A 144,179-nucleotide genomic window follows, 5' to 3' on the forward strand; every position below is an offset into this window, starting at 1 on the left:
CTGGAAAAATTGAGGTGTTCTAAAACTTTTGACCGGTAGTGTATAGGAAGTGGTGTAAAGGCCTTGTGTGTGCCAAAAAAGATACCTACTGTGCAAGACATTCAGGATTATGTAACATTTTCATTTTGCATCCATCAACCTGGCGTTGGCTTAGCGGTTAGGGTGCCGGCTTGGGATCCTAGGATCCTGGGTTTGAATCCCGGTCGATCGCTGAATTAACGCCAATGGGGTTGACTCAGCCTGTCATCCTTCCGAGGTCGGCAAATTGAGTACCAGCTTGCTGGGATGAATGATCCCGGTGTGTACCCCGATTTAGAATAGGTACACTGCATCCCTGCGCATCGTAAGAGCATGACCAAGGGTTGGCGTCAGGAAGGGCATCCGGCCATAAAAACATTGCCTCAAAACAGGGAACCATGATTGTCATGGGGCCCGCAAGGCTAACCCCCGCTCTACCGGGGAAAAATGGCCTTAAAACGATCATTCATTCAATGAAAATGTAGAGTTCTGCAGTGGCGTTGGGAACTGTGTAACAACGATGTCAGTAGAGTCTAAAGGCTGATGGTCCACAGTTTGAACGCTCGTGTTAAAGGGCAATATAATCCCTTTGCTGAATACTCCACCCTCTGCTGTTACATCCCGCATCCTTCAAACAGACAGGGAGCAGCCTCTTCCCTCTCTTCAGCCCTTGGCAAAATCACAAACAGGTCAAACACTTGGAATTATCTCTTTCAATCCTGACAATACTTACACTCTCACTGTCTCTCTCCGAAAGGATCATCTGGTAACCCTCACACCCTCCCCCCCCCCCCCCAGCACCTACTTTCTTAACAATCCTCTCAAAGAGGTTCAGTCATTCAAACTCCTGGTTCTCGCTCTCAGCCATTATCTTTCTTTGGCAAACCACGTTTCAAAGTTGGCCTTCAAAGCAATCGGTCACTGGGCATCTTTCGGCAAACCAAGTCCTTCGTTGGCACACCTGAGCTCCTCACCACTCTTAAACCTTGTTCAACTTATGATGTAGAAACCAAAGCTGTCAAGATTATTGAAATCTCCTACACTGAAGCTGTCTATGGGCTTATCACTTCACCATCACAGAAAGTTCGGTGGTCTCTCTGTCTTCTTCCACCTCCTTTCTGGTCTTGCACCCTCTGCCCTCTCTGTACTTTGGACCCTCCCCCAAGGTATCTGCAGAACGCACACCAAATGTTCCACTGTCACCTCCATTCTAGTGAAACTCCCAAAATTCAGAATCACTGCTCACCAACACTCATTCATTCAATCGTCTTTATTCCCACCTGTGGAATCAATTTCCACATCCTCTTCAATCTCATTCTTCCCTCCAGATCTTGACAGCTGTTCACCACCATCACAGATCATCCCCAATCCATAACCAATGGCAGATCAATGTAAATGAGAGATATGGATCAGTAGGAAGTTCAGAACGAGGCGTGACCATTCCGATGAAAACTCTGTGTGGCCTCATGGAAAGTCTGTGTGGAGGCATGTGTTGCAGGCAGACGTGGAGACATGCATCGCAGACAGGTGCGGAGACACACATCGCAGGCAGACTGAGGCAGGTGTGGAGGCATGCGTCACAAAAGAATAAGGCAGGTGCGGAGGAACGCGTCGCAGGCAGACTAAGGCAGGTGCAGAGGCACGCATTGCAGACAGACCCAGAGCAGGTACAGAGGCACGCATCACAGGCAGACTAAGGCAGGTACAGAGGCATGCATCACAGGCAGACTAAGGCAGGTACAGAGGCACGCATCGCAGGTACAGAGGCACATATCGCAGGCAGACTAAAGCAAGTACAGAGGCACGCATCGCAGGCAGACTAAAGCAGGTACAGAGGCAAGCGTCGCAGGCAGACGAAGTCAGGTACAGAGGCACACATCGCAGGCAGACTAAAGCAGGTACAGAGGCACACATCGCAGGCAGACTAAGACAGGTACAGAGGCACACATCGCAGGCACACTAAGGCAGGTACAGAGGCACACGTCGCAGGCAGACTAAGGCAGGTACAGAGGCACACATCGCAGGCAGACTAAGGCAGGTACAGAGGCACGCGTCGCAGGCAGACTAAGGCAGGTACAGAGGCACACATCGCAGGCAGACTAAGACAGGTACAGAGGCACACATCGCAGGCACACTAAGGCAGGTACAGAGGCACACGTCGCAGGCAGACTAAGGCAGGTACAGAGGCAAGCGTCGCAGGCAGACTAAAGCAGGTACAGAGGCAAGCGTCGCAGGCAGACTAAAGCAGGTACAGAGGCACGCATCGCAGGCAGACTAAGGCAGGTACAGAGGCACGCGTCGCAGGCAGACTAAGGCAGGTACAGAGGCACACATCGCAGGCAGACTAAGGCAGGTACAGAGGGACACATCACAGGCAGACTAAGGCAGGTACAGAGGCACGCATCGCAGGCAGACTAAGGCAGGTACAGAGGCACGCGTCGCAGGCAGACTAAGGCAGGTACAGAGGCACACATCGCAGGCAGACTAAGGCAGGTACAGAGGGACACATCACAGGCAGACTAAGGCAGGTACACGCCGCTGCAGTTGGAGCAAATCACAGGCAGACTAAGGCAGGTACAGAGGCACGCGTCGCAGGCAGACTAAGGCACACTAAGGCAGGTACAGAGGCACGCGTCGCAGGCAGACTAAGGCAGGTACAGAGACACACATTGCAGGCAGAATAAGGCAGGTACAGAGGCATGCATCACAGGCAGACTAAGGCAGGTACAGAGGCATGCATCACAGGCAGACTAAGGCAGGTACAGAGGCATGCATCACAGGCAGACTAAGGCAGGTACAGAGGCATGCATCACAGGCAGACTAAGGCAGGTACAGAGGCATGCATCACAGGCAGACTAAGGCAGGTACACAGGCATGCATCGCAGGCAGACTAAGGCAGGTACAGAGGCACGCGTCGCAGGCAGACTAAGGCAGGTACAGAGGCACACATCGCAGGCAGACTAAGGCAGGTACAGAGGGACACATCACAGGCAGACTAAGGCAGGTACACGCCGCTGCAGTTGGAGCAAATCACAGGCAGACTAAGGCAGGTACAGAGGCACGCGTCGCAGGCAGACTAAGGCACACTAAGGCAGGTACAGAGGCACGCGTCGCAGGCAGACTAAGGCAGGTACAGAGACACACATTGCAGGCAGAATAAGGCAGGTACAGAGGCATGCATCACAGGCAGACTAAGGCAGGTACAGAGGCATGCATCACAGGCAGACTAAGGCAGGTACAGAGGCATGCATCACAGGCAGCCTAAGGCAGGTACAGAGGCACGCATCACAGGCAGACTAAGGCAGGTACAGAGGCACGCATCACGGGCAGATTAAGACAGGTACAGAGGCATGCATCACAGGCAGACTAAGGCAGGTACAGAAGCACGCGTCGCAGCCAAATGTGGAGTAAAGCGTCGCAGGCAGACGAGGAGGGCATGCATCCCAAACAAACTGACAGAAGTGCAAGTAAGACTAAGACAGAGGTGTTGTGCCCTCTTCCTCTCAAACAAACTTCTCTGTCAATCTTTACTCTTTTTAGTAAGCACAACTACAACAACGTCTCTGTGACTCGACTCTAAGGCTGCCGTTGAGCCTCCTTGCTTCTTATACAGTTTTCTGAAGGTAAATAAGTGCCAAGTACAATCCCTCCGCCAAAAAGAGAGGTCGTACCAGCATGTGCCCGCAGTAGGTTCAGACCGGGGTTGGGTTTGGGGAGTTAATAGGGAGGAATGATAACATTCAAAGGTAGGGAAAAGGGGAAACAATGGTTTTGTGATCTTTGCTAGACTACTTCATCCGATTACCCCGCACAAAGATTTATTTACAGGTCTCATTTTGTGCCAAAACACCTGGCATACTCATTCAATATTTAGAACAGAGATGGTACACAAAGCGGTCACACATGGTACGGAACCTCTCCACCCATGCACATAACTCGTCCTCACTTTGTACGCCATGTCTGATCGAGTAAAATGATTCAAATAGAATCTACACTTTGAAAATGTCTAAATTAGACTAAAACGAAAGTATAGAACACATGTGTTGACACAGATTTGTTGTTATTGGAAATTCTTGAGAATAAAACGTTTAAAAAAAGAATGAAAGTTCGAAAAGTCTGAGATGTCAATATTATCTTCAAAAAGTGTTAACAGATGAGTTAGGGAGCAGGAGAGGCAAAACTGATTTTTTTCAATTTGTGGATGGGATGGCATCATGTCCAAAATAAAAATACATGCCACTACCAGCACTTCTTCTTCTTTAACGCCCCAAATAATCCCACCTTCTTGTGGGATCGGCCAACGGCCAAGGGTGAAGTTTGATCACCGTTTTTCACGAACCGACTGGCCAGGCCTGACGTTCAACAAACTTGGGCAGGTACTTGCAATTTGTTCAGGGTGCCGGCGATAACTCGAGTACCATTTGCGATGGACACCGTGGGATCTACAACGGTCACGACGCAGGGTCCTGCCTGCGAAGCAGCAATCCGGCAGTTTATAGCCGGATCAAGAATCAACACCTATCAGGACAGGTAAAGGCATGCACACTACCTGTGCAACATCAAACAGACATGCCGAAAACGGAATTACAACAGGAATTTCTGTGCACTGGAGTTCATTTTGTGCAACTACACTTCGGGAGGATTCACAGAATGAATGACTACAGTCATCAGGAACACTAGGGCATGCCCGTACTATATATATATCTAAAATTATATCCCCCCCCTCTATTTACATGAAATGGTTTGGTCCATTCGCAAAGCCAAAGCGAACGGCTTGCGAGTACGGTGACAATCCCCCCCCCTCTATTTACATGAAATGGTTTGGTCCAAAGCGAACGGCTTGCGGAGTTTGGTAAATAAATCGCCATAGCGTGCACAAACGCGCAGGAAAGCGAAAGAATCGCAAATTAGTTTTAATTAGTTTTAAAACATAGTTTAACGCCAACATAGCGGCAACATAGTTTGCCAACGTGAAATAAATGAATACGCTCTCAAATGTGCCGTCCGAGGCAGAGTCTGTTCGGCACGTTCGGCACACGTGATAGCTCGCTGCTCTCTGATTGGTTGAATCGTTTTTTGGACATAGCTCGGTAACTACTTGTCCGATTAATATAAACCTTGAAAAGGCACATCCTCGGGTCCCCAGCAATATACCTGGCAAGTTTAAAGTATATCGGACCCGTGGTTGTCGAGAAACAGCGGTCACAGACAAACAAACACACAGAGATTACTGGAATTATAGATAGATGTAAGTGGAAGCAGAAAGGATAGCCGGCTTATTAAAGGAGATCATATTTGTGGTTCTGCATATGAAGTTTCATCATAGCAATGTCAACCAATCATTTTAAACTTGGAAAGCGCAAACCGAAGTAAGGGTCGTGTGCGCCGTCCCACGGATGGACGACGTTAAACGGGCGTCCCGTCTGCCAGCATTCGTTGGCGGACGTCAAGGATGCCATGGTGTCCTTCTCGAAGACTAGGCGAGCTATCGCCGGCACACTGAACGATATTACAAATTCCTGCCCAAACCAGCAGAGGGCATTGCATCAGAGTCACAGCTGCACCCTCAGCCAATGATGCCACCCCACAGCCTTGTGCTGCAAACGACTGAACGAACCAGTACATGATGGTCTCCTCTTATGAAAGGTGCAGCAGGATCCTGAGTGTCCACAACCGATACACCGTATAGTTAGTCTTTCGTATAAGAGTGGCACAGTCAACATTCGCCATCGTCTGTACACATTGAGTGATAAACAAGCAATGACAACATCACAAGGAATTGCATCCCGTACAAAATATTAATTGCACAATAACCACAAGAAACGCATTTGAGGAAGCAAAGGACCGCAAGAAAAGTGTCAAGCGATGACGGATGAGCATCTCGCAGGTGTGCCTCCTGGTTTAGCTTCAGCCACGTCCTTAAAGTCAGAGGGCTAAAACAGGCAGAGCCGACAATAAATCAACTAAATCTGATCAATCAATGGCGTTCTGGTTTGGACGACATTGCAAAAGGGCGATCGACCAATGGCGGCCAAAAGTAGGCCAGCTGCATGTGGCAAGGCTGCGGTGAGTCCCACATACAGCCAGTAGGACAGCGGAGGCGTTGTACCAAAAGGCCAAAACCACAGGCCACGACGGTTTGCATCTCTAATTTGGTGAGAGAGGCCAGAGGTGAGCAACATGACAGGCAGGAAGCCCCAAGAAAAATGGGGATCCAGAGCACGCAATGCAATCTCGGACAGAGCTGCACCGATGAGCAAAGCGAAAATGCTGTGAAGCGGAGGCCGCGACGACAAGTTCAGAGCATCCTGGGGGCAGAGAAAAAATTCACAAAAACAGTGAAATTATTTCATTGATCAATGTGTTCTTGAAGATGGCAATGGAGGTCCTAAATATCATCTGAGGTCAAACAATACTCATTACTGGATTCGATAATGGTCCCACAATACTCATTACTGGATTAGATAATGGTCCCACAATACTCATCCCTGGTTTGGATAATGGTCCCACAATACTCATCCCTGGTTTGGATAATGGTCTCACAATACTCATCCCTGGTTTGGATAATGGTCTCACAATACTCATCCCTGGTTTGGATAATGGTCTCACAATACTCATCCCTGGTTTGGATAATGGTCCCACAATACTCATCCCTGGTTTGGATAATGGTCTCACAATACTCATCCCTGGTTTGGATAATGGTCCCACAATACTCATCCCTGGTTTGGATAATGGTCCCACAATACTCATCCCTGGTTTGGATAATGGTCCCACAATACTCATCCCTGGTTTGGATAATGGTCCCACAATACTCATCCCTGGTTTGGATAATGGTCCCACAATACTCATCCCTGGTTTGGATAATGGTCCCACAATACTCATCCCTGGTTTGTATAATGGTCCCACAATATCATTCCTGGTTTGTATAATGGTCCCACAATACTCATTCCTGGTTTGTATAATGGTCCCACAATATCATTCCTGGTTTGGATAATGGTCCCACAATACTCATCCCTGGTTTGGATAATGGTCCCACAATACTCATTCCTGGTTTGGATAATGGTCCCACAATACTCATCCCTGGTTTGGATAATGGTCCCACAATACTCATCCCTGGTTTGGATAATGGTCCCACAATACTCATCCCTGGTTTGGATAATGGTCTCACAATACTCATCCCTGGTTTGGATAATGGTCCCACAATACTCATCCCTGGTTTGTATAATGGTCCCACAATACTCATTCCTGGTTTGGATAATGGTCCCACAATACTCATCCCTGGTTTGGATAATGGTCCCACAATACTCATCCCTGGTTTGTATAATGGTCCCACAATACTCATTCCTGGTTTGGATAATGGTTTCACAATACTCATCCCTGGTTTGGATAATGGTCCCACAATACTCATCCCTGGTTTGTATAATGGTCCCACAATACTCATCCCTGGTTTGTATAATGGTCTCACAATACTCATCCCTGGTTTGGATAATGGTCCCACAATACTCATCCCTGGTTTGTATAATGGTCTCACAATACTCATCCCTGGTTTGGATAATGGTCCCACAATACTCATCCCTGGTTTGGATAATGGTCTCACAATACTCATCCCTGGTTTGGATAATGGTCCCACAATACTCATCCCTGGTTTGGATAATGGTCTCACAATACTCATCCCTGGTTTGGATAATGGTCCCACAATACTCATTCCTGGTTTGGATAATGGTCTCACAATACTCATCCCTGGTTTGGATAATGGTCTCACAATACTCATCCCTGGTTTGGATAATGGTCCCACAATACTCATCCCTGGTTTGTATAATGGTCCCACAATACTCATCCCTGGTTTGGATAATGGTCTCACAATACTCATCCCTGGTTTGGATAATGGTCCCACAATACTCATTCCTGGTTTGGATAATGGTCTCACAATACTCATCCCTGGTTTGGATAATGGTCCCACAATACTCATTCCTGGTTTGGATAATGGTCCCACAATACTCATCCCTGGTTTGGATAATGGTCCCACAATACTCATCCCTGGTTTGGATAATGGTCCCACAATACTCATTCCTGGTTTGGATAATGGTCCCACAATACTCATTCCTGGTTTGGATAATGGTCCCACAATACTCATTCCTGGTTTGGATAATGGTCCCACAATACTCATCCCTGGTTTGGATAATGGTCTCACAATACTCATCCCTGGTTTGGATAATGGTCTCACAATACTCATTCCTGGTTTGGATAATGGTCCCACAATACTCATTCCTGGTTTGGATAATGGTCCCACAATACTCATCCCTGGTTTGGATAATGGTCCCACAATACTCATCCCTGGTTTGGATAATGGTCTCACAATACTCATCCCTGGTTTGGATAATGGTCTCACAATACTCATCCCTGGTTTGGATAATGGTCCCACAATACTCATTCCTGGTTTGGATAATGGTCCCACAATACTCATTCCTGGTTTGGATAATGGTCCCACAATACTCATTCCTGGTTTGGATAATGGTCCCACAATACTCATTCCTGGTTTGGATAATGGTCCCACAATACTCATCCCTGGTTTGGATAATGGTCTCACAATACTCATCCCTGGTTTGGATAATGGTCTCACAATACTCATCCCTGGTTTGGATAATGGTCCCACAATACTCATCCCTGGTTTGGATAATGGTCTCACAATACTCATCCCTGGTTTGGATAATGGTCTCACAATACTCATCCCTGGTTTGGATAATGGTCTCACAATACTCATCCCTGGTTTGGATAATGGTCTCACAATACTCATCCCTGGTTTGGATAATGGTCTCACAATACTCATCCCTGGTTTGTATAATGGTCCCACAATACTCATCCCTGGTTTGGATAATGGTCCCACAATACTCATTCCTGGTTTGTATAATGGTCCCACAATACTCATCCCTGGTTTGGATAATGGTCCCACAATACTCATTCCTGGTTTGGATAATGGTCTCACAATACTCATCCCTGGTTTGTATAATGGTCCCACAATACTCATCCCTGGTTTGGATAATGGTCCCACAATACTCATCCCTGGTTTGGATAATGGTCCCACAATACTCATCCCTGGTTTGGATAATGGTCCCACAATACTCATCCCTGGTTTGGATAATGGTCTCACAATACTCATCCCTGGTTTGGATAATGGTCCCACAATACTCATCCCTGGTTTGGATAATGGTCTCACAATACTCATTCCTGGTTTGGATAATGGTCTCACAATACTCATCCCTGGTTTGGATAATGGTCCCACAATACTCATTCCTGGTTTGGATAATGGTCCCACAATACTCATCCCTGGTTTGGATAATGGTCCCACAATACTCATCCCTGGTTTGTATAATGGTCCCACAATACTCATTCCTGGTTTGTATAATGGTCCCACAATACTCATTCCTGGTTTGGATAATGGTCCCACAATACTCATCCCTGGTTTGGATAATGGTCCCACAATACTCATCCCTGGTTTGGATAATGGTCCCACAATACTCATCCCTGGTTTGGATAATGGTCCCACAATACTCATCCCTGGTTTGGATAATGGTCTCACAAAACTCATCCCTGGTTTGGATAATGGTCCCACAATACTCATCCCTGGTTTGGATAATGGTCCCACAATACTCATCCCTGGTTTGGATAATGGTCCCACAATACTCATCCCTGGTTTGGATAATGGTCCCACAATACTCATCCCTGGTTTGGATAATGGTCTCACAATACTCATCCCTGGTTTGGATAATGGTCCCACAATACTCATCCCTGGTTTGGATGATGGTCCCACAATACTCATCCCTGGTTTGGATAATGGTCCCACAATACTCATCCCTGGTTTGGATAATGGTCCCACAATACTCATCCCTGGTTTGGATAATGGTCCCACAATACTCATTCCTGGTTTGGATAATGGTCTCACAATACTCATTCCTGGTTTGGATAATGGTCTCACAATACTCATCCCTGGTTTGGATGATGGTCCCACAATACTCATCCCTGGTTTGGATAATGGTCTCACAATACTCATCCCTGGTTTGGATAATGGTCCCACAATACTCATCCCTGGTTTGGATAATGGTCCCACAATACTCATCCCTGGTTTGGATAATGGTCCCACAATACTCATCCCTGGTTTGGATAATGGTCCCACAATACTCATCCCTGGTTTGGATAATGGTCTCACAATACTCATCCCTGGTTTGGATAATGGTCCCACAATACTCATCCCTGGTTTGGATAATGGTCTCACAATACTCATCCCTGGTTTGGATAATGGTCCCACAATACTCATCCCTGGTTTGGATAATGGTCCCACAATACTCATTCCTGGTTTGGATAATGGTCCCACAATACTCATTCCTGGTTTGGATAATGGTCCCACAATACTCATCCCTGGTTTGTATAATGGTCCCACAATACTCATTCCTGGTTTGGATAATGGTCCCACAATACTCATCCCTGGTTTGGATAATGGTCCCACAATATCATTCCTGGTTTGGATAATGGTCCCACAATACTCATCCCTGGTTTGGATAATGGTCCCACAATATCATTCCTGGTTTGGATAATGGTCCCACAATACTCATTCCTGGTTTGGATAATGGTCCCACAATACTCATCCCTGGTTTGGATAATGGTCCCACAATACTCATCCCTGGTTTGGATAATGGTCCCACAATACTCATCCCTGGTTTGGATAATGGTCTCACAATACTCATCCCTGGTTTGGATAATGGTCTCACAATACTCATCCCTGGTTTGGATAATGGTCTCACAATACTCATCCCTGGTTTGGATAATGGTCTCACAATACTCATCCCTGGTTTGGATAATGGTCCCACAATACTCATCCCTGGTTTGGATAATGGTCTCACAATACTCATCCCTGGTTTGGATAATGGTCCCACAATACTCATCCCTGGTTTGGATAATGGTCTCACAATACTCATCCCTGGTTTGGATAATGGTCCCACAATACTCATCCCTGGTTTGGATAATGGTCTCACAATACTCATCCCTGGTTTGGATAATGGTCCCACAATACTCATCCCTGGTTTGGATAATGGTCCCACAATACTCATCCCTGGTTTGGATAATGGTCCCACAATACTCATCCCTGGTTTGGATAATGGTCCCACAATACTCATCCCTGGTTTGGATAATGGTCTCACAATACTCATCCCTGGTTTTTTTGGGGGGGTTTTTTTTTGCATACAAGATCGAGGCTCGTGAAAGAGCGAACATTAATCACACAGAAAGACAAACCGACACATAAAACATATAACATCGGGAGCGGTAGACAAGATGGGGCGAGAGGGGGAGGACACAAACACAACATTATTTTGAGAGCAGGGACCGAGAGACATGGAGACATCGAGAGATCTGTGAGAGGGAGAGGGCATTGGGGGGAGGGGCATGGAAAGGGGGGGGTGGGAGAGGTATAAAACACATGTACACTGCCAGGACTTCCAGGAAAGAAGTTGGAATTTCAAACAAGGTGGATCTGGGGTGAATTAGCGGGGGTAGAAAAGATCAAGGTTTTGGATGGGGGAAGATAAGAGATGGTGGTGAACAGCTGTTTTAAAGACCTGGAGGGACGAGTGGGATTGAAGGGAGTGAGGGAGTTTGTTCCAGAGGCGGGAGAAAAGAGGAATGAAAGAGTGAAGGTGAGCAGAGAGCCGAGATTTCGGCAGTTTAACCATCAGAGGGTTGCTGGCAGATCTTGTGCGACCTGTAGGAATATTTGGGGGACAGAGCACAGAGAGAGCTGGGGGTGCAAGGCCGGAGAGGAGTCGGTAGAAGACAGAAAGACCACCTACCTGCCTGCGGTGAGTGAGTGAAAGGCCCTCAGAGATAGCTTCATCGCGGGAGATTCCAATAATTCTGAAAGCTTTGGTTTCGACAGCGTGAAGCCGAGCTAGGTGTGAGGCAGGAGCACCGGCCCATAGGGGAGAACAGTATTCCATTGAGCTGCGGATGAAAGCCTTGTATGTGGTGAGGAGCTCAGGTGTGCCGAGGAAGGACTTCGCACGACGGAGGATGCCCAGTCGGCGACTGGCTTTGGAGTCCACCTTGGAAATGTGGTTTTCCCAAGAAAGATCATGGCAGATAGTGAGACCCAAAAGCTTGAGCGACAGAACTTCTTGGAGAGGATTGTTGAGAAAGTAGATGGGAGGGTTGTCCAGTCGATCTTTTCGGAGAGACATAGTAAGAGTGTGAGATTTGTCAGGATTGAAAGACATGTTCCACTTGTTTGACCAGTCTGTGATTTTGTCCAAGTCTTCAGAGAGTGAGGAGGCTGCAGACTGCCGATGTGAGGGCAGAGGAATGGAGCGGCAGAGAGTGGAGTCATCAGCAAAGAGATAGAGAGGATTTTCTGGAGAGTCGGAGAGATCATTGATAAAGACCAGAAAAAGCACAGGGCCCAGAACACTGCCTTGGGGAACTCCAGCCTGAACAGGAAGGGGGAGATTACATAAATCCATTCAGGGCCACACGTTGACTACGACCAGAGAGGAAGTCCGCAAGCCATGCATGGAGATTTCCATGGATACCATAGGAGGAGAGTTTGGTGAGCAGAGCTGGGTGCCAGACCGTATCGAAGGCACGTGATATGTCGAGGGAGACAGCTCTGATTTCCTGTTTGGCATTGAGGACCTCCATCCATTGTTGAGACAGCAGAAGCAGCATGTCCAGAGTAGAGTGACCTGGTCTGAAACCAAATTGATGATCAGAGATCAAGCCGTTGGAGAAGAGGAAAGATTTCATATCCGAAGCAATGATGGATTCCATGACTTTGCTGATAATTGGGAGCAGGCTGATTGGTCTGTAGTTGCAAGGATCCGTTTTTGCACCTTTTTTGTGTAAAGCGGTAATGTTTGCTGATTTCCAGGATGCTGGCAGATGACCTTGAGCAAAAGAGAGGGTGAAAAGGACAGAGAGAGGGTGAGATAGAGCAGCAGAGCAGGATTTTAGGACCCGTGGGCTGATGCCGTCTGGTCCAGTTGCAGAATCAGAGTCGAGGTTAGACAAAAACTCCTCCACCTTGTCAGGAGAGAAGGACACAGAGTCCAGGAGCAGTTGGGTTCGACTGGGAAAGGTGGGAACAGAGAGAGATGGGTTTGGGACACAAGATTTTGAGGCAAACACAGAGTTGAGGCATTCGGCTTTGTCACGTGCGATGTCAACTGTGTGGCCATTTGAGGTGAGGGAGGGGATGGAGGGGTAAGGGAGGGGATGGTTTGTATAATGGTCTCACAATACTCATCCCTGGTTTGGATAATGGTCTAGGGGTGAGTACAAGTGGTAACCATGGCGCAGTCTTGAGGGGCCCAATATCCTTCCTCCTCCTGCTATGAAATTCTTTGTTATTATTTTTTCCAATGCGAAACCGTGAGGATGCACATGCGAATAGGTTTTCCATAAACGTTTTCCCCAGACATATCCGTCTGGCATGGTTTTTTGTACATACAATGCATTCAGAAAGTATTCAGACCCCTTCATTTTTTTCACATTTTGTTATGTCGCAGCCTTATGCTCAAATCATTTAAATTCATTTTTTCCCTCATCAATCCACACCCAATACCCCATAATGACAAAGAGAAAACAGGATTTTAGAAAGATTTGCAAATTTATTAAAAAGAAAAAACTGAAATATCACATTGACATAAGTATTCATACCCTTTGCTGTGACATTTGAAATTTAGCTCAGGTGCCTCCCATTTCTCTTGATCATCTTTGCGATGTTTCTACACCTTGATTGGAGTCCACCTGTAGTAAATTCAATTGATTGGACATGATTTGGAAAGGCGCACACCTGTCTATATGAGGTCTCACAGCTGACGATGCATATCAGAGCAAAAACCAAGCCATGAGGTCGAAGGAACTGCCTGCAGAGCTCAGAGACAGGATTGTGTCGAGGCACAGATCTGGGGAAGCCTACAAAAACATTCTCTGCTGCATTGAAGGTTCCCAAGAGCACAGTGGCCTCCATAATTCTTAGATGGAAGAAGTTTGGAACAACAAGGACTCTTCCTAGACCTGGCCGCCCGGCCAAATTCAGCAATCGGGGGAGAAGGGCCTTGGTAACAGAGGTGACCAAGAACCCGATGGTCACTGGCTGAGCTCCAGAGATCCTGTGTGGAGATGGGAGAACTTCCAGAAGGACAACCATCACTCCACCGATCTGGGCTTTATGGCAGAGTGGCCAGACGGAAGCCTCTCCTCAATGAAAGACACATGAAAGCCCGCTTGGAGTTTGCAAAAAAGCACCTGAAGGACTCTCAGACTGTGAGGAACAAGATTCTGTGGTCTGATGAAACCAAGATTGAACTGTTTGGCTTCCGTCCGGCCACTGTGCCACATAGCCCAGATCGGTGGAGTGTTGCAGTGATGGTTGTCCTTCTGGAAGTTTCTCCCATCTCCACACAGGATCTCTGTAGCTCAGCCAGAGTGACCATCGGGTTCTTGGTCACCTCTCTTACCAAGGCCCTTCTCCCCCGATTGCTCAGTTTGGCCGGGTGGCCCCAGCTCTAGGAAGAGTCCTGGTTTGTTCCAAACTTCTTCCATTTAAGAATTATGGAGGCCACTGTGCCCTTGGGAACCTTCAATGCAGCAGAGATTTTTTTTTGTAGGCTTCCCCAGATCTGTGCCTCGACACAATCCTGTCTCTGAGCTCTGCAGGCAGTTCCTTCGACCTCATGGCTTGGTTTTTGCTCTGATATGCATCGTCAGCTGTGAGACCTCATATAGACAGGTGCGTGCCTTTCCAAATCATGTCCAATCAATTGAATTTACCACAGGTGGACTCCAATCAAGGTGTAGAAACATCTCAAAGATGATCAAGAGAAATGGGAGGCACCTGAGCTAAATTTCAAGCGTCATAGCAAAGGGTCTGAATACTTATGTAAATGTGATATTTCAGTTTTTTATTTTTAATAAATTTGCAAAACTTTCTAAAATCCCGTTTTCTCTTTGTCATTATGGGGTATTGAGTGCAGATTGATGAGGGAAAAAATGAATTTAAACTATTTCATCATAAGGCTGCAACATAACAAAATGTGAAAAAAGTGAAGGGGTCTCAATACTTTCTGAATGCACTGTACGTAAAAATGTTCAGGATGTTGCCTTTTAAAATTTGGGATACTTTTTAATGGTATTTAAACGGTTAAACCACGTTTTACATTTTCTTACCGTGATAAAATGCGGTTTTGCAATGTTTGGACCAGAACAGTTTGGTACAAGTCTGTATGTCCTACTACGTCATGGCGTAATGGACGTGTTCGAACACTGACACTTCCTATCCAACCTAGCAGTGAGAGAATCCAGTGACGTGCTGTCCGCGATCCATTGTCTTTTGCGAGTCGGTAACGTTATATCATATACATTTGTTTGATTTTGTTCTTTACCAAAACAAAGTAAACCATGGCCCAACGTGTGAAGGACCAAATCTTAACCCTACGTGTGAAGGTAAACGTGATCCTACGTATAAATAAAAAAAACCACCTTTAAAGGCCATTTTTCCCCGCAAGCGGGGGTTGGCCTTTTTCAGGGACCGTGGTTGTTGTTGTTTTTTGGTCCACTTTTTGAAGCAATGTTTTCTGGCCGGATGCCCTTCCTGACACCAACCCTTTTTGTCGCCTTTTTACGACAAACAGGGAATTACCAGTGAACTGGTACTCAATTTACCGACCTCGGAAAGATGACAGGCCGAGTCAACCCCCCTGGCGTTAATTCAGCGATCGACCGGGATTCGAACCCAGGATCCTAAGCTGGCACCCGAGCCGCTAGCCCAACACCCTACGTATGAAGGACCAAATCTTAACCCTACGTATGAAGGACCAAATCTTAACCCGACGTATGAATGACCAAACCGTGATCCTACGTATGAAGGCCCAAACCGTGATCCTACGTATGAAGGACCAAATCTTAACCTGACGTGTGAAGGACCAAATCTTAACCCTACGTATGAAGGACCAAATCTTAACCCGACGTATGAATGACCAAACCGTGATCCTACGTATGAAGGCCCAAACCGTGATCCTACGTATGAAGGACCAAATCTTAACCCGACGTATGAAGGACCAAACCGTGATCCTACGTATGAAGGACCAAATCTTAACCCTACGTATAAAGGACCAAATCTTAACCCTACGTATGAAGGACCAAATCTTAACCCGACGTATGAATGACCAAACCGTGATCCTACGTATGAAGGACCAAATCTTAACCCTACGTATGAAGGCCCAAACCGTGATCCTACGTATGAAGGACCAAATCTTAACCCTACGTATGAAGGACCAAACCGTGATCCTACGTATGAAGGACCAAATCTTAACCCTACGTGTAAAGGACCGAATCTTAACCCTACGTATGAAGGACCAAACCGTGATCCTACGTATGAAGGACCAAATCTTAACCCTACGTATGAAGGCCCAAACCGTGATCCTACGTATGAAGGACCAAATCTTAACCCTACGTGTGAATGACCAAACCGTGATCCTACGTATGAAGGACCAAATCTTAACCCTACGTATGAAGGCCCAAACCGTGATCCTACGTATGAAGGACCAAATCTTAACCCTACGTGTGAATGACCAAACCGTGATCCTACGTATGAAGGACCAAATCTTAACCCTACGTATGAAGGACCAAATCTTAACCCTACGTATGAAGGACCAAACCGTGATCCTACGTATGAAGGACCAAATCTTAACCCCACGTGTGAATGACCAAACCGTGATCCTACGTATGAAGGACCAAATCTTAACCCTACGAATAAAGGACCAAATCTTAACCCGACGTATGAATGACCAAACCGTGATCCTACGTGTGAACGACCAAACCGTGATCCAACGTGTGAAGGTAACCGTGATCCTATGTGTGAAGGTAACCATGATCCTTAGTGTAGGACCAAACCATAATCCTACATTTGAAGGTAACCATGATCCAATGTGTGAAGGACCAAATCTTAACCCTGTGTGAAGGTAACTGTGACACTACGTGTGAAGGTAACCATGACCATATGTGTGGAGGTAACAGTGACCATAAGTGTGGAGGTAACAGTGACCATATGTGTGGAAGTAACCGTGACCCCAGGTGCAAAGGAACAAACCCTAACCCTACGTGTGAAGGACCAAACCTTAACCCTACGTGTGAAGGTAACCGTGACCCTATGTGTGAAGGTAACCGTGATCCTACGTGTGGAGGTAACCGTGACCCTATGTGTGAAGGTAACCGTGATCCTATGTGTGGAAGTAACCGTGATCCTACGTGTGAAGGACCAAATCTTAACCCGAAGTGTGAAGGTAACCGTGATCCGACGTGTGAAGGACCAAACCTTAACCCGAAGTGTGAAGGTAACCGTGATGCTACGTGTGAAGGTAACCGTGGTGCTACGTGTGAAGGAACAAACCTTAACCCGAAGTGTGAAGGTAACTGACCCTACGTGTGAAGGACCAAACCGTAATCCTACATGTGAAGGACCAAATCTTAACCCGAAGTGTGAAGGTAACGTGGATCCTATGTATGAAGGACCAAATCATAACTCTACGTATGAAGGACCAAACCGTGATCCTACGTATGAAGGACCAAATCTTAACCCTACGTATGAAGGACCAAACCGTGAAGCTACGTATGAAGGACCAAATCTTAACCCCTACGTCTGGAGGACCAAATCTTAACCCTATGTATGAAGGACCAAATCCTAACCCTACGTATCAATGACCAAACCGTGATCCTACGTGTGAAGGACCAAACCTTAACCCTAAATGTGAAGGTCCAAACCTTAACCCCAAGTGTGAAGGTAACTGTGACCCTACGTGTGAAGGACCAAACCGTAATCCTACATGTGAAGGTAACCGTGATCCTACGTGTGAAGGACCAAATCTTAACCCGAAGTGTGAAGGTAACCATGATCCTACGTGTGAAGGACCAAACCTTAACCCTACGTGTGAAGGTAACTGTGATCCGACGTGTGAAGGACCAAACCTTAACCCCAAATGTGAAGGTAACTGACCCTACGTGTGAAGGACCAAACCGTAATCCTACATGTGAAGGTAACCGTGATCCTACGTGTGAAGGACCAAATCTTAACCCGAAGTGTGAAGGTAACCGTGATCCTAGGTGTGAAGGACCAAACCTTAACCCTACGTGTGAAGGACCAAACCTTAACCCTAAGTGTGAAGGTCCAAACCTTAACCCCAAGTGTGAAGGTAACTGTGACCCTATGTGTGAAGGACCAAACCGTAATCCTACATGTGAAGGTAACCATGATCCTACGTGTGAAGGACCAAATCTTAACCCCGTGTGAAGGTAACCGTGATCCTACGTGTGAAGGACCAAACCTTAACCCCAAGTGTGAAGGTAACTGTGACCCTACGTGTGAAGGACCAAACCGTAATCCCACATGTGAAGGTAACCGTGATCCTACGTGTGAAGGACCAAATCTTAACCCGAAGTGTGAAGGTAACCGTGATCCTACGTGTGAAGGACCAAACCTTAACCCTACGTGTGAAGGACCAAACCTTAACCCTAAGTGTGAAGGTAACTGTGATCCTACGTGTGAAGGGCCAAACCGTAATCCGACATGTGAAGGACCAAATCTTAACCCGAAGTGTGAAGGTAACCGTGATCCTACGTATGAAGGACCAAATCCTAACCCGACGTATGAATGACCAAACCGTGATCCTACGTGTGAAGGACCAAACCGTGATCCTACGTGTGAAGGTAACTGTGACCCTACGAATGAAGGACCAAACAGTAATCCAACATGTGAAGGTAACCGTGATCCTACGTGTGAAGGACCAAATCTTAAACCTACGTGTGAAGGTAACCATGATCCAATGTGTGAAGGACCAAATCTTAACCCTGTGTGAAGGTAACTGTGACACTACGTGTGAAGGTAACCATGACCATATCTGTGGAGGTAACAGTGACCATAAGTGTGGAGGTAACAGTGACCATATGTGGGGAAGTAACCGTGACCCTAGGTGTGAAGGACCAAACCGAGACCACATGTGTGGCGGTAACAGTGACCATAAGTGTGAAGGTAACTGTAACCCTATGTGTGAAGGTAACCATGGCCCTATGTGTGGAGGTAACCGTGACCCTATGTGTGAAGATAACCGTGACCCTAAGTGTGAAGATAACCATGACCCTACATGTAAAGGACCAAACCTTAACCCTACGTGTGAAGGTAACAGTGACTGTGTGGAGGTAACCGTGACCATATGTGTGAAGTTAACCGTGACCCGGGGTGTGAAGGACCAAACCTTAACCATATGCATGAAGGTAACCATGATCCTCAGTGTGAAGGTAACTGTGACCCTACGTGTGAAGGTAACCATGATCCTATGTGTGGAGGTAACCGTGACCATATGTGTGGAAGTAACAGTGATCCTATGTGTGGAGGTAACCGTGACCCTAAGTGTGAAATGTGTGGAGGTAACCGTGACCCTAAGTATGAAGATAACCGTGACCTTACGTGTGAAGGACCAAACCTTAACCCTACGTGTGAAGGCAACCGTGACCCTACGTGTGAAGGTAACCGTGATCCTATGTGTGGAGGTAACCATGACCATATGTGGAAGTAACAGTGACCCTATGTGTGGAGGTAACCGTGACCCTACGTGTGAAGATAACCGTGACCCTACGTGTGAAGGACCAAACCTTATCCCTACGTGTAAAGATAACCGTAACCCTACGTGTGAAGGTAACTGTAACCCTACGTGTGAAGGTAACCGTGATCCTATGTGTGGAGGTAACCGTGACCCTACGTGTGAAGAACCAAACCTTAACCCTACGTGTGAAGGACCAAACCCTAACCCTACGTGTGAAGGACCAAACCCTAACCCTACGTGTGAAGGACCAAACCCTAACCCTACGTGTGAAGGACCAAACCCTAACCCTACGTGTGAAGGACCAAACCCTAACCCTACGTGTGAAGGTAACCGTGACCCTACATGTGAAGGTAACCGTGATCCTACGTGTGGAGGTAACCGTGACCCTACGTGTGAAGGTAACCGTGATCCTATGTGTGGAGGTAACCGTGACCATATGTGTGGAGGTAACCGTGATCCTATGTGTTGAGGTAACCATGACCATATGTGGAAGTAACAGTGACCCTATGTGTGGAGGTAACCGTGACCCTACGTGAGGGTAACCGTGATCCTACGTGTGAAGGTAACCGTGACCCTACGTGTGAAGGTAACCGTGACCCTATGTGTGGAGGTAACCATGACCCTACGTGTGAAGGTAACAGTGATCCTATGTGTGGAGGTAACCATGACCCTACGTGTGAAGGTAACCGTGACCCTATGTGTGCAGGTAACCGTGACCCTACGTGTGAAGGTAACCGTGACCATATGTGTGGAAGTAACAGTGACCCTATGTGTGGAGGTAACCGTGACCCTACGTGTGAAGGTAACCGTGACCCTACGTGTGAAGAACCAAACCTTAACCCTACGTGTGAAGGACCAAACCCTAACACTACGTGTGAAGGACCAAACCTTAACCCTACGTGTGAAGGTAACCGTGACCATATGTGTGGAAGTAACAGTGACCCTATGTGTGGAGGTAACCGTGACCCTACCTGTGAAGATAACCGTGACCCTACGTGTGAAGGACCAAACCCTAACCCTACGTGTGAAGGACCAAACCTTAACCCTACGTGTGAAGGTAACCGTGACCCTACGTGTAAAGGTAACCGTGATCCTACGTGTGGATGTAACCGTGATCCTATGTGTGGAGGTAACCATGACCATATGTGGAAGTAACAGTGACCCTATGTGTGGAGGTAACCGTGACCATATGTGTGGAGGTAACCGTGACCATACGTGTGAAGGTAACCGTGACCATACGTGTGAAGGTAACCGTGACCCTACGTGTGAAGGTAACCGTGACCCTACGTGTGAAGGTAACCGTGATCCTATGTGTGGAGGTAACCGTGACCATATGTGTGGAGGTAACCGTGACCATATGTGTGGAGGTAACCGTGACCATATGTGTGGAGGTAACCGTGACCATATGTGTGGAGGTAACCGTGATCCTATGTATTGAGGTAACCATGACCATATGTGGAAGTAACAGTGACCCTATGTGTGGAGGTAACCGTGACCCTACGTGTGAAGGTAACCGTGACCCTACGTGTGAAGGTAACCGTGACCCTACGTGTGAAGGTAACCGCGACCTGCAGTATAAAGGACCAAAATTGTCTCTTTGGGAAACTTTTTCTTAATCCTGGTAAACATGCCGCGAATTTCAAAGTACATCAGGTTAACAACTGAAGCGAATATGTACCTGTACCTGTACCTGTAGTTGTAGCGAATTTGCCGCGAGGAAGTGATCCAAGTCCAGCACCATCCCGAGTGCGGCCGCGAACGCGAAGAGCACGACCCCGAGACCCCGCCGACCCGCCACCGCGAGCCACGTGATCCCCGCCACGAGGCCGTGGGTCGCGCTGTCCGCGAGCGCGCGGCGCCAAGTTCGGGGCGGCGCGCGCGCGCAGAGCGCGTCCCCAGCGAGGCAGACGCAAGCTAGGCACGACGAGGCGACGAGGGTGGACGAGATCGTCTGCAAAATCCTCCCGAATCCGATCGGTGCATCCTGAGCCACCGTGCTCTACCTGGTAACGCGGTGGCGGAAAAGGGTTTTATGTACTCGGAGAACCTTCACCTGTTGTTTCACAGCCGTTAAAGGAGCAGCCACAGGTATCACCAGCTTCAGGGAGCGATTCTGCCTGTTTTTCTTTCGTTCGTTCAGATTCATTCATTCGTCACGTGAGCACAGTATCGATATGCAAAAGGTCGACGGTGCAAAAGGTCGTGCCGGTTGTTGCACTTGTACTTCGGCCCTGACTAGGAAATACACGGTCGCCCATTTTTAATATCTTCAAGCAATGTTTGTTTTTCCCTCACGTAAGTTTTACATTATAGGGGGTGTGCCTGTGACGTCACCACATCCGCCATCTTGGAGTACAAGCATATATTTTACATTATAGAGGATGTGCCTGTGACGCCAGCACATCCGCCATCTTGGAGTACAAGCATATGTTTTACATTATAGAGGATGTGCCTTTGACGTCACCACATTTCCGCGATCCGCCATCTTGGAGTACAAGCAAATACGACATGCAAAGTTAAACGACACGTGGACTGCGTTATTGTGTTTACATCTATCTATAATTCCAGTAATCTCTGTCTGTCTGTCTGTACGTTTGTCTGTGACCGCTGTTTCTCGACAACCACGGGTCCGATATACTTTTAACTTGCCAGGTATATTGCTGGGGACCCGAGGATGTGCCTTTTCAAGGTTTCATATTAATCGGACAATCTATCTATAATTCCAGTAATCTCTGTCTGTCTGTCTGTACGTTTGTCTGTGACCGCTGTTTCTCGACAACCACGGGTCCGATATACTTTTAACTTGCCAGGTATATTGCTGGGGACCCGAGGATGTGCCTTTTCAAGGTTTCATATTAATCGGACAATTACTTACCGAGCTATGTCCAAAAAACGATTCAACCAATCAGAGAGCAGCGAACGATCGCGTGTGCCGAACGTGGCGGGCACACTCTGCCTCGGATGGCACATTTGAGAGCGTATTCATTTATTTCACGTTTGCAAACTATGTTGGCGTTAAACTATGTTTTACAACTAATAAAAACGAATTTGCGATTCATTCGCTTTCCTGCGCGTTTGTGCACGCGATGGCGATTTCTTTACCAAACTCCGGAAACCGTTCGCTTTGGACCAAACCATTGCATGTAAATAGAGGGGGGGGTTCTGTGGTCGTTGCGAATGGACCAAACCATTCATGTAAATAGAGGGGGGGGATTGTCACTGTACTCGCAAGCCGTTCGCCGTTCGCTTTGGCGTTGCGAATGGACCAAACCATTTCATGTAAATAGAGGGGGGGGATATAATTTTAGATAGATAAATAGTACGGGCATATATATAGTACGGGCATGCCCTAGTTTGTTTAAATCGTCACTTTTTGTGTTGCATTTTGTTGTGGTAATTATGCCGATAGGGAGGATTGGTTGTTGTATCAGAGACTCTCTATGAGCAGCAATATAAAGTTTTTGATGTGGAGGCAACTTCGAGTTACTTTCAAGAAACGTTCAAGAGGGATTAAAAAGGAGATTCTCACAGTAGTTGATACAAAAAACGGAAACTTTGTCTTTTCTTTATCAATTTTCTAATAATGTCGACAAAGCGATGAAGCCGAGTCTACGGACCTATCACTCTGCCATTGCAGTCAGTTCAGTGGTCGTTCTGTCTTCTCCCACCCCCTTTCTGGTCTTGCACCCATTGTGGTCTCTGTCTTCCAACACTTCCTTTCTGGTCTTACACCCATTATGGTCTCTGTCTTCTAACACTTCCTTTCTGGTCTTACACCCATTATGGTCTCTGTCTTCTAATACTTCCTTTCTGGTCTTACACCCATTATGGTCTCTGTCTTCTAACACTTCCTTTCTGGTCTTACACCCATTATGGTCTCTGTCTTCTTACACTTCCTTTCTGGTCTTACACCCATTATGGTCTCTGTCTTCCAACACTTCCTTTCTGGTCTTACACCCATTATGGTCTCTGTCTTCTAACACTTCCTTTCTGGTCTTGCACCCATGATGGTCTCTGTCTTCTAACACTTCCTTTCTGGTCTTACACCCATTATGGTCTCTGTCTTCTAACACTTCCTTTCTGGTCTTACACCCATTATGGTCTCTGTCTTCCAACACTTCCTTTCTGGTCTTACACCCATTATGGTCTCTGTCTTCTAACACTTCCTTTCTGGTCTTACACCCATTATGGTCTCTGTCTTCTAACACTTCCTTTCTGGTCTTACACCCATTATGGTCTCTGTCTTCTAACACTTCCTTTCTGGTCTTACACCCATTATGGTCTCTGTCTTCTAACACTTCCTTTCTGGTCTTACACCAATTATGGTCTCTGTCTTCTAACACATCCTTTCTGGTCTTACACCCTTTGTGTTCTGTTTTCTAACACCTCCTTTCGGGTCTTGAACCTTTTGTGGTCACTGTCTTCTAACACCTCCTTTTGGGTGTTGCACCGTCTGCTCTTTCCATGCTTTGTCCCCTCAAACTCTCCATGTTTATGCAGGACACACACGGTCCCCCAGCAACCCTCTCCTCTTCTGGTGAAACGAGCTAAATCCAGGATCACTGGTCACCTCGACTCATTTGTTCCTCTTCCCCGCCACATGTGGAACCAACTTCCATATTCTCTTCAATGTCATTCTTCCTTACAGGTCTTTAAGACAGTTGTTCACCTGGTGGGATCCCTGTGCTAGACACGACGTTCAACAAACGACACACATTGGTACAGGAAGCATGGCAGGTGAAGAGCAGACAGGGTTGTCTAACTAGGGAGACGGCGGACATCCTCACACAATACACACCTCTCGTACAAATGGCAAAAACTGGATGATACAAACAGCTGGATAAAGGTCAGCAACAAACAATAACACTCGATCGCAAACACCACACCCACGTATGTACAACACCCAACGGAAACTCCAAAAATCCTTCTGTGTTGACCTTCTGTGTACCTGCTCAAGTTTAGCTTGGGTTGACCTTCTGTGTACCTGCTCAAGTTTAGCTTGGGTTGACCTTCTGTGTACCTGCTCAAGTTTAGCTTGGGTTGACCTTCTGTGTGCCTGTTCAAGTTTAGCTTGGGTTGACCTTCTGTGTACCTGCTCAAGTTTAGCTTGGGTTGACCTTCTGTGTACCTGCTCAAGTTTAGCTTGGGTTGACCTTCTGTGTACCTGCTCAAGTTTAGCTTGGGTTGACCTTCTGTGTACCTGCTCAAGTTTAGCTTGGGTTGACCTGCTGTGTACGAGCTCAAGTTTAGCTTGGGTTGACCTTCTGTGTGCCTGCTCAAGCTTAGCTTGGGTTGACCTTCTGTGTACCTGCTCAAGTTTAGCTCGGGTTGATCTTCTGTGTACCTGCTCAAGTTTAGATTGGGTTGACCTGTGTGCCTGCTCAAGTTTAGCTTGGGTTGACCTTCTGTTTGCTTGCTTAGGTTTAGCTTGGGTTGACCTTCTGTGTACCTGCTCAAGATTAGCTTGGGTTGACCTTCTGTGTGCCTGCTCAAGTTTAGCTTGGGTTGACATTCTGTGTACCTGCTCAAGCTAAGCTTGTGTTGACCTTCTGTGTACATGCTCAAGCTTAGCTTCGGTTGACCTTGGCTTCTGTGTGCCTGCTCAAGTTTAGCTTGGGTTGACCTTCTGTGTACCTGCTCAAGTTTAGCTTGGGTTGACCTTCTGTGTCTGCTCAAGTTTAGCTTGGGTTGACCTTCTGTGTGCCTGCTCAAGTTTAGCTTGGGTTGACCTTCTGTGTGCCTGCTCAAGTTTAGCTTGGGTTGACCTTCTGTGTGCCTGATCAAGTTCAGCTTGGGTTGACCTTCTGTGTACCTGCTCAAGTTTAGCTTGGGTTGACCTTCTTTGTGCCTGCTCAAGTTTAGCTTGGGTTGACCTTCTGTGTGCCTGCTCAAGTTTAGCTTGTGTTGACCATCTGTGTGCTTGCTCAAGTTTAGCTTGGGTTGACCTTCTGGGTGCCTGCTCAAGTTTAGCTTGGGTTGACCTTCTGTGTACCTGCTCAAGTTTAGCTTGGGTTGAACTTCTGTGTCCCTGCTCAAGTTTAGCTTGGGTTGACCTTCTGTGTGCCTGCTCAAGTTTAGCTTGGGTTGACATTCTGTGTACCTGCTCAAGCTTAGCTTGTGTTGACCTTGTGTACATGCTCAAGATTAGCTTCGGTTGACCTTGGCTTCTGTGTGTCTGCTCAAGTTTAGCTTGGGTTGACCTTCTGGGTGCCTGCTCAAGTTTAGCTTGGGTTGACCTTATGTGTACCTGCTCAAGTTTAGCTCGGGTTGATCTTCTGTGTACCTGCTCAAGTTTAGATTGGGTTGACCTGTGTGCCTGCTCAAGTTTAGCTTGGGTTGACCTTCTGTTTGCTTGCTTAGGTTTAGCTTGGGTTGACCTTCTGTGTACCTGCTCAAGATTAGCTTGGGTTGACTTTCTGTGTGCCTGCTCAAGTTTAGCTTGGGTTGACATTCTGTGTACCTGCTCAAGCTTAGCTTGTGTTGACCTTCTGTGTACATGCTCAAGCTTAGCTTCGGTTGACCTTGGTTTCTGTGTGCCTGCTCAAGTTTAGCTTGGGTTGACCTGTGTGCCTGCTCAAGTTTAGCTTGGGTTGACCTTCTGTTTGCTTGCTTAGGTTTAGCTTGGGTTGACCTTCTGTGTACCTGCTCAAGATTAGCTTGGGTTGACTTTCTGTGTGCCTGCTCAAGTTTAGCTTGGGTTGACCTTCTGTGTGCCTGATCAAGTTCAGCTTGGGTTGACCTTCTGTGTGCCTGATCAAGTTCAGCTTGGGTTGACCTTTGTGCCTGCTCAAGTTTAGCTTGGGTTGACCTTCTGTGTGCCTGCTCAAGTTTAGCTTGTGTTGACCATCTGTGTGCTTGCTCAAGTTTAGCTTGGGTTGACCTTCTGGGTGCCTGCTCAAGTTCAGCTTGGGTTGACCTTCTGTGTCCCTGCTCAAGTTTAGCTTGGGTTGACCTTCTGTGTGCCTGCTCAAGTTTAGCTTGGGTTGACATTCTGTGTACCTGCTCAAGCTTAGCTTGTGTTGACCTTGTGTACATGCTCAAGCTTAGCTTCGGTTGACCTTGGCTTCTGTGTGTCTGCTCAAGTTTAGCTTGGGTTGACCTTCTGTGTGCCTGCTCAAGTTTAGCTTGGGTTGCCCTTCTGTGTGCCTGCTCAAGTTTAGCTTGGGTTGACCTTCTGTGTGCCTGATCAAGGTCAGCTTGGGTTGACCTTCTGTGTACCTGCTCAAGTTTAGCTTGGGTTGACCTTCTTTGTGCCTGCTCAAGTTTAGCTTGGGTTGACCTTCTGTGTGCCTGCTCAAGTTTAGCTTGTGTTGACCATTTGTGTGCTTGCTCAAGTTTAGCTTGGGTTGACCTTCTGTGTACCTGCTCAAGTTTAGCTTAGGTTGACCATCTGTGTACCTGCTCAAGCTTAGCTTGACCTTCTGTGCACCTGCTCAAGCTTAGCTTGGGTTGACTTGTGTGCTTGCTCAAGTTTAGCTTGGGTTGACCTGTGTACCTGCTCAAGTTTAGCTTGGGTTGACCTTGTGTACCTGCTCAAGTTTAGCTTGGGTTGACCTTCTGTGTGCCTGCTCAAGTCTAGCTTGGGTTGACCTTCTGTGTACCTGCTCAAGTTTAGCTTGGGTTGACCTTCTGCGTGCCTGCCAAGTCTAGCTTGGGTTGACCTTCTGCGTGCCTGCTCAAGTTTAGCTTGGGTTGACCTTCTGTGTATCTGCTCTAGTTTAGCTTGGGTTGACCTTCTGTGTGCCTGCTCAAGCTCAGCTTGGGTTGACCTTCTGTGTACCTGTCAAGTTTAGCTTGGGTTGACCTTCTGTGTGTCTGACAAGTTTAGCTTGGGTTGACCTTCTGTGTGCCTGCTCAAGTTTAGCTTGGGTTGAGCTTGTGTGTGCCTGCTCAGGTTTAGCTTGGGTTGACCTTCTGTGTGCCTGCTCAAGTTTAGCTTGGGTTGAGCTTGTGTGTGCCTGCTCAAGTTTAGTACTCCCATTCCAATTGTATGTAATTAATAAGCATTCTCCAATGGCGACAGCAACGAGTCTATCCAAGACTAACCTAGCTTTTTATGTTTTAATGAAAAAATGCACACATTCCATTACCTCCCTTTTATATCATTAAAAATGTATGCAGGACTGACCTCCCAAAATGCACAAGCAAGAGGATAACGAATTAGATACTGTATTGTACAAAAGGTCAACATCATTGTATCCACAGATAATGGCGACTAGGTTTCGGAAGTAAAAACTATTCGTCGACCGAAAATTACCATCGTAATTCTATACACAATCAGTGGATTTTGAGATCCATTTTATGGATGTCGAAGTGCGGTCAAAACTTCCTACTCGTTTGCCTCACAAAAGATGTCTGTATAAAATGCCAAATGTAATATTGAATGTTTGCTGTTGAAGAGTTCCTTTCCAAAAGTTTGTCTTGAAGAGGACATTTTGCAAAGTAAGCAAATTGAAATCCAAAATTACGAAATGATGAACTTTTATTGTTTGAATTGTATAACGATCGTGACATCGAAGAGTTGAGGCACGGCTTGTGGGCGAGAAAAGAACTGAGGCAGGGTGAAGGGTTCGAGATGGTGACACCTTCTATATTCAGTCTTCAGTCATCTCCAGCACCGATTCGCTTAGGCAAAGGTCCCAGTAATGCTCCACGCCGTGCTTTCGGAAATGCTCGCGCGCCAGACTCTCCGTGGGGCACTGCTTGAACTTTATCTCCTTAAAACTCCTTTCCTTTGCCGTGCCCTGAACAATGACAAAGCGCAGACACAATGGAGACCACAGTCCACAGCAACAAACAAATCATGCATGAACGACTTGCGAGTCGACTATAAACAGGATGCAGGGGGAATAATAAGTTATCTGAAGCTAGTTTGTCCAGATATTGTCACCTATGGCAAATTAGAGGGCGGTAGTAGGGCCCAGACGAACCCACAGTTTCAGGAAGGAAGCTCAGCGTATTTCAAAACAAGCTATTTTCCCTATCCACACAAAATGATCGGTGCAAGGAAACAAGCTGTCGTGATCGATTGTTTCACAGCAAAATTGAAGCATCAGGCGCCAAGATACATCAATCAATCATCGGCACCAGGTGCCATTGTTACTACACCAATGCGACCGCAATGGTCATTCTTCTCAACACCAGACGCTTTGCTTTCATCGAAACTAAATGGATCGTAAGGTGAATGCTTCTACTGCAGTGGGCTAATGATGTTTACCCATTTATTGCTGCTGCACGTGAAACCAAAAACTCAAAACTCTCGGTTGGAGATGCAGGTCGAATTAAAAATGCTAATAAGTTGAACAAACGCGACATTCTCAACACTGATGAAGAAAGCTTCACTCACCTCCCAAACAAGAACACATTTGTTGCGTTTTCTAACGGACTCTTCTCCTGTGATGGTATTCCCTTAGAAAGAGAAGGAAGGAAAATGTTGTTGCGACGAAGACAGTTTGTTTAAACTTTCAGTTCGTAATGTAGATCAGCAAAAGGTAGATGCACAACTGGGAGTAGAATTGTTGAACTTTAGTAACAAGGTGACTGGGGAATCAAACATGATGATGAAACAACATATGTAATAATCGTTATTATAATGGAGCAAACGTGTATGGTTTTGCATGTATATCTGTGACCAAAACGTCTTCTTCACACGGGTGAGTGTGTGGTATAGAAGAGGGGGGTGGGGGAGGGGGGGGGGAGGTCGCTACTCCTCTCAGTCTCTCTGCTGGCCGTTGGGGAATTCACCCTCTTCCGCTCATGCTGTTAGAGTCGACTGGAGTCTCATCCATCAGATGTGCAGAGCCATCTGCCATTTAAACCACATGGCTGCAGACCATTACCCTGATAAGGGGGGCGAACCTTTATATATATATAAAGCTATCCGAAGAAACACATTCACACAACTGGACTGGCAACACATCTCCCTGACTCCGGCAACTGGACTGGCAACACCTCTCCCTGACTCAGGCAACCTGACTAGGAACCCCCACCGTGTAGGCACAGGCCTTATATGGGACACTCTGGATGCCCCGCCTTGTGACCTTACCTCACTGTCTGCCCCACACCAATTGGTGGTTTAGATGCCACTCTAGGCAAAATCCCATACCTGAGCTTCTCAGCCTTAAACATATGCATTAAAACTTGTGCATCGGTCGGTCTGCAGACCCGCTATTCCCCAAAAGGACATAGACAGATTAGAAAGGAAAGACCATTAAAAGGGGTTTTAAGAGAGAAGCGGTTTTAGACACAAACAATAGGGAGGGAAGGCGACAGCTTTCTATACGAATATCGATGTATAATCCTTTATTACAATGAAATTAAATCACTCTTTTGCTAATACATCTACTAACGCAATAACTATTTCTAAGCGATACATTGTTAACCCCTGGAAACCATTTCTGCAACAATATCATCATCATCATAATAATCATTCTGATTTTCCAAATCGGTGTCCCATTAAATCAATCACCTTCGCTCTTCGTACTCGTTTCCTCATTCCACTTTATTCGATGCATCATCAAACGCCGGAATTTCTTCTGGGCCTTCTGACCTGCGCAGTGTGTGTGAAGCAGTACGAGATCAAAGAGTGTTCAAATATTGCACAAAGAGAGCATGAGCAGAGGCAATGTTGAACCCACAAGATTGTGACATACAGGGATAAGTCAAGGCAAGCTCACAGAAGTTTTAAATTTCCAGCAATCCTTTGAGGTTCAAGGCCTCCTTTTATTGCCATGCCTTCACAATCAGCATATTGATCATAGCAAGACTCAGATGGAGGCCAAATTGATTAGTCGGGGGAGCAAACCAACACCATGACATGCTGAGTAATTATCAACTACATAACCTAGCTGATGGAGACATTCTTGCAGTCCTCAAATTCTTCTTCTCCTCTAATGTTCCATACCCTGTCACAGAGCGTCGGTGATGCCAAAGCAAGGGTTATACTGGGTGGGTTTGCCATTGCCTTCCCAGCAGTAGTTAGGGCAGGAATTTGGCCATGGTGCCGGCAATAGCTCGCCTACTCTTCGTGAAGGACACGGCGGGATCTTTAACGTCCACCAACTAATGCCAGAAGACGGGACACCCGTTTAAAGTCCATCAGAGGTACGACTGGCAACACCTGCCATTGATCAGTTGATGAATCATTGCCATTGATGAATCACCCTGCCTGTGAAACACCGGGATGACAGTTTTCAGCTGGGTCGGGATTCAAACCCAAGATACACAATTTAGAGGTGAGTTTGCATACCTCTAGGTCATCATGTCAGCCCAGTTCTCAAATTAGGGCCTTAAAAAAACAAAAATAGTTATGCAATGTTAAAAAAAAACTCACAATACGACCAAAATGTCCTTTTAACCTGCACGGCCTTGCTTACGTACCACCTTCCACGACTACAACATTGACGTCTTTATGAAGCACCACCGCACCCGTCAGGTATAACTGGTTAACATTCGCTTCAATCTTGAACTTCTTGGAGGGGTTTGTGAGGTCAGCAATTCTGAAAAAGGAGATAAACCATAAATCCTTCAATGTATCAGAAAGGGAAACCTAGATCATTTCATAAATAACGGTGTTATAATTGTGACCCTCTTATCATCTGGTGTCCTAACTCGAATGAGCTATTAAAAATATTGTTTAACATCACGCTTACCTGCTTCGCTACCTCCATCAATACTCTGATACATATTATCCGACCTTGGAGCTTTTTTTATTTACTATTTAATACTTGGGCCAAGGCTCGTAAAAGGAAAAAAAAACAAACAAAAAAAAACATACAAACCAGTGTTAGCGCCATTTTGTTTCCACTCGGGAAAGGTGAATTTATGCCGTCCAAAACTTTTCATACTCATGTGAATTTGGGTTGATTGTAGGGTTTGACGATATATCGATATACTGGTTATATCGGTATAATTTTTCATATTGCAATTTGAGTATACCGAAAAGAAAAATCGAAATGAAAAAATAAGTAAATAGGTATATACACAAAAATATCGGTATATCACCAACAAATAAAAGAAAGATGTTTACATATTAATTCAGCTGGGAATTCTTCTACAGAAAAACAAACAAACAATCTCTCAATCTCTCTCAGTATCTCTCTCAGTGTCTATGTGTCTATGTGTCTATGTGTCTATGTCTCTCTCTCTCTGATTCATCCCATCAAGTCTTCAATTATCTTTCCCATCCTCCCACTCTTGGTACTGTTACGTGCTCCTCCCCGACCCCCTGGTCACGGTGTACCTCCGAGCCCCGAGAGGAGCCACGGCAGAAAAAGATGTTATTCTGTGTCAGAAATCAATAGGGAAACCACACCACTGGTTATCAACAAACAAATATTATATTAAAAATCACACAAGAATAACGGTACAATAATAATAGCAATCAAAAGTACAATCAACACATCTTATGATGGTACCATCAGCAAGGAAAAGATAACTCACTGTGCTCCAAGTGAGAGAAAAAAGAACATTCCCCAATGTCTCTATGGCTCAAAGGTGATTCCCTCCAGCGAGCGTCAGAGCGATATCAAATCGAAACCCGAACCCCGTTCAGATGACGGGCCCAGTCACTCCGCCAAAACAGCAGAGGCGAAGGCGGCCGAAGCGGCGCAAAGAGTCACGTGGTCCAAAACCGCGCAAGGCAAGCTCACGGAGGAATGGGAAATCCAAAGGTGCCCTCCAGGTATGAACGTTCACGGTTCACCGTCGGCGAACAGCAAATGAATTTTCAAACTCCTCGTTGCACACACACATCCCAGATAGACGTCCGAATCGTGAAAAAAACTGACGCGAAGCAAAGACCTTTTGCGTTGAGCAAAGCGCGAGTGTCAAAATGGCCGATGGCTCATACTTGAGTCGCAACGACCCGGCGATGATTCTTCAGAATCCCAACGCCAAACCTGACCACACAGGTTTATCAATCCCAGCGATAACACCTATCGCAGGAATTCCTTTCAAGGAAACTCAAAGTTCACTCGTGACTTTCGTTCGACAACGCTCGCTCCGGAGCTTGAAGCGACCAGCTTCTTGTCCGACTTTTTGCCCCGCCTTCTTTTCTCTCACCTCCTCTTCTTCTCCGTCTTCCAGTTCCCGATCCGGTTTCCTGTTTCCTTCAACATTAACCTTTTTACCTTTTGACAATAATAATGGCTATTTCCCTCAAACAATAATAATAATAATACATAGAACCAGAAATGTTTCAAGTGGATGAAAACCACAACACCAGAAGTGACGAATCCACAACACTTCCCCCCCTCAAGAAAGAAAGTTTGAACATAGTGAAAACTTTCTTTGTAGGCAAAACTCTCCCAACAAACAAAAGTAAACTCTCACCCAAATCATCAATTCCCGTGAGCAACGATAATCAATATTTCCCAAAAATAAAGCAACAAAACTTCAAACAACCGACAGAGATTTCCAAAGTTAATTCACTCTGGACAAAGTATCAGCAACGACATTGTCCCTGCCCTTTACATGCTCAATTTCCCAGTTGAACTCCTGCAAAGCCAAACTCCATCTCATCAACCTCTGATTTTTATTTTTATTTTCTTTTGAATGAAGGTTAAGGGGTTGTGATCAAAAATCCAAAGTCAAGCAAATCTATAGCACTTTTTCCGGGAGGCCGAGCTGAGAGCCAGGTTCCATGGTGGTTGGGTGGTGAGGCCTGGAAATATTCACTACATGGACGCCTTTAGGAACGTGGAGTTCACGGTTAATCCATGTAGGAAAGTTCACGACATGGACGCCTTTAGGAATGTGGCGTTCACGATTAATCCGTGGAGGAATCTTGGCTCGGCTGCTCCTCAGTATTCAGTGCTTCAACTCTTCCTAACTTTCATAATAATCACGGATGGACCGCTTGTCGCTGTAGTCACGTGAATAGCGGTCTCCTTCTCGGCCACTACCCTGATAATCATCCCTTCGGGAGCTGCCGTAACTCTGGGAGCCTCCATAGTAATATCGACTTCGGCCACGACCAAAACGACTACTCCCACCCCAGGAGCCATAGCCACCCCTGAAACTACCTCCACGTTTTCCTCCTCTGTAGCCCCCTCGACGCCTATGGCCTGCCTTCTCTACTGTTATGGTCCGACCATCCAAATCCTTGCCATTCAAATCCTTTTCTGCATCTTTGGCGTCCTTTGTGTTTTCAAATGTGACAAAGCCAAATCCTCTTGACTTTTGTGTCTCCCTGTCTTTTATCAGCAGCACTTCCAAGAGCGGTCCATATTTGCCGAAGACAGAATCCAGAACATCTTCCCTTGTGTTGAAGTTCAGTCCACCTACAAAGAGCTTGCCAACATTGCTTCCATCCCTGACTTGTGTGTGCTGACACTTAGTTTCAGGGTACTTCCTACCCATAGCACGAGTCGCGGTACAGGATGGAAAGATACACGGAATCTCCTGCTCTACCTGTGCGGTGTTATTTTCCATACTAGGCTTTTCAACAAACATCGGGTTACCAGAAACTTGACCACCGGCCAAATCATTCCCGATAACAAAAGATACTCCCTCTACAGGAAGAGTGGCTTGTAAACCTACAGTGACCGGTCCTGACAGCAAATCAGACTGCAAATGGATGACATGAAGTGGGGCTTTAACATAGCCACCAACCCCCTGTAAACGAACACTGACACCAGTTGCCGTCTTCTCTGACAATGGCAAAATGCCCTCAAGCATCAAAGATTGATGTGCTCCTGTGTCCCTCAATATCCTAACAGGCCTCTGGTTCGTTAAGTCTCCATCCAGTGACACAAACCCCTCTGAAATAAATGGTTTGTAACCCTCTTGAACAAGGTCGTTCTGTGATGCCGTAACTTTGGCATGGGAACCCTCACAAGGCTCTGTCCTCCAAGGACGATTTCTCACATTTGCCAATGCATTCGGAGTTGTACTAGTCTGACTCCGCTCTTGATTTTTCCTTTCCAGAGCATAACATTGGGACATCAAGTGTGCAGGTTAAACTCGTGGTCCGCCTCGAGCCCCCCGGAAGATAAGTCTGTCTTGGAACTGGTGCCTTCAGATTTCTAGAAGTCGTGGTATCAGAGTGGTCCTCATAGTCATTGCGAGGTCACCCCCATGAAGTTTCGTTCTCCGCCCCTGATGTACCATAGCTCCCCTGGCTCGGTCTAGGCGAGAAGTTAGGTTTGTGGAACCCCATCCTGTGGGTTAAGGCATAGTCATCAGCCATGGCTGCTGCCTCATACAGCTTTGGTACTTTCCTTCCCTCCAGATGTACTTTAATGTCCTCGTGGACACGCTGTTTAAATTCCTCCACCAAAATCAATTGTCGCAACAGTTTGAAGTCTTTCCCAACCCCTTTCGAATCACACCACTGATCAAACATGGTTTCCTTCATTCTGGCAAACTCCACATGGGTCTCACTCTCCCTCTTCCTGGTATTCCGGGATTTTTGCCGGTAAGCTTCAGGGACCAATTCATATGCTTTGAGAACGATTTTCTTCACTATCTCATAATCTGCACATTGGTCAATCGGTAAAGCCATTTCAAAGGTAAAGGTCAAAGATTCCATTTGGTTCTCCTGGGCGGCCATTCTATTTTCCAATCCCGTTAACCCCTCCTTCATTTCCCCGATTTGGTTACCCACGTCCTCCAGTTGGCCCCCCCAATTTACCTTCTAGCCCTTCCAACCTGTTGTCTAACCCCTCAAATTTATTATCTAACCTCTCAAATGTATTGTCCAACCCCTCAAATGTATTGTCTAACCCCTCAAATTTATTGTCTAACCCCTCAAATTTATTGTCTAACCCCTCAAATTTATTGTCTAACCCCTCAAATTTATTGTCTAACCCCTCAAATTTATTGTCTAACCCCCCAAATTTATTGTCTAACCCCTCAAATTTATTGTCTAACCCCTCAAAGTTATTGTCTAACCCATCAAATTTATTGTCTAACCCCTCAATTTGGCTTCCTAGGCCCCCAATTTGGTTTTCCAATCGCTCCCCCATTGTTTTCCATTCGTCCTCGTGCGAGGCGCCGCCATCTTGTGCGCCCGCAACCCCCGCTACCGCACCCTCATTGCTCTCCTCCTCCCCGGGGGTCCTGGGTTGCCTCTAACCCCTCTTCTACCTCCCCTACCGGCATCCGATCGCCTTGATCATCCATGGCATGATTTTAAAATTTAGATGTTAAACACAATTTCGGCCGCTCGTAAATTTTTGACCAAATTTTTTGATGTTTTAAAAATTTGGTTCGGGCCTCAAATCCCACTCCTCGACACCAATTGTTACGGCCAATAGCACAATTGGTGTCCAAAATTTGGTCTAAATAAATTTAGTCAGGTTCCAGATCCCAATTCCTGATTACCAATTGTTACGGATCTCAGAGACGGCACTCCCCTTAGCAAGGGGGGGTTTAATCCCCTTGGCCTGTTAAGCCGGCCGTCTCTGGTCCTGGTACTTGTAACGCTCTTTTGCGGGGTGGGATTGATCAGGGTTGATGTACCCTGGATAAGAATAGGTACGCCGTATCCCTGCGTGTCGTAAGAGGCGACTAAGAGGGTTGGCGTCAGGAAGGGCACCCGGCCATAAAAACATTGCCTCAAAAAGAGAACCATGACAATTACAACTACATGTGGGCAGGGTACAGCCCGAAGTGGATATCGGTTTCTGAGGTTTGGGACAAGGAATGTAGGGACAATGACAGGGAGATCAGAAGTGGTGGAAGTATTGGTCAGAAGAAGAGTGGACATATGTTGTGTGCAAGAGACGAGATGGAAGGGAAGTGGTGTGAGAATGGTGAAGGGTAGGCAGGGACAGAAATACAAGTTTGTGTGGCAAGGGTGCCTGGAGGGCGTGAATGGTGTTGGTGTCCTGTTTTCTGAGGAGTTTGTAGACAGTGTGGTGAGTGTGACTAGAGTGAGTGATAGGTTGATGATGGTGAAAATGATGATTGGAAAGCTCTTGGTGAACGTCATCTCGGGATATGCTCCGCAGGTTGGTCGAAGCGATGAAGAGAAGGACAAGTTCTGGTGTGCGATAGAGAAGCTGATGGAAAACGTGAAAGATGAGGAAGTTGTTGTGGTAGGAGGAGACCTAAATGGACATGTGGGAAGGAGTATGGATGGTTTTGACGGAGTTCATGGGGGTTACGGATATGGTGTGAGAAATGGAGAAGGTGAAAGGATTTTGGAGTTTGCTGATGGAGCTGATTTGTTGATTTGTAATACTCAGTTCCAGAAAGAGGATAATAAGCTTGTTACATACACGTCAGGTGGGTCGACGACAACCGTTGACTAACTGATGGTGCGTAGGCGAGATAGGGGGCACCTCCGGGACACAAAGGTGATCCCGGGGGAGGAGGCTGTTTCACAGCACCACTTGGTTGTCTGCGACGTAAGGGTGAAAGGTGCGAGGAGAGCTCGGCGGGTGAAGTACCAACCGAGAATGAAGGTGTGGAGGTTGAAAGAGGTGACAGTAAGGGAGGCATTAAAAGAGAGGCTGAGTAGGGTCGAGGATGATGTGGTTGAGCTTGAAAGTCGTTGGATGTCAATGAAAGCTAGTCTGTTGGGAGCCGCTGGTGAGGTATGTGGATGGACAAAAGGACCACCGAGGCACTCGGAAACATGGTGGTGGGATGATGAAGTTGGAAAGAGGATTGACGAGAAGAGGAAGAAGTTCAAGGAGTGGCAGAAGGCGAAGGGTACGGGAGCAGAAACAGCAGAGCATGAAAGTTATAAGGCAGCCAGGAAGGCTGCAAAGAAAGAGGTAGCAAAGGCGCAGGAGGCATGTAGGAAAATGTTCGGAGAACGCTTGGATTCGGAAGAGGGTCAGAAAGCAGTATTCAGGATTGCAAAGCAGATAGCGAAAGAGAGGTGTGATGTGATGGGGGTGAGTTGCTTGAAGGATGAAGTGGGACAAATCGTTGTCGACCCAGATGGAATTAAAGGAAGATGGAAAAGATATATGGAAATGCTGTTGAATACAGAGAATGAATGGGATGGCAACATAGAAAGTAACCCAGTTTTAGGACCGGCAGAGAAGATAACTGAGAAGGAAGTTGAGGAAGCGATAAAAGCAATGAAGGGTAGAAAAGCGGGAGGACCGACGGGAGTTGTGGGAGATATGTTGAAGGCAGCAGGAAGTTGGGGTGTGAAGAGAATGACAGAGCTCTGTAATCTGGTGGTGAAAGAAGGCCGCATTCCAGTGGATTGGGAACCGAGTACCCTCGTCCCTCTATACAAGGGGAAAGGTGACCCTCTGTAGTGTGGCTCGTACCGAGCGATAAAGTTATTGGAGCATGGAATGAAGGTATTGGAAAGGGTGTTGGAGAGGAGGATAAGGAAGAAAGTGAAGATCGAAGAAATGCAGTTTGGATTCATGCCAGGAAGAGGAACGACAGACGTGCTTTTCATTGTGAGGCAGTTGCAGGAGAAGTACATGGAGAAGAGGAAGAAGTTGTTTCTTGGGTTTGTTGATCTAGAGAAAGCATTCGATCGGGTTCCACGCAAAGTATTGACATGGGCATTGAGGAAGTTAGGAGTGGAGGAATGGTTGATCAGAGTAGTGATGGCAATGTACAAAAGAGCGCGCACAGCTGTAAGGACGAAGGACGGGAACAGTGGTGAGTTTGAGGTGAAGGTGGGAGTGCATCAGGGGTCGGTACTAAGTCCACTACTATTTGTAGCTGTGATGGAGGTGCTGGCTCAGAACGTAAAGGAGGGTTTACCGTGGGAGTTGTTGTATGCAGATGATCTGGTGTTGATTGCGGAAAGTATGGATGGACTGAAGGAAAAGATGAACACGTGGAAGGAATGTATGGAGACAAAAGGTCTGAAGGTGAATATCGGAAAGACGAAGGTGATGGCAAGTCGTAAAGCATGTGGTGAGGTGGAAAGAACTCGGAAGTGGCCCTGTGCTGTGTGTAGGAAGGGTGTCGGAGTGAACTCCATTCAGTGTACAATGTGCGCTGAGTGGGTTCATCAAAAATGTAGTGGTCTGAGAGGGTCATTAACCAGTGTGGCAGCTACATTCAAATGTAAGGTGTGCACAGAGGGAGCTGCAGATGGAGGAAATGTTGAATTGGATCTTGGAGACGGCGTGAAGCTGGAAGGTGTGAAAACATTTTGCTATCTCGGAGACATGCTGAATGGAGAAGGTGGATCAGACTCGGCAACGGTTGCTCGAGTGAGATGTGCATGGAAGAAGTTTCGGGAATTGAGTGGCGTGCTGATGATGAGGGGAGTGTCGTTGAAGCTGAAGGGAAAGGTGTATGCTGCATGTGTGAGAAGTGTTATGATTTATGGGAGCGAGACATGGGTAATGAACGTAGAGCAGCAACGAAGGTTGGAAAGGGTGGAAATGCGAATGGTTCGACGGATGTGCGAAGTATCGTTGAGAGAGAGGAAGACAAATGACTGAATTGCGAAAGATGATGGGAATAGAGCATGTGATTGATGCTGTGAAGAGGAACAGGTTGAGATGGTTTGGTCATGTGTTGAGGAAGGATGAAAGTGACTGGTTGAGAAGAGTGATGGAAATGAATGCAGAAGGAAGTAGAAGACGGGGAAGACCGAGAAAGACTTGGCTAAAGATGGTGGAAGAAGAAATGCGGGCAAGGGGGTTAACAAGGAGAGATGCAGAAAATAGGGCAAAATGGAGAAGATTGTCATGGGGACCGCAAGGCTAACCCCCGCTCTAGCAGGGAAAATGGCCTTTTAAAATGCATGTTGTTGTTGTTGTTTGATTGATCAGGGTTATTGGTCAAGGTGTTATCCCGAATACCCTCACCAATCCCTCCGCAAAACAGGGAGACAAGTACCGCTCGAACCACGGACAAGATGGTATTTGCCGAGTGGTTTAGCAATCACCAGAAACACAGCCTTACCAAAATTTGGAGCGGCCGAAATTTTAATTTAATACCACCAAATTGAAATCGTGCCATGGATGATCAAGGCGATCGGATGTCGGTAGGGGAGGTAGCAGAGTGGTCATGCCACAACCGTGTGGTCCATCTGGGTGTGGTGCTTGGCCACAAAAACGTGCGGTCCATGGTGTGGCGCTAGGCCGCAAGTCGTGTGGTCTATGTGGTGCATCGGTCCAGTCAGCTGCAGGCAGCGGGAGTTTGGGCACACAACTGCGGCCACCTGCGCACTCCCCCCCGGACCCAAAAGAACAAGCCGTGAGTGGGGAAGGAAAGAACACAGCAAGCATCGGAGCAAGGTCACAAGGGTACACATCAAAACAAAGTAATGCAAGGTGAGGTGCGCATGGAGAGCGAGCGGAGAAAGCCCGTCCCTACCGTACGTCACCCCCCCATCACCTACTCTACCCTTGCCCCTTACCCCGTATTTACAAAACTCTACACATTTACAAATTCGTCACTATGTCTCGTCCTCCCCATATCTCCCCTAATACCAAATTCATCCACAATCCCAATTTCTAACCAAATTTGCCATCACCCAATTCATCATCAATCCCTCTTAAGGAGGAAGAGATGGAACAACAACACAATGTCACGCCCACGTCATGATGCGTCTTACATCCCAAAACATTTCACAAAAAGAACCATGGCATGGTGTGGAGCACTGTCATCACCTCAGGTGAGTGGATGTAGATGGTGCGAGGAGATTTCAATTCTATCTACCTTCTAAATGACATTAACACACTTTTACACTACCCAGGGTCTTTCCCTGCCAAACCATTGGCCACTTTACTCTATGCGGTTCTAAAAACCAATTCCCACTGACCATCTGTGGCGCTCTCCAATTTGGGGTCTCATTCCCCCGATTCAACACCCTGTGCCCTCGCACAATTTCCGGGCTGGGTCATGTGGCGCTCCCAGCAGGTCTACCCACCTGCACACCTCCACCACTGTAGTTGCCTCCCAAGCTTACCTGCTCCTCACCCTAACCTATCTAACTGGGGAAGGCCCTTCCTGGCACTTACCCCCTCGGTGCCCTCTCTGGCATTGAGCTACCCGGGTCCGTCCTCCGGATCCTCGGGCCCCACTGAACAACTCTACCCGACTCCCAGAGCCTACCTGCGGCCTCACCTGGCCGACAGACTAACAGTGGCGGAGTGCCAATTTAACTATACCTCTAACAGGCCACACGCCCAGCCATTTCGATTCACTAATGCACCCATCCAGCACTTCATTCTGCCGCACGCACCACAGATGCCAATATCCACCACAATTTACCTACACCCACTATCTAACTCTTAAACTACCCTCCCCGGGTATTCGTGAAGGGGGTCCACCTTTCCCCCATTCACACCTTCGCACCATGCACTTCCACTCCACATTTTTCACCATACTCACTCCACACCATCCATTCCATACTCCATTTACTCCAGACCAGTTATTCCATTCAACCATTCTCCATACACCTGTTCACTTGCACACCTGTTCACTTGCACACCTGGTGCTCCCTGCACCCTCCTTCCTCCAGGATCATTCACTCCATACAATGCACAATCACACCCTTTCACAATACTCTGCTCAATACGCTCTACACACACGCTCTACCTACACACACACACACGCTCTACCTACACACACACACACACGCTCTACACACACACACACACACGCTCTACACACACACACACACACGCTCTACACACACACACACACACGCTCTACACACACACACACACACACACACACACACACACGCTCTACACACACACACACACGCTCTACACACACACACACACACACACACACACACACACACACACACACACACACACACACACACACACACACACACACACACACACACACACACACACACACACACACCTCTCACGAGCAATTCCTCATTTCATAACCAGCACTACCGTGCACTTTCATACCAATTCCTCATTTCGTCACTCTCACCACAAACACAACTGCATCATCTAAACTAGGTCTGGTGCCCTTCTAACTTAGTGCATCCCCAGTCATCCGTTACACTATTGCACATACCACGTCATTAACAACCATCTAACCTCTCTACGTGCCCTCTTACCTGTATGATGTCGCTACTTAACTCTACAGTTACCTATGGTCATTTCTCTAGATCCCTAATCCATTATCCAAACCCTCCCTGGCTTGGTTTGCACCGCCATAACCCCATAATCTATAGCTCATGTGCCCGGGGTGGATGTGAGGGATGGTGGATTTACCATCCCTCTACATCGGGCATCTCCCACTATCAATTTTGCCCATCCAAATTTTTGCCAATCAAATTTACCAATCCAATTTGCCAATCATATTCCCTATCCCTACCATCGTCCATTAAACTTGAGCCTCGGTACGTCATTCCATTCTCAAAGCGCGGCTTCACAAAGCCGAGCAATGAATGCAGGTGGTTCGTCTACTGCGGTTGGGTCCGTCCGGCACTCGGTTCAGGGGAGGAGGTTTACTCGGGCCGGGATTCCAAGGTCCACCACGGCACGGAGCCTTTCGGTCTCACGCCCGATGGCCCAATCTCGCCCGGCCGGAACGCCGCAACCACAAGGGGGCGCCGTCCCGACCCTTCCTACCTTCCCTCGCACCGGGCCGCCCGCTCCGCTTAGCAGAGCACGGACACGACCGTGCAGGGCGAGGCCTGGCCCAGATCGCGCACAGCGGTTCTTTTGAAACCGCCGTGATTACGACCCTCGCCGGTTCCCACAGTACCCAAAGCCCAGCACAGACCGAGGGCTCGCGTCGGCTAAACGTCAGTCTAACCGCTGCTCCGTTTAACGCCGATGCCTTACTCACATGCTCACACGCATACGCGACCCCTTTCACACTCACCAAGCCCGGCGCTCCAACGCCGCTCGTTCATCCCACGTACTTTGTTATTGCACTTCCTCTCACACACCACCCAGGTACACTCATTCCGCTCAGACTTCGTTACACACCTGACCACCGCACACCTTGGCACACACTCGTCGTTCCCCCACTTCATCAACACACCTCCTCGCGCCCACTCCTCGGTCACATCCTCTGTGACAACCATGGGTGTGCACTCTTTTGCACACCCAATCACGCGCTTCAATGTGCCCTCCCGCACCCGCGCCACCACCAACGCACTCTCCGTGTCACTCTCACCACCACACTCTGTCATGCATTCACTCTCACTCTCGACAGCACACTCACTCCTCGGCGCACACTTTTTCCTCACACACACCTCCGTTCCACACCTTTCTTCCCCCATTATGTCCTCCGTAACACTCACCACAGGTGTGCACTCTTCTGCACACCCAATTATCACCGCACACCCTTGCTCACCAATACCTCTCACACTCCCCATGGTCGGACATCCTTGCACACACCCTCTGTCCACACACTCTGCACCTGTCGCACACCTCATCAGCGGCCTCTCACGAATGCCCGGGTCTAGACCAACACCCAAGCTCACTGAATCTCCCCTCACACCATATACATTCCCGAGCATATCGCCACTCACCTCGGCACCTCTTCTCCTTCTCTCCTCCTCCGCCACCTGCAAACTCTTTATTTGGTCAGTAAGCACATCACCACGCTGTGAGCACAGACCTTGTACATACTCCATCACTTCCTCCTTCATCTCCCTCTTAGTCTCCCTCCGTCTCTTCTTAATTTCACTCACCCCCTCTTCCACTTCCTCTAATTTTTGTTTCACCTCTTTTATTTCCCGGTGCGCCCCCTCAATTTCTTCCTCCAATGCCATCTTGGTCGTTTCTATGTGCGTTCTGACTTCCCGTTCCTTCGTCTCCATTGTCTGTCACCTCGTCCAACCTCTGTCAACCCCTCGTGTACCATCTGACATTCTTTCTTTGTCGCCATTAATTCCTTCTTTATCTCTTTTTGCGTCGCTTTCAACCCCCCTATTACCGCCGTGTTCTTTTCCACCTGCTCCCCTAACTCCTTTTGTCCCACTGTCAGCTGCTCTACTCCCCGCGTCAGGTCTTCTATGCCCCCCTGTAACCTAGCCGTGCTGTTCCTCACCTCTTTCTCCATGCGCTCCTCACCCCGCTTTACCTCCTCGCGTACCCCCGCGACCTCTTCGCCCACTCCGCGCCTCATATCCTCCCCCATCTCTCCCATCTCTTTGGTAGATGCCACCCTAATCTGCTCCAAATCATTCCTTTGGGCATCCAATTTGCTTTCCAACCCGATTTTTACCTCCTTTATCTGCTCCCCCATTTGTTTGATCTCCCAGGCGGATTGCTCCCCTATTTCCCTTAATTTGCCTTCCATATTGTTTTCTAACCCCGTTAACCCATTCTTCACCCCTTCCATTTTGTTCTCTTGGGCGGCCATTCTATTTTCCAATCCCGTTAACCCCTCCTTCATTTCCCCAATTTGGTTACCCACGTCCTCCAGTTGGCCCCCCAATTTACCTTCTACCCCTTCCAACCTGTTGTCTAACCCCTCAAATTTAGTCTAACCCCTCAAATTTATTGTCTAACCCCTCAAATTTATTGTCTAACCCCTCAAATTTATTGTCTAAGCCCTCAATTTGGCTTCCTAGGCCCACAATTTGGTTTTCCAATCGCTCCCCCATTCTGTTTTCCATTCGTTCCAATTGTTCTCCCATCCCCATTTTCACGGCGGCCTGCAGCTGCGCAATGAGGGCTTGCATGTCTATCCCTCCCACTTGCACCGCGGGCGCGGCCATCGTCGCTATGTGCGAGGCACCGCCATTTTGTGCCCCTGCGACCTCGTGCGAGGCGCCGCCATCTTGTGCGCCCGCAACCCCCGCTACCGCACCCTCATTGCTCTCCTCCTCCCCGGGGTCCTGGGTTGCCTCTAACCCCTCTTCTACCTCCCCTACCGGCATCCGATCGCCTTGATCATCCATAGCACGATTTAAAAATTTAGATGTTAAACACAATTTCGGCCGAGGAAATTTTTGACCAAATTTTTAGATGTTTTAAAAATTTGGTTCGGGCCTCAAATCCCACTCCTCGACACCAATTGTTACGGCCAATAGCACAATTGGTGTCCAAAATTTGGTCTAAATAAATTTAGTCCCAGGTTCCAGATCCCACTCCTGACACCAATTGTTGCGGACACGGGGGACGGCACTCCCGTTAGCAAGGGGGGGTTAATCCCCTTGTCCTGTTAAGCTGGCCGTCCGACCGTTCCTGGGGGTATCGCGCTCCTTCCGGTCAGAAGCAGGGCGATACTCCGCCCGAGCCACAGACAAGATGGTAATTGCCGAGCGGTTTATCAATCCGAGGCTCGAGCCGTTAGCGGCAGACTAAACCCGATTATAAAGCGGTTGACTAAATCGTGCCACGTATATTCAAATGAAAGAAGGGACGAAAACGATCGAATGAGAAAGAAACCAAAGGTAAGAAGGAACACGGGTTTATTACTATCTATAAGAGGAAAACGAAAGGGCGAGAATATACAGAAGGAGAAGAAGCAGACATAGAGCAAACCTTAAAACAGTCTTATATTAAACCCCAGACAACAAAAAGGACAGACACCAGACTTACACGACAAAGGGAATTGCAGGCAGGAATGGGTGGAAGAAGGTTCGGAGCAAAAGCACAGCGAGGAGGTCCGCTTCAAATCCACGCTCCGGGCTGGAAAACGAGCAGCCCGCGGCAGCCCCACGTATACGGTTTCAGCGGCGAAAACCTGGCAGGCAGCGCGGTTTATGTTGCCGCTGTCTTGGTGACCCGAGCGCACCGACTCTTGCACCCCAACGATGCTCGTGCTCAAAAAGCTGCTCGGTGCTCCTCTCTCGGTTCTTCCTCCTCAGTCATCTACGTAAGCAGTCCCTCTCCTTGCCTTTACTGGGCGTCACCGAATCAAGCCACGGTTCCTCGGGCTAAGCCCATTTTGGAGCTCACCGCAGCCCTGGTTGGCTGGTTAGGGCTTACCGGCCACACCCCTGACGGGTTGATGACAGGGCCACGCCTCTTCCTCGGCGTTCCGCCCCCTTTTTCCTGTCCTTGGCCTCGTGCGTCATGGAGTTCTGGCTTGATGGTAAAAGAACCCTTACTGCCATTGAGGATAGAAAACCATTCGTACTGGTGTTGAAGAGCTTGGGGCCTATTCTTATTTCATTAATGCAACGTAGATTCAACTATTGGAAACACAGCCTTACCTGAAACACATATTACTGAAATAACTATAGAGAGACCTATGGTGGCCTACGTGTTGCGATGTGGACTAACTAGGGGACGACCGTTGACCTTAACAAGAAATGGAGGTATTTACACAGAGAATTATTTACAAAGGGTATATTTACAACAATTTACTAAGTGCAGGGTTCTCAAAACCCCAACACAGCACCCTCATTCCTCCAGGCACGTCCCAGGCCGACAAAACTTTAACTTAATGTGACACTCAGATGTAGTTAACCTCTACGATTAACCTCACCCTGAGTACGACATTTTTAAAAGAGAGTGTTAAGTATGTCCCGCCTGCTACGTTGCATCCTACCTAACAGACTCGCCCACAGAATAACCGAATTGCGGAATTATTTTCAAACTAAACATTAAGCCGGTGGGGAACATTATTTACAAGAACTTTTGGTATTTACACTGCAACCCAGGACCTGTCTTTCTTGGGAAGCAAAAATAATCCTGCGGGAGGGAGGAAAAGCATGCACTGCACTGCACCGATACACCACCCTCACATGCCCGGGGATGCAGAATTGATATTGCAATGCATCCCTGAGCATGCAAGCACCAAAAAGCACCAATAACAAGCACCAATAACAAGCACCATCAAAGCACCATCCAGTGCACAGTCATACATTCCAATGTCAATAAAATGGTGTCTGACGTCTTCTCCGCTCTGCTGGGCCGATGGTCTTGATGTTGTTCTTTCTTGCTGTTCTTCCTTGCGGCTTATTTGATGGATAATAAAACAAAAAGCACAAAACGTGTCCGTTTTTTTTAAAATTATGGGCAGCAGGGGCCAACTATGGTGGTCCACCTGCATGGCTTAGTGCCACCTCACCGAGGTCCGCAAGCGAAGACTTCTGGCCACAATGGCCGGTCCCAGCAGAGGGGTCATGCCACAACCGTGTGGTCCATCTGGGTGTGGTGCTTGGCCACAAAAACGTGCGGTCCATGGTGTGGTGCTAGGCCGCAAGTCGTGCGGTCCATGTGGTGCATCGGTCCAGTCGGCTGCAGGCAGCGGGAGTTCGGGCACACAACTGCGGCCACCTGCGCAATCCCCCCCGGACCCAAAATAACAAGCCGTGAGTGGGGAAGGAAAGGACACAGCAAGCATCGGAGCAAGGTCACAAGGGTACACATCAAAACAAAGTAATGCAAGGTGAGGTGCGCATGGAGAGCGAGCGGAGAAAGCCCGTCCCTACCGTACGTCACCCCCCCATCACCTACTCTACCCTTGCCCCATACCCCGTATTTACAAAACTCTACACATTTACAAATTCGTCACTATGTCTCGTCCTCCCCATATCTCCCCGAATACCAAATTCATCCACAATCCCAATTTCTAACCAAATTTGCCATCACCCAATTTGCCAAATGGAAATACAATGGCCATTGACTACCTGCTGGTGCGTAGGCGAGATAGGGGGCACCTCCGGGACACAAAGGTGATCCCGGGGGAGGAGGCTGTTTCACAGCACCACTTGGTTGTCTGCGACATAAGGGGGAAAGGTGCGAGGACAGCTCGGCGGGTGAAGTACCAACCGAGAATGACGGTGTGGAGGTTGAAAGAGGTGACAGTGAGGGAGGCATTAAAAGAGAGGCTGAGTATGGTGGAGGATGATGTGGTTGAGCTTGAAAGTGGTTGGATGTCAATGAAAGATAGTCTGTTGGGAGCCGTTGGTGAGGTATGTGGATGGACAACAGGACCACCGAGGCACTCAGAAACATGTTGGTGGGATGATGAAGTTGGAAAGAAGATTGACGAGAAGAGGAAGAAGTTCAAGGAGTGGCAGAAGGTGAAGGGTATGGGAGCAGAAAAGGCAGAGCATGAAAGTTATAAGGCAGCCAAGAAGGCTGCAAAGAAAGAGGTAGCAAAGGCACAGGAGGCATGTAGGAAAATGTTCGGAGAACGCTTGGATTCGGAAGAGGGTCAGAGAGCGGTATTCAGGATTGCAAAGCAGATAGCGAAAGAGAGGTGTGATGTGATGGGGGTGAGTTGCTTGAAGGATGAAGTGGGACAAATCGTTGTGGACCCAGATGGAATTAAAGGAAGATGGAAGAGATATATGGAAATACTGTTGAATGCAGAGAATGAATGGGATGGCAACATAGAGAGTAACCCAGTTTTAGAACCGGCAGAGAAGATAACCGAAAAGGAAGTTGAGGAAGCGATAAAAGCAATGAAGAGTAGAAAAGCGGGAGGACCGACGGGAGTTGTGGGAGATATGTTGAAGGCAGCAGCAAATTGGGGTGTGAAGAGAATGACAGAGATCTGCAATCTGGTGGTGAAAGAAGGCCGCATTCCAGTGGATTGGGAACTGAGTACCCTCGTCCCTCTATACAAGGGGAAAGGTGACCCTCTGGACTGTGGCTCGTATCGAGTGATAAAGTTATTGGAGCATGGAATGAAGGTATTGGAAAGGGTGTTGGAGAGGAGGATAAGGAAGAAAGTGAAGATTGACGAAATGCAGTTTGGGTTTATGCCAGGAAGAGGAACGACAGACGCGCTTTTTATTGTGAGGCAGTTGCAGGAGAAGTATATGGAGAAGAGGAAGAAGTTGTTTCTTGGGTTTGTTGATCTGGAGAAAGCATTCGATAGGGTTCCACGTGAAGTAGTGTCATGGGCATTGAGGAAGTTAGGAGTGGAGGAATGGTTGATCAGAGTATTGATGGCAATGTACAAAAGAGCGCGCAAAGCTGTAAGGACGAAGGTCGGGAACAGTGGTGAGTTTGAGGTGAAGGTGGGAGTGCATCAGGGGTCGGTACGAAGTCCACTACTATTTGTAGCTGTGATGGAGGTGCTGGCTCAGAACGTAAAGGAGGGTTTACCGTGGGAGTTGTTGTATGCAGATAATCTAGTGTTGATTGCAGAAAGTATGGATGGACTGAAGGAGAAGATGAACAAGTGGAAGGAATGTATGGAGACAAAAGGTCTGAAGGTGAATATCGGAAAAACGAAGGTGATGGCAAGTGGTAAAGCATGTGGTGAGGTGGAAAGAACTGGGAAGTGGCCGTGTGCTGTGTGCAGGAAGGGTGTCGGAGTGAATTCCATTCAGTGCACAATGTGCGCTGAGTGGGTTCATCAAAAATGTAGTGGTTTGAGAGGGTCATTAACCAGTGTGGCAGCTACATTCAAGTGTAAGGTGTGCACAGCACAGAGGGAACTGCAAATGGAGGAAATGTTGAGTTGGATCTTGGAGATGGCGTGAAGCTGGAAGGTGTGAAAACATTTTGTTACCTTGGAGACATGCTGAATGGAGAAGGTGGATCAGACTCGGCAACGGTTGCTCGAGTGAGATGTGCATGGAAGAAGTTTCGGGAACTGAGTGGCGTGCTGATGAGGGGGGGGAGTGTCATTGAAGCTGAAGGGAAAGGTGTATGCTGCATGTGTGAGAAGTGTTATGATTTATGGGAGTGAGAAATGGGTAATGAACGTAGAGCAGCAACGAAGGCTGGAAAGGGTGGAAATGCGAATGGTTCGGTGGATGTGTGGAGTATCGTTGAGAGAGGAAGACAAATTATGAATTGCGAAAGATGATGGGAATAGAGCCTGGGATGGATGCTGTGAAGAGAAACAGGTTGAGATGGTTTGGTCATGTGTTGAGGAAGGATGAAAGTGACTGGTTGAAAAGAGTGATGGAAATGAATGTAGAAGGAAGGAGAGGATGGGGAAGACCGAGAAAGACTTGGCTAAAGATGGTCGAAGAAGAAATGCGGGCAAGGGGGTTAAACAAGGGGAGATGCAGAAAATAGGGCAAAATGGAGAACATTGTCATGGGGACCGCAAGGCTAACCCCCGCTCTTGCAGGGAAAATGGCCTTAAAATGCCTGTTGTTGTGTTGTTGGTCAATCGGTAAAGCCGAAAATATATCTTGAGCTTTACCCACCAGAACACTTTGCACTAACATGGTCCAGGACTCCTCAGGCCATTTTAGCATTCCAGCCACTTTCTCAAAGTGTAAAAAAAACTTGGCTACCTCCTTTTCATTGAAGGGTGGAACCAGCCTCACATGTCTACCAACATCCCAGGTGTTCTGACTAGATGTCGAACTAGCCGGCATGGATGCTACTTCTCCCCGTTCTCTCAACTCCAGCTCTTTGAATTTAATTTCCTTCTGAAGCTCCATGTCACGTTCCTTTAACTCCCTTTCGGCTCTTCTCTCCTCTGCTCTTTCCTTTTCTCTTCTTTCTTCGAGTTCCCTTTCAGTTCTCCTTTCCTCTGTTCTTCTTTCCTGTTCTATTCTTTATTCCTCAAGTTCTCGTTCCTGTTTTACTCTTTCCTTTTCTGCCTTCCTTTCCTCTGCTTTTAACCTTTCCTGGCTCTGCAGTTGCATCTCCAGTTTCCAGAGCTCCACATTTTCTTGTTCCTCAGGTAACCAATCCAAGGCTACCTCTGTCCATGTGCCCTGTCCCACCAGAGCCTCGAGCACCAATGTCTGCATCTCTGCTTTCTTCATATTAACTCAGACCTCCAAGTTAAAATGTCTGGCCAATATCAAGAGTTCCGATTTTTTTAACGCTTGGAACTGTGCCTCACTAGGGGACGCCGCAAACTTTTCTGCGTCAAACACCATAGCGACTATCCGTTAGCACCTGTTAACCTTCACACTAGAAATTTCAAAAAAAAAAAATATTTTTTTTTTTGGGAAAAATTTGGGAATTTTGGGAATGCTAGGGAATTCGATCCCGGACGAATGTTATTAGGGAATTTAATCCCAGACGAAGACCCAATTTCGAGCCCCCGAGCCAATTGGTCGAGCCCCCAATTTCTGTTACGTGCTCCTCCCCGACCCCCCCGGTCACGGTGTACCTCCGAGCCCCGAGAGCCACGGCAGAAAAAGATGTTATTCTGTGTCAGAAATTAATAGGGAAACCACACCACTGGTTATCAACAAACAAATATTATATTAAAAATCACACAAGAATAACGGTACAATAATAATAGCAATCAATAGTACAATCAACACATCTTATGATGGTACCATCAGCTAGGATAAGATAACTCACTGTGCTCCAAGTGAGTGAAAAAAGAACATTCCCCAATGTCTCTATGGCTCAAAGGTGATTCCCTCCAGCGAGCGTCAGAGCGATATCGAATCGAAACCCGAACCCCGTTCAGATGACGGGCCCAGTCACTCCGCCAAAACAGCACAGAGGCGTAGGCGGCCGAAGCGGCGCAAAGAGTCACGTGGTCCAAAACCGCGTAAGGCAAACTCACGGAGGAATGGGAAATCCAAAGGCGCCGTCCAGGTATGAACGTTCACGGTTCACCGTTGGCGAACCGCAAATGAATCTTCAAACTCCGCGTTGCACACACACATCCCAGATAGACGTCTGAATGGTGAAAAACACTGACGCGAAGCAAAGACCTTTTGCGTTGAGCAAAGCGCGAGTGTCAAAATGGCCGACGGCTCGTACTTGAGTCGCAACGACCCAGTGATGATTCTTCAGAATCTCAACGCCAAACCTGACCACGCAGGTTTATCAATCCCAGCGATAACACCTATCGCAGGAATTCCTTTCAAGGAAACTCAAAGTTCACTCATGACTTTCGTTCGACAAAGCTCGCTCCGGAGCTTGAAGTGACCTGCTTCTTGTCCGACTTTTTGCCCCGCCTTCTTTTCTCTCACCTCCTCTTCTTCTCCGTCTTCCGGTTCCCGAACCGGTTTCCTGTTTCATTTAACATTAACCTTTTTACCTTTTGACAATAATAATGGCTATTTCCCTCAAACAATAATAATAATAATACATAGAAGCAGAAATGTTTCAAGTGGATGAAAACCACAACACTGGAAGTGACGAATTCGTAACAGTACTCTGAATCCTATGGTGAGACAGTTGCTGTAAAACAACTTGCGTTCTCCTCCTGGAAGGCAAATCCAACTTAAGACAACCTCAGATCATTCCACAAAGCTTGCAACAAGTGTGTCTACTCTCCGGAGAGCCAGAGACCAACATCTGTCCAATCTCAAGAATGAGCTTTCAAACTTGTCTCAAAGGCCTGGAGGCACTTGGTCAAGACTTGTACACCATGCCCTCTCCATGCTTTGTCCCCATCAGGTATCTGCAGGATGCACACGGTCCAGCAGCAACACCTTCCTAGTGAAACTGCCTGAATCCAGAACGACTGCTCACACCTCCATTCATTTATTCCTTTCCCCCCCACCTGCGGAACCACCTTCCATATTCTCTTCAATCTCATTCTTCCAGGTGAGACGCCCGCCCGGCAAATTAAACCCTCCAGGTCTTCAAGACAGCTGTTCACCATCTCAAGTCATCCCCCATCCAAAAATCATCTTTTCTACACATGTTATATCATCCCCACTCCACCCAAAATTTTGCTTATGTATCCATAATTGTCCACCCTTTGGGTTCTCCTTTACCCCTCAATCATTACCTGCATTCCTTGGTTGTCCATCTCCATCTATTTTCTCCTTCCACCCTGCTGTTCCCTTTGTTATGTTGTCGTAATTTGTTCTGTCATAGCAACCCCACGAGCGTAGGCCGTGTTTTCACCCCCCCCCCCCCCCCCACCCCTCCAATTCAAACAATACCCCTACATTCGTATATTCGGCATTTTCTAGGAACTTATCCCCCGTGAATGTCAGGGTCTGACTGTACTTCCTCGCTGTTGCAGTTGGTTTGAATAGCGCCACCTTTGGTGAGGTTGGGCGCTACAGGATGGATTTAATTTCCCCAGACAACTGCCTGACTGTCACCTGTGGATATTTTCACCACCACCATGGCCACATTTCCCTGTCACTGGGTATGGGTACTTTTGCTCATGGGTATACTTATTGGGTATACTTACTCTCCACACTCAACATTTGCTTCCTGAAGGTTGCTAAATTCTCCAATGAAGACTGCCTACTTGTTAGCTTTTCCCAATCTAGAGCACACAACTCTCTCCTCATACCCTCAAAGTTTACCTCACTGAAATCGAATAGCATTACTCCACTATCCCAAACTCTCATGTCTGTACAGAATACTTACACACACGATGTTAATCACTTGTCCCTGGATATTCTCTCACCTCCACCACATTGGGATCATTACTCAAAGAGAGGTTCAACACTGCATTTCCCCTCGTGGACTTTTCTGCATACTAGTTTAATAAATAGCACCGCAAAGCGGGCGGAACCCCTCAGCCCATGCCATAAGGAAGCCATGGCGGCCATATTGAAAATCACGGCGCGCCCATTTTCGAAAGGCACCTTCCTCTACTCAACCCCAACACACACTGCAAACATGGATTTAATCGGACAAGCCGTTCTGCTCGAAATTGATGGAAACCAATTTAAAGATGGCTACCATGGCGGCCATATTGAAAATCGCAGCGTGCCCATTTTCGAAAAGAACCTTCCTCTACTCAACCCCAACACACACTGCAAAAATGAATTTAATCGGACATGCCGTTCTGCTCGAAATTGACAGAAACCAATTTTAAGATGGCTGCCGTGGCGGCCATATTGAAAATCGCAGTGCGCCCATTTTCGAAAGGAACCTTCCACTACTCAACCCCAACACACACTGCAAAAATGGATTTAATCGGACAAGCCGTTCTCCTTGAAATTGACGGAAACCAAAAGTTGACAGACGACCGGCCGACAATACCCCTTAGCCCATTGGGCTGAGGGGTGAAAAGCAATAAAACAACAACATGCATTTTAAAGGCCATTTTCTCTACCAGAGTGGGGGTTAGCCTTGCTGTCCCCATGACAATCTTCTCCATTTTGCCCTATTTTCTGCAACTCTCCTTGTTAACCCCCTTGCCCGCATTTCTTCTTCCACCATCTTTAGCCAAGTCTTTCTCGGTCTTCCCGGTCCTCTACTTCTTTCTACATTCATTTCCATCAATCTTCTCAACCAGTCACTTTCATCCTTCCTCAACACATGACCAAACCATCTCAACCTGTTCCTCTTCACAGCATCAATCACAGGCTCTATTCCCATCATCTTTCGCAATTCATCATTTGTCTTCCTCTCTCTCAACGATACTCCGCACATCCGTCGAACCATTTGCATTTCCACCCTTTCCAACCTTTGTTGCTGCTCTACGTTCATTACCCATGTCTCGCTCCCATAAATCATAACACTTCTCACACATGCAGCATACACCTTTCCCTTCAGCTTCAACGACACCCCTCATCATCAGCATGCCACTCAGTTCCCGAAACTTCTTCCATGCACATCTCACTCTAGCAACTGTTGTCGAGTCTGATCCACCTTCTCCATTCAGCACGTCTCCGAGGTAGCAAAATGTTTTCACACCTTCCAGCTTCATGCCGTCTCCAAGATCCAACCCAACATTTCCTCCATCTGCAGCTCCCTCTGTGCACACCTTACATTTGAATGTAGCTGCCACACTGGTTAATGACCCTCTCAGACCACTACATTTTTGATGAACCCACTCAGCGCACATTGTACATTGAATGGAGTTCACTCCGACACCCTTCCTACACACAGCACAGGGCCACTTCCCAGTTCTTTCCACCTCACCACATGCTTTACCACTTGCCATCACCTTGGTCTTTCCGATATTCACCTTCAGACCTTTTGTCTGCATACATTCCTTCCACTTGTTCATCTTTTCCTTCAGTCCATCCATACTTTCCGCAATCAACATCAGATCATCTGCATACAACAACTCCCACGGTAAACCTTCCTTTACGTTCTGAGCCAGCACCTCCATCACAGCTACAAATAGTGTGGACTTAGTACCGACCCCTGATGCACTCCCACCTTCACCTCAAACTCACCACTGTTCCCGCCCTTCTTCCTTACAGCTGTGCGTGCTCTTTTGTACATTGCCATCACGACTCTGATCAACCATTCCTCCACTCCTAACTTCCTCAATGCCCATGTCAATACTTTGCGTGGAACCCTATCGAATGCTTTCTCCAGATCAACAAACCCAAGAAACAACTTCTTCCTCTTCTCCATGTACTTCTCCTGCAACTGCCTCACAATGAAAAGTGCGTCTGTCGTTCCTCTTTCTGGCATAAATCCAAACTGCATTTCGTCGATCTTCACTTTCTTCCTTATCCTCCTCTCCAACACCCTTTCCAATACCTTCATTCCATGCTCCAATAACTTTATCGCTCGGTACGAGCCACACTCCAGAGGGTCACCTTTCCCCTTGTATCGAGGGACGAGGGTACTCAGGTCCCAATCCACTGAAATGCGGCCTTCGATCACCACCAGATCTCTGTCATTCTCTTCACACCCAACTTCCTGCTGCCTTCAACAACAACACAAGGGGTGAAAAGCAATCCTGGACCAAATCTAGAAAAGCTTCATCTGCTGTACCCTTTTACCTGTACATGGACCTGATCGATCCCTGGAAAATTAAAATCCCTGCTAATCAATAATCTTCTGAATTATTCATGATATCCATTATCTATCTATCTCTATCTCTCTCTCTCTCGCCCCCTTCTGGATGGTTGTGAGTCGTGCATGGGTGTGGTAATCATGGCGGCTGTGGGTGTTGAACTGTGAGTACGGTGCTGTGTTGGTGGTCTTTCCTATCCTCCTTTCACTCCATTTGTGTCCTTTGTACGAGTTTGTGAAGTTTTCTCCGTGTTTCCCTTCTGCTCTTGAGACAAGAGAGGGAGAGAGAGACAGCACGGTAACGGTTAGCCACCTGTATTAATTTATAACGTGGGTTGGTTATATCATGCCGATTATTTATTTATTTATTTACTTATTTAACTAATTTTGATTTGTTTGGTTAGTTTATTGCATTGTTACTGTTTAGTTTGTTTAGTTTATTGCCGATAAATGGCTAATAGGAATAGTCAAAGGACTGCTGATCGTGTTAGTGATGAGGTGTTATCGCGTAAGCACGGGCTGTGCCTTGTTCCGCCGGAAGACGTGCAAATGGACGATGTTCTACTTGCAATCGGGGATTTGATCGGGGTAAATAACATTCGTGCTGCGTCTCGAATGAACCACAAAGTGGTGGTTTTCGTGTCACAAGTTAGCCTTGCAGACATCGTGGTGCAAAACGGGTTAACGTTGGGGAATGACCAATTTGTCCCGGTATCGTCCATGGACAAGCCGGCGGTTAAAGTTATTTTAAGTAACGTTCCGCCCTTTCTGAGGAATGAAGAAATCCTATGTAAATTAGGGGAGCATGGGACTGTCGTCTCACGAATTATCACGGTCCCCCTGCGAACCAGGAACGGAAGGCTGAAGCATGTAGAGTCGTTTAGACGTTTTTGTTTCGTCGTACTAAAGGATGAGGCAAAACAGCTGAACATATCTATAAATTTTAAAATAGGAGATCATGATTACCGGATCTTTGCAGCTACTGAGACCTTGATTTGCTATACATGTGGGGCATACGGACACACTCGGCAGTATTGTCCTGATGTGAGGAAGAGTTATGCCACAGCAGCTGGGGCAGCCCCCCCTCCCCCTGTAAATGACTTGAACGACCCTGTAGATGAGCCAGGTGTCGAAAAAAGGTCAACACCGGAATACGAGGGTGCGGGTGACAGTGGTGCTGGTGGAGAAGCCCATACGGTAGTGGAGCAACCATATGTGGAGGAGAGGCTGCAACCTCAAGAACAAAGGGACTTCGAAGAGGTGAAGCTGATGGAGACCGAGTCGAGGAGAAACTTGAAACGCTCTCTTGCGAGCGATGAGAATGGAGGAAAAGGAAACAAAATGGTTCTCGTGCAGGCAGATGGTAATACAGACCAACCTGATGACCATGAGCAAAATGGTAATGCAATAGGTAGAGATGGGAATCTGCCCATTTCACAGGATGAAGAGAATCGAAGCATTACCGAGCGTGTCACCGTGTGTGATGGTGGACACCCTGCACCATGCGACGAGCAGTTAAGGACCCTCATCTCAACGGAAGATGATGAGAAAGAGATTGATAAGTCGGTGGCAGACAACAACGATGGGGTCGTTGGTGCCATGCAGACGCAACAAAAATACCATGGTGACAATGACACAGATGAGGTGTCAGTGTCTGACACACCACTGGGTGAGAGTGGGGTCGAGGCTGATGAAGGATGCAGTCTTGCTGCCCTGAGTGAATCTCAGAAGGAGCAGGTGAGGCAAGCAGAGGTGACAAAAGGGAAGGTCATTGATTTCTTAAACGAAACGTTTAGACAACGTCATGTTGTAATTAGAAATCATTTCCCTGATGTTCAAGCTTTCATTAAGGTTTCGAAACCTCTTTTACAGAAAAATGACCACATGCTCTCGGAGCCTCAATTTCAACGTCTTCGTAAAGCAGTAACAAAGGCGAATAAGGAATTGCAGGCGGACGGTGAGCTACCACCTTAGAATGACAACGCGAGAAATACATATTGCCTCCCTGAACATCAATGGGGGATGTGCCCCCTTACGAAAAATTCAAGCAATCCAGGCAATGGAGAGGGTAAAAGCAGATGTCATTCTATTGCAAGAGACCCATGCCACAAACAATTTGGCAGCTGAATGGTGTAAACTCTTTAAAGGGCAATGGTGGCTGAGTGGGGTTTCCACACCCAAGGCGGGTGTTGCCATCGCCTTAAGTCCCAGGCTTCCCACTCAGAGTGTTATTTGTAGGGAGGTCCATAAGGCACATTTGATAGCGGTGGAGTTCTACTGCAATACACAAAAGCTTATTATAGTAAATGTGTATGCACCAAGTGAACCTATAGAAAGAAGAACATTCTTTTCCACATTGCGGGACTTTGTAGAGGGGCTGGATCCAGCTGCTCTCACCTGTATCGCAGGGGACTTTAACTGTACAATTGATCCTTCAGTTGACAGGAATGGACATGAACCCCACGGCGCTTCTGCAAAGGTGTTAGCGAGCCTCATCAAGAACTATTGTTTTGAGGATGTGTGGAGGTTGCAGCATCCAACTTCACGGGCCTACACATGGTGCAGATGTCATGATGGCGTCATATCAAGGGCAAGGCTGGACAGGATCTATATCAATAAGCCAATGCTGAATGTGGTGTCCACTACCCAAATACTCCCAACAGGGTTTTCAGATCATAATTTAGTGGCAATGTCCTTTAAATTACCCCTGACATCAGGAGGTAGCGCGTACTGGTCACTCAATACTCGGTTGTTAAGTGATAAGAAATTTGAAGATGCCTTCCAAACAGTGTGGGGGAAAATCCGGTCCTCTAAGCTTGAGCATGCCAACCTTTGCATATGGTGGGACCTTGCAAAGTGTCAAGTTAAAACGTTTTGTCAACAGTATAGTCTGTTTACTACTAAAATGCAAAGTCTCTCAGTTGACTCATTAAAGGCCGAAATTGCAGAATTGGAACAGAATCGTAATGGGGCTGGGAAAGATTTGGGATATGATCAGTTACTATGGACAAAAAGGTCGTTACTGATCGAAATGGTGAGGCAGCGGGCAATGGGTACCTTGGTGCGTATGAGGATGAGTTACTTGACTTTGGATATGCCAAATAAGGACTTCTTTAGTTTGGAGAACTCTGTCAAAAAAGCACAACAGATTCACGGGCTACGTGCTGCTAATGGGTCAATAGTGACCTCCCAACAGGAGATTAAGTCTGTTTTGAAGGGTTTTTATACAAACTTGTACTCCCCCCAGAGCATAAGTAATGAGATCTTGCAGGAGCTGACTACTGGGCTTCCAAGACTTGAGGAGGACCAGCAACGCACATTGAACATGTCAGTTTCGGCTGCTGAACTTGAAACTGCTATGCGGAGCTTGAAGGATGGTAAAGCCTCTGGGATTGATGGTTTGCCTGGAGAGTTCTATAAGACTTTTTGGAAACTCGTGGGACCTGACCTGCTTGAGGTATTTGATGAATGCCTTCATGTTGGAGAGCTTCCCCTGTCCTGCAGAAGAGCAGTCATGTGCCTGTTGCCAAAGGCTGGGGACACTCAACTAGTCAAGAACTGGCGGCCTGTCTCATTGCTGTGTGCGGATTACAAGCTTTTGTCAAAGGCTTTAGCAAACCGTTTGGGAACTGTGATCAGCTCTATTGTGCACCCTGACCAGACCTACTGTGTACCAGGAAGGTCAATTTATGACTGTTTTTGATAAGGGATATTATTTCTTGTAATAAGTACTTGCGTGCCAGTTTTGGGTTGTTGTTTCTTGACCAAACAAAGGCTTTTGATCGTGTTGATCATACATATTTGTTTTCTGTTCTGGAGCGGATGGGTTTTGGCGAAACTTTCATTTCCTATGTTAAGCTGTTATACACTAACACCTTCTGCATGATGAAAGTAAACAATAGTTTATGTCCCCCTTTTCCTTTCCGACGGGGTATCCGTCAAGGTTGTCCCCTTTCTGGACTTCTGTATATAATTGCCCTTGAACCACTCTTAGCATCCATCAGGCAGCGAATAACTCAAGATGTGGGAGCCGTTTTTAGTTCAAGATTTGTGGTCACAGCTTATGCTGATGATGTATGTGTTCTGATTAAAGGCCCAAGTAGTGTTGCTGCGGTGCAGCGTTGCCTTAAAGACTACTCTGCGGCCTCTTCTGCCAAAGTAAATTGGGGCAAGAGTGTAGCCTTATGGTGCGGTTCAGATAACCTTTCTTTAACACTGCCACCATCACTCCCACATAATTTAGAGTGGAAAACAGATGGGGTCAAATATCTTGGTGTCTATCTCGGCAACCAGGAAGTAGAAATGAAGAACTGGGAAGGAATGATTGAACAAATTACACACCGGTTGAAACGATGGGAAGGACTGCTGCGATCTCTTTCTTACAAAGGCCGCACTCTTGTTATAAATAACTTGATAGCAGCAAGATTATGGCATAAACTAATTGCCTTGCAGCCACCCAAGGAGTTGATACCAGCCATCCAGCGGGTCTTGGTCAATTTCTTTTGGAATGGATACCACTGGCTTCGGCCACAAATACTGTACCATCCTCGGAAGGAGGGTGGACATGGAATTGTGGATGTGTCCACCCGGCTTATGGCTTTTCGCCTACAGTCTGTGCAACGGCTGTTGTATGCTGAAGAGCTGCCCTGGCGCTCATTTGCGTTTTGCTTGTTGCAACAAGTGGGAGGCCTGTGTTATGATAGGCACTTGTTCCTGGTGAACCTTGACCGTGTCAGCTTAGTTTCAATCCCAATTTTTTATCAGGGTTTGCTGAGAGTTTGGAAAGGTTTTGGGGTTCATCGTTGCCTTGAGGCTTATAATTGCCGGATGTTTATCCAAGAACCTATTTTCTATAACGGTTTTTTTCCATGCATTCCTCATAGTCCGACTTTGATTAGGAAATTTACTCAAGGAGGAATTGGCAAAGTTTGTGACCTGAGGGATACATCTGGGACAAAATGGATGTCTGCTGGCAGGGTGGCGGCCATTCATGGTTTAAGATCCGTGCGTATTGTCAGCCAAATTATACGCATCGTCAAGAGGAAGTTTAAGGAGTTAAATATTGGCTGGGAAGGTATAAACAATGTCGAGGATTTTCGGCTGTCTTTCCCTGAAATTAAGGTGCTCCCAGCTCTCCAGTCAAATGGTGAACTTGTATCTCCTTTTCATTTGGTAAAAAAGGCGGGTATTCACAAGCTCCTTCGACAAAACCAAGCATCACCCTTCTCCGGAGTGGCGCGAGTGGCCTTGTGGTCAGAAAGGTTAGGGCCAGGGTCTCCTGCCACGCCACTGTGGCCTAATATGTACAAACTACCTATTTACGGGTTCCTCACAGATATTCAGTGGAGACTAGCACATTGGGCTCTCCCTACGAACATCTTTGTTCATCACCTTGACAGCTCAGTGCCAGTAGCATGCCCCTTCTGTGTCCAGAAGGAGGATCTCTTTCATGCCTATGTGAAATGCGAAAGACTAATACCTCTTTTCTTGATTCTCACACACCTTTTTGAGCAGTTGTCTTTTCCTTTTACTTCACACTCTTTTATTTTTGGTGTATCTTTCAGACCCTCCTGCAAGGACTCTGGTGTTCTCCTAAACTTCTTAGTTGCTGTAGCAAAATATTCAATATATAAATCAAGGAAAATTAAAATTGATAATGGGCATGGGTTTGATGTTGTTCCTATGTTTAAAGGGCTGGTGTCTGCAAGAATAAGGTTAGAGTTTGATTATTATGTGGCGAATGAAAATGTCAAACTCTTTGAGTGCAAATGGTGTATTAATGAAGCATTATGTGTTGTAAATGAATCGAATTTGTACTTTTCTTTTTAACATTAAGAACTGTTGTTTTTATTTTTATTTTCTGTAAAAATGTAACTTGACCTGGTGCATTTTTTTGTGAAATAAATGGTGTTGCAAATTCAATATTCTCATTCATTCATTCATTCTCTCTCTCTCTCTCTCTCTCTCTCTCTCTCTCTCTCTCTCTCTCTCTCTCTCTCTCTCTCTCTCCATATAAAAGCATCCTACTATTACAATCTCTCATCTCCATCCATTAGATTAGACGAACCTACTATTTACAAACCTACTAGAAGCTACTATTTATTATACGAACACCATTAGAATTTCCAAAAAAAATTAATAATCCAGACTCCACACGTACCTCCGCCAGCACGAGCAATTTACGTTTTGTATCCCACTGATAGATCATATCTGGATCCGGACCTTAAACAAAATCGAATCGGCTTGTTCTTGTCACTTACGCAACCCATCCACCAAGTTGTCACAAGTCGTCCACAATTTTTGAGTTGTCATGCTAAATATCGTTTTTGGCCCTATCACTCAATGGTGAAGAATCACTTTAAAAAAAAAATTAAACAATTCTCATATCTGGATCTGGATCTTCACCAAAATCGAATCAATTTGTCCATGTCATACACACCGGCCGGCTTAGGATGCCGGCTTAGGGTGCCGGCTTAGGATCCTAGGATCCTGGGTTCGAATCCCGGTCAATCACTGAATTAACGCCAGGGGGGTTGACTCAGCCTGTCATCCTTCCGAGGTCGGCAAATTGAGTACCAGTTCACTGGTAATTCCCTGCTTGTCGTTAAAGGCGGCAAAAAGGGTTGGCGTCAGAAAGGGCATCCGGCCGTAAAACATTGCTTCAAAAAGGGGACCGAAAAACAACAACAACCACAGTTCCCGAAAAAGGCCAACCCCCGCTTGCGGGGAAAAAATGGCCTCTAAAGGTGGTTTTTATACACACCCAAACTGTCCACAAAATATTCGTCCGTATACGTCCACAACCTTTTGAGATATCATGCTGTACATATATCGTTTTTTGCCCCATCTCTAAATGGTGAAGAATCACTTCGAAAATTCTCATATCCAGATCTACACCAAATTCTAATCATATTATTCCGTTGTCACAATGTCACATATACACATCCGTGTCACATGCCCAACCTCTTCAACCAAATTTTGTCCGAATCTGTCAACAACTTTTTGAGATATCCTGTTCACAAACAAACGAACAGGGATGAAAACATAACCTCCATCCACCTTCGGTGGTGGAAGTAACAAACTGCATGCCTTTGCAGGACTGAAGTGATACATTCAAGCATTTGACAAGGTTATGACTCAGATGTACCAAAAGCAAAAATATTCCAACACACGTTTCCCAGGATCCAAGGCCATCCAAACCTGTACACAGCGATGTATACTCCTGCTGACGTGTCTTCTTTTAACTTCTTCATCTTTTTCTCTCTTCGCTGCTCAGAAGAAAGTTTGCGTGCGGCATTTGCCTCCTCATGCAGTCTGTACCAAACACACCGTAACATCTCAGCACCAAGAAACTGCTGCTGTGATATTCATAATCGTCAAAACTCCAAACAAAACCTTCAAAACAAACTCAGAGCAACACAAAGCAATAATATATTGCTGCTATGGTAACAAATAGTCAGAAGCACAAAAATATCTCGAAAACTAGAACGGCACTCGGGAGAGCGCATACCTCCGCCAGCCTGAACAGTTTACATTTTGTATCTACCGATAGGCTGGATCTGGATTCGGACCTGAACCAAAATCTAATCGGCTTGTTCTTGTCACCTAATAAATTCGTTCACCTAGTTTAGTCATAACCCGTCCATAACTTCTTAAAATATCATGTTTCACATCGCTTTTCGCCCGATCTCTCAATGGTGAAGAATCACTCACAAATTAAATAATTCTCGTATCCGATTCCATATTCAGATCTTCACCAAAATCGAATCGATTCGTCCTCGTCACACACACAACCTCCTCACCAAATCCGTCCACAACGTTTTGAGATATCCTGCTATGTATCGTTTTTGGCCCAATCTCCCAATGGTGAAGAATCGCTTTTAAAATTCTACTAGCTGGATCCGAATCCGGATCTTCACCAAAATCTAATCATTTCATCCTTGTCACATACACTACATCTCTTACAAATTTTGTCCGAATCCGTCCACAACTTTTTGAGATATCTTGGAGACAAACAAACAAACAAACAGACTTGGGTGAAAACATAACCTTTGGTGGTGGGGGTAACAAAACGTTTTAAGGTAGGATGATAAAATACAACAGAATACTGTCAATCTTGGAAAGCAGTCTCACAAAACAACAAGCATCATGGTATTCATGAGGAGGTAAAATAAGGTAATATTTAACATGCCCAAATGAGCAAATGCAAACAACCATCAGGTGGAAGATAAAAACAACACAGAATTGTGATGGATGTGAGGCTCAAGTAGTTCAGCACCTCCCACTCCTCCCAGTCAATGAAGAATGTTTACAAGCTGCCTTATATTGTTCCAGCATGGAAAAGGGGCATGTCATAGGTTATAATGATGAACAAGACATGTGTAGGCATAACAAACGATGCCTTCAATTTATGGCGGAGAAGACAACTTTTCCCAGTCTGGAATCAGAAGGTTCACTACAGGCTGGCATCAGTCAGCACAGGGGTCTGGCTCAACTTCAACTCAGCAGAGCCAACCAGGAATGGCACACTTATCAGAAGATCATTGCAGAATGAGACCCCAAGAGATGGAAGAGGAGCATGAGAAACTATGGGGCAATACAACAGATCGTCTGAGAGAGACAGAGACAGAGACAGACAGAGATTGGCAAGTTAATTGAGTGGTCTACAGCTTCACAGAAAACTTGAACCTTCGTCATAGTAGAAAGGTGTGCTCCCATAAGCTAGTCTGTACAAGGGAAGCTCAAGTTAAAGAAAATAAACTGATCTATGATAGGAAGTTGGACTATACAAAAAAAACATAGCTAATACTGAAAGGTCCTGAAGTCTAAGCTTAGTGATTTGTGGGGATATGGTAGGGGTGTGGGGGGTGAGGGAGGGAGGGAAGTGAGGTTAAAGGTACAAAATAAAGGAACTCACCTCTGGCGTTTGGCCATTTGTGCTCGTACATGGGCTTCTACTTTTGTTGGGTCTTGCACAGCCTCGGTTCCCAGAACTCGCATCAGGTTGGAGATTCGCACTGAAAATTCCAATTTGATGACATCAAAACTTCATTCAAACAAATGCTGCTTTTGTTGACAATATAAGGTAAGGTGACCAAGGTGACCAAGGGTTGGTGTCAGGAAGGGCATCCGGCCATAAAAACATTGCCTCAAACAGGGAACCATGATTGTCATGGGGCCTGCAAGGCTAACCCCCGCTCTAGCGGGGAAAATGGCCTTAAAACGATCATTCGTTCATTCATTCATAAGGTGCGTAGTTCAAATGGGAGGGGTGGGGGATGCAGAGTAAACTTTTGCCTTGGCCGCTAATGTCAAGAGCAAAGTAATCTTCAAACAGTGCCAATAATGCTTGGAAAACATAATCTCGATGACAGGAAGCCATGAAGATTATGGCAAAACCCCAAGGTGTCGATGTGAACAAGCAGACAGAAAAGCAAAAGCAACAGACCTTTCAGCTATTAGCAAGAAAACCCCCCTGGACCCCATCTTGCTTACCTTTAGGCTCAGGTGGTGGAATGAGGCCCAGTCTGACCTTCTCTTGGATCTCTTTCTGCGCCTCGCGCCTTGTCTGTCTCCGAAGTTTCTTGCGCTCCTTCGCCGTGAGGTAAATGCCCATCGTCGATTTCTCCACTTCCACTGAGGCAGGGTGAGGCCGAGGATGCGGGTCGCTGCGCAAGCCACAAACAAACACCCAGGGGCCTGACCCGCCCTCGGCCCGACAACCCAACCCACAACCCAACCCTCCCCCAACAGCATAAACACACCCTCCTAATAATTAGCTTGGGTTGTAAAGGGTAGCTCCAAGATGGCAGACTCCCTTTTGAGCTGTCGAATCTGGATTATATTCTCGGCTCTGTTGTATACCATCAATCTGCTGCTTTTCAGGTAGATCGTTGCATCAAGGAGTGCACCGTCCATGAGTTGGAACATTACACTGAGCATCTGTGTGTCAGCATTGGTTGATTGGTAAATCTGCACATACAGCCGTTTAATGACCATTAAGGCAGCTCTATTGTCTGCATTTATCTCAAGGTGGTATCTTTAGAGAAGAGTATGCCATTGTGTGCCTGTACCATAGCCAAATGCACTCCTTGGGGTTAGCTGTATAATTAGCTCATCCTGCAGTACATGTGCCAGGGCTGAGTGTGGATGTGGCACATGAAAAATGGGGCCCTGCGCCTACGCCGGAAATTTGAGATTATTTAAATAATAATCAATATGGTACTGTCTGTCTTTCCCTCGCGGTCCCTCTGTGCTGTCTTTCCCTCGCGGTCCCCCTGTGCTGTCTTTCCCTCGTGGTCCCTCTGTGCTGTCTTTCCCTCGTGGTCCCTCTGTGCTGTCTTTCCCTCGTGGTCCCCCTGTGCTGTCTTTCCCTCGTGGTCCCCCTGCACTGTTTTTCCCTCATGGTCCCACTGTGCTGTCTTTCCCTCGAGGTCCCCCTGCACTGTCTTTCCCTCGCGGTCCCTCTGTGCTGTCTTTCCCTCGTGGTCCCTCTGTGCTGTCTTTCCCTCGCGGTCCCTCTGTGCTGTCTTTCCCTCGCGGTCCCACTGTACTGTCTTTCCCTCGTGGTCCCACTGTACTGTCTTTCCCTCGCGGTCCCACTGTACTGTCTTTCCCTCGCGGTCCCTCTGTGCTGTCTTTCCCTCGCGGTCCCTCTGTGCTGTCTTTACCTCGCGGTGGTCCCCCTGTGCTGTCTTTCCCTCGCGGTCCCACTGTGCTGTCTTTCCCTCGTGGTCCCTCTGTGCTGTCTTTCCCTCGTGGTCCCCCTGTACTGTCTTTCCCTCACGGTTGTCAGCTCTTTCACGAGCCTCGATTCAGTATTTAAAAAAAAAAAAAATCCTTCGAGCAGACCGTTTCACTGATTGGTGCACAAAGCTCTGATATGACAGTAAAGAGAGTTAACCTCTTATAACAACCAAAAAAAACCCCAAAACGCCATAATCACTCGTGTGTAATCCCGCAGTGCAATTTTCAGATAAAATTCTCAGGAAAATGCCAGTTTACAAGAATAATCCACACCAGAAAAACTAACTCAAGCAAAAATGAACTCCAGCTCAGGACTGGCAATTTAGTTGACTCAAAAGCGGAGTTTTGCCGATCTATGGCGAGAGCCATTTTAGGTGGTGTTTCATTCAGCACAACAGATGACTCATAACTTGTATGGAAACACAATATGATGAACGACGTGGGGAGTCAAATGTACCGAACGACTCGTACCAAGTGATATGTGACGTCTATCAGACTATCACAGAACAGCTCGTTAGTAACTCTCTCAGCTCCTTCGTGAGTCGATACTTTAAACTAATTTTCAAGCAGGTGATTGCGCTGCAATGCACGTGTTACCCCCAAGCTTATTATTGCTGCTTTGGCGGTGTATTTTATTAAAAGTTTAGACAAAAGGTTATAAAAGCAAACCAATGTATTATAACGGAACTATTTTGATACTATCGAAATAATTGTTCAGAACAAAAAAAACAAAAAAAAAACGTTCTATGTTGCACGAAATATCCCACAATGCACTGTATTTTAAAGATGGCGGCACTCAGTAATGAAGGTTGATGTTATTTCGGTGCGAGAAACATGGAGAAAGAGCCATAATTGTGGTTCTCATGGATAATACGCATCCCAAGTGTTGATCAGATATTTCTGAAAAACGTGTGGTTTATACACAAGTGATTACGGTATGTAAAAAAAAAAAAAAGAAAAAAAAAAAGTTTTCAAAATTACTTTTTTAAACCACAGCAAAAGTACCGTTTAATCCAATATCAGCAACAAAATAAAAAGAATCAAAAGTACTTGGAGTTGTCCAGAAAGGACCATTAAAAATAAACCCAAGCCAACTCACCTTCAGGAGCCAGCTGAATGGGATGTTCGACCAAATTTGTGATTCCATAAAACTCTATACCATTCTTCAATGCCCCTTCCACGTTTTCGTGTCTGCCACAACAGGATAGGGGTGGGAAGCCCAGGATCAAACGACAAATCCCAAGGTCTTTTGAAATACAACTAATGCTTAATTCATGCAAGTAGACTTTAAATAACAACATTAAAGGAAGCAATTTACACTCCTTTGTACCATAAAACACTATTACCAAAACGGATAAATGAACTCAGCATAATACACATATCACTGGAGAGTTTATAGAACACGTTACCCCATTCAGTGTTCAAGGGTGTATACACTTTATTTAAAAAATAAAAATGAATAATAATAAAAAAATATATACATATATTTTAAAGATCGTTTAAAAAATTCTGGAAGTTTTGGGCTATTGAACCAGTTACACACTATTCTTATGCACCACCCTCTTTTCCATGTCCAAGTACTGCTACACGGAAGGGTTTTGGAAGTGACAAGAAGGCGATTTGTGTTCAAGTATATAATTAAACAGAAATAAAATAAACATTATAAAGGTTAAACCACCTTTAGAGGCCATTTTCCCCGCAAAGCGGGGGTTGGCCTTTTTCGGGAACCGTGGTTGTTGTTGTTTTTTGATCCCCTTTTTGAAGCAATGTTTTACGGCCGGATGCCCTTCCTGACACCAACCCTTTTTGCCGCCTTTAACGACAAACAGGGAATTACCAGTGAACTGGTACTCAATTAGCCGACCTCGGAAGGATGACAGGCTGAGTCAACCCCCCTGGCGTTAATTCAGCGATCGACCGGGACTCGAACCCAGGATCCTAGGATCCTAAGCCGGCACCCTAGCCGCTAGCCCAACACCAGGGTTAAACATTATAAAGGTTGAAAAAAAAAAAAAAGGTTGAAAAAAACATTATAAAGGTTGAAAAAAGAAATTAATCCCACAATTTACCACCATCAACTACACCACCTTATCCAACACGTCACTTGTTATGTTGTTTGTGTCCTTTATGACGTCCTTAAAAACAAAGTTTCCTGTTTGGGATCATTTTCAATTTTGTTTGATTGCCAGAGAGGCAGACAGAGTAAAAAAGTTATCCCACTCCTCCCTGCGCACGTGCGATCTGGACAAACTCAGAGCCAAAGTACTGTTAAACGGCAAGCTTGTCTTCCTATTCATGTTCTAATTCGTGTTGAAAATATAACATTCGATTAAAATACGTCTTTCCTCGATCATAAATTGACGTTTGTTGATCAACAGACAGGCAAAAGTGGATCAATTGCTTAACCCTGCTTTTCACTTCACGTGCACAGGGTAATAAACCAACCTACATTGAAAGGACATACAAGCAACTGGGGGTAGGGAGAGGGGGGAGGGATGAAAACACAAAAATGTATTGGAGTAAGTCTAGTGTAGAATGTAATACAAAGCCACATGGGATGTTTCACGTTCCACCTATCATTGGTATGTTTGAGGATAAAATACAAATTTGAACCGATACATTTATTAATGGTACAACCCAAGTTTTTTTTTTTTTGTAAAACTTATTTTAAGGAAAAATAAAAGTGGCAGAAAACAGTGAAAACAATAAGGGCTCAATCCACCTTATTAAGACTGTATTAGGCCAACAATCTCTGTGTAGGTTTTAACACAACCCAAATCAGTCCACAACAGTTATCTTGTTTGACAGAGCACATGGACCGAGATACAGTCTTTGATTTCCAACTCAATTCACCAAAACTGCAAGCTGTAAATTAGCCATGTAAATGCGCCACCTAGTGGTGGTGGCAGAGGATATTACAATTTTCTCTTTTACCTGGGTAACGCTGAGGTTAAAGCACTCTTTGTCTGGGTAAATTTGTCCTCATTCCCTCCCACCTCCCCAAAATGGAGGGGTATGTCAAAGCCCCTTCCTACCAAAAGGATGTATATGCAGTACATCTCCCCCCTCCCTTTCCCTCACCTCTCCATCCCCCGCCCCCACCCCCCAAGGTACTTCAGTTAGTTTATTATGACAATTAATATGGAGCACCACCCGATTAAATATTATATTTTGAACAGAATGTAGCATGAGGGTCTATTATGAAAAAATTATTCTCTCAGCGCTTATATTCAGGGGTTGTACGCCTTGGCCTATCGAAAAGCGTTTCCAGGTAGTATTTCCAAGCTCAGTTCAACCTAAACACAGCTGATTACTAGACAGGTTGTGACTACTTTCCTAACAGGCATTTCAGAAGAAGAAAAAACAAAAAACTACCATCGTTAACTAAACACGTTACTATTATGGGCCAAATACCCATATCATCCATGCACCCTATTATGTCAGGTCGTTATAATGTCGTACATTTAATTCTTCTTTCCATTGGGTCATAGATCAGATAGATTAAGTTTCAGATTTTTTTAGACAAAGATTTCAATTCAACCAATAATGGTTGGAATACCACTTCACCGATGACGTCATGGTTATCACCCGATATATCCTATGGGGAGTTGATGACATATGCAGTTTCAATTTTTTCCCGTTGACCAGTTTCCGAGAAAATGATGTGCAATTTTTTTTCCCCCTTTAATACAACATGGCTGCCATACTATGTGATTTATGACATCAGAGTTATCAATAAATTATTCTCCATGGGGAGTCTTTTCTCTGTTTCAAGTTTTACATCAATCAGACAAGTGTTTGCAGAGAAAACATATTTAAGCCAAAGATATATGGACATGGACACACACAGATGTTGCACGCAGACATCTCTTGAGAATGGACTACTGTGCCGAAATGGAATGGGATAACTTTGCTATTCCTTGGAGTCCTGGAATAGCAAAGTTATCCCATTGTACTGCAATTGTCTTGCAACCCCTTCGGGCGAGACATGTCTGTGTGCTGTGGGTGGAAGTTTGATGGTTTACTTCTGCGTTCCGCAACCTTTTTATCCCAGGACCCAATAAAAAAATCCAGGCATCCAGTCGCGACCCAGCGCTCCCCTCCCCCCCTCCCCTCTACCTACCCCCCGCCCCACAAACCGTCACGGAAATATCGATTGCTTATGACGTTAATATCTTGGTAAGGGTTCGGTTCATCATCTTTGTACAGCAGTACAATTCGTAATTGAACAATAAAGCAAAGTGACGACAATCATACCAAACACTGTCCTTATTTTGTACGGGTCTCCACGACCATGAGGAGAGAGAGCGAGAGACCACGCCCCCCTTGAGAATGAGCAGCGACTTTGATCAGACACCGCCCACTTGATATTATTGTCAGCCAATCAGGCGTACTCTCCCTGCCTTGTTAGCTTCAGAAGTGATGAATCCGCCCCGACGATGAATCCGGATGAAGATTTAATGAAGAAGATGAAGATGATGATGAAGATGAAGAAGATGAAGAAGATGAGATGAAGATGAATCTCGCAACATTCATTGGCGGTGTATCTTTTGTGAAATAGAATAAAACTTTAATTATTCAAGTGACACGCCAAGATAAGGTGTTTGAACTTTATTTTAATCTTCATCGTGAATAGATGAACTTAAAATGTAACATGAACTGATAAACAAAACAAGAATAACTTTGACTGAAAAAACCCGATATGCATCTGAACTTATATCCAGGTTCAATGTTCCATTATCATGAACAACATTAAATAAACAACTTTCACTGATTAAACCCAAAAGTGAAACTTACACGCCTAATTCAAATGTTCCGTTAGCAACATTGTAGATGTGGATTATCCACATCAGTGCGATGGTTGACTTTGCATATTGGCTACGAGATCATCGATTCGGCTTTGAAGCGGCGACAATGCGATTCTCAGGTTGGCGCACAGGGCCACTGTCTCCAGTTTGCTTCGATACTTGGAGTTCAGATATGTTACCGTTGAGAAACCTGCCTCACACATCCACGTCGTCGTGAATGGCATCAGGAACTTTACCGCGAGATGTGCAATCTCTGGGTACACATGAGACACTGTCAGCCAAAACCTTACTAAAGTGTCCTTCCTCAACAGTGTCTCAAGTGTACCGTCGGACACGATGTCGATCAAGTCCTCTTTCAATCTGTTGGACAAGTTGCAGCACTGCTGAACGTCGACTGAATAAGGGTCTCGGATCCACTTCTTCTCCACGCGTGGATCAACAGGAAAGTATTCGTCAAATCGTTTGCGCAGGTTCACCAGATGGTCGAAGATGACATCCTTAATGTCCAGACGTTCCTCAACACTCTTGCTGAGCAGATCATCCAGGTTTTCGAACATGTCAAATTCATCATTGGTCTGTACTCTTCTCTTCCATAGATCCAGCTTTGACTTGAACGCCGCTATCTTGTCATACATTACGAACACTGATTTCGCCTGCTTGTTCGTTTTGCCCTGGTACGATATGTTCAGATTGTTCAACAAGTTGAAGATGTCGGCCATGTGTGCCAATGTTGTGATGAATTTGTTGTTTTTGTAGTAGACTGCCAGGTCTGACCTAGCCACCTCCAAGAATGCAAGGACCTGGTCGCAAAGTTCATACAATCTTGCCAAAGCATCTCCTCTGGAGAGCCAGCGAACAGCTGCAAAATACAGCACAGTGGTGTGTTCTGCATCTTGCTCCTTACACAGCTCGGCAAACAACCTCGAATTTAGGGCGCTCTTCCTGAGATGGTTGATTGTTTTCACTGCAATGTCCATTACTTCGGCAAATCCAGGTGACATCTCTTTCGCCGCTAATGCCTCGCAATGGAGGAAGCAGTGGGTCCAGCTTGCCTCTGGTGCCACATCTTGGATGAGATTAATGACACCGCTGCGCCGACCTGTCGGATGCCGCACCATCGGTACAAATGCCAACACAGTCTTCCCACATGAGGCTATGCAATGCGATGTGTTTGACGACTGCAAATATTTCTGCGGCGGCCGTGGTCTTGGTCTGTAGCTCGTCACATGCCAGAAGATCCTCCATAAAATCATCGCCATGCCGATAACGAACAAAGATGAGGATCAACGCCTTCTGTGCAATGTCCATTGACTCGTCCAACTGGATGACAAACTTGTTGGCCTCTTGGTTTGCGTACAGCTGGTGCTTGATGTCTTCGCCAATGTCTATTATCCGTCGGCGAATCGCGTCGGCAGAAAGCGGATTGGTGCTTATCTTAGAAGCCGCCGTCTCTCCAAGCACTTCTCTGCACATCGCCTTGGCGCATGGCAGGATGAGTTCCTCTGCAATACAAGATAAATAAAATAACACATGAACATTTCTTTCACTTTATGATTAATCTTGATTTTGTTCCAAGCCCAAAGCATTATAAAAATTCAATATGTACGATGTGATTGCCGTACGTACTTTTAAAAAAGAGGCAAAGTTTAAGAATGGCTGTATTGCAACAAACAATAAAACTTACGAAGTTGTGATACACCAACGTATACATGGCACGAGTAATAGTAAGCAAGAACCCGACACATCAATATTCTAAAGACGAAATGAAAAACTAAATTTAACTATACTTACAGCGCCATGTATTACTTTATGAACCTACAAATCGCCAATGCAGTGAAATACTTTTACGAAAAAAAAACAAAAAAAAAAAACTTACCCGCAATAGTGTACGGTTTCTTTTCTTTGGCTATCTTCTCCGCCACCAGGTAGCTGGCTTTGGTCAGTCCCTTCGACGGAAAAACAGCCAAACTCATTACTGACTTGCTGTTGTTCATCTCGCGTTCTTTCCGGAGAAAAAACTCCCGCGACTTGTTGACATGATCTCCATGTTTCTTATCGAGGTGCCATTTCAGCTTTTGGGGCCTGAGGGACTCGTTGGCCAACACGTCAAGGCATATCACACACTGTGGTCGATGAACATTGTGCTTATCGATATTCAAGGTGAACCCATAGTTCAGGAACACAGGCCGATACTTTATAGCCATGGCGAGTACCTTACGCTCACAGCTCAATCTTTCGAATGAAAAGCAATGGACATTCGCCTGTCGGAAACTAAACGTATGATCTGACAGACCGGATGCATGCGCGTTACATCGCGGTACATCGGTACAGCGCGGTAGAAGAGTCCACACTATAAAGTTTGTGTCGGCGTTCGTTTGATCTCTGTTCTGTTCAGTCAGGAGAAGTAAATAATCGATAAAGTTTTTTTTCCCGCGATTTCTGAAACGATCGTACGACCCATTGAAAATCCTTCACGACCCAAACATTGGGTTTGCGACCCATAGGTTGCGGAACGTCAGTTTACTTTGCTCTGAACAGGTTACAATGTAGCTATGTCATGGGATCTGATGGATGGAACTCCACACATGTTTTGCTCCAGTCATGTCGATCTTCAGGTCACTTCACCCATATTACGTACGCAAAGCCCACGTTGCACACTCCATGCCTTTATTATATGCAGCAGACCAGTTTGCAATCACATAAGCAAGGATCCTGGAAACATGATTTCTCCATTAAGATAGCTAGCTTTGGTTATCTAAATCCAACAACTGCTGGACTCACGGATTTTTGCGTACCACCAGGAACATTTAATGTCCAATTGTTGTACCCACAACAAATTAGAATTATCCCGACAGTACCTACAGGGCGTTCCAAAAGGACATGGACAAATTTGGTTGTCAATATATTTAGTACCACAAATGATACCACTTGTTTTGTTTTTTTGGCCCGTACTAGTGTTAGACGTAACGTTTGTCTCCACTAATTGGTTCCAGTCTATATCCGGTGTGCACTGGCAGTTTCGCTCGGCTGCATCTGATAGGATAAAACTTAAAACCAATACAAGATTGGTGCAGATAGAGGGCGTGAACCTTGGTAGGAAAACCACGTGACCCACAGGTAAACGGTAATCAGACTGAGGACCCTGGTCGACTAATTGGCGTTTGCAGTTGACTAGCAATCTGCCGGGTCGTGGAGTTATCTGCAACTCGGGAGCCTCAGGCCCGGAACCAAGGTTCCCCCCCTCCTTAGTCGCTCCCAAAACCCATGGTCGTAACAGTATTTTCGCCAACATACATTTTTCTTCTCCTGCCACTAACCATAAAATCAGGAATGATGGATTCCCAATAGTGACTTCCTTGCACCAAAATGTGGTCCGTCAATGCAGACGGTTACGTTTTCAACAAGACAGACCAACTGAATGCATGAAAAAGCATCCTGAAACAGAGATGAATTCTTAAATTGTAAATATCACATTTCCCAAGACGTCCTGCATTGCAAAACTTTAAATATGTTCAAATGGGTGATCGCATACAAAATATTTGTATATGCTCTCCGTTAAAATTACCTGCTACACCCCTACCCCCAACCTCCCAGAAAAAGCAAGCATTTACTGGTCAAAGTTTGCCGGCAGAATGTACGAATCCCACCACTCCATGTCTGGAATTTCTTCATCTTTAATTTCTTTCTTGGGAGCAATCAGTGCCAGCTTGGTGGCTGACTGGATGCCCGTCTTCTTGGCTGCTTGTGCTATCTCTGCTTGCAGTTTCTCCAGTTGAGACTAAAACACACACATCACTCCATCAATATGAAGTGCAAGAGATTTTTTCTCCAATTCAGGATATGCATTATGAGGGACGACAGGAATGAGGTATTTGTTAGCACTATAGAGGCATGGTTTGCTTTTTTGCTCATAAATATTTACATGTGTACTTCTTACATGCCTTCAGTTTCATTAATCTGAAAATGTTAGTTTCAGAGAAAAAAATCCAGATATTGTGCTATGTCAGTCATATTGTGGACCGTAAATAAATACTTCGATCTGGGGTGAATTAACGGGGGTAGAAAAGATCAAGGTTTTGGATGGGGGAAGAGATGGTGGGGAACAGCTGTTTTAAAAACCTGGCGGGAGGAGTGCGATTGAAGAGAGTGAGGGAGTTTGTTCCAGAGGAGGGAGTAAAGAGGAATGAAGGAGTGAAGGTCTTGATTTTGGCAATTTCACCAGAAGAGGGTTGCTGGCAGATCTTGTGCAACCTGGAGGAATATTTGGGGGACAAAGCACAGACAGAGCTGGGGGAGCTAGGCCGGAGAGGAGTCGGTAGAAGACAAAGTCCACCAACCTGCCTGCGGTGAGTGAGTGAAAGGCCCTCAGAATCAGCTTCATCGTGGGAGATTCCAATGATTCTGAAAGCTTTAGTTTCAACAGTGTGAAGTCGAGCTAGGTGTGAGGCAGGAGCACCAGCCCAGAGCGGAGAACAGAATTCCATTGAGCTGCGGATGAAAGCCTTTTATGTGGTGAGAAGCTCAGGTGTGCCAAGAAAGGACTTCGCACGACAGAGAATGCCCAGTCGACGACTGGCTTTGGAGGCCAGCCTGGAAATGTGGTTTTCCCAGGAAAGATCATGGCAGATAGTAAGACCCAAAAGCTTGAGTGAGAGAACTTCTTGGAGAGGATTGTTGAGAAAGTAGATGGGAGGGTTTTCCAGACGGTCTTTTCGGAGAGACATAGTAAGAGTGTGAGATTTGTCAGGATTGAAAGACATGTTCCACTTCTTTGACCAGTCTGTGATTTTGTCAAGGTCTGCAGAGAGCGAGGCGGCTGCAGACTGCCAATCTGAGGGATGAGGTATGGAGTGGCAGAGAGTGGAGTCATCAGCAAAGAGACAGAGAGGGTTTTCCAGAGAGTCGGAGAGATCATTGATGAAGACCAGAAAAAGCACAGGGCCCACTTAAACAGGGCCCACATCACTTAAACATGTGTCCGCACTTAAATAAATTTGCAAATTCTGATCAACTTTAGTACGCTGTCAAACATGAATGGGACAATATTGATATTTATCAGTGCAAGAAGCTTTGTGAAATTTGACCAAAACACTGGATTATTTAAAGAAAGCTAAGGCACAAACTATTCCATACCGATTTGTATTTATTTCTGCATGTTCTGGTATATTGGTGTTTTTTAATGTATGGTAAAATAGTTATGACCAAAAAAATGTTCAAAAATTGACGTGGCTCACTTTTTTTTTTGCCCTGGAGTGTGTGTGTGTGTGTGCGTGCGTGCGTGTATGTGTATATATATATAAATAATTGTGCAACGAAGGTGCCAGCTCCAAATAAATCAAGGAACGCTGTGCCCATGCATGGCCAGGTTGTGCTGTTTGTGTGTCATCAAGGCGTGTATTCATCTGTTCTGAAGTCCTGCATGGCCATGAAGAACTGTCTGAAGCAACCGAGATGTGGCTGAAAGGGCAATCCTGAAATTTCTGTTTTAATGGTTTCCACAGTTTTTACAACATACAGCAAATGCATTCAGGTTAAGGGGACAATGTATTGAAAACACAAAGAAACAAACAAAATAATAACATGTTCTTTTGAACCCCCCATATCCATGTCTAGATGCATCTACGCATGCCGTGTGCAATGGATACCAGCTCTATAGTGAGCTCTCCTGCTCGACACAAAAAAGGAATATATTTTCCAAGTGATAAAAACGAAAAACTACACACTAAGATAACAATAAAATTACAAATTTTGTGACAGAGCACAAATGCTTGGGTTACCTTTGTGCGCATGCGCTGCGCTATCTTCTGAAACTTCCCTTTATCGTGGAAACGAAACCCTCGCCGGGGCCTCTGTATCGGCTCCACAGCGACTCGCGCGTCATAGTATGCGTGCGTTTCCACGTCGTCCGCCGGACGCTCCTTCAGTTGCAGCTTAAACTGTTCACGCCTTGCGGCATGGATATTGGCTTTAAGGGTGGGGACCCGATGAGTCAGCTCTACCGCCTTGCCTGCTGCATCGACCGTGCGTCCTTGATCATCCAGGATGAGTGGTGTGGGTCGTGTCGATTCACGTGCAGCTTCCATTGATTTGCTGCAAGTACAACAAGTGCGGATCGCAATTTAAAGGCATATCAAAGAACGCGCACACACACCACACACACCACACACACACCACACACACACGCCGTACAAAGTCAAGGCCCTAACAGCAAAGAAAGAATACATGCCACTAAAACTTGCCTCATACTGTCAAGAGCTCTCGAACCACCACTTGTAACAAAAAAAAAAGATAATAATACAGGTGTTAATACAAAATTTGAGACAAATTTCAGATATGAAAAAAAATGCAATTAAATTGAGTCTAAAATATTACATTCAAAACAATTCAAGGAATGTTCACGTGTTAAGCAGCTGTCAGACACTTTTTTTTGCAACAAGAAAAATTAAATTTGTGGTTCAACTTGCAATGGAACATTCCTTCCACCAGAGGTTCAACACTATGTCGATGTAGTGCAGCAGCACCGAATCAAGTTACTCACGATGTTGCTCATGTTCTTTATAATTTCTTGTGCTAATATTCATTCTATGTGTTATTGATTAAACAAATTAAGGTTTATATGGCTTCTAGTGCCCTGGACCTCCAGAGCAGCAAACAAATGCAATCTGTGCCAAGGAATGCTGTGGGGTTTTGGTGGAATTTTACCAAAAAAAAAAAACAACATCCTTAGACAATACTACAGGATATTTTGACCAAATTGATAAGCCAAGCAAGTTTATCAGAATCTCAAATATCAAATTAAAATTATATCTTTCCCAATCCTTGATGCAAACGCATGACTGGTGCTTACATCTGGGGATTGAACACGGGTATATTTAGAAGGGTGGGTAGGTTGGTAAACGGTCCGGGCTTATTGGCAAGCTGTCCAAGTTGCGTTTGGATACGAGACTGCAGTTCGGCCGCTTTGCGTGCTTTCTCAATGGCATCGTTCATGAAGGTCGCTGCCTGAGAGGGCTGGATTGTGCTGCCAATGAGCTGAGGCAGTAAAGCGGCTGCCATGGCCGCTTGTCCAGGCCCAAATAGGCCACTCTGGAGATGGAGAGAAATGATCAATGACGAATCTACAGCAGATTCAAAAAACGTAACCAAAACCAATAAGCAAAACATAGGGGCAATACCCCTGGTGCTCACCTGGGAGAATAAACAGTATACTACACTAAGGGTATTTTAAACCAATTTGAATGGTTTCTAGAAGACAGGGCAGCATGTAGAATCATACCAACATAATCATAAGACTTTAAACAAACAAATAAACAAAATACCTATTTTGGGGGGCAACCCCTACCTGAGTTCTAGTTTTTAATGCTGTGAACAAACTTTGGTACAGCACGGGTGATTAAGGCTGTGGTCAAGTTTCATCAGAATTGCGTGTGTATATTCTGAGAAAAAAAGCAAATACCTATTTTGGGGAAGAACCCCCCCGTGGTCCTCTTAGGGCCCGATTTTTTTAATGACGTGAACAAACTTTGGTACATCACGGGTGATTAAGATTGCGGTAACGTTTCATTGAAATCGTGTGTGTAGTTTCAGAGAAGTAAGCAAATATCTATTTTTGGGTGGGGCGGGGGGGGGGGGGTGAGAGGGGTCAAACCTGGACCCACTTTGACCCCCAGTAAACCCCCTTAGATCGCGATTTTTAAAAATGCCGTGAACAAACTTTAGTCACAACACAACAGCTATAATTTGTACAAAATTTGGTCGCAATTCCATCAGCAGTTTCGGAGAAGAATTTTTTGAGTGTTTACGGACGGACAGATGGACGGATGACGCGCCATCACATAAGCTCCCCTGAACTTCGTTCCAGGTGGGCTAATGAAAAAAATTAGAAGAGAAAAATCGGACCACAGTCGAGAAAAGTGGTTAGCAACAAAGCCGGACAAATGGTTTGGACTTTGCACATGTTGGGAGACATCAGTGCATACTTACATGAACATCTGGAAATACCTGGCAAATCATCACAGCATACAAGATATGAACCTAGTATCCAAAATCAGGAGCTAGGTGTTCAGATGGAAATGCCAAATAGTACTATTCATCTTCAAAACCACCAACACCCCAGAACTGCTTTATTCACAATGATCATTGAAGCTTTTCATCATGGCTGACCTGAAAACTTGACAGTTGGATGGACTGGAAACCAGACAGTAAAGGTACTGCCGGTGATGCCTGGGACGTTGCCGGTGGTGACGTCGGCTCTGCTGGAGCCTTTAGGTTCAGTTGCTTCTTTCGTTCCTCAATCTGTTTTGTAGCTGCTTGCATCATTTGCTTTATCTATCAGGTAATAAAAAGGTACGTTTCAAAAATGTAATTCAATCCAAGAATACATTTTAGAGTGCTATTTCTGTACATTTTCAGAAAACATTCGTCACGATACAGAAGCTGAAAATGCATTGGTCAGATTGTTGTGCAACTGGTGCATCAATCAGAGCTCACCTGTTGCTTAGTCAACATGGCAGGTGGCTCACCCGGAGCTTCATTGATCAAAGTCTCTAGCTCCACTGGTATCATGTCCTGTTCCAACTCCGAGAAGCGCGGCACTCGCTGCTTCTTGTTGGCAGATGGAGCATCTTTCATACCATCTGTGTCGTCCCCAAACACATCCTGCCAACACAAACCCCCCCCACCTGTGGCTTCTTTATATCCAAGCAGTAGCAAACATGATGCAAGGCACAGTACATGTTACCTCTACTGAAGTAGAGCAACAGTTGCTGAGCCGCAAAATTGAGAACAATCAACTTTGCTACTTAAACAGTATAGCTCATGACCAACCAGCTCAGCTTTTACAATTCCCTGTTAACTCTGCTCTCTACAAAGCATTCCTTCATAAACCTTTTCAAAATTTTTGTTTGTCGTTTGGTATTCACAAACGCTAAAAAAGAAAAAAAGAAATTACGGATCATAGCTTAAAGAAACAGAGGATAGGAGATCCTCTTGCACATACCAACACATACTGTTATATGGAAGGAGGAGAAAGGGGGAAAGAAGATCCGTAGCTAGTGGGACAAATAGTATGGACCATGTGCTTGAGTAGGCTAGAATTACCCTTGCATTATATAATATCTGTTAGAGGTAGGGCATAAGCCTGGTGCTGCCTCAACGGCTCGGGTGCTGGCTTAGGATTCTAGGGTCCTGAGTTCAAATCCCGATCAGTCATTGAATTGAAACCAGGTGGGGTTGACTCAGCCTGTCATCCTTCGAAGCTCAGTGGAATGAGTACAAGCTTACTGGGATGAATGAGCCGAGCCATTCGAGTGTCCTGCGTAGGAGTGACGCCCCGACCAGGATCGTACCCAATAGCCAAGAAACTGTTTCGACAGCCATATGCATCTGAAGATGCAGGAGTGGTCATCATCATCAGAGGTAGGGCATATGCAATATGCGCCACGAGGGGGCAGTGACCGTCTTTTATGGAGCAAAATAGCATATGGATGGATCGTGCAAAACCTCCTGTTCAGGTGAGGACTGGTGAGGACTTGGCCTCAGCACCGGTGAGTCTGGCAGTACACCCAGGCAAACGAGCAGGGCCTGCAAGCAGCCAACACACTTCAGGACTGGTCTCCTACATCTACAGCCCCTGATATTAATTCAGTCTGGGAATTCTTCAGATTACGCACAGATTCATCCCATCTAGTCTTCAGTCATCTTACCCATCCTTCCGATCTTGGTACCCAGAATCCTATGGTGAGGCAGTATCTTTAAAACAACTTGCATTCTCCTGCTGGAAGGCAAATCCAACTGCAGGCAACCCGAGATCATTCCACAAATCCTGCAACAAGTGTGTGTCTACTTTCAGGAGAGCCAGAAAATAAATGTCCCATCTCAAGAAAGAACTTTCAAACTTGCCCTGGTGGTACCTTATCAAAGTCGGTCTATGGAGTATGTGCCCCTTCAACCCCAACCCTCACTTCAAATGGTACCACAACCGGCTCTGCTGGTGAGAACGCCAAATGCCTTAATTCTGTGTTTGCTTCAAAATCTTGTATCCCTAACCTCTCTCTCTCTCTCTCTCTGTACCCACCCTTCCCAGGCATACCCAACTGCTCCTGGATGGTGTGTCATTTGCACCTGAGAAGCTGAAAAAGTTATTGGCAACACTCCACTCCGATTCTGCTACTGGATTGGACGTAACGGCATCAGCTCACAATACTAAAAACCTGTTCTGCTGCTCTCGCACTTCCTCTCTCTGCCCTTTTCACCCTGTCATTTGCGCTTGCTCTTCTTCCATCTGCTTGGAAATCCACCAACATCAGTGCATTACACATAAGGTGCATAAACAGATCCTTGCAACTACAGACCTATCAGCTTACTTCCAATCATCAGCAAGGTCATGGAATCCATCATGGCAGTTGCCCAAATAATTCCTTTTCTCCAACAGCCTGAATTCATTCATATATATTCATTCATTTATTCATTCATTCATTCTCCAACAGCCTCATCTCAGTTCATCAATTCGAATTCAGACCTTGTCACTCTACCTTGCAGCTTCTACTCTCCCAACAATGGTTGGAGGCCCTCAATATCAGACATGAGATCAGGGCCGTTTCTCTGGACATATCTCGAGCTTTCGATAGTCTGGCATCCTGCCTTTCTCTCCAAACCCGCCGCCTATGGGATCCAAGACCAACTCCACTCTTGGATTACTGGTTCCTCCACTCTCACAGCCAATGTGTGGCTCTCAACAGAATCCTTTCATCTCCTCTCCCTGTCAAAGCTGGAGTACCCTAAGGCAGTTTTTTGGGTCTCGCCTTATTCCTAATCTTCATCAATGATCCCACTAACCCTGTGGAAAATCCTCTATCTCTTTGCTGATGACCCCACACTCTGCCATGACATCCCTCATCCTTCTGAGACAGGAAAGCAGCCTCTTGCTCTCCTCAGCCCTTGACAAAATCACAATCTGGTCAAATACTTTCACAGGCTTTCAAGATCATTGGAATCTCTCACAATAAAGCTGAGTTTTTGGGCCTATCACTTCGCCATTGCCGACAGGTCAGTGGTCCCTCTGTCTTCTACCCCATTTATGGTCTTGTGAAACTGCGCAAGGACGCACACAGTCCACCATCAACCCGCTCCTTGTGAAACTGCCTAAATCCAGACCCACTGCTCACCACTCATTTATTCCTCTCACCCCCCCCTGGTGTTGGGCTAGCGGCTAGGGTGCCAGCTTAGGATCCTAGGATCCTGGGTTCGAATCCTGGTCGATCGCTGAATTAACGCCAGGGGGGTTGACTCAGCCTGTCATCCTTCCGAGGTCGGCAAATTGAGTACCAGTTCACTGGTAATTCCCTGTTTGTCGTAAAAGGCGACAAACAGGGTTGGCGGCAGGAAGGGCATCCGGCCGTAAAACATTGCTTCAAAAAGGGGACCAAAAAACAACAACAACCACGGTGCCCGAAAAAGGCCAACCCCCGCTTTGCGGGGAAAAATGGCCTCTAAAGGTGGTTATTTATTATATATTTATCCCCCCCACCTGTGAAACTGCTTTCCACACGCTCTTCAATCTCATTCTTCCCTCCAAGACTTCAAGATTTCACCACCATCTCAAGTCACCCCCCATCCACAACCAAGTTTATTTTTCTACACCCGTTAAACCACACCCTCCCCTCCCAACATTTTGCTTCCGTATCCATCTTGTTCACCCGCTTGCATTCTCCTCTACCCCTCATCGTTACCTGCATCCCTCGTTTGTCCATCTCCAACTTTTTCCTTCCGCCGTTGGCTTTCTCCTACTGTTCCCTTTGCTATGTTGTATCATGATCTGTTCTGTGTCTCAACTCTTCCACTAGCCTAGATCATGTAATCAGAAAAAAAACAACAGAAAAGTGCAATGTGCTTTAAAAGGAACCACAATCAGCAAATATTTGAATGGCGGACCGCAAGCAGTCTTTGGTGGCTGACCGCAAGTGACTCACTTTATCGTGGGCTGAGGGCGAAACACTTTCCAACGATGGTGCCACCCACACCAGCACAGCCATCAATGAGAGAGACCCACCGTGCATGAGAGCGGTCCCAGAGGTGATGAAGGCCACGTCCATGCTTGTACAGTTCACATTGGGTTTCAGAGAAGACCCTCTCTCTGCTTGGTCACCCTCCTCTTTTCCTAGCCATCTTATCACCATTCTCCCACCTGAGCCGCACTTCACTCTTTACCCCACCAACCTACATGACACCAGCCCGTGCCTACTGAAAGTCCTCGCTGGCTCCCTTTGTTGTGCGAATCCGGCAGCATAGTGTGGACGGGAAGTCGACTGCTTGGTTTATTCGGTTTATTCATTCATAGTGTCTGGTCTAACCCTTTTCCTCGAACACACTGTAAATAAACCCATTTTCATTATAAGAAACGTTTTCCCACCTTCCACGCATGATCCACTGCCTTGCATTTTGGTAACCCTTGGGGTTTTGTAAATGGTAAAGAACCATTCATTGAATGCAGTAACCTTAAACATTGTTTGCATTTGTGGAGGTTGTCGGACCTCAGTCTCAGAGCGGCCTACGTTAGCTGGGCGCCTGATGTAACAATTCATATTTACAGCCGTCTATCAAACAAATAAACAGAAATGGTTGGGTAGATGGATGAGTGATGAAGGGTAAAAAAATTAAGTTCAGTCATTCGAGAAGGAGAAAGAAAAGTGAGGCATGACTTTACGTTTTCAACAAGGCAAATATATTTATAAAATAAATAAATAAATAGACGAAGAGCATCGATTATGACTGCTACAAGAGCTCCTTCTGTTCCTTGTACACTTTATTCACCACACTATTGTACCCAGAAACTATTGGCTTGTCCGCTCTATGAAAGCCATTGCTTTTAAGAGGAGTGCCTGAATACATCCACGAACAGCACAAAGGATGCTCCACATGTGTGGTTTCATAAACATATTTGAAAACTGGTAGATGTACATAGACCTGATGTGGAGTACGATGAGTGTATGAAATTGCCAGGTTTGTTTTTTTTTCCTTCCCACCCACAAAAATGTGCGACCCTATTAAGTTTTGACCACGTTTCATTAAACGGCCACATCCGAGGGGCATGCAGGCAAGCGCAGCTCTGAAATGTGTTGCCTGTTTATTGACAGTCATTACAGCGGCAACTCGCAACATGGAAGAGCTGGAATTTTAACATGAATATTAACAACAACAACAACAACAACAACAACAACATGCATTTTAAGGCCATTTTCCCTGCTAGAGCGGGGGTTAGCCTTGTGGTCCCCATGACAATCTTCTTCATTTTGCCCTATTTTCTGCATCTCTCCTTGTTAACCCCCTTGCCCGCATTTCTTCTTCCACCATCTTTAGCCAAGTCTTTCTCGGTCTTCCCCGTCCTCTACTTCCTTCTACATTCATTTCCATCACTCTTCTCAACCAGTCAATTTCATCCTTCCTCAACACATGACCAAACCATCTCAACCTGTTACTCTTCACAGCATCAATCACAGGCTCTATTCCCATCATCTTTCGCAATTCATCATTTGTCTTCCCCTCTCTCAACGATACTCCGCACATCCACCGAACCATTCGCATTTCCACCCTTTCCAGCCTTCGTTGCTGCTCTACGTTCATTACCCATGTCTCGTTCCCATAAATCATAACACTTCTCACACATGCAGCATACACCTTTCCCTTCAGCTTCAACGACACTCCCCTCCTCATCAGCACGCCACTCAGTTCCCGAAACTTCTTCCATGCACATCTCACTCTTGCAAACGTTGCCGAGTCTGATCCACCTTCTCCATTCAGCATGCCTCCGAGGTAGCAAAATGTTTTCACACTTTCCAGCTTCACGCCGTCTCCAAGATCCAACTCAACATTTCCTCCATCTGCAGCTCCCTCTGTGCACACCTTACATTTGAATGTAGCTGCCACACTGGTTAATGACCCTCTCAGACCACTACATTTTTGATGAACCGACTCAGCGCACATTGTACATTGAATGGAGTTCACTCCGACACCCTTCCTGCACACAGCACATGGCCACTTCCCAGTTCTTTTTTCTTTTTTTTTGTATACAGAATCGAGGCTCGTGAAAGAGCTAACATTTATCACACAAAAAAAAAAAAATCAAACAGACAGACAAACAAAAACAGACAAACAAAACAGACAAACAAGCAGACTAAAACAAACAGTTTGTCTGTTTGTCAAACAGATAAACAAAATATATAAAAAGAGGGAGCGGTAGACAAGATGGGGAGAGAAGGGGAAGCACACAAACACAACATTTGAGAGCAGGGACATCGGGAGATGTGTGGGAGGGAGAGGGCTTGGGGGGGTTGGCGTGGGAAGGGGGAGGGGGTGGGAGAAGTATAAACACGAGGACACCAAGGACTTCCGGGAAAGAAGTTGGTATTTCAAAAAGGTGGATTTGGGGTGAAATTAGCGGGGGTAGAAAATATCAAGGTTTTGGATCGGGGAAGATAAGAGATGGTGGTGAACAGCTGTTTTAAAGACCTGGAGGGAGGAGTGGGATTGAAGAGAGTGAGGGAGTTTGTTCCACCTCACCACATGCTTTACCACTTGCCAACACCTTCGTCTTTCCTATATTCACCTTCAGACCTTTTGTCTCCATACATTCCTTCCACTTGTTCATCTTTTCCTTCAGTCCATCCATACTTTCCGCAATCAACACCAGATCATCTGCATACAACAACTCCCACAGTAAACCCTCCTTTACGTTCTGAGCCAGCACCTCCATCACAGCTACAAATAGTAGTGGACTTAGTACCGACCCCTGATGCACTCCCACCTTCACCTCAAACTCACCACTGTTCCCGTCCTTCGTCCTTACAGCTGTGCGCGCTCTTTTGTACATTGCCATCACTACTCTGATCAACCATTCCCCCACTCCTAACTTCCTCAATGCCCATGTCAATACTTCACGTGGAACCCTATCGAATGCTTTCTCCAGATCAACAAACCCAAGAAACAACTTCTTCCTCTTATCCATGTACTTCTGCAACTGCCTCACAATGAAAAGCGCATCTGTCGTTCCTCTTCCTGGCATAAATCCAAACTGCATTTCGTTGATCTTCACCTTCTTCCTTATCCTCCTCTCCAACACCCTTTCCAATACCCATGAATATTCACAACAAAGTGTATATAAACTTGACAATAATTTAGAACGTTTCTTGATCTTGTAACATACAAATAAACCATAATTAACCCATTATGGCCGACTGAGGGCGATTGCTGTTGCCAAGGGAAGGAAACAGAATCTGTACTGTAAAGAAATTTCAAGAGTATGGTTGTGTCAAGGGTATGACCAATCAATAAAAAGACAACATCCTGCAGGGGAATGTCGTAGTTTCTAAAATCAGCATTATCATGTCAATAGTCCTTGATGCGTTAATAGCCTTCAAACAATGGGACACAAACTTCATGTATCAACCTGAATACATATTAACATTGTTTGATGTTTATGGCCTGAGGTCATCGTGATGTCATCTCGAGGATCCTGATGCTTCATAAACTTGCTTTCTACTTCATCCACTGGAGCTTGCTCTGAACGATGAACAATCTGGAGCTTGCTCTGAACGATAAACGATCTGGAGGTTGCTCTGAACGATAAACGATCTGGAGGTTGCTCTGAACGATAAACGATCTGGAGGTTGCTCTGAACGATGAACGATCTGGAGGTTGCTCTGAACGATTAACAATCTGGAGCTTGCTCCTACTGGCAACAATAACACACTGGACATTATGTCCAAAATACATTTAGCTGGGACAAAGCACTTCTCCAAATCATCAACTTTGAAGCAGGCCCATTAGGTACCATGAAATGGACCTTGGGATCATCGTTTTCTTTCAAAATTTTAATCACATTCCCCAGCCACCACACTGTTATCGATGGCAACAAGGTTTGAATGAAGCACAACCAGATTTTCAGCATCCTTCAAAAGATTATTTAGCCCTTCAATACTGGAATATCTGTACTAACAGTGATGGTGGGATCAGATTTTGCACCGTCGTTAAACCAAAACTTAGTTTCTCCATTTTCAATGTTTCTTTGTTGTACGGAACATATCCGTGTTGTACGGGACATAGTGTTGTACGGGACAGAGGAAAAGTCACAATTATTTCCAAAGTACAAGTGAAGTTTTCAAGAAATATTCTGCCAAATTACTGCTCGTCATGAGGTCAGAAATTTTGTTATTTCATAGTTTTAAATGGTCCTTATATTTTTTTAGTAGTCTTTTTTTTAACGTGGTGAAAGGGACAAATAAATCCACCATTTAATTATCATTAGATTAAAAAGTGAAAGACCTGAAACTAATTCTGAACAGATTTTGAATACTTAAAATAGATGCGTCTAAAGCAATAAAAAAAAATTTTTTTGTTTTTGTTTTTTGTATACAAGGTCGAGGCTCGTGAAAGAGCGAACATTAATCACACAGAAAGACAAACCGACACATAAAACATATAACATAGGGAGCGGTAGACAAGATGGGGAGAGAGGGGGAAGGACACAAACACAACATTTGAGAGCAGGGACCGAGAGACATGGAGACATCGAGAGATCTGAGAGAGGGCGAGGGCTTGGGGGGGGGGGGGGGGGCCTGGGAAGGGGGCGGTGGGAGAGGTATAAAACATATGGACACTGCCAGGACTTCCAGGAAAGAAGTTGGAATTTCAAACAAGGTGGATCTGGGGTGAATTAGCGGGGGTAGAAAAGATCAAGGTTTTGGATGGGGGAAGATAAGAGATGGTGGTGAACAGCTGTTTTAAAGACCTGGAGGGAGGAGTGGGATTGAAGGGAGTGAGGGAGTTTGTTCCAGAGGCGGGAGAAAAGAGGAATGAAAGAGTGAAGGTGAGCAGAGAGCCGAGATTTCGGCAGTTTAACCATCAGAGGGTTGCTGGCAGATCTTGTGCGACCTGTAGGAATATTTGGGGGACAGAGCACAGAGAGAGCTGGGGGTGCAAGGCCGGAGAGGAGTCGGTAGAAGACAGAAAGACCACCTACCTGCCTGCGGTGAGTGAGTGAAAGGCCCTCAGAGATAGCTTCATCGCGGGAGATTCCAATAATTCTGAATGCAGTAAATTGTGCAGTAAATGATAATCCGAAAGAAAATACTTCATTAAAACCAGTTTTGAAAAGCAGCAAAAAATTGACAAAGAGTGACCAAAATTGGTCACTACAAGTTAAGGGATTAATTCAGGGACAAAATGATATCCAATTAAACGATTAAACATGGATTTGTGAAATCTAGTCCTCAAGGGTCATAAAAGCATATTTTGAAAGATTAAACAATTACATTTTTTCTTGATCATGTCCGCCGTTTCATGGAATCACCCTCGAGGACTTTCCACCTTCTCTGCTAAACATTGTTTTTGCCCATATAAAGTGATAACGCCGATTTGCATGACTTGCCCTTTATCAAAACCCTTTGGTCGTTCACGTTTAACGCAGGAATGGCGTTTGCATAGCATGGCGTGTGACACATAACAATTAAAATTGACAGTGATGGGACACGAGTTTACCTTCACAATAGCTAAAGGCTGGTTCCACTGGTCAACAGCCAAATTGGTTCTGACTTATTTTCAACTGTTTCTAACTAATTTGGTGCCTACGAATCTGAATCTGACCTTAAAATTTCGCTATCACATAACCTTGACATAGTACATCATAAGTGTGGAAAAAATCTTGAGCATGCAAATTTCTTGATTAAATCTCAATGTCTATTTATTGTCACAAAAAATAATATGAACTTAAAGTTTTTATTTACATCACATTAAAAAATGTAAATCTCCAAAAATAATATGAGCTTTAAGTTTTTATTTACATCACATTAAAAGTGCTTCTGAACGTTACTTTTGCGTTTGTAGGAGCAATCACTTTCACGCTGTAAAGTCCAACAGTAGTCACCCATCATGTTTGGATTGAATCGGCCTTGATATCGAGTCTCCATGATGGCAATTTCCTGAGTTGTTAGGCGTTAGGCCTGAGTTCCTGACCTGGAGGTGGTGCTACACAATACACATTTACATAGAGAATTTGAATTCATCCCCTCCCTCCCCACAAGACCAGTACAACAACATGCATTTAAAGGCCATTTTCCCTGCTAGAGCTGGGGTTAGCCTTGCGGTCCCCATGACAATCTTCTCCATTTTTCCTTATTTTCTGCATCTCTCCTTGTTAACCCCCTTGCCCGCATTTCTTCTTCCACCATCTTTAGCCAAGTCTTTCTCGGTCTTCCCCGTCCTCGACTTCCTTCTACATTAATTTCCATCACTCTTCTCAACCAGTCACTTTCATCCTTCCTCAACACATGACCAAACCATCTCAACCTGTTCCTCTTCACAGCATCAATCACAGGCAATATTCCCATCATCTTTCGCAATTCATCATTTGCCTTCCTCTCTCAACGATACTCCGCACATCCATCGAACCATTCGCATTTCCACCCTTTCCAGCCTTCGTTGCTGCTCTACGTTCATTACCCATGTCTCGCTCCCATAAATCATAACACTTCTCACACATGCAGCATACACCTTTCCCTTCAGCTTCAGCGACTCTCCTCCTCATCAGCACGCCACTCAGTTCCCGAAACGTCTTCCATGCACATCTCACTCGAGCAACCGTTGCCGAGTCTGATCCACCTTCTCCATTCAGCATGTCTCCGAGGTAGCAAAATGTTTTCACACCTTCCAGCTTCACGCCGTCTCCAAGAGACAACTCAATATTTCCTCCATCTGCAGCTCCCTCTATGCACACCTTACATTTGAGTGTAGCTGCCACACTGGTAAATGACCCTCTCAGACCACTACATTTTTAAAGAACCCAATCAGCGCACATTTTACATTGAATGGAGTTCACTCCGACACCCTTCCTGCACACAGCACACGGCCACTTCCCAGTTCTTTCCACCTCACCACATGCTTTACCACTTGCCATCACCTTCATCTTTCCGATATTCACCTTCAGACCTTTTGTCTCCATACATTCCTTCCACTTGTTCATCTTTTCCTTCAGTCCATCCATACTTTCTGCAATCAACACCAGATCATCTGCATACAACAACTCCCACGGTAAACCCTCCTTTACGTTCTGAGCCAGCACCTCCATCACAGCTACAAATAGTGGTGGACTTAGTACAGACCCCTGATGCACTCCCACCTTCACCTCAAACTCACCACTGTTCCCGTCCTTCGTCCTTACAGCTGTGCGCGCTCTTTTGTACATTGCCATCACGACTCTGATCAACCATTCCTCCACTCCTAACTTCCTCAATGCCCATGTCAATACTTTGCGTGGAACCCTATCGAATGCTTTCTCCAGATCAACAAACCCAAAAAACAACTTCTTCCTCTTCTCCATGTACTTCTCCTGCAACTGCCTCACAATGAAAAGCGCATCTGTCGTTCCTCTTCCTGGCATAAATCCAAACTGCATTTCGTCGATCTTCACTTTCTTTCTTATCCTCCTCTCCAACACCCTTTCCAATACCTTCATTCCATGCTCCAATAACTTTATCGCTCGGTACGAGCCACACTCCAGAGGGTCACCTTTCCCCTTGTATAGAGGGACGAGGGTACTCAGTTCCCAATCCACTGGAATGCGGCCTTCTTTCACCACCAGATTACAGATCTCTGTCATTCTCTTCACACCCCAACTTTCTGCTGCCTTCAACATATCTCCCACAACTCCCGTCGGCCCTCCCGCTTTTCCACTCTTCATTGCTTTTATCGCTTCCTCAACTTCCTTCTCAGTTATCTTCTCTGCCGGTCCTAAAACCGGGTTACTGTCTATGTTGCCATCCCATGCATTCTCTGTATTCAACAGCATTTCCATATATTTTTTCCATCTTCCTTTAATTCCATCTGGGTCGACAACGATTTGTCCCACTTCATCCTTCAAGCAATTCACCCCCATCACATCACACCTCTCTTTCGCTATGTGCTTTGCAATCCTGAATACTGCTTTCTGACCCTTTTCCGAATCCAAGCGTTCTCCGAACATTTTCCTACATGCCTCCTGCGCCTTTGCTACCTTTCTTTGCAGCCTTCCTGGCTGCCTTATAACTTTCATGCTCTGCTGTTTCTGCTCCCGTACCCTTCGCCTTCTACCACTCCTTGAACTTCTTCCTCTTCTCGTCAATCCTCTTTCCAACTTCATCATCCCACCACCATGTTTCCGAGTGCCTCGGTGGTCCTGTTGTCCATCCACATACCTCACCAACGGCTCCCAACAGACTAGCTTTCATTGACATCCAACCACTTTCAAGCTCAACCACATCATCCTCTACCCTACTCAGCCTCTCTTTTAATGCCTCCCTTACTGTCACCTCTTTCAACCTCCACACCTTCTTTCTCGGTTGGTACTTCACCCGCCGAGCTCTCCTCACACCTTTCACCCTTATGTCGCAGACAACCAAGTGGTGCTGTGAAACAGCCTCCTCCCCCGGGATCACCTTTGTGTCCCGGAGGTGCCCTCTATCTCGCCTACGCACCATCAGGTAGTCAACGGTTGTCGTCGACCCACCTGACGTGTATGTAACAAGCTTATTATCCTCTTTCTGGAACTGAGTATTACAAATCAGCTCCATCAGCAAACTCCAAAATCCTTTCACCTTCTCCATTTCTCACACCATATCCGTAACCCCCATGAACTCCATCAAAACCATCCATACTCCTTCCCACATGTCCATTTAGGTCTCCTCCCACCACATCAACTTCCTCATCTTTCACGTTTTCCATCAGCTTCTCTATCGCACACCAGAACTTGCCCTTCTCTTCATCGCTTCGACCAACCTGCGGAGCATATCCCGAGATGACGTTCACCAAGAGCTTTCCAATCATCATTTTCACCATCATCAACCTATCACTCACTCTAGTCACACTCACCACACTGTCTACAAACTCCTCAGAAAACAGGACACCACAAGACCAGTGGCAAAGATTTAAAAAAAAACACCCATATTATATTCACCAATTGGGGTCATGTTGATCCTATGCAGCATGTCCGGATGTAATCGGCTCAGAACTGTACAAACATGCCCACACTGGTCCGTGAATTATAGTAAGGAGACATTACAACAAATTCCCAGACTCTGTGGCATTATGGGTGCAGTGTCCACTCAGATCCGAGTATGTTGACAGTTTAATTCCGTCCCTGACTTAATCATACCAACGATAATATAAATGCAAAGTGCGGCTACCTCGCTTTATGCTCAACATTTAAAGGATCGAGCATGGCTAAACCCTTTGGGTTGGAACCATATAGTGGGGCGTCGGGGGAGATATCTCCTTATTTATCAGGCTGAATGCGGAGAGAAAGGCAACATCATAAAGAATGCACCCAGAGTGCTCCAGAAAGTTACACTACATGACCAAAAGTACGCGGACACCCCTTCTAATTAGTGGATTTGGCTATTTCAGCCACACCCATTGGCTGACAGGTATATATAATCATGCACACAGCCATGCAATCTCCATGGACAAGCATTGGCAGTAGAATGGGCCGTACTGAAGAGCTCAGTGACTTTCAACGTGGCACCGTCATAGGATGCCACCTTTCCAACAAATCAGTTCGTCAAATTTCTGCCCTGCTAGAGCTGCCCCGGTCAACTGGAAGTTATGCGATTCTGAAGTGGACACGTCTAGGAGCAAAAAAAGCTCAGCCGCAATGTGGTAGGCTACACAAGCTCACAGAACGGGACCGCAGTGCTGAAGCATGTAAAAATCGTCTGTCCTCGGTTGCAGCACTCACTACAGAGTTCCAAACTGCCTCTTGAAGAAACGTCAGCAGAACAACTGTTCGTCGGGAGCTTCATGAAATGGGTTTCCATGGCCGAGCAGCCGCACACAAGCCTAAGATCACCATGCGCAATGTGAAGCGTTGGCTGGAGTGGTGTAAAGCTCGCCGCCATTTGACTCTGGAGCAGTGGAACCATTCTCTGGAGCGATGAATCACGCGTCACCATCTGGCAGTCCGATGCACATATCTGGGTTTGGCGGATGCCAGGAGAACTCTACCTGCCCGAATGCATCGTGCCAACTGTAAAGTTTGGTGGAGGGGGAATAATGGTCTGGGGCTGTTTTTCATGGTTCATGCCAATGAACCCCTTAGTTCTAGTGAAGGGAAATCTTAATGCTACAGCATACAATGACATTCTAGACGATTGTGTGCTTCCAACTTTGTGGCAACAGTTTGGGGAAGGCCCTTTCCTGTTTCAGCATGACAATGCCCCCGTGCACAAAGTGAGGTCCATAGAGAAATGGTTTGTCGAGATCGGTATGGAAGAACTTGACTGGCCTGCACAGAGCCCTGAACTCAACCCCATCGCACACCTTTGGGATGAATTGGAACGCCGACTGCGAGCCAGGCCTAATCGCCCAACATCAGTGCCCGACCTCACTAATGCTCATGGCTGAATGGAAGCAAATGCCCGCAGCAATGTTCCAACATCTAATGGAAACTATTCCCAGAAGAGTGTAGGCTGTTATAGCAACAAAGGGGGGGGGGGAACAACAACTCCATATTCATTCCCATGATTTTGGAATGAGATGTGTGATGTTTAGGTGTCCACATACTTTTGGTCATGTAGTGTATGTCACTTTCCCAAAACTGAGGCTGTTTGTCCGGAGTAACGTGTCATCTCATGTATTTGCAAGATTTGTGTTGCAGCTCTTCAATGAGCCTGGGACAATTAAAAATAATCGTTTTCACATCTTTCATATTATAAACATCTCATATGCTCAAGCTAAACAAGTTGTTCTACAAAAATAAAAAACTGACAAGTCTGACATGTTACTCTATATTAAAAATCACGATCGTTTTAGTAATTCAGTAGGGTTGAATTACGGTACAAGATGAACAAATCACCATTTAGTAATTTACCTTCAAATCTCGCTTCTTGGGCTTTTCATGACTTGCTTTGGAAAACTTTGCATTTTTCACCTCTTCAACTGCATCAAACAGTTTATCAACAAACTTTGGTGTGGATTCGTCAAGGAATGCCTGCAGCTGGTCTAGAGGGAGAAAAGTAGGCTGAGGGCACAATTTTAAAAAACTTGAACAGCACTCGGTGGAGAGCATACCTCTGCCAGGTGGACAGTTTACGTTTTGTTTCCCAAAGTAGACAAGAAAATCACAATACAGAATCACATTGAATAAAAATCAACCGTGCACAACTTTGAGATATCTTGCTATGTATCGGTTTTGGCCCAATCTCTTCCAATGGTGAAGAATCACTTTTTTAAAAAATCTTGTATCCGGATCGAAATCCAAATCTTCACCTCGTCATTGTCACATATGCTACCTCTCTGCCAAATTTTGTTCAAATCCGTTCTCAACTTTTTGAAATATTTTGTTCACAAACAAACAGACAGAGACAGACAGAGGTGAAAACATAAGGCCCCTGTCACACATAGGCGGATATTTTGGCGAATACTGGCGATCAAGATTTTTCGGCGACTACTGGCGATTTCGGGCGGTCAAATATGCTCAGGCGGCAGTATGGCGACTGGAGGCGGCCACATTGCGACGACGCCCCGAGTGGGATGGCGACTGTTGAAGATCGACGACGACTGCATTGCGGATGCACGGCAGCAGCGTGGCGACAGTCTGGCGGCTAGATTACGACCGATGGCGGATCGTGGCGACTGCATTGGGCCCGGATGGCGGTTTACTCCGACGTCCGCAAGACTGCAATAAGACCGCCGGCGATTGGAGACGATTCACACATGATGATTGTGTGATCACACACAATCATTGACACATGATTCACACATCAAGAGGCGATGTCTACACCGAACCTGCCACCAGCTGACGATGACGATGACTCTGGCAGTCAGGATTATTGACACATTAGTGATTACTTGTGGATATTTGTGCTATTGGATACTTGTGCTGTGCTATTGGATACTTGTGCTATGAACATTGTGATTCATTATTGGATACTTGTGCTATGAACAAATTTGTATTTAATATGAACAAATAAATTTGTTTGTATTAAATATAAATTTCAAAAATCACTTTCGTCCTCGCTACAGGCACTCATCAGACGGCTAAAGCTACCGTTACAGTGTTTCTATTTTGTATTTTTTTTTTTTTAATCTTTATTTCTCTATTTTACATTTCACTTTATTAATTTCAATGATGTATGACATGAAGCATAAAGATGTTTGATGCACAATAAGAAAGTTAATAAAGATGTATCATTGTAATGTAATAATCAAACTTTTCTGCAGGGAGAGAGAATGGAAATAAAGTCCAACAAATTATTTCCACTGGTCCCAAGTCCCATAAATAAAGTTTCCAAAGGACCAAAGTCCCAAAAATAAAGTTCCCAAAAGTCCCAAGTTCAAACAATAAAGCCATATCCTTGTCGGCACCACAGGACCTCACTCCACGGAGACCCTCACACCATCCTGTCTTGCCATGGAATGGAGCTCAGCATGAGCCAGCAGTAGATCATTCGCAGCAATATCTTGGTCCAGTGCTGCCAAGTCATTCAGAAGGACCAGCTTCATCCTATGTTCATCATCCATGATAGATGTTGGTAGAGAGACCCTTGGTAGACCTTGACCATAGAACATACTGCAGTGAGCTGAAATGTCCACCCCTATTTATACCTGGCCAGAAAATCGTGGTATGTCGTAATGCAGTCGCCAGGCAGTCGTAGCTCTGTCGCCAATGGCCGTAACTCGGCCGCCACTAGTCCTACTGCTGTCGTCGTCAGTCTCCCATAGCCGCAGGGGAGACGTGACAGTTTTTCTGTACTCGATATGCAGCCGCAACAGTGTCGGCCCGTAGTCGGGAAGATACCGCAGGAAGGCCGTATGGCATTCGCATCTCTGCCGTGCTAGCTGGTGGGGCGATGCTGGGGCGATTGCGGAAGACTATGAGCGACTGGGTTGCGACCGCTTTACGGTCTTATTACGGATACCGACGACAGCATGGCAGTTCCATCACGACAGCATGGCGGATTTTTTTTGAGGACGACTGAGCGCGCCGTTTTTAAACATTTAAAAATATATTTGGCCCCTTTGCGGCTCTTGCAGACTGCAGCCGACCTGGGGAGGATAACCACGACTACAGAAGACCGTCCATTACGGTTTCATTACGATTGTCGGCGGGTGGTGGCGATTTTTCCAGTCGCCAGTAGTCGCCGACAAATCCGCCTATGTGTGACTTAGGCTTAACCTCCATCCATCCACCTTTGGTGGCGGAGGTATACAATTTGCCATTTGAGTCATTTCAAATTTAAAATTGAGATACAGCATTTCATTTTGCTTGTACTTGGAAAGGATTATAGTTTAAACAATTTGAGGCCCATGGGCTACAACTACTGTTCTTGCCTAACACATTTACTATTCATATGCGCGAACGCACACTTTCAGGACAAAATAAATATTGCTGGACTCAGCAGAAAGAAACAAAGTTTAATACAGTACTTTGTGGAAACCCAGATCTTGCATTTTATTAAGCAAATGTTAAACAGTTTCTGGCTTCCCTGAAAAATGGACAATCTATACATGTGCTAGTTTATTTGATGTTTTAAATTAATAATCTAAACATCAAGTTCATCCTGAAATGCACACAGCACAACGTGCATAACATCATCAGAGGAGGAAAAATGTTTAGCCACAATATATATATATTTTTTCTTTTTTTGTATACAAGATCAAGGCTCGTGTAAGAGCTAACATGAATCCCCAAAAAAAAAAAACGTACACACAAAACGTACAATAAAGGGAGCGGGAGACCAGATGGGGAGAGAGAGGGAAGCAAACAAGTACAACAGCAGAGAACAGGGACATTGGAAGATCTGTGGGAGGGATAGGGCTTGGGACTTAGGTCTGTGGAAGGCAAGGGAAGGCGGGGGGGGGGGGGGGGGTAGGGAGAAGGGGGGTAAATATATATATATATATATATATATATATATATATATGTATACCATACATACATACATATATATACACTATATATAAAACACTGACATAAATGGTCTTACCTTCCGTCTTGTGCCTGTCCATGCCTTTCCCTACACAATTCAACGCTGCTGTTACCACAGTTTGCTCTGAAAAGCCCAAAACCTTTTTCACCGTCACTTCCACCCATGGTTTCAATTCTTCAAGGTCCTTTTTTGTGAGCAAAGCCATAATGAAAGGTCAGCTGCAAGGCATTGCAACGGTTGACAAAATCATGAGAGCAAGTTGTTTGGAAAAGTTTTCAAAGACTGAAAATGACGAGGAGGTTGGGATGAGGAAGTACAAGGGCATGGGAATGGGAATGGGAAAAGACTTGATAATTCTCTCAAATCTATCAGTATTAGATTTATCATTCTAATCAATAGCCAATCCAATTTGATACAAACCATGTCCTTGATTGACTTTTGGGTTACGCCAGTGAGGCATCCTACTTCAAATTGATTCTTGGTAGTCTATGTCATCATACTAAAATACGCAATTTTGTGTCTGTCTGACTGCGAGACATTCGGTCGTTACTTATCCAAAATCGACCAAACTTGCAAGGACGTAGGGTCACGTGACGGAGGTTGTAATGCCTTAAATTCCCTCTCTCTCCAAGGGGGCTGTCCTCCTTGGACCAACTCCATATTAAGGCATACAAATCGTAACACAACGTGGGGCACACCTACCTGAAGTAAAGAATTATTATAGCCACAAACTATTTAGTCAATTCCGTAGAACGTAAGATTGCTTTTTTAAACAGTCGCTACCGTTGTTTAACACTAGACAGATATAAATTGAGGAAACCAGATGTCGTTAAGGCATTCAATGCTTATCACATCAATCGCCTCAACTAGCTAGGCCTCTAGGTAGGCTGCAATGGACTTTCACTAATAAAGGTGCTTAAATGAGTTTAAAATATAAAATAACTCATACTTAGGACATGCACTTACTGTGTACAGTGTTGAAGCTCGTGGAGGAACTAAACACCTGTCCTAACATCAACCATAGCGCAATAGCAACACTTAACAAGCGTTACGCCTAGGTCCCCCGTCGGTGAAGTGATGTGAGTTGACAAAGTGGAAGACGCAGAAAACATGCTATATGATATGATATTTCGCTCACAAGGTTCAGACATACATGGCGGCGGCCATCTTGGATTTTGATGTGGCGACCCAATTTTCAATAGCGTTCTTCCTTAATGTGCCTAGATACACCCACACACCAGATTAGAAGTTGGTACTTCGCTTATTTTTCAAGATATTCCACTCACAAGGGTCAGACATACATGGCGGCGGCCATCTTGGATTTGGACGTGGCGACCCAATCTACAATAGCTGTCTTCCTTATGCCGAGATACAGCCACACACCAGATTAGAAGTTGGTACTTCGCTTATTTTTCAAGATATTCATCTCACAAGGTTCAGACATACATGGCATCAGACATACATGGCGGCAGCCATCTTGGATTTTGACGTGGGTTGCACCCACACAACAAATTCGAATGCGGTCCTTCGCTTATGCACGCACGCACGCCCGCACGCACGCCTGCACACACGGACGGAGGGGAAAACCATAGTCCCCCTTTCGCTGCGACGGGGGACAAAAAGCAGACTAGGCTCCTGCACATCGTATACATTTCCTCACCAAGGTGTTCGTAAAGCACCTGGACAAAGGAAATTCATCAGCATTTGTTTTTGCATAAAATTTATATCAATCAGCAGGAGAGCAATGATAACGAGCTCCAAGTGACGTTGGAACAGGAAGATACACTGAGAATTTCAAACGTTGTCTTCGAATTGTGCAGTGGGTGGCACGAGATAGATCATTCACTCTCAAATTGGGCAAGGCTTTGAATAATGAACCCTCGGACACGTACAAGCGAATACAGGCGTCGATGGATGAGAACATGCATGCATGGAACTGGTTGATGACGTCGGACATGGCATTTTTAGCCGTTTCTTTTCTCTACAGGAGTGAGGCTCATGGAAGAGCAAGGTTGAATCGGCAGTGGAGTCGTGGGGAGGGACAATCGGCAAGGGAATAAACCAACAAGCAAGGAATAAAGAGAGAGGGGGAGAGAAACACAAAAATCAGTAAGTAAGAGGATTGTGTTAAGGGTTAATGCAGGTCATAAAGATGACGGGTCAGCATTGGGGACATGGCCGTGCACTGTTTGCTTGAAGCCCTGGTGGGAAGAGTGATAAAGAACAGCCTTGGGAAGGCTATTCCATCGATCAGATAAGTGACGAATAAAAGGGTTGAGGTGTGCAGCAAGCATGGCTTAGGCAAGTGCAACTTGTAGGGGGTCGGGTCCCTGGAAGGACACATGCATCCCAAAATTGCTGGGGAGGGTAGGAGGGTCGGGTCTGTGGAATAACACATGCATCCCGAAGTTTCTGGGGAGGGTCGGGTCTGTGGAATAACACATGCATCCCAAAATTACAGGGGAGGGTTGGAGGGTCGGGTCTGTGGAAGAACACGTGCATCCCAAAATTACAGGGGAGGGTTGGAGGGTCGGGTCTGTGGAAGAACACATGCATCGTGAAGTTGCTGGGGAGGGTCGGAGGACTGAGAGTGCAGAAGGAGCAATATTGTAGAAGAAACAGTCAAAAGCAGAGAGACCACCAACCTGCCTGCGATGTGAAAGCAACACACCTTGTGCTTTGTCCTCGTCATGGAAGATTTAAATAATAGGTAAAGCTTTACATTCCACAGAATTTGATGATCATGACCATAAAAGTCAATTAAAATATATATATATATATATATATTGTTAGCGGTTTTGAGAACCCACACTTGTAAATATAACATCATTAAAGGTTAAAGGTTGCACCCCATAGATAGGCCACAAGCAACACGTAGGTCACCATAGGACATCAGTTATTTCATAGTATGTGTTTAGATAAGGCCATTCCCAATAGTTGCATCTGCGCTGCGTAAAACAAATAAGAGTAGGCCCCTCGTCCATTTTGCAGCCTCCCTCCAAGCGACGCCATTAAGCGCTCTTCAGTCTGTACCCCATCGCCCCTCCCAGTTTGTTACGCTCCTTGGCCAGCAGCCTTCGCTGCCCTTGGGCTCGCTCAACCCAGCCCAACAGCCACGAGGTAAAACCCGGAAAGGGGGCGGAACGCAAGGATAGAGGTGCGGCCACGTCAAGCAGCCATCAAGGCGGAGCCGTTAAGCCATCACCAGCCAATCAGGGCTAAGGTGAGATCGCCTGACAGGGCGTGGTTGGGGCTTCGTGAGTGTTCGCTGGCTTGGCTTATAAAAGCACGGACAAAAAGCCTTAATAAGGACTGACAGAGGGAGCTTGTGCTGGAAAGGCCTCGAGAGAACTTATCGTGGTTGAGAGGACTTGAGGGGGCGAGCGCGTTGTTGAGACGACTCGTGCCAAGAGAGAGTGGAGAGGAGATGGTAAAAGGACTCGTTGGAGAGCGCGCTAAAGAACGGCGTTACAACATATTGCAAGGACTCGCGTTATGAGCCTTGATTGAGGCAGCTGCTTTGGAAGGACGTGTGTGAAAAGCGCTTCGTATAACCGCCAGTTTACCGACCTTCCCCTGTATAATTGTCCGCTCGCGCCTACGCTACGCGGAGAGCTGTCTGCAGTCCACCATCATCGCCTGGTACAGGTCGAGGACCGGAGCCGGACCGGAGCCTGAACGCCATCGCCGGACCTTCCACCCTACCTTCGTCATCCCCGTGTGAGTGAATCTGAAAGTGATCGGGCCCGTGTCCAGGGAATAGAATAAGACTGTTATTAAGGCTGCCCTGTGTACTTTTTCTTCCTCTTCTTTCTTATACATTCTTTCGTTTCCTCTTCCAATTGTACAGAGTGTAAATAAATTACCTTGTTCTTCCTGGTTTCTTCTCAATCCGATCGTCCATCATTTCTCAATTGGGTAAGCGTGGCACGATTAGGAACCGCTTAGAATCGGGTCTAGTACCTGTTAACGGCCCGAATCGCGGCTCGCTTCGCTCGGCGTGTCCACCAACGCCGTGGTTCGGGCGGGAGTTATTTCCTTGCTTCACGGTCGGTGTTAGTACTTAGGTAATAGGACCAAATTCGACCAACAACCCTATTTAACACCGACCGGAAGGAACGTGATAACTTCGGGATCGCGTCGGCCAGATCAAAGACAAGGGGATTAACCCCCTCTTGATAAGAGGGGAGCCGACGTCAGAGATCCACAACAATATATATATATATATATATATATCGTCCAAAGAACACCTTTGTGGAAATACAAAGAACATAGAGGTCAGCATTCAATTTGATTAATCATGGTGTTCTGCAAGGTTATAAAATATATCATTTCGTATGCAGCATGTTAATGTTGGTTGCATCATTGCTGGAAACGCAGCTGTGTCGCCGATGCAGTGCCCCCCGTTACCAGTAAGCTGGTAGAGTCATTGTGCCGACCTGGTGTTATGACAGGCTGAGACAACCCACCTGGTGCTATTTAACGGCTTAAACTGGCATCAAACTCCCCTGAGATCTATAGCCAGACACCTTAACCGTTACACCAACACCAGGCTCTACAAAATAAATAATTCGTGCAAACATCTGCGTAGTTAGCACATGGAGCAATAAAAACTCCCCTTCCATAATGATCAATGTGGGAACAACTCATGGATGGAGCCTGGAGGGGAATTCGGATTTGCTTCAATATTTATTAATTAATTGATATGTAATAAGGCAATAACTGATACTGAAGATCCATACGGTTCGGCACACGAAACATGATACCAAACGCGTAAAGATACAAAATATAAACACCATCCGATGCCGAAAGCGAGAAAACACATCAGAGATCTCAACAAGAGTCAATTATAGCGAAGAATTAAAAATGATATCCGAACGTTACAAGGAAGAAACCGACTCAGGCCTAGCAATGCCCAAACCAACATGTCACGATTTCCTTCAGAAGGGAAGCACGAAGGTGCTGAGAATAACGTCTACTTTAAAAAAAACGTGCTAAAGACGCATCACACTTCGGAAATATCGTCGGTGAAGGTAAAAATATCCACATTTTTACCTCGTTCTCTCTCAGGAGCCACAACGTCCCAAATACGTCCGCGTTCCGTCACGTGACCACCTTGGACAGGATGTGGTAATCTTTTTACAAGTTTCCCATAAATTCGTGCACTATTTTTACACCCAGAATCGATTATATCTTGTCATTTCTGACAACTTTTCTATAAATTAATAACGCGGCAAAAAATTATTAACGGAGAAATTACGAATATAAATTAGCTCCTTCCGATGAAAAACAGCCAATAATAGAGCAGCGATACATCATGTGACCATATAGGCCAATGAGCGGCCTTACCGGCTAATGCTTAAGGTTTGGGACTTAGGTTTGATGTGAAAAACGATTATGGGCAACTTGTAAAAATTTACTCAGGATGTGAGGCGAGTGAGGAACATCGAAAAAAATTCTCCTTTCGGTGTTTTATTAATGTGCTAAAGAAATACATTTACACAAAATCTTCCCTTCAATATTCCCCTGAGTTAAACTCATTGTAATTTAATATTTACACAAAATCTTCCCTTCAATATTCCCCTGAGTTAAACTCATTGTAATTTAATAATTCTCGTGCAACGATGTTTCTTCCACAGAAAGCCCGCGTTTTCCGATTCTGTAAACCTCGACCCATCGACCTATTCAGTTATTTAGAACGTGGCTTCAAGCAAGAGATTACACTACTGACTAATTCAACACAATACTTTATATTACTAATGTCGAGAGCGATATACTTAACCTGTTTTCTTTCAGTAAATTTAAACATTGACCAGAAGGAGAGGCTGGGGTGTATCACAGAAGTCGTGACTTTGAGGCTATGGTTCGCCATTTTTATTTGTGTTAACTCTTACGTTCGTTGTTATATTCATTTACTGTTTCATAACGTGGAACCGAGTTCTCTCAACACTCGACGTATCTACCTCAATTTTGGAAAAATATCGTAATCCAATGACCAAGTTTTCTTGTTCTCATATTTTTGTTCGAATATTCTTTTCAGCATCGTCACTGAGCCCCGGGAAGCTTTTAACTGCAGTTCGTTTGTATTCATTTTCTCAGGGATGGTTTTAAGATTTTCGTGAGGTTCTTCTTCATCTTCCAGTTGTTCCAATTATCACTGGTACATTTACGGTTCTCTTCAGCTTCCAGGATCTTTTAGTTTTAACCTCATTTTTGAGGTCTTAGTATTTGGTCATTTTCTTGACGTCTTCGTTGTTTAGGTCATAATCGCTGGGGAGTGTGTTCCATTACCAATAAGCTTCAAACAAAGCGGTTGATAAGCGGAACGGTAAGCTTGGCAAGCGATAGCAAGCGGCTTGGTGATTGGTCGTGGAGCACACGTGGTCTTACGTGATCGTGACTTCCTTGTTTTCAAAAATCGATTTTGTTTCACGTTTCCATGAGGTTAATGAGACCGGGATATTAAACGGTTTGCAGATGTTCCAGGGATGAAACAAATACGTACAGAGGAAAACAAGAAAGACCAATCAGAGATTGCAGACCCTCGCCTGGAGGTGTTTTTAGTGGTTTTAAGGCTTTTGTGTTGAAACAAATATAGCGGCCGAATCACATGCCCGATGACGTCATCAATATATTTTTATCCAACAATTTATCCCGAGATGACGCTCAAGAAATTTCGTGATCGGATGAAGTTTTGTACTTGTCGAATTATGACGTCATAATGGAGGCACCTATGACATCATCATTAACACATGTTATTCCCGATGGAGAGTTCTTTACAATGAGCCATGTGTCATTTTTTTTTCGATGCAACGCTTTCAGATATAGAGGTGCAGTTTTTCGGGGATTTTCCAAGATGGCGCCCATACCACGTGACCTATGACGTCATAATTATCATTGAAGAATTATATAGGAAGAGGTGCACCAATGTTCAAAATTTCCTGTCAATTGGACTATTGGTTGCAGAAAAAAATCATATTTATTCTGTGTGAACAAACAGACAGACAGACAAACAAACAGCTGAAAAATCACTCATAAACAAGTAGAATGGCACTCCTTTTGACCTTTTGATAGAGCATCCTTTTGACCTCAAAAATAATTAGTGGTTGAATTCAGTGACCTGATATGCAAATATTCTTAAAAGTTTAAGTTAATCACATGAAAATTGACAATTTTAGAAATTTGGCCTATGTTAATAATAATAATAATAATACATTTATTTTATATGGCGCTTTTCAAGAAGCCCAAAGGCGCTTTGACAGAGTACAAAAAACAAGTGCAAAAAGACAAAAATCAATAGGTAAATAATCAAAGCAAAAGGAAGGAGAAGGAGAAGAGATAGTCAGGGGTTAAATGCTGTGGGTTAAATGTTGAATGCAGTGTTGAACAGGTGGGTCTTGAGTGATGTTTTGAATGTAGTGAGTGAGGAGGAGTCTCTGATGGTGCGAGGTAGTGAGTTCCAGAGGGTGGGAGCAGCGATGGAGAAGGCCCTGTCCCCCCAGGATCTGAATTTGGTCCGGATGGGGGGGGGGGGGGGGTCAGGAGGTTGGTACCAGCAGAGCGGAGGTTGCGGGTGGGAGTGTGTCTGGAGAGGAGGTCAGCCAGGTAGGATGGGGCCAGGTTATGGAGGGCTTTGTATGTCAAGAGGAGGATTTTGTACTGGATTCTCTGGGGGATGGGGAGCCAGTGAAGCTTGTAAAGGACGGGGTGATGTGGTCACGGGTCCGGGAATGGGTGAGTAGACGGGCAGCGGAGTTCTGAATGTATTGGTGATTATTGAGGGTGAACCAAAGAGGAGGCTGTTGCAGTAGTCCAGACGGGAGGTGATGAAGGCGTGGGTGAGGGTTTCTGCAGCCGTGGAGGAGAGGGATGGACGGAGACGGGCGATGCTTTTCAGGTGAAAGAAGGCTGTCTTTGTGATCTGTTGACCTTTTGGCCGATGTTGATCTCCAAAATAGTTGGTGGTTGAATTCAGCTAGCCGATATGTAAATCCTATTCAAAATTCCAGTAAATCGGAAGGAAATTGAGGATTTTAGAAATTCTATATGGTTGTTGACCTTTGGCCTATGTTGACCTTGTGACCGATGCTGATCTCAAAAATAGTTGGTGGTTGAATTCAATTGCTGATGTGAAAATCCTATTCAAATTTCAAGTCAATCGGATGAAAATTGAGGATTTTATAAATTTGAAAAGGTTGTTAACCTTTTGGCCTCTGTTGACCTTTTGGCCTATGTTGACCTCAGAAATAGATGGTGGTTGAATTCATTTAGCTGATATGAAGATCTTATTCAAATTTCAAGTCAATCGGATGAAAATTGAGGATTTTAGAAATTCGATATGGTTGTTGACCTTTTGGCCTGTGTTGACCTTTTGGCCTATGCTGATCTCAAAAATAGTTGGTGGTTGAATTCAATTGCTGAAGTGAAGATCTTATTCAAATTTCAAGTCAATCGGATGGAAATTGAGGATTTTAGAAATGTGCAAAGGTTGTTGACCTTTTGACCTCTGTTGACCTTTTGACCTCGAAAATAAGTGGCATTCTGTCGGACCACGAACTCCACCATTTAGTGAAGTTTCGTGAAGATTGGTTTAAAATTGTAACCTGTAGGCAAATATAAGTGAGCGGACAGACAAACAAACACGCACACAAACACACAAACCGGAGTGATCAACATACTTTGCAAAAAATTTTTTTTGCCAACTAACAAACACACTCAAATGCAATAGCCTCCACTCTGATGAGGGTAATAACATCAAACCACATAGCCAAAGGTTCGGTTGGGGGAAGAAGCAACAGGAGGGCAAGGAAAACAGACATCACAGGAAATGATAGGAACTCGACACCTTGCATCCACGGGTATTTCTTGTGTTTCCTCTATTTCTGTGAGTATGATTTGCATTCAGGAACAGAACAATGACAGTGAACCATTGTGAAATTTCCACTCTCGTTTAAATGCTTCTGACAGAATGTTCTATTGGCGTGAAAAATCCAGAAGGGGGCAGCAGGTGATTAAAAAAGCAAAATTTTTTTGGGAAACTGTCGAGAAATGTTTACATTTATTATTACATTGTGTCAAAGATTGTTTCCAATCACATTCTTGTTTTCAAAGACAAATGCACCAAAAATTATCCACACTTTTCAGGTATAAAAAGGTAATACTGATATTAAACTACAACGGCACTCGGTAGAGCGCATACCTCCACCAGGCTGAACAGTTTATGTTTTGTATCCACTGATAGGCCGGATCTGGATTCGGACCTGAACCAAAATCGAATCGGCTTGTTCTTGTCATCGAAACAACTCATCCACCAAGTTTAGTTCGAATCGGTTCGAGTTTAGTTCATAACTTTTTTAAATATCGCTTTTCACCCTATCTCTCATTGGTGAAGAATCACTTGAAAATTAAATAATTTTCATATCCGAATCCCTATTCAAATCTTCACCAGCATCGAATCAATATGTCCTTGTCACACACACAACTGGTCCACCAAGTTTTGTCCAAATCCGTCCACAACTTTTCGAGATATCCTGCTATGTATCGTTTTTGGCCCTATCTCCCAATGGTGAAGAATCACTTAAAAAATTCTACTAACCGGATCCGAATCCGGATCTTCACCAAAATCTAATCATTTCGTCCTTATCACATACGCTACATCTCTGCCAAATTTCGTCCAGATCCGTCCACAACTCTTTGAGATATCCTGCTATGTATCGTTTTTGGCCCTATCTCCCAATGGTGAAGAATCACTTTAAAAGATTCTAGTAGCCGGATCCGAATCCGGATCTTCACCAAAATCTAATCATTTCGTCCTTATCACATGTGCTATATCTCTGCCGAATTTCCTCCGAATCCGTCCACAACTTTTTGAGATATCTTGTTTACAGACAGATAGACAAACAGACAGGGGTGAAAACATAACCTCCATCCACCTTCGGTGGCGGAGGTAATTATATGATTGACAACTTTTGAGAGTAAAATTTGACTGTAACTCAAACTAGAGCGAAATCGATGGCGCACCATCGCGAATCCCCACCCTTCCCACCTAAAGATAATTTGAAAGACAGCAAAAGGTTCCAACAGGATTAACCCGACATCAAAATTTGAGTGTGCCCCAGAAAATGTCAAAAATATAAAAATCAAAATCCAAAATTGACCCAGAAAAATTTTTCCCCCATTTTGACCCCACTCAAAGTCTCCGCCATATGGGGGCATGAACCGGGAGTCAAATCCAAAAAATAATTACATATTTCATGCCTTCCCAATGTTTATTGCATATGCAAAGTTTCATTAAAAAACGTTCAGAAATGTTCCTGTGTTTGCATTTTTCGGTTTTTGACCTTTCGACCTCATCCTACAGGGCATATACACACACACACACACACACACACACACACACACACACACACACACACATATATATGTATATATATATATATATATATATATATATATATATATATATACATTGTTGCGGTCTGAGAAAGTGCACATATTTGATTAATAACGGTTAAAGGTTTTGCCCCCATAGTTAGTCCACATGCAACACGTAGGTCACCTTAGAACGTTAGTTATTTCATCGTATATGTGAGATAAGGCCATTTCCAATAGTGATACCTGCGTTGTGTAAAATAAATAAATAAGAATAGGCCCCGTTCATTTTGCGGCCCACCCTCCACATCGACCTCATTGCACACCATCCAGTCTGCGCCCCATTGCCCCTCGCATTAGGATGCTGAAACCAGCCAAATTCCATGAGGTAAGGCCTGGAAAATGGGCGGAGCGTGAGGTCGGGGGTGTGGTCACGTCAAGCAGACGTCAAGGCGGAGCCGGTAAGACCCCAACAACCAACCAGGGCTCCGTGGGTATGGCCTAAGGGGCGTGGTGAGAACGTGGCTGGGAGATTCGAGAGGGTTCGCTGGGCGGCACTATATAATCGTGCACGCAAAGCCCTTCCACAGGACTTGTGCGGTTTATCAGGACTGGCCAGAGGACTTGAGAGCATTTGCTCTTTGTGAGAGGGCTTATGCGCTTTATCGGAGGACTGACGCAGCGGCACTCATTGCAGAGGACTGATGAGCGAGGGGCTTTGCAACAGGACTTGCTATTGGGGAAGGACTCGCGTGATAAGGACTTGTTTGGAGCGCATTGCATTGCGAGGAGGACTCGCACGATTGGCGCATAAAAGAGGCCTGATTGGAGATCGCCCTGTTTGAGGACTGGTTGGGAGAGGCGCTGTTATCCTGAGTGATTGCAAGGACTCGTTGAGGATTTGGCTTTGGGCTTGCGGGGAGCGCATATAACGCGCCGATATTTCTATTACGTACACGGCCGTGAGCCGCGAAGTAACCGCTAGCCCAGCTTACCGATCCCCCCCATATAATTGTCCGATCCGCGCCAACGACTCGCGGAGAGCTTGCCTGCCATCTACCATCGTCTTCGACTCTTCGTGGTACGAGTCGGGGACCGGAGCGAGCTGTGGACGCCATCTTTGGATCCTCAACCCGACCATCTACAACCCCCGTGTAAGTCTGAGTCTGAGTGCGAACGGGCCCGTGTCCAGGGATAGGTTAAGACTGTATAAGGCTGCCCTGTGTATCTGCTTCTTCTTCTTCACTGTGTGTACTTCTCCTTCTTCCTGTGTAAATAATTAATAAACCAATCTGTTCTTCCTTTCCTCTTGATTCGACCGTTTTAGTGATTTCTCCATTGGGTAAACGTGGCACGATTAGAAACCGATCAAATTGGGTTAGTTCCTGTTAACGGCCTGAATTGTGGCTCGCTATCGCTCGGCGTGTCCACTAAAACCGTGATTCGGGCGGGAGTTATTTCCTTGCTTCATGGCCGGCGTTAGTAATTAGGTAATAAGAATTCGGCTTACGACCCTACCTAACGTCGTCCGGAAGGAACGTCATAGCTCCGGATTCCGTCGGCTAGTAAAAGACAAGGGGATTAATCCCCCCTTGGTAAGGGGAAAGGCCGACGTTTGAGATCCGCAACATTGTACTATATACACATATATCAAAAATGATACTACTCTTTTTTTTTCTTTTTTTTTGTATACAAGATCGAGGCTCGTGTAAGAGCTAACATCAATCACAAAAAAAACATCAAACGGACACACAGAACATACAATAAAGGGAGCGGGAGACAAGATGGGGAGAGAGGGGGAAGCACACACAAGTACAACAGCAGAGAACAGGGACATCGGGAGATCTGTGGGAGGGAGAGGGCTTGGGAGGGGGGGGGGGAGGGTGAGAGGTATAAAACACATGGACACTGCTAGATAGACATTACGATAGACATATGTCCTTCAGATAGACATTAAGCTGGGTTTTATAGCCTGGGACGGTGTCCTTCACGACGAGTGCCCAAGTTATCTCCAGCATCCTGGGTCAAGTTGCCAGTTTCCTGCCCCCCTTCGGTCAAACTTCATACCTGGCTCGCTGGTTTGTGAAAGACATGGAAGAGAACCTTCGCTGGTCGACCACACAAGAAGGTGGGAATAATGGAGGCCAATAAAGGAAGTAGTCGCAGATACATCCCAACCTTTTGGAGTTACAAGTGTGTAAGTCTTCAATTGAAAAACATTTAAGTTTTGGGGGAAAAATTAATCTTGAAACATGAGAGCAATCAATATTGTTCAGTGTCTGTGCACTTGGTCATCAAAATAAAACTGTGAATCATATCTCCGTGGAATAAACAGTTTATGAACTCACACAGTTCAAACACTCAGTGATAACACTGCGTCCATCACAGTATCAGACGTGTTTCCCCATTTCTGCTCTTTAATGTCGGTATCAAACTTTGTTTTGAAGTCCCTGTTGATGTCATATTTGCCCGATGCTGTTCACTAGGCCGACTGTTCACCAAATCAAACCAATTTTTCCACTCTGCTGGAAAATTTTCATCAACAAACTTTCTGTAAGTTGGCTGGGGATTGGCTTGCCCATTCCCTAATTTATGGTTGGTTCTTCATCGTACTGCCCCAGTGTAGTTCCCTCTGCTCTCTCTCAGCCTTCGGACTCTCCCAAACTCCTACAGGACGCAGGTGTTCTACCAGTACCCCCCTCCTGGATAAACTCCCAAAATCCTGCTTTCAATACACCTCAGTTCCTCACTGCTCTTGTTTGTGGAACTATCTTCCTGAGATGGTCAAATTGCAGTCTTCCCTGCAGGATTTCGAGCAGGCGGTGCACTACCATCCTCATACCCACTTACCCCTCATACCCATTTCCGGTGCACTACCATCCTCGTATCTTTCTACCTCTTTGACCCCTTCCTCCTGCAATCTTCTTACTTGCAGGTAGTGCATTTCCTCCTCTCTCTCTTTTCTCTGTTCCTGTTCGCTCATTCCCTTGCTCATGTCCAATTGTTGTCACACTGTCAGTACTTTGCCTTCTTTAGCTTCTGTCACCACCTCACTCTTCCATAAGCCTAGGTATTCTATACGAAAGAAAACGGTTGCACATGTGCCAAACATTGCAATTGGGGTTTCCGGTACACTTGCACAGAGATGTCTCAATCGCACTCTCGATTTGCACGAGATCCGAAGCTAAATGGCGGATGGTTTTGTCTGTTCGCATCGCTTGGGGTTATAATTGATTGAAACCCATGAGAATATATTGTTACGGTCCGCGGATAAGGATGTTGTTTGCCGAGCGAAGGCACCGCGGCCGAACAGTTGTTCCCCGACTAAACCCAATTCACCCGAACGTTGGCCGTATCGCGCCACAGATACTCAATGTGGAAAAGACTAAGACGACGAATGCAAAGAGGAAGAAGAAGAAGACGTACAGAAGAGTAACGGGGTTTATTATTATTTACACACACATAAGCAAAAAGAGCAGTCGCGGGTATTTACAGCGGACATGAAAACGCAGGTGACACAGTGAAAATTACTAGCTTATACAGACTTAGTTACTACCCAGGACAGCACGAACAAAACAAACTCACGTACGCAAATGGGGAACTTGCAGGCAGGAATGGCTGGAAAGGATGAGCAGGTGGGATCACAGGGCACAGCGAGCAGGTCCACTCCGGGCGGGAAGCGGGGAGCCGGCAGCTCCTTGTAAATCCGCTTTACAGCGCACGCCGGCAGCTCCTGGTATTCGGCTTTACAGCGCACGCCGGCAGGGTCACTCGCTGCCCCGTCAGGGCTTCACGCGGCTGGTTGAAACGGGGCTGGACTCATCTGCCGTATCTCTTTGCAACTCGTTCGTAAAAGTTCCTCTGCTTTCTCTTGGACCCTTTCTTTGTCGTGTACCTCTCCACGCAGCTCAGCTCGTATTCCCTTCCTCTCACTTCTCTCCAGCGCGGGACTGACACGCCCTCTCCCCGTGCTCTGTTTCGTGACCTTGTATGGTAATCCCACGGGCTTGTCTCCTTATTTGGGCATCGCGCCGACGGCACGCCCCTCGTGGCGAGCCACGGGCTTGTTTCCTTATTTGGGCATGGGGCTGCACAGCCCCGCCCTTCATGGCGCGCCCTGGGCTTGCCTCTCCCTGGCGACCCCGCCCCTCCTGTTCAAACAGAGCACGGAGCACATATTCACTATAGCAGCGAATTGAGAGGGCGTGCACCCCACGCTTGTGAACTGCTTTACCCACAGATGGAGAGTTTGGCTGGGAAATGGAATTATTGAAGGGGAGCTATTCTTAATTGATTCGGTGCAATGGAGTGTCATTCTAATGGAAGACAAGGCCTTACTCTAAAACACATAATAAGATATAAGCTACTGAACAAGGGTTTTATCGTGTCCTGCAATGTGGTGTTTATGGAATTAACTACCGAGACGCCCTTTTTATCTTTACACAACTCCGGAGGCAGGAGGGGCCATATCCAAACAATGTTCATCACCATTTCCAATACAATACAACACAATCAAAAAAATGTAATCCTCATATCCGCAACAATATATTCTGCCTGAGGATCGTGGAGAAATTGGGAAAAGGTGATCTCATGGGTAAACCATAATACTTGACATTTTTGTGGTTGGAGCAGGTAGTTCCTTTTGAGATGTTGAGGGTATAGTTGTGGTGGTGAATGATGACGTGGGTAGTGAATGATTTGCTCGTGGAATACATCTGAGATATGGCTTTGATTATAAATCAATAACTGACCATTGCTCTCTCTCTCTCTCTCAATGGTTTGCACCGTTTATAGGAAGACTATTATTTGAGTCGTGGACACACTGCTATGATTGAGAATTCCTTAGTTCTGAGGATGGAGAATTCGGATTTGATCTGTTTGACATTTCCACTTTGGTTTCCATTATTCTATGTAGGAGCTGACTGACTTCTTCAATGGACCTTCTGTCACCTTCATGCACTCTCTGCTCTTTCCGCGGTTTGTGACCCCCAGGTTTCTGCAGAGCTCACATCATCCATGTCCACCAGCATCCCCCTTCTGGTGAATCTACCTAAATCCAGCATCACTGCTCACCTCCACTCATTTGTTACTCTTTTGCCACACCTGTGGAACTTCCACACTCTCTTCAATCTCACTCCTTCCAAGTCTTTAAGACAGCTGATCACCGCCATCTCAGGTTGTCCCCAATCCAAAACAATGATCTTTCCTACCCTCGTTAACCCCACCCAAATCCCTCCTCCCTCCAATTTTCCCTCCTCAGAGTTTCCTTCTGTACCTATCCTGTCCACCTCAGGCATCCTCTATCATCCGTCTTGTGCACTCCACACATGCGTGTTTACGTCCTGTGTTTGTCTGTTATGTCCTGATCCGTTCAGTGCAATAGCTCTTACATGAGCCTCGACTATGTACATGAAAACTGAAGTGGGACAGAGAAGGTTTGAGCAGAGCAGGTCCTCTGATCTATCGGGGGTTGACACCTCTCATTCCCTTATTGGCCTAGTTCTAGATAATGGCTTTTGCTCACAAGTGAAAATGAACAAATTATGTGGTTTGGAGTTGACATGGAAAATGTGAGAGAAATAAGGGGTGGACAAGATGGAGTTGAGGGCAGAAACCTCCACAGAGCAGTACAACTATGCATTCTTACCCAAAGGAAGCAGTGTGAAACAGTCACTTGGGTTTCCAAAAAGCTTGTACTGTCACCTCCGGCACTGGGCACTCATTCTGAACTTGAATGGCAGCCTTAACCCTTAGCTATATGAAACAGGGAGCACCACGACAAGTATGAATCATATGAAGAGGAGGGAGAAGAATAAAGAAGAAAAGAGCCTGGGTTTGATTCCCAGACGCAGCTATAAACTGCAGAGGTAGGGTGATTCATCCATGTGTGTGCCAGTGCCATCCCTTGGATGGTGGCATTAGTTGGCGTGCGTTAAAGACCTCATGGTGTCCTTCACGAAGAGTAGGCGAGATAACGTGTGCACCCTGGACAAATGACCAATTCCTGCCCTAACTACTGCTGCCAAGCCAACGGAAAACTACCCAGTCTAAGTTCCCAAGCTCAGGAAGCTGCTTGGGCAGCACCGCCACTCTGTATACGAAGAGAACGGTACATCAGATTGAGAGATTCTTAAACATATTCATTATTTGGCAGGTGTTTTTTTAAAGCAGGAAATGCAAGTGAGACATCACGTGGTCGTGCTATTTTTGATGGCGTACAATTCCCACCAAGTCACACAAACGTGATATTTTACAAGATAATATCGTGGGATCGTCTTTATTGAAGATGTACCTTTCGAGTTTGTTACATTCTCACCGTTGCTGTGACCTGGACATGATTTCCTGCGACTCTGAAACCGCTGCACCGAAGTTTGTGGAACTGATTATTAACCTTTGAATCATTGCTCTTTCCATGCACCTGGCAGTGCCTTGTACCGCTATCAGAACAGTTGGAAGTTCATTCCGCACCCTCCATGGACTAAGGGAAGGGCATATTGCTAACAAAACGTCTATTTTTGTCAAGCCTTGCTCACCTTTAGTGTAAGCAATATATTTATAGCCACAGTCACGCACACAAGCGAGCCTGTGAAAGCGGCTGCTGACGTCACGAGTCCCATGGCGCCACGAGTCAGCCGATCAGCCTCGCATAGGATCCATGTCAAAAGGCCTATAACATTTTTTGTTGTTGTTCTTCGAAGCGCTAACCCATATTGAATAACCTTTACAATAGTTCAGTATTTTTTACATCAATATTATGTTGAAGAAGTGTGAAAGACCTATTTTTGTAAGTCTGGCTTTAAAGAGCGAGGGATAGGTAGGGGTACCTGTCGAGGTACTGGTGACTTGGTGGGAGAGAATATCGTTGATAACGTTATTTTTTTTACTCCTCCTTGGCCATGATACAATATATGCCATTGGATCAGCCGGCAAGTATCAAAAGAACACCGAAGGATCTTAGCTTATGCACCTTAAGATGTAATCCAAGAGCTGCACCATGGAAACCATCAAGTTGCACATGATTTGTCGATAATAACAAATCAGGGAAGGTCAACCATGCCAATTTCGACATATGTGAAGAGGTTGACTTGCGGACACCTGGCCGAAGTCGTCGGCTTCTAGAAAATCAAACAATATCATATGATTGTTTATTAAGCCAATTACTTTTTACTTTTGATGTTTTTTTCAGATTTCCCCCCCAATTGATGAATCAGTGATATATGTATATATTTGATACTTTTTACTTTTGATGTTTTTTTTCAGATTTCCCCCCCAATTGATGAATCAGTGATATATGTATATATTTGATACTTTTTACTTTTGATGTTTTTTTTCAGATTTCCCCCCCAATTGATGAATCAGTGATATATGTATATATTTGATACTTTTTACTTTTGATGTTTTTTTTCAGATTCCCCCCCCCCCCCCCCCCCAATTGATGAATCAGTGATATATGTATATATTTGATACTTTTTACTTTTGATGTTTTTTTTCAGATTTCCCCCCCAATTGATGAATCAGTGATATATGTATATATTTGATACTTTTTACTTTTGATGTTTTTTTCAGATTTCCCCCCCAATTGATGAATCAGTGATATATGTATATATTTGATACTTTTTACTTTTGATGTTTTTTTTCAGATTTCCCCCCCAATTGATGAATCAGTGATATATGTATATATTTGATACTTTTTACTTTTGATGTTTTTTTCAGATTTCCCCCCCAATTGATGAATCAGTGATATATGTATATATTTGATACTTTTTACTTTTGATGTTTTTTTCAGATTTCCCCCCCAATTGATGAATCAGTGATATATGTATATATTTGATACTTTTTACTTTTGATGTTTTTTTCAGATTTCCCCCCCAATTGATGAATCAGTGATATATGTATATATTTGATACTTTTTACTTTTGATGTTTTTTTCAGATTTCCCCCCCAATTGATGAATCAGTGATATATGTATATATTTGATACTTTTTACTTTTGATGTTTTTTTCAGATTTCCCCCCCCCCCCCCAATTGATGAATCAGTGATATATGTATATATTTGATACTTTTTACTTTTGATGTTTTTTTCAGATTTCCCCCCCAATTGATGAATCAGTGATATATGTATATATTTGATACTTTTCACTTTTGATGTTATTTTCAGATTTCCCCCCCCCCCCCCCCCCCAATTGATGAATTAGTGATATATGTGTATATTTGATACTTTTCACTTTTGATTTTTTTTCAGATTTCCCCCCCAATTGATGAATCAGTGATATATGTATATATTTGATACTTTTCACTTTCTTTTTTTTCAGATTTCCCCCCCAATTTATGAATCGGTGATATATGTATTTGAAAATGCATTACAAAGATATGAGTGGAGTGAAGGATTAAACAGAAAGATGGCGAGGAGCCAAATGGCACCGCACCTTTGGGGTTTCTAGCTATTAATCCCAGTGACCGTTGGATACCTCGGTGTCCACGACAGATGAATGCAGCATCGGGCTCGACTTCCCACGAAGGGATGAATAATAGGAAAATGTTCCTGCAATTTAAAAGGTATTGGCACAGTGAGCCATTGCTGCATTTAGCACACTGCTTTTCCTCATGTGACCTATCCACCTTGGAGTAGGAGTTCCCTCTGGCGAGACCTATAGGAATGAAGGTCATGCACTTTGAAATGAAATAGCCACCCACATGCTGCCAATTCACATGACAAGTTGTCAAACTCCCTGGTGAGAATTGCGATGAAGTACAGAACGAGATGTCCATGATTTGGAGTATGTACCTTATTTCAGCCGCGGTATTCTTCTCGTGTCGGCAAGCTATCGTCGGTACCATGGTCAAATTACAAATTGCTGCCCAAACGAATGCTGGGAAGGCAATGGCAAACCACCCAGTATAACCCTTGCCAAGAAACTGCTTCGGCAGCACCAAAACTCTGTATCAGAGTACGGTACATCAGAATCCGAACGATTCTAGTTCGTGGGATTTTGATGTATTCAGAACTGAAGATTTCAACTTGTGCAAGTTTCTTGTTTCTTCAAGGCTACATGACATTTGATATCCAAGAAGAGATCACTACCTGTTGTGTAAATATACATCGTACCTACACAAAGAAGAGGATGCTGGATTGAGAAAACAGAAGTTGACCAACTTAATGAAAAAGGGCATGGGAGAAGAGAACATAGGGGCAATATCCCTGGCACTCAGTTGGTAGAATAAACAGTATACTGCACCAACTAAGGGTATTGTTATGTTTGTGGGGGGTGGCGATACCTTAGTCCAGGTAGATTGCATAGGTAGTGTGCTTTTGACTGTCGTGAAGAAGAAGAAACTTCAATGTATCACAAGTAGGAAATTTGGGTAGAGCGGATGTCGGGTAAGCTTGTATCTTCATGCCCATCAGAAGGGTGGGGCTTGCTAATTAGCGAGGGATTATGGGTAAATTAATGCCCTGTATGTAATTGCCTCTGTAAGCTTTTCCTGTGTTCCTTATGACACTGCACGACACCCATCTAGCCAGAAATCGCCCATTAAACACATGTGTACGTTTCAAGTGTGTACACAAACACATGTGTACACACTAAATAAATAAATAGCACCGCAAAGCAGGCATAACCCCTCAGCCCATGCATGGTGAAAGGAAGCATTGATGATAATTTGTTATTTGAAGCGAAGTTGTATACTGAGTAGGATTTTGCAGTAAATAAATTTTCGCCCATGACACCATGAACCCATTTCGAGCCCATGAACCTTCCTCTACTCAACCCCAACACACACTGCAAAAATGGATTTAATCGGACAACCGGTTCTGCTCGAAATTGACGGAAACCAATTTCAAGATGGCTGCCATGGCGGCCATATTGAAAATCGCAGCGCGCACATTTTCGAATGGCACCTTCCTCCACTCAACCCCAACACACACTGCAAACATGGATTTAATCGGACAAGCCGTTCTGCTCGAAATTGACGGAAACCAATTTCAAGATGGCTACCGTGGCGGCCATATTGAAAATCGCAGCGTGCCCATTTTCGAAAGGAACCTTCCTCTACCCAACCCCAAAACACACTGCAAAAATGAATTTAATCGGACAAGCCATTCTGCTCGAAATTGACAGAAACCAATTTCAAGATGGCTGCCGTGGCGGGCATATTGAAAATCGCAGTGCGCCCATTTTCGAAAGGCACCTTCCTCTACTCAACCCCAACACAGACTGCAAACTTGGATTTAATCGGGCAAGCCGTTCTGCTTGAAATTGACGGAAACCAAAAGTTGACGGACGCCCGGATGGCTGCCATGGCGGCCATATTGAAAATCGCAGCGCGCCCATTTTCGAAAGACACCTTCCTCTACTCAACCCCAACACAGACTGCAAACATGGATTTAATCGGGCAAGCCGTTCTGCTTGAAATTGACGGAAACCAATTTCAAGATGGCTGCCGTGGCGGCCATATTGAAAATCGCAGTGCGCCCATTTTCAAAAGAAACCTTCCTCTACTCAACCCCAACACACACTGCAAAAATGGATTTAATCGGACAAGCCGTTCTGCTCGAAATTGACGGAAACCAAAAGTTGACGGACGCCTGGATGACGCCCGTGACGACAATACCCCATAGCCCAATTTGGGCTGAGGGGTGCAAACCAACTGGAAACCAGGCATGAGGCATTACCGTGGATAACACAAACTTGGTGAGCACACAGGGCAGGCAGGGCCATGAGCCATGCCCCGAAGGGCAGTGATTGGACCGGGATTTGATTGGCACAAAGACTGGTAAGATGGGATTGGTGAAGTGGGCATGGATGACATCAGAGCCACGCGTACAAAACAACTGGAGCGGCGGACACTTTGTCTGCTTGGGTCCGGACGTTGTTGGTGAACGGTCGCCGAAAACCTCTCTCTCTCAGCATTAACATTTTATCTCTCTCAGCATCGACGTCCTTTTGGTTCTCGTTTTGGGATCTGGTGGTGAACGGTCGCTATTGCTCTTGTGCAAGGAAGCTTCATCGCGAACGGTCGTGTTCCGACATCTTGCTAGTGGTCGTGAGGAGGCGAACTAGGGACGGAGAGCTGCGGTTTCCGTGCAGAGATCGTGAGGACAAGCATGGCTGGAGGAGCGAGCCGCACGCCAAGGCCGTTCGCTTTGTGCACGGAGCCATGAGTGAGCAGGCCGCACGGGAGGCCTACTTCGCACCAACGAGTGTGTTTTGCGCGCAAAGACGTAGAGCCTCAGACGATTTTTGACGATTCCTGACGAGATACACCAGCCGATTTGAGCTAAGTGCCCACTAAATGACACATATTTATTTTCACGTATTTTATCCTTTGTCTGTATGGGAGCGCTCCAATTTAGGAATATAGTTTTATCGTGTTTTCTTTGTTGCCGGTATTTTCTTGAATAAAGCTGGCATTTTCTTGTACATTTTAAACCTGTGTTGGTTGAATTAATTATTGCAGGTTTCAGGACTGCCGGTGGGATCCGTGAAGGTAAGCGCTCTACGGTCTCTTCCCCCCCACACGTATTCTCTGCTATATTTTGACTGAACGCCTCGGAGTTAAAGCCCGTTCGGAAATTCGTTTCCTTGGAAGATTTTAATCATCAGGAACACGGCATTCACCGACTAAGGGTATTTTAAACCAATTTCAATGGTTGCTAGAAGACAGGGCAGCATGTAGAACCATTCCAACATAATCATAAGACTTTAAACAAATAAAGAAAATCATACTTATTTTGGAGGGCAACCCCCCTCCCCCAACCCCATATACCTCCGAAGACCCCAATTTTTCTAATGCCTTGAACAAACATTGGTACATCCTGGGTGATTAAGGTTGTGGTGAAGTTTCATCGAAATAGCATGTGTAGTTTCTGAGAAGAAAGCAATACCTATTTTGGGGGGCAACCCCCCCGTTAACCCCCAAAGGGGCAGATTTTTTTTAATGCCATGAAAAAACCTTCGGCACATGACGGGTGATGAAGGTTGTGGTGAAGTTTCATCGAAATAGTGTGTGTAGTTTCAGAGGAAAAAGCAAATTCCTATTTTGGGGGGTCAAACCTGGAACCACTTTGACCCCAGTACACCCTTAGACCCCGATTTTTTAATGCCGTGAACAAACTTTCGTCACAACACAACAAATATCATTTGTGCCAAATTTGGTCGCAATCCCATCAGCGGTTTCGGAGAAGAAGTTTCAAGTGTTTACGGACGATGGATGGACAACTCCTTTTCTCTATTCAAACTGGTTGAATGAATGATTTTTATATTGCAGGCACCTGCAACTCACCGCAGGTGAGTTCAATTCCAAAGTAAAGAAGAATCACCTGCTTGAAATCCAATTATTTCGAACAACTTCTCAAAGGTATTGGTGGAATAAGCGAAGATTTAGTAATTTTTTCCATCTTTTTTTGTTTTGTTCCACTGCAAACCAAAGACATACAAATGTGGATACCAAAATATTTTTTAATTTCAACATTTTTCTGGAAGAAATGATGTATTATTTGAAAAAAGTGCAAGGGTGCCAATATTTTTAGCCACGACTGCACCTAGTCGAGGCTCATGGAAGAGCTAGTACTAGTACACTGAATGACACAACAGGGCAAAAGGAACAGTAAAAAGAGGGGGGGGGAGGGGGGAAACACCGACAGCAGACTTGAAGGCCAAGATAGAGACAGACTTGAACGAGCAATGGCTGTGGGGAGAAATAGGGGGCAGAGGAGGATGCATGGGGTGGACAAGATAGATAGAGAAGGAAACTTTCAGAAGACAAAACTGGCAATGTGGAAAGAGGAGGGATTTGGTGGGGTTGGGAAGGGTTAAAGAGGGTAGAAAAGATCATGGTTTTGGATTGGGGATGATCTGAGGTGGTAGTGAACAGCTGGCTTGAAGACTTGGAGGGAAGAATGAGATTGAAGAGAATGTGGAAGCTCTTCAGAGTGTCGATTGGTTCCCAAGGACCAGCCCTTTCTCTCTCTCTCTCTCTCTCTCTCTCTCTCTCTCTCTCTCTGTCGCCCCCTGCCGGCTGTTGCGATTTGGGTGTGTCGTCATTGCAGCTGTGAGCAACTGCTCTGTGTTGTGGTGAGTCCTTTGTGTGTTTTTCTCCTCTCCTGCCCTACCCCTCCCTCTCCTTTTCCATCCTGTGTGCTTTGGCGTTTTGTTTTCATCTTTTCTGTACCTTTGTCTGAGAGAGAGAGAGAGAGAGAGAGAGAGAGAGAGAAAGAGAAAGAGAAAGAGAAAGAGAGAGAGAGAGAGAGAGAGAGAGAGCAGTCCGGTGTTGAGAGGGTCCTAAGCCAGCGGTCTGGCCTGGCCGCTGGGGGGAGGTCTTTTCTTCACTTTGTGGCTGTGTTTAATGGCTTTAGGCTATAGCTGATCTGTTTGTTGGTGTTCGACAAACATTGGGTTTTCTCGGTTCTTGGTTACGAACGTGTCTTTGGTCGAGTTAGAATGGCGTGCGAGCCTTTCCGCTTTGATACGTACGAATCGCTAACTCGTAAACACGGGCTAGTTTGTGTTCCTCCCAACGAGGTGGAAATTAACGATGTGCTTTCCACCATTGGAAACATCGTTGGTGCACACAGTATTCGCGCTGCCTCTCTATGAATAAGAAATTCATCGTATTTTTGTCCGAGGAGCACATGGTAGCGAGTGTAGTTGAACAAGGCTTGTTCATTGAACCGAACACGTTCCTCTCGGGGTTCGCTTTACAAGCCCCCACGGTAAAGATTAACATCAGTAATATCCCGCCATTTATTAGAAATGAGGATTCACGTGAACAATTAAGCAAGTTCTGTAAGGTCGTATCGAGGATTTCGATGGTGCTGATGTGAAATGTTTGCGACCGATTCAAACATGCCATGTCCTTTTAGAGAGTGGTGAATTGGAATCTCCCACGATGAAGCTAGCTCCGAGGGCCTTTCACTCACTCGCCGCAGGCAGGTTGGTGGTCTTTCCGTCTTCTACCGACTCCTCTCCGGCCTTGCCCCCCCCCAGCTCTCTCTGGGCTCTGTCCCCCAAATATTCCTACAGGTCGCACAAGATCTGCCAGCAACCCTCTTATGGTGAAACTGCCAAAATCAAGACTCTCTGCTCACCTTTACTCCTTCAATCCTCTTTTCTCCCGCCTCTGGAACAAACTCCCTCACTCTCTTCAATCCCACTCCTCCCTCCAGGTCTTTACAACAGCTGTTCCCCACCATCTCTTATCTTCCCCCATCCAAAACCTTGATCTTTTCTACTGCCGCTAATTTCACCCCAAATCCACTTTTTTGAAATACCAACTTCTGTCCTGGAAGTCCTTGGTGTCCTTGTGTTTTATACTTCTCCCACCTCCCCCCCTCCCCCCCTTCCCATGCCTCCTCCCCCCAAGCCCTCTCCCTCCCACAGATCTCCCGATGTTCCTGTTCTCTACTGTTGTACTTGTGGGCTTCCCTCTCTCTCTCCCCATCTTGTCTGCCGCTCCCTTTATCTTCTGTTTTATGTGTCAGTTTGTCTTTTTGTGATTAATGTTAGCTCTTACACGAGCCTCCATCTTGTATACAAAAAAAAAAAAATACTCTTATTCCAAATTATCGGTCATACTTCGGTTCAGGCTGCTTGGACTTTGGTGGCCAAACGTAAGGAGGGAAGGAATTCCTCTTGTGCCACAAGGAATCGAAACAAAGGAGACGTTATCCCGACAGGAAACATCTCCGGAGGCTTTATCAGAACTCTATTCCTCCGAGTGGAATTTTCCATTTTTCTACTCTTGAGCTGGTCGGGACAAGTTGAACGGTCCAGATCAGGAATTTTTCAACAGAAGGAAGGAATGTGATGGGTTTAACACCAAGTGGAAACAAAAGCACTTTTCAAGGGGGAAAAGAATACATCAGTGAGGTTGAACTGCTGAAAAGAATGTCGACAATTTCGCAAAAATAAAAACCAACGAGTAACAATCGTTTTTCAGGCCTAAACGAAATAGATGGATTATAAATTTCCTTGTTTTCAATGCTTGTGGAATTGTGTGTGTGCCTTTGACTTGTGGGATCTGCCAATCCCATGTGCGTGGTCTGATTGAAGTTTACATTTTAATTAGCACAGGTTAAGTGTGTAAAGCTTCTCCATTTTACTTCACTGCTGTGAATTATATCCCTCGGGTTGTTCAAAATGGGGTTTTCAGTCATCTTGTCGACATTGGCAGTGAATATCCCATTCGAAAAAGGCATTCCTATTTCCACACGAGGAATGCGTTCATTGTGGAGTAATTGACGTCTCCCCTCCTTTCCTAAACAAAGCTCAATCTAAAATGGAGGGTGGGATTTTCAAACAAACCTTCAACAGACCAGTGTATCCACCCAGAAGTCCTGCAAAAGCAGATGGTGGAACAAATTCTCGGCTTCTTTGGGAATTCTTACCTCCAGCTGTGTGTGCGGTTGGAAAAACGGGCTTAAACCATTGGTTCACTTTGTCTGTCTGTCCTTCTGTCTCCAAGCGTAAGTTTATGATCGAGGAACAATTTGATTTTGAATCAAATGTTATATTTCGAGCACGAATTGGAACGCGAACCTGCAGTCTAGCGGTACTTTGGCTCTGAATTTGGGAAATTGGACGGAAGTTCGTCCTGAGTGTGCATGGGCAGAGGAGTGACATAATTTATTTAGTCTGGCAGTCAAACAAAAATTGAAAATCATTCCAAACAGGAAACATTGTTTTTAGCGACGTCATAAAGGACACAAACAACAGGCATGAATAACTAATGTGACGTGTTAGATAGGGTGGTGTAAAAGATGCTGCATCAACGGCGGTAAACTTCTGAATTTTTTTCATGTTTTTCTTCTTTATTTTATTACCGTCGCCAGAGGAGAGGGTATTGCATTTGAGTCCGTTTGTTTGTTTGTCTGTCTGTCTGTTTGTCTGTCTGTCTGTTTGTCTGTCTGTCCGCACAGAATAAATATGATTTTCTCTGCAACCGTTGGTCGGATTGACAGTAAAATTTCACCATAGGTGCAACTCCACCTGTAGAATTTTATAATGATAATTATGACGTCATCAGTCACGTGGTTCGGCCGCCATCTTGGAAAAACCGAAAAAATTTGCACCTCTATATCTCCGAAAGCACTGAATAGAAAAAATTGAGAGATGGCTCATTGTAAAGAACTCTCCATGGGGAATAAAATATGTTAATGATGATGTCATAGGTGCCTCCATTATGACGTCATATCGACAAGTACAAAACTCCATCCGATCAAGATGAAATTTATTGAGCATAATCAAGGAATAAATTTGTGGAGAAAAAAAAAATGATGACGTCATCGGTCACGTGGTTCGGCCGCCATATTTGTTTCAACATAAAATCCTGAAAAATGACTGAAAATACATCCTGGCAAGGGTTTACAATCTCTGATTGCTCTTTTTCTTGTTTCATTTGAATTATATACTTGAACACTGTGAAACACAAATCGCTTTTTTAACACTGAAAAATTTCCAATTTAGCAGCAACACTTGGACAAAATATTGCAGCATTTTACGTCATCTCGACCAATCAAATTTGCCGCTCATAGACCCCGCCCATGTTGCCACTCATAGAACTATTTTTTTCTCAAGACTGTGCAGAGCAAGCTGTTCTATTAACCCTCTTGTTTTTTGATGGGTTAAATGTAAAATAAACTTCATATATGGGGGAGCAGGGGCGGGTAATGGAGTTCGAGCCTGCTGGTCACGTGATATTATGACTATAGTGACCTCATAAACCCTGCTTGCGGATTCAATCTGATACTTTGCCTGTAAAGGTAGATTGGTATACAGTAAAGTAAATAATTGGTTAATTAATTTTTCATATGTGAAGGAAAATGTTTTTAGGTAATTGAACAAATGAAGAAAAAAAATAGTAAACTGGAACGGCACTCAGTAGAGAGCATACCTCTGCCAGGTGAACAGTTTACGTTTTGTATCCTAGAGTAGATCAGAAAATCACAATACAGAATCGCATTCCATCAAAATCATCCGTCCAAAACTTTTTGAGATATCCTGCTTTGTATCGTGTTTGGCCATATCTCCCAATGGTGAAGAATCACTTTAAAAATTCTACTAGCCGGATCCGGATCTTCACCCAAATTTAATCACTTTTTCCTTGTCAGACGCACAACCTGTCCACCAAGTTTCGTCCAAATCCGTCCATAACTTTTTTGAGATATCCTGCTATATGTTGGTTTTAGCCCTATCTTTCAATGAAGTATCACTTAGAAAAAAAAAATTATCATATCCGAATCCATATTCAGATCTTCACCAAAATCGAATCGATTCTTCCTTGTCACACACACAACCTGTCCACCAAGTTTTGTCCAAATCCGTCTGTAACGTTTTGAGATATCTTGCTATGTATCATTTTTGGCCCTATGTCCCAATGGTGAAGAATCACTTTAAAATTCTAGTAGCCGGATCCGAATCCGGATCTTCACCAAAATCTAATCATTTCGTCCTTGTCACATAAGCTACCTCTCTGCCAAATTTCGTCATAATCCGTTCACAACCTTTTGAGATATCTTGTTCACAAACAAACGGACGAACAAACAGACAGACATACAGTGGTGAAAACAACCCCCATCCACCTTTGTTGGCGGAGGTTACAAATATATATTTAATGGGATGTGGATAAGAATAAGGTGTTGTGGGTAAAATACTCTGCTTGTGACATGGCACAATGTTTAATCTCTTCGTTCACCTATAAAACTCATTTCTTTCTGTCTTAATGTATCCCAGACCACTCCAATCCCCACTCCCAGTTCCACCTGGATATTTTTCATTTGAAAAGGTAGATAATATTGTCCTGTCACCAGCGATTAACACCACAGGATTACGGATGGCCGATCGGTCTTACTCCGATGTGACCAAGCCGAAAATTTCCGATACTTTTATGGCCCGTGTGGGATGGGAGGTGGCGAGGTTCTTACCTGAACGAAGCACATGGGTTGATTCCCGAAACCCACAGACACAGAAACACGACAACAAATGAAATGTACAATAATGAATTTAATGAAATTAATCACGGAAATAAAATGAATGTTGAGGTAAACTAAATCCTATGATAAGACCTCTCCACTCAGACACGAAAAGAGACAAGGGGAAAGATTAAATAAAAATAAAACAATGTTCTTTTTTCATATCGGCCGGCACTCAGCTTGCTCAATGAGATCGTTGAACGTGGTGTTGGCAGCACAAGGCGGCCCGCAGCCGCTCGCGTGGGAAACACAGAAGATGGAGCGAAGCTCCTCGCCGCGTCGCCACAAACATGAGGGGGTGAGTGCGGCCGTTCCTCTTTCGCGCTTGTCTTCCTCCGAAACGTGATGCGGCTCCAGCTCCCCCCGAAAACACCACCGGCAAACAACACCCCTGGCTCCAACGTGCAAAGATACTCTGAGCTCCAAACAGTCCTCCCCAAAAAGCGCACACGAACCAGCCACAGCCGAGAGCCAGAGACAAAAATGTCCGCCCCAGATGATCCCCAGCACTAGAGAGAGAGATTCTTCCTCCATTCTCGAAGTCTCTCCGTGACATCACCCCGACCAATCGCCGAGGTCCACTGAATCGCCCCATGGTTGGGCTCGACCAATGACGAAATTCGGGGCGTGGCCTTTTTCCTTGCTGATTGGTGGGTGGTCTAATGTAATGTTCGGATCCTGTCGGCGGTGGTGGGGCAAGGTTTAGCCGGATCGGGAATGTTCGGGTTTCTGTCGGCCTTTATGCCGGTAGTTGTGGTTTAATGGGGCGTTGTTATTGGTTAAAGACATGGGTTTTTATGGGTGGCTTGTTATAATTGTAAAAACATAGGGACAGATCACAGGAGGCAATCACATACCGGGGAAACTAATCTTAACCCCTATCTAGATAACACAAGCTCACCCCCCATGTGAAGACATGTAAACAATCTTAAGCTCACAGTTTTCCTACTTAAATACATCGAGATTGGCTTCCTACTCGCACGCGGTCTATGCTACCCTACACCGTTCTATCTCCACTATGGTATGTCATCACCTACCCCCACAAACATAACAATATAATTTGTGACCGGCGTTGACTCTTCCTCTGTCATTGGCTCAGATCATATTTGTGTCCTGGTTCTCAAATCCTGCTCTTATAATAATAATAATAATAATTCATTTATTTTGTATAGCGCTTTTCAAGTAGCCCAAAGGCGCTCTTCTGCTTTCACTCCTCATCCCTTGGCTCTCTTCAGTCTGTCCTTCACCTAAAGCCATCTCCATCTGTTTGGAAGACAGTCAAAATCATTCATATACAAAAGAAGGGTATCCACTGAAATTCAGTGCAAAGTAAGTTTACCTTCCATTGCAAACAAAGTCATGAAATCCATAATCGCAACCAATATGAAGTGTTTCCTCTTCTTGAATGACATAATGTCTCATCATCAGATTGTATTCCATCCCAATCGCTCAACTTCGGATATTCTGCTACTTATTTACTTATCAACTATGGATGGCGGCCCTGAATTTTAACAAAAGGTAAAGTTTGTTGGTTTTGTTTTTGTCTAGCACCGGACAGTTCTCTTGAACAAGTCCGCGGCATGGAGACGGCCAATGGATCTCGCAGAAGCAACCCAGAGATCCCCCCACAACCAGGATGGTGTACATCTACCTTCACAAAGTCAGGGCCATGGCAGAGTTAGAGAAACAAGAGGGAAAGGGCTGGTCCATGGGGACCGATCGGCACTGTGACCGTGACCGCACTGCCCTGAAAAATCCGGGCAGCAGGAAAGAATGGGGAAGATTTGGCTCCCGACTTGCATTGGGGGGTACAACCACCACGAAGAGGCATCCCCGATAGTTGTAAAGGTAAAGGTTTTTTTTGTTTTTTTTGTATACAACATCGAGGCTCGTGTAAGAGCTAACATTGATCACAAAAAGACAAACTGACACACCAAACATAAAACATATGATAAAGGGAGCAGGAGATAAGATGGAGAGCAGGGACTTCGGGAGATCTGTGGGAAGGAGAGGGCTTGGGGGGAAGAGGCGTGGGAAGGGGGGGGGGGGGGGGGGAGTGGGAGAGGTAAAAAAAAAAAAAAAACACATGGACACTGCTAGGACTTCCAGGAAAGAAGTCGGTATTTCAAAAAAGTGGATCTGCGGTGGAGGTTGTCTCTCCGGCTGTGCATCATGGGCGTTCGACACTGTTTCGCATTCTGCCTTGCTCGCCAAGCTTTCTGCATGCGGATTTCAAAGCCACCTCCATCCATGTCATTGGAGGCTGGAGTTTCCCAAGGGAGCCTCTTGGGCCCAATTTTATTCTTAGCATAAATGAATGATCTCTCCTAAGAAACTCTTTTCCATCTTACCGATGATTCCACATGATGACATACACCCTTCAAAGTACATACCGGTAGCTGCTGCCGCATCCTTCTAAGCAGATCTGGAAAGGACTCAGGCGAGTCATGGAAAATTATTGAATCCAGACAAGTCTCATAATGGCCTACTATTTTCATTCGGCATCATGGTAAAGCGCGGCATTACGCGCGCTGCTTGTGAGCAAGGAGGAAGCGGACAAGCGGTAACATATAAACGTCTTTATTGTAAGACTACACTGTAACACTAAACTCCTCCGGGCTGGTCGCCCGGTGTATATCATGAGGCCACGCCTACCCCTCGGGCGTGGCCACCGCCCACTTGGTGCGTGGAATGATGTCACCACGCCAGTGGGCTTTTGTGTCCGCCACACGCGCCCCCCCAGAATTCCCGCGCACCTGGAGGGCCAGTTTGTGGGGCAGTCGAATGACCCGGCCGAAGCGCCCCCTGGCGATCGGCGGCGTCCGGGGTGCAGGGATACCAGGTGGGATGCCCCTGGCTGCCCCTGGGATGGGTGCAGGACCGGGGGGCGCCGTGGCGGCGGGGCTGGGCGGTGCCGGGGGTCTGCCCGCAGGAGGGCGGCCCCGACGTGGGGGTCGGGCCACTGGCGGTGGATGGTCCACATCGAGGTGGGCCGGCTTGAGGCGGTCTACCGAAACGCGGTCAGGAGTACCGCCGATGTCCAGGGTGAAGTGCTTCGCCCCGGTCTCCAGCACGCGGAAAGGCCCGTCGTACGGGGGCCGCAGTGGTGTCCGATGGGCATCGTGGCGGACGAAGACGTACTCCGCCGTGCGAAGCTCCGGGGCGACGTGCGTCGGTGGGTGCCCGTGGCATGCCGTTGGCACCGGGGCGAACCTCTGGGCGGTCTCTTGCAGAGCGGAGCGCTGCTGTGCCGCGGACCATGGTGCCGTGGAGTCGGGGAGGAACTCGCCCGGCACCCGCAGCGGTTGCCCGAAGACCAACTCCGCCGCGGATGCGCGCAGGTCCTCCTTGGGCGCCGTCCGGAGGCCCAGCAGGACCCAGGGGAGCCTGTCGACCCAGCCGCCGTCGCGGAGGGTGGCCCGGAGCGCGGCCTTCAATGAGCGGTGAAATCGCTCACACAGGCCGTTAGCCTGGGGGTGGTAGGCCGTGGTTCGGTGCAGCCGGACCCCGAGCCCCTGCGCAACCGCCCCCCAGAGCTCCGAGGTGAACTGGGGGCCGCGGTCGGATGAGATGTCTGAGGGGGCGCCGAACCGGGCGACCCAGGTGGCGATGAAAGCCTGCGCGACATCGGCGGCCGTTGTCGACGCCAAGGGCACGGCCTCCGGCCACCGGGTGGTGCGGTCCACCATGGTGAGGACGTGGGTGAAACCCCGCGAGGGGGGCAGAGGTCCCACCAGGTCCACGTGGACGTGGTCAAACCGGCGTTCCGGCACCGTGAACGGGGCCAACGGGGCCTGGGTGTGCCGGTGCACCTTGGCGCGCTGGCACGCGAGGCATGTCCTGGCCCAGCCGCGGACGGCCTTCCGGAGGCCATGCCAGACGAACTTGTCGGCGATCAGCCTTTGGGAGGCCCTCGCGCCCGGGTGGGACAGGCCGTGGATGGCGTCAAACACCTGGCGCTGCCAGCCCGCGGGCACAATGGGGCGAGGACGCCCGAGGGAGACGTCGCACAAGAGGGCCGCGCCCGCGCCGTCGAACGGCACCTCGGTGACGCGGAGGCCCGTGACGGCGGTCCGCAAGGCCTGGACGTCGGGGTCAGTGGCCTGGTCCGCTGCCATCCGGGCATAGTCGATGCCGAGGTGGACTGCGTGGGCGACGGCCCGGGAAAGGCAATCCGCAACCGGGTTGTCCTTCCCCGCGACGTGCTGGATGTCCGTCGTGTACTCGGACACGGCCGAGAGGTGACGCTGCTGCCGGGCCGACCACGGCTCGGTGACCTTGCCCATCGCGAAGATCAGCGGCTTGTGGTCGACGAAGGCAGTGAACGCCCGGCCCTCGAGCAGATGGCGGAAGTGCCTGACCGCCAAGTGAAGTCCGAGCAACTCGCGGTCGAAGGTACTGTAACGGCGTTCGGGCGGGCGAAGCTGCCGGCTAAAGAACGCCAGCGGTTGCCAAGCTCCACGCACCCATTGCTCGTGCACCGCGCCCACCGCGTAGTCCGAGGCATCGGTGGTGAGGGCGATCGGTGCATCGGGCGCCGGGTGCGCGAGCATGGTGGCGTTAGCCAAGGCGAGCTTCGCGCCCGTGAACGCCGTGTCCATCTGCTCGGTCCAGGTAACGTCGCCTTTGCCCGGCTTACCTCGGAGAGCTTCGTGCAGGGGGCGCAGGAGCTGGGCGATACGGGGCAGGAACCGATGGTAAAAGTTCACCATGCCCAGGAACTCCTGCAGCCCTCTGATCGTGCGGGGGCGCGGAAACCCCTTCACCGCCTCCACCTTGGCCGGCAGGGGGACGGCTCCGTGCCTGGTGACACGGTGCCCCAGAAAATCGATTGTGGCGGCGCCGAACCGGCACTTTGCGGGGTTCACAATCAGGCCATGCTGGCCCAGGCGTTCGAAGAGCGTGCGGAGGTGGCGTAGGTGCTCTTCGCGGGATGCGCTGGCGACGAGGATATCGTCCAGGTAGACGTAGACAAAATCCAAGTCGCGCAGGACGCTGTCCATCAGTCGCTGGAACGCCTGAGCCGCATTCTTCAGACCGAAGGGCATGCGCAGGAACTCGAAGAGTCCGAATGGCGTGATGACCGCCGTCTTCGGGACGTCCTCCGGCCTGACGGGGACCTGATGGTAGCCGCATATGAGGTCCACCTTCGAGAAGAAGGACCTGCCCGCCAAACGGGCGGAAAAGTCCTGAATGTGGGGGACGGGGTAGCGGTCGGGAGTCGTGGCGTCATTGAGACGGCGATAGTCCCCGCACGGTCGCCATCCCCCGCCGGGCTTCGGCACGATGTGCAGCGGCGACGCCCAAGCGCTCTCTGAGCGCCGAACGATGCCGAGTCGCTCCAGGGTAGCGAACGCCGCTTTTGCCACCGCCAGCTTCGTCGGCTCGAGGTGGCGTGCCCGGGCGTAGACCGGTGGCCCGACGGTGGGGATGTGATGGGCCACCCCGTGCTTGACGGCCCCCGCCGAGAAGGTGGGCCGCGTGAGGGCCGGGAAGCCGGCGAGGAGGCGGGTGAATGCGTCCGCTGCCGGAAGCGTACAGACCAACGTGGCCGGAACCGAATCGTTCGGCAAGCCGCTTGGCAAGCCGCTCGTTGAGCTGGGCAACGCACATGCGAGCGAGCTGAACGTCTCGGCCTGGACAAGCCGTCTGCGCTTGACGTCGACCAGGAGCCCATTAGCGCACAGGAAGTCCGCGCCAAGCAGTGCCATGGGCACGTCGGCGGTGACGAACGTCCATCGGAAAACCTGCCCTCCAAACCGCAGAGAGAGGCAGCGTTTTCCGTACGTACGGATGGGCGTCCCGTTCGCGGCAAGCAGCGCGGGGCCCCCACCCGCGGCGTGCTTGTCTGACGTGCCGGCGGGAATGACACTCACCTGTGCTCCCGTGTCGCACAGGTAACGGCGCCCGGAGAAGGTGTCCGTTATGAACAGCAGGCTGCTCGAACGGCCGGCGCTCATCGCCACAATTGAGCGCCGGCCCGGGCGTTTCCCGACCCGTTGAAGGAGCACGGCGGATGACACCGCCGAGCTTCGTGGCCGAACTTGGTGTGGAACCAGCACCAGGTGGTGGAGCTGAAGGAGCGCGGCTGGCTCTGCCAGGCCGGTGGAGTCGACGGGTTTCCCCGCGGTGGCGGTTTTCGCCGCGGCGGTGGGCGGGGCGTGGCGGCGTTCACGAGGTGCGTATCAGCATGCTGCTGAACCACAGCGTGCTGTAGAAGATGATGCTGTGGAACATCAGCGTGCTGTAGAAGATGATGCTGTGGAACATCAGCGTGCTGTAGAAGATGATGCTGTGGAACATCAGCGTGCTGTAGAAGATGATGCTGTGGAACATCAGCGTCGAAGGCCATGACGGCCACGCCAACGCTCGCCCGCGTGTCCGAAGCGGCGAAGTACTTGTCCGCCTCGGCCGCCAATGCTCGGGGTTCCGTTAGCCCGGTCCCGGCCAACGCGAGGCGAACCTGCGCTGGAAGTTGGCGACGGAATAGCGAACCGGGGGCTTCGTCGCCCAACAGTGACAGCATATGGTCCATTCGGACCGACGGGCGCGTCTCACCGAGCTCGGGGAGATCCAGGAGGCGATCGGCCCGTGCGTCGTCCGTGAGGCCGAACGTGGCTAGGAGTAGCCGCTTGAGTGCCTCGTACTTGTGGCCGTCCGGTGGGTGGCGAAGGACGGACACAACTCGAGCGGCCGTGCCGGGCCCGAGGGAGGCGACGACATGGCAGTAGCGCAGGTCGTCGTTGGTGAGGCGCCGAAGCTGAAATTGGGCTTCGGCTTGAACGAACCAGACTTCGGCCTGGGCCTCCCAAAATTCGGGAAGTTTAATCGCCATTGCCTTGTCGTTGGCCATTGCAATGGCGTCGTGTTCGGAAGGATCGCTACGGCAGATCCAACGTCGAGGGTCACCAGTAAAGCGCGGCGTTACGCGCGCTGCTTGTGAGCAAGGAGGAAGCGGACAAGCGGTAACATATAAACGTCTTTATTGTAAGACTACACTGTAACACTAAACTCCTCCGGGCTGGTCGCCCGGTGTATATCCCGCGGCCACGCCTACCCCTCGGTGAAATGACATCATTCCACCGCCCACTTGGTGCGTGGAATGATGTCACCACGCCAGTGGGCTTTTGTGTCCGCCACAATGGGGATCTTTATGCACCCACTGATGCAATTTCCTGCCTGTGAGGATTATTAGAATCAGATTGGGAATCAAACACAGACAAGGTAGCTTAAAAGATGTCACCTGTGAGCTACTCTGCAAACCTTGAATGCTAAAGATGAGAAAATAAAAAATTAAATTGACATGGATGCTGTATAGGGTTATTGGGGCCTTGCGATGGGCTGTGAACCCTTGAAGACTGGAGACAGGCACAAGAAGAAGAAGAAGAAGAAGAAGAAGAAGAAGAAGAAGAAGCAAGTATTATTGAGGTGAAACCCATGGGTAAACATCGCTTATTTAAGTTTTCTTATATATTTAAATGTAAGTATTTTATTAAAATAGGACATTATTTAATTTTAATCTCAGTTTTTTGGTTGTTATGGCATATTGTCTTTATGGTTGTTGTTATGGCAAAGTCATATTGTCTATAAGATCGCAAAAGTTGAACAAAAATGTCATTTTTCATTCTGGAGTTGAGGGAATCTTGAGTTCTGGAGTTGATTCTGGAGTTGAACAGTCTGTAGTTGAGGGAATTCACATTCACCAAACGATGCAAGAATCTCTGCAGAATGGAAAATGCAAAAGCCCAACCAACCTGAGATTTTGTCGGAAAAAGACAAAGGCTCAGAAAGTGCAATGTTTAAACCACGGAGTGGTCTACATCAAAGATCGACACTTCCTGGAGGAGTGAAACAACGCAAACCGACAATAAACCATAAGTGTTGTCTCCTTATGAACATATTGTAATCTGTCTTCTTCATCTGCGAGTCACATCATTGGCTGAGGGCGAGGCTGTGCTGCTGATGCAATGCCCTCTGCAGGTTTGGGTAGGAATTTGTTATTAGGCCATAGTGCCGGCGATAGGTCACCTACTCTTCACGAAGGACATCGGGAGGTCTTTAACGTCCACCGACTAATGCCGGGAGATGGCGAGCCCAGTTTAATGTCAATCCGAGGGACGGCACACACAACCCTGACTGTGAAACGTCAGGATGACAGGTTGTAGCTGGGTCGAGATGACAAACCCAGGCTTGACAGCTCAGAGGTGAGTTTGCGTACCTCCAGAGTCTAGGCCATCCTAACAGGTGACATCCTTCCCTATTTATTCATGGAATTTATGCTTCATGCTATTATTACTTCCGCCACCAAAGGTGGATGGAGGTTATGTTTTCACCCCTCTCTGTTTGTCTGTTTGTTTGTTTGTGAACAAAATATCTCAAAAAGTTATAGACGGATTCGGACGAAATTTGGCAGAGATGTAGCGTATGTGACAAGGACGAAATGATTAGATTTTGGTGAAGATCCGGATTCGGATCCGGCTAGTAGAATTTTAAAAGTGATTCTTCACCATTGGGAGATATGGCCAAAAACGATACGTAGCAGGACATCTCAAAAAGTTGTGGACGGATTTGGACAAAACTTGATGGACAGGTTGTGTGTCTGACAAGGACAAATCGATTCGATTTTGATGAAGATCTGAATATGGATTCGGATATGAGAATTCTTTCATTTCCTAAGTGATTCTTCACCATTGGGAGATCGGGCCAAAAACGATACATCGCGGGATATCTCAAAAAGTTGTTGACGGATTTGTACGAAACTTGGTGGACAGGCTAGTTGTCTGACAAGGAAGAATCGATTTGATTTTGATGAAGATCTGAATATGGATTCGGATATGAGAATTATTTAATTTTGTTAGTTCACCATTGGGAGAGAGGGCCAAAAACGATACATAACAGGGTATCTCAAAAAGTTGTTGCCAGATTTGGACGAAACTTGGTGGACAGGTTGGGTGTGTGACGAGGACAAATAGATTTGATTTTGGTGAAGATCTGAATTTGGATTCGGATATGAGAATTATTTAATTTTGTTAGTTCACCATTGGGAGAGAGGGCCAAAAACGATACATAACAGGGTATCTCAAAAAGTTGTTGCCAGATTTGGACGAAACTTGGTGGACAGGTTGGGTGTGTGACAAGGACAAATAGATTTGATTTTGGTGAAGATCTGAATTTGGATTCGGATATGAGAATTATTTAATTTTTTAAGTGATTCTTCACCATTGGGAGATAGGTCCAAAAATGATAAATAGCAAGATATCTCAAAAGGTTATGGACGGATTTGGACGAAACTTGGTAGAGCGGTTGTGTGTGTGACAAGGAAGAATCGATTAGATTTTGGTGAAGATCTGAATATGGATTCGGATATGATAATTATTTAATTTTGTTAGTTCACCATTGGGAGATCGGGCCAAAAACGATACAAGCAGGATATTTCGATTCGATTTTGGTGAAGATCCGGATCCGGATCCAGCTAGTAGAATGTATTAAGTGATTCTTCACCATTGACTGATATTGCCAACCAGGCGGGGGTTTGCTCTCTAGTGAGTGCTGTTCTTGTCATTACTGTTTTCAAAACGGATTGAAAAGATAAGCTTCTTATCGCAGCCAAGTATAGATGCTGCAATGCTGTCGGGATCGACATATTGCCGGAATCCTGGCTGCAACATAGTGTCCAAAAAGTGGAGACAGTCCGAGACCCCTGGGGTGGTCGAGCTGCTTGCTCTTCCATGAAACAAGTACAAAAAGTTTTAATTAAAACAAAAGCCGCGTCGATGTTACACAATGCCTAGATGCAGCTGTGCCTATAACGTCGATGTTATAGGCACAGGACATTCCTATTGATTCGATTACTTGATGTTATTTTTGTGCAAAGTGAAAATATATCTCGGCAATTTCCCGTGTGTGGCGACGAATTTTTAATATATCTCGGCAATTTCCCGTGTGTGGCGACACGTGAACGAAGCTATGTTCCTCTCTCCACATTATTGTGACGACGTATAAATTAAATATTTCATCGTGACGATTGTCATCAAATGGACGAATTTTTAATATATCTCGGCATTTTCCCGTCTGTTATTTCGGGCGGTGTATGACTGACCATGCCGTGATTTTAACAAAATATATTTCTCTCGGCATTTTCCGGTCTCTTATTTCGGGCGGTGTATGACCAGGCATGCCGCGATTGAAAAAAAATATATCTCAATGGACTTGAAGTTACAGGCCTTTGAGAATTCATTTCGTTCTATAAAGGGCAACTTTCATCGGACTTTCTTCACGTTTTTTTTCAACCGAGTCTAAAATTATGTTGGCGACTGTGAAAAATGAAATGATATATCGAATTTGATTTGAAAGAAAACTGTGTGAGAGAGCAAGACACCACGGGCCTACAAAACAGGCCTCAAAGCTATGCGAGTTAATAAAATGGTGGATATTTGTTTATATGAAGCCTCGCCCACAATCGGTGGAGCTATGGTTCCCAGAATGGGTGGAGCTTTGAGGTTTTGTCTTCTCTGCAAGAACAACAACAACAAGAAGAAGAAGAACAAGAAGAAGAACAACAACAACAGCAGAGGGCACTCTATGAGCAGTGTCTGCGACGCGGATAAAAAGGAGAAGGGAAGCACCAAATTATGCTTGTGGGATTCGTCCTGGAAGTTTGCGTGGGGTCAAAGCTGTGCAACCAGCTGTCCTTAAAAGGCTCTCCAAGAAGAAGCATTCCATGGAAGCTTGGTTGACAAGAAGCTTGTTGCTGTTGCTGCTATGACAGCTCACAGTTTGATCAATCCCAGAGTGACTAGAGGAAACACCAGTCCAGTTGAAAGTTCTGTGCTTCGTGGTGGAGCCCCCCCCCCCCCCCCTACTTCATCTTGCAGATATAAGCAGATCAAAGCGGCTCCTCTACTATAAAACCAAGTCTGGTTTTTTGTTGGAGGGTTAAACAAACTTGTTACCAACTCAAAGCAGTTTATTTGCTGCTGGGAGTGAAGCAGCTCAATTCACACCAAGTTTGTGCCACGGAACAGAAGTAGAACAACAGTGAACAAATACATGGTCGGATGGGGATACACTGATCGGCTAAGACGTGAGCGCTGTACAGCACCTGTGTTCCAGCACAGGTGAATGAATGGATACACGATACCGTCTGCCTGGGGATACATTACAATTGCCTGAACATGGAGCACTGGGTGAAACAGCTTCCATTTCAAATCCCCCTTTTTGCTTTTGTGCACATATTAAGTTCATGTTACTAAGAGTGGTATGGAAAGAGTTCCCTTTGTTATTGTCAAAATTTGTCTTATTTGGGTTTTGTCTTCACAAGAGTCCTCTGAATATTTACAAATGGTCAAACTTTGTTTCAATAATAAAAGCCTTTGGGAGAAAAAGGAGGGCGTAGAGGGGAAACTGAGGTCATATTGTTAGTGTAAGGGGCTGTGGGTAGGGGGGAGTGGGGTCCATAGCTAGATTGTGGTAATAATAGCATGGACCGTGTGACTGCAGTAGGTTAAATTACTCTTGTAACGGGAAAATGTCAGAGTAAGTCGTATTGTAAAACGTACACTGAGGTGGCAGCCTGTGCTACCTTTAAGATAGTGGAGAGAAAGTTTGTTGTGTAAAACGTGTTTCCGAGTGAGGCCGGGTGAGGGCATTTTACGAGGGCACGATAACGGCGTTACAAAATTCACTTTACAAGCCGTATGGAAGCTTTGAAGTGCCACGGACAGGCATGGCGGTGAGGAGGATCTGGAGGACATTACCCAGCAAGCCCAAGCACCTCTCTGCTTCCCTTGTGGCCATGAAGGGCAGTGAGGTGAGTCTGGAGGACATCATCCAGCATGCCCAAGTGCCTTTATACTTCCCTCGCTGGCAAAGCATGGCGGTGAGGAGGTGTGAAGGACATCTCCCAGCATGCCCAAGCACCTCTCTGCCTCCCTTGCCGGCCATGCAGGGTGGTGAGGAGGGTCCGGAGGACATCACCCAGCATGCCCAAGCACCTCTTTGCTTCCCTTGTGGCCATGAAGGGCGGTGAGGAGGGTCCGGAGGACATTACCCAGCAAGCCCAAGCGCCTCTTTGCCTTCCTCGCTGGCCATGCAGGGCTGTGAGGTGAGTCTGGAGGACATTACTCAGCATGCCCAAGCGCCTCTCTGCTTCCCTCGCTGGCCATGCAGGGCGGTGAGGTGACTCTGGAGGACATCACTCAGCATGCCCAAGCACCTCTCTGCTTCCCTTGTGGCCATGCATGGCGGGGAGGAGGGCCTGGAGGACATGACCCAGCATGCCCAAGCGCCTCTCTGCTTCCCTTGCTGGCCATGCAGGGCTGTGAGGTGAGTCTGGAGGACATTACCCAGCATGCCCAAGCGCCTCTCTGCTTCCCTCGCTCGCCATGCAGGGCGGTGAGGTGAGTCTGGAGGACATTACCCAGCAAGCCCAAGCGCCTCTCTGCTTCCCTCGCTGGCCATGCAGGGTGGTGAGGAGGGTCCGGAGGACATCACCCAGCAAGCCCAAGCACCTCTCTGCTTCCCTCGCTGGCCATGCAGTGCTGTGAGGAGAGTCTGGAGGATATTACCCAGCAAGCCCAAGCGCCTCACTGCTTCCCTCGCTGGCCATGCACGGCAGTGAGGAGAGTCCGGAGGACATCACCCAGCAAGCCCAAGCGCCTCTCTGCCTTCCTCGCTGGCCATGCAGGGCGGTGAGGAGAGTCCGGAGGACATCATCCAGCATGCCCAAGCACCTCTCTGCTTCCCTCGCTGGCCATGCAGGGCGGTGAGGAGAGTCCGGAGGACATCACCCAGCATGCCCAAGTGCCTCTCTGCCTTCCTCGCTGGCCATGCAGGGTGGTGAGGAGGGTCCGGAGGACATCACCCAGCATGCCCAAGCGCCTTTCTGCTTCCCTCGCTGGCCATGCAGGGCTGTGAGGAGGGTCCAGAGGACATCACCCAGCAAGCCCAAGCGCCTCTCCGCTTCCCTCGCTGGCCATGCAGGACGGTGAGGAGAGTCTGGAGGACATCACCCAGCAAGCCCAAGTGCCTTTCTACTTCCCTTTTGGCCATGCAGGGCTGTGAGAAGAGTCCGGAGGACATCACCCAGCAAGCCTGAGCGCCTCTCTGCTTCCCTCGCTGGCCATGCAGGGCTGTGAGGAGAGTCCAGAGGGCATCACCCAGCATGCCCAGGCTCATCTTCACCTTTGTGCCCCGCCTAAGCTGTACTGCAGCCACAACGATCGCTGCCCGTGCACACCACAACCATTGCCACCCCTGCACACCATCAGCTTTGTGGCTGCCTCAGGCCCGCACCTGCCCCATTATTTTTGTGTGCAAGTCTGGTAATAGGCGCCATCGTTGGGTTAGCCTTTATTTCCCTTTTGTATACAAGTTTGCGTGTCTCTCTTCCCTAATTGTATCTGTCGGCCATTTTGGTTCCTACCGTGTACTTATTCATAGCGTCTTGTCTACCCTTATCCCTGTATTCTCTTTTTCAATAAACCCCAATTTGAGTATAAGAAGTGTCTTCCCGCCATTTTGCTTCCGGCATGTTTGGCCTCATTTCGGTGATCCATGGGGAATCTCAGTATTAAGTGAATGTAGTATTATCAACACCGTTTCGGGATCCACAGATGGTCTCAGACCATTCAGCTCAGAGTGGTCCATGTTAATGATCCATCCAGCTCAGAGTGGTCCATGTTAATGATCCATCCAGCTCAGAGTGGTCCATGTTAATGGTCTATCTGAGCTCAGAGTGGTCCATGTTAATGGTCCATCTGAGCTCAGAGTGGTCCATGTTAATGATCCATCCAGCTCAGAGTGGTCCATGTTAATGGTCCATCTGAGCTCAGAGTGGTCCATGTTAATGGTCCTTCTGAGCTCAGAGTGGTCCATGTTAATGGTCCTTCTGAGCTCAGAGTGGTCCATGTTAATGGTCCTTCTGAGCTCAGAGTGGTCCATGTTAATGGTCCTTCTGAGCTCAGAGTGGTCCTTGTTAATGGTCTATCTGAGCTGAGAGTGGTCCATGTTAATGGTCTATCTGAGCTCAGAGTGGTCCATGTTAATGGTCTATCTGAGCTCAGAGTGGTCCATGTTAATGGTCCATCTGAGCTCAGAGTGGTCCATGTTAATGATCCATCCAGCTCAGAGTGGTCCATGTTAATGGTCCATCTAAGCTCAGAGTGGTCCATGTTAATGATCCATCCAGCTCAGAGTGGTCCATGTTAATGGTCCATCTGAGCTCAGAGTGGTCCATGTTAATGGTCCTTCTGAGCTCAGAGTGGTCCATGTTAATGGTCCTTCTGAGCTCAGAGTGGTCCATGTTAATGGTCCTTCTGAGCTCAGAGTGGTCCATGTTAATGGTCCTTCTGAGCTCAGAGTGGTCCTTGTTAATGGTCTATCTGAGCTGAGAGTGGTCCATGTTAATGGTCTATCTGAGCTCAGAGTGGTCCATGTTAATGGTCTATCTGAGCTCAGAGTGGTCCATCTGACTTGACAATATATTTGTACCCTTTCTTTCACCACTTTCCATTATAACACTGTCCCTTCTTTCTAAGTACCTTTCAATAACAGCTTACATGTTTTTAGAATGTATGTTTCAGGGTTTGATGTTCACCTTTTATAACATGAGGATATGCAAAGAACTTTGGCACACGAGGAGGCCATTCGGCCCATCATTCCTGCTCCACACCAACACCAGAATACATAACCCACCCACAGACAAGATACCTACAAGTCCTGCCAATATCCCTGTACCACTCTATTCCCAATACCTTAAGGTACCTATCTAATTCCAATTTCATCACATCTAATGTTTCTGCAACCAGACTCAGTTGCCTAATGCTTAGAACGTCCACTCTGGGTCTGGGAGCTCGTGGCGGTTCTGATTCCTGACCGAGTCATACCAAAGACCCTTTTTTAATGGTACGTGCTACTTCCTTGCTGGACACTCAGCAATTAAACAGGATAGAGTACAGAGAAACAACGCTGGGAAAAGGCAAGGGCAAACCACCCAGTATAACCCTTGCCAAGAAACTACAGCACTTCGGGGACACCGAGGACTCTTTCTGCTGCCACGACCTTTCCAGAGAGACCGTTCCATGCATTAACTAGAACGGGCACTCGGTAGAGCGCATACCTTCGCCGCAGCTACTGTTCTGTACTTGGCATGGGAGTGTAGGGAACAGAACAGTGAACAGTTTGGTGCTGATTTCATGCAAATCGGATAAGAATTGACCGAGTTATGACAAAAAACGCACATTTTGCAAGGTCGTGACCCCCCTGACCTTTGACCCCCAACCGCTAACAAGGGTAATGTCTTCACTGGGTCATGTCGAATATCACAAGATCGGGCATTGAATTCTGAACATTTTGGCATTAGTTGCATGCCAATTGGATAAAAATTGACCGCGCTATGGTAAAAATACGATTTTGACCTTTTCGTGACCTTGACCTTGACCTTTGACCCGATTGCTCCCAAAATCTAATCAAATGTGTCCCGTATAATAACCAATCATCCCACCAAATTTCATGCAATTCGGTTGAATACTTTTTGAGTTATGCGAATAACATACACACACACACACACACACAGACATACAAATAAATACACAGCGATCAAAACATAACCTTCCGCTTTTGCGAAGGTAACTACTCCCATGCCGTATTACTGTCCTAACTCTCCTCTTCTTTACTTTCAGGCTATGGCGTCTGATTCTATCACTGTCTATTCTGCTGAAAAGTTCTTCTTCTTTTTTTCTCTCTGCCCTTCATTATCTCAAATTGTTAAACACATCTACCAGATCCCCTTGAAATGGCCTTCTTTCTCATGTATGAAGTCCTGTGTCCTTCGGCCACCCCTCACAGCTTAGTCTAGCTAGGCCTGGGATCGATATCGCAGCTCCATGCAGCACCCTCTCCATTGCATTGATGGACAACTACGATCACTAAATATGCAGAATCTTGAAAAAGTACACAAAAGTGTGTGCTGAGAAACACTGCAGTAGATGGGTGGTCGTAAGGCCTCCAGTTTATGGATGAGGTGTATTTATTTACTTTTTCTCCACATGTTAATAAGCTAGTGTGTGGGAAACTCCCGAGGAATTCCAGAAAACGGTATCCTTTCCACTTCACAGAGATATGATTTACGATGGTACTTCGGCATCAAATGGAAAGCACTATTTCATCCTAAATAGAGTGGATAGTTGTTGTTAATGCATACCTCCACCAGTCCACCAGGTTGAACAGGTTACGTTTGGTATCCACTGATAGGGGGATCTGGATCTGCACCTGAACCAAAATCTAATCGGCTTGTTCTTGCCATCATCTAACCAACCAAACCTCCTAGTTTTCTCATAGTCCGTCCACAACTTTTTGAGATATCATGCGATATGTCGTATTTCGTCCCATATATCAATGCAAAAGAATCACTTACATTTTTAGCTCACCTGGAACGATGTTCAGGTGAGCTTATGCGATGGCGCGTCGTCCGTCTGTAAAACATTTGCAACTTCTACTCCGAAACCGCTGATGGGATTGTGACCAAATTTGGCACAAATTATATTTGTTGTGTTGTGACTAAAGTTTGTTCACAGCATTAAAAAAAAATCGGGGTCTAAGGGGGTCTACCGGGGGTCAAAGTGGATCCAGGTTTGACCCCCAAAATTGCAATTTTGCTTTTTCCTCTGAAACTACACACACCATTTCGATTAAACTTCACCACAACCTTCACCACCCGTGATGTACCAAAGTTTGTCCAAGGCATTACAAAAATTGGGGTCTGAGGAGGTATACGGGGAGAGGGGGGGGGGGGGGGGGATTACCCTCCAAAATAGGTATTTGTTTGTTTAAAGTTTTATGATTATGTTAGTATGATTCTACATGCTGCCCTGTCTTCTCGCAACCATTGAAATTGGTTTAAAATACCTTTAGTCAATGCAGTATACTGTTTATTCTCCCAGGTGAGCGCCAGGGGTATTGCCCCGATGTTTTTAAAAACGACAGTATATCGGATGCTTACCTTCATCAAAATTTAATCAATCCGTTCTTGTTACATGCCCAACCTCTTGTTGTTCTCTCCCGGCATCCAAAGTTAAGTTATTTTTCCATTCGTTTCGTGTGTTTGTCAAATTTCCACTCGTTATTTTATCGTCTATGCGTTATTGTTTGTTTATAGTTAGTTTTGGTTTGAATTTCCTGTAACTCGTAATTAATTAATCGTTTTCTGTTTGCTCAGCGTGCGCGGCCTTGTACCCTGAGGCTTCCCCCTTCGAAGTTTGTTCACTTAAGTTTCTTCCTTCGCTGTTTTTGCTTGGTTCTTAGATTTTTCCCTTCTCCCCTGAACTTCCCCGAACATCTACTGTGTCTAAAACAAAATCAAACAAAAAAAACATTTCTTTCCTTTTCTCCACGTGTGCTGTTTCGTGTGCTTCTGTCCACGTGTGCTGTCTCGCCCCGCCTCCATTAGCTCCTTGCCTTCCACCTTTTGCCCTATCACGTGACTCGTGGTTGTCCCTCTAGGCCCTCTCCCCGTTGGTATTCTTGTGAATACAAGATTGTTCTTCACGGTTCTGTTTAAATATGTTTAAACTTTCCCCTGCAGTGTTTTATTCAGTGGTATATTACAACACGCTGTTTTTCTTCCTATTTAAATGGCTCTTTTCAATTTCCTCTTCAACTCAATCCACTTCATAAAAAAAATTCAATCTCTTACAATTCTTCCTCACGACATGCTCTAAATTCACTTTCATTCCACCCCTCCTCTATCATTCTTAAACGCATCTCTAACTTGAAAATCACAACAAACCCAATTTGTTATAAATGTTCGTCTTTCATAAATCATCCACTTTCTAAACTCTCCCCTTGCCCCTCCAATCCAAATCTCCCCCCTTGCCCCTCCCCTCCTAAACTCCCCCCTCACCCTCCCCTTCAAAAATCCCCCCCAACCCCTCCCCTTCAAATCTCTCCCCCTACCATCCCTCTCCAATTCTCCCCCCTCCTCCTCCTCCTCAAAGCTGCCTCCTCCCCACTTTGTCTCCATTCCTTCTCATACCTCCACCTCCCCCAACCTTCTACTTTCCTCTTCCCCCCCTGAAACAACCCCTCACTGTGCCTCTTCCCATCACCATCAAACCTTTTGTCCTCCTCATCCTTCCCTTTCTTGTAACTCTTCTGTAATCTCTGACACACTATCAGCTGCTCTCCCGACCTCCCCCTCTCATCCTGAATCTGACCCTACTCCTCCCCTGTCCTGCACCCGATGCTCCCCCTCTCTCCTCATTAACGGTATGGACCTCAAATATCCGGGGCCTTCGCTCAAACCTGATTGATCTCTCCATTCAGGTTGCTTCTGACAATCCAGACTTGATCTGCTTAACAGAAACTTTCCTCCTTCAAGATGTCTCTGATTCCTTAACATATTGTTGCGGATATGGGATTGGCATCCATCCATATCCGCTTGTAAATATTCCCCTATTTCCTCCATACTTCCCAACTATCCCCAATCCCCCATTCCCTAGTCCCATTTTCTGTAAACAACACTCTGTAGACCCGACCTCCCCCTATTTCCCCCATTAAATGTCGCATCCAGGTCCACCGCATCTCACGTAGACAACTATAGGACATCTTGCTAGTTATTCTTAGTCTATGTCAGTTAAGGACTCGTTTCCATTAATTCTGACTCTTCGTTGCACCAGAATGTGATTGTATGGCACCGTTAGGAAGTTTAGGACCTCCCAATACCTCCCCGCAGCTCTTCCTCACGGTTCAGCAACAACAACAACAACAACAACGGCGGTGGCGCGGGGAGTGTGCGTCCTCACTCCTGCTTGGTTGGTAGGGGGTGTTGGGAGTGCACCAGGCCTTTCCAACGAGCCGCCATCGAGCATGTGCTCGACGGGGTTACCAAGTAGGGGCTCGCTGTCAGCTCCTCGTCAAGGGCGGAGCCCGGTAACCCCCGCACCCAATAGAAGCGGCGGACCGGTCCCATCTGGGGCGGAGCCAACGAGCCGAGGGCGTGTGACTCCCAGCTGAGCATGCGCAGGAAGAGGGAGGTGACGTCAGATGCGCGCTGAGCTTGGAGAGAGAAGGATGCCACCTCCGAGCGCTGTGACACCTCCCCGCATCTCTGGACTGGACCGTGCTTTATCCTGTCCCCGAGCCAAGGTGCACCTTGTGCTATCAACCGACCTGTCCTTCCCTGCCATCAATCCCTGTGTAAGTCAGTCTTGTTCCGTTTGTCTGTGGTCTGTCTGGGCTAAGATAAGACTGTAACTAAGTGCCCATCTCTTCTGTGTCTTTACCTCATT

At 46.2% G+C, this 144,179-nt stretch overlaps 2 protein-coding genes across 8 annotated transcripts; both read right to left on the reverse strand.

The window, feature by feature from the left end:
- Nucleotides 1-27,705: 27,705 nt before the first annotated feature.
- PRPF3 (pre-mRNA processing factor 3) lies at nucleotides 27,706-101,684 on the reverse strand. Of its 7 annotated transcripts, XR_013624892.1 has the most exons (18): nucleotides 101,610-101,684; nucleotides 96,612-96,772; nucleotides 93,494-93,624; nucleotides 79,093-79,260; nucleotides 78,766-78,930; nucleotides 77,450-77,688; nucleotides 76,842-76,871; nucleotides 76,380-76,692; nucleotides 74,214-74,380; nucleotides 66,894-66,985; nucleotides 64,544-64,684; nucleotides 63,966-64,065; nucleotides 62,249-62,362; nucleotides 46,557-46,765; nucleotides 31,038-31,156; nucleotides 30,127-30,207; nucleotides 29,005-29,066; nucleotides 27,706-28,402 (listed from the first exon to the last, which is right to left on the reverse strand). XR_013624892.1 is itself a non-coding variant. In XM_068130153.2 (17 exons), the coding sequence occupies exons 2-17, from the start codon at nucleotides 96,757-96,759 to the stop codon at nucleotides 28,253-28,255; spliced, it is 2,220 nt and encodes a 739-aa protein (XP_067986254.2). In that variant the 5' UTR covers nucleotides 96,760-96,772; nucleotides 101,610-101,684; the 3' UTR covers nucleotides 27,706-28,252. The 7 variants fall into 7 exon arrangements, 5 of the variants coding, with proteins under 5 accessions (XP_067986254.2, XP_067986256.2, XP_067986255.1 ...); XR_013624893.1 differs by lacking the exon at nucleotides 76,842-76,871; XM_068130153.2 differs by lacking the exon at nucleotides 46,557-46,765.
- Nucleotides 70,391-73,086, reverse strand: LOC137436404 (SCAN domain-containing protein 3-like). Its single transcript, XM_068130156.2, has 2 exons — nucleotides 72,479-73,086; nucleotides 70,391-72,104 (listed from the first exon to the last, which is right to left on the reverse strand). Exons 1-2 carry the CDS (start codon nucleotides 72,804-72,806, stop codon nucleotides 71,680-71,682), a joined length of 753 nt encoding a protein of 250 aa, XP_067986257.2. The 5' UTR covers nucleotides 72,807-73,086; the 3' UTR covers nucleotides 70,391-71,679.
- Nucleotides 101,685-144,179: the final 42,495 nt, after the last annotated feature.

The sequence above is a fragment of the Myxine glutinosa genome, chromosome 11 (assembly GCF_964187855.1).
Source record: "Myxine glutinosa chromosome 11, kmMyxGlut1.1, whole genome shotgun sequence".
Taxonomy (NCBI): domain Eukaryota; kingdom Metazoa; phylum Chordata; class Myxini; order Myxiniformes; family Myxinidae; genus Myxine; species Myxine glutinosa.

What these genes read in the sequence shown, in the direction of transcription:
- LOC137436404 (XM_068130156.2), bottom strand. Translation starts at nt 72,806, where the DNA reads ATGGCTATAAAGTATCGGCCTGTGTTCCTGAACTATGGGTTCACCTTG. An exon ending in GAAACCGTACACTATTGCGG is followed by an intron (nt 72,105 to 72,478) that starts GTAAGTTTTTTT and finishes CTTGTATTGCAG; the next exon opens with AGGAACTCATCCTGCCATGC.
- PRPF3 (XM_068130153.2), bottom strand. Translation starts at nt 96,759, where the DNA reads ATGGCTTTGCTCACAAAAAAGGACCTTGAAGAATTGAAACCATGGGTG. An exon ending in AGAGCTCTTGACAGTATGAG is followed by an intron (nt 76,693 to 76,841) that starts GCAAGTTTTAGT and finishes TTGTACTTGCAG; the next exon opens with CAAATCAATGGAAGCTGCAC. An exon ending in GTATACATCGCTGTGTACAG is followed by an intron (nt 31,157 to 62,248) that starts GTTTGGATGGCC and finishes CTCCTTTTTCAG; the next exon opens with AATTGCTGACCTCACAAACC.